The sequence below is a fragment of the Leucopleurus acutus genome, assembly GCF_964270905.1.
Source record: "Leucopleurus acutus genome assembly, chromosome: 3".
Classification (NCBI taxonomy): domain Eukaryota; kingdom Metazoa; phylum Chordata; class Mammalia; order Artiodactyla; family Delphinidae; genus Leucopleurus; species Leucopleurus acutus.
In genome coordinates, this window is record NC_139145.1 from 176,084,094 (window position 1) to 176,225,176 (window position 141,083).

A 141,083-nucleotide genomic window follows, 5' to 3' on the forward strand; every position below is an offset into this window, starting at 1 on the left:
ACCTTTCTGCTTCTTTTGATACATATTAGAAATTATATCTCTCTGGGCAGTATTCTATTTTGTGTTATTTTATTTTTTTAAGATTTTTTTGATGTGGACCATTTTTAAAGTCTTTATTGAATTTGTTACAATGTTGCTTCTGTTTTATGTTTTGTTTTTTTTGGCTGCGGGCCATGTGGGATCCTAGCTCCCTGACCAGGGGTCGAACCCGCAACCCCTGCAATGGAAGGTGAAGTTTTAACCACTGGACTGCCAGGAAAGTCCCTCTGTTTTCTTTTTATCTTGACTCACGTTTTTTTTTACTTCTCTGGTTCGTCAATTCCCCTAACACACGTGGGTTCATTGAGAAACCTTGAACACACATTTTATAAAACATTTCCAGTATGAAATATTCTGCCCGGTGGTTCCATACCTAGCGGAATTCCATAGGAACTTACATTTCCAGACTACCCACTCCCCAGTGGTTTTTTTAGTCTCAGAATGTTCATGAAAATAGTTTGAAGGTTTGTTTTTGGCTCAGAAGTCGCAGACAGACATAAGGAAACCACCCCCATCCATTATTCCTTTGCAACGATCAGCCCTCCTGTTACCCTCCCTTGCTTCAGGGGTACCTGTGCTAGCTTTGAATTCCCTGTCCTAACACTTCAACGCTGCTCAAATGCCCAGGTTAACACTCCCACCTAGTTTACTAAATGCCCTGGCGTCTACTTCCTCATTATACCCACTGGCTGGAATGAAGCGGTCTGAGGCTGTCAGCAGTCTTTCCGCCAGTTATTTTCTCCTGAAAACTACCTCCTTCATATTTGTTAGGCCACATCACATTCCATGCAGGTGGTTTTCAACGTGTGGTCCCTGGACATGTTAGGAATGCAAATTCTCAGGCCCAATCCCAGAACCTACTGAGTCACAAGTTCTGGGGCAGGGCTGGGAATTCTTTACCGAGGTGATGTTGATGCATTGAAGTTTGAGAACCACTATATTAGGATTGCAAAATGGTGATCTTGAAATTCTATCATTCCTCACTCATTCATCTGTGGAATTCCTCTGTAAAGTTCCCTGATCAACTAGGTTATCGTGAATTGCAATTTGTAGAAAAAAGGCAGGATAATCATTTCATCATTTTCCTTTAATTGTCCATTTTCAGTGTCAGGGTTAGTGCCCTAGTTACTTTCAGGAGTGACCAACTATATTTCTTGTTCGGTTACTTTTGGCTTTCTAAAACTATCATTATGAATTCAGTTTTTAATATATTCCATCCGTTTCAATCAGATATGGCCACTGTTGTTTGGATTGGTAAACATCCAAAAGCTCACCATCATACTTTCTCTGCGAAGCTATGGGAAACAGGGACTGAGACACTGGGGGCGGAATGCAGAATGTCACAGCCCTTTTGAAGAGAACTTACCAGCATCTAACAAAACGACAAGTGCATTTGCCCTCTGACCCAGCAACCCTACTTCTAGAAATCCACTTCTAAGAAACTGGCTAAGAAAATGACTTCACAGTTACTCACTGTGGCATCAACACAAATGTCCTGCCAGGGACAAGGTAGCCCGTGCAGTGGAGGAGGGCGTGGCCGCAGGATGAGTGACAAGGAAGGACCTCCAGGATATGCAGGCAAGGGGCAGGGCCGGCTGTCTAACACAACAGAAATACATACTTGCTTTCTGTTTTCTTAGGACACTGACTAGAAAGAAAAACAACAGTGGGTCCTGCGGAGGAGAGAGAGGAGAGCATGAGGGACAGTTAAGGAGGTGAGCTCTGAACACAACAGGCTTTGAAATCATGTCAATGCTTTACATATTTACAAACTTTAAATTTTTAAAGGCAATCCCTAAACTACAAAAATAGAATCTGAAATGAATGAACTCAATTGCCTCGGACTGGATTCTACAGAAGCCGACCCTGAGACAAGAACTTGGAAGGCGGCCCCAAGCAGCATCTGCATGGAGGTGGAAAAGGAAGAAGCCCATTTGCACCCACATCAGTTTCATTTAGTATTCGGTCATTTAAATACTTCAGGACACACGTTCACATATGAAACCATTTGCTTCCTAAGAACTAGGAGGAAACGTCTGTTTTCTTCATTTGCTGTCAGGCACCAAAATGCATTTTCACTTAAACATACACTGCAGCAAAATTTCTGGATTCTGATGCAACACAATAAAAAGATAGTCACGTTTTATGTTTCAGGTCAACAAATATGCCTCAGGTCAAACAGTAAGATTTTAAAGGAACTTGGAAATCAACGCAAGTTTGTAACTTATGTTTCATCTAAGAATTGCGCCCAGTTTTATTATCTCTCAAGAATGAAGCAGGGACAAAGGCAAGCTGAACACTTCCTGGCTGTTGATTACTGGCGAGCTGCCGGCCTCTGGTAGGAATCTCTGTCAAGCGGCATCCTCAGTCACTCGAGGACAGTTTAAGAAGGCAGTTACGATGTGAACACGTGCATGAGCTATTATACATAATTACAAGAGCTGGTAAACTCCGGTCTCCTCAGTAGGAGCGGATGGCTGGGGGGACAGTGGCGCAGTCAGCCTCGTTCAAAGTTCTGTCGATTACGGGTCTGTATTCCAGGGAGACCTAAGAAGAGTCGGTGATGAGTTAGCGCACAAAAACGTACAAACAACCCTCTTGTATACTTTTGGAAAATTAACCATAAAAGCAGATTTGCAGACAAACAGGAACTTAAAAACAAAGGTATTCACGGGAACATTTTTCAATAACAAACTCGGGACTGCTGTGTAAATCCATGTATGGAATACAGCAATTAAAATAACACTGTACCAAATTCTCAATGCTTTAAACTAAAACTTAAACTGAAAATGCTCAAAAAGTGGGTGAAACCCTGTATGTACTATTATCCTTTATCCGTAAATTATGTTTGTATTTGCAGTTTTTCCTACTTCTAAGTGAACAATTTTATATACATACGAAACTTGAAAGAAATATTTCAAAATGATAATAAAAGATCTGACTGGTGAGCTTATAAAGGTTAATTTTCTTCATTCTTCTTGTACTTTCTAAAATGAGCATGTATTTCTTTTACGATCATAAAAAAACCCAAACACTACAAAAGTAGGCTTGTATTAAGAGGATCGTTTGAATACACTGTCAGAAAAGAGCCTACATGAGGAACTATGAAAATTGCTGTCTGCCTGTATTAAACAATCGCACTAGGCACTCTAGAAGTATGAGGACACAGCATAACTTCTGTAAACCCAGATAGACAATTAAGACTATCCCTTAGGAAGCTCTGAAAAGCTTACACCTTACATCTTAATTATTTCTGAGTCTTAATGCCGAGCAGAAAGGCCAAATGGGTGAGTTATGCTTTGCTGGGGTAAGACCGACAGGAGCCCCACTGCTCTCTCAGCTGGTGGTTTCCAGGACCCTGCCGGCCCCCTGCCCCTCCCAACTTGTTCCCTGCCCGGGGAAGTTAAGAGCTGAACAGCATCCCCTGGGCTTCCCCGAGGCTGCGTCCAGGTGGTCCAGTCAAAGGGAAGGGAGGGGAGGGGTGCCTTCCCGCCCCACCCCCATCCCTGCCCACAGCTCTCTGTGGGCTCAGAACCCCCATCTGCCCCCCTACAGCAGGCCTCTGGCGCTGGCCCACCCCTGCCCAGCACCAGCGCAGTGGGGGCGGCCCTTATGGACCACCCGCCCACGCAGGGTTCTGTTTCCAGGCAGAAGCCTGACTGTGTCTTTTCAGTGGTGTCTCAAATCTGTCCACAGTCCGTTTAAACCCATGCTGCTTCTCCCGGTTCACCAAACGCTGACCGGCATAACATGAGGGACGGCCCACGCGCCATGGCGTACGTGAGCAGAACCCGTTCCCCGCGTACCTTCCCAGTCCTGATGTCCACGTAGGAGAGCGTGTGCTTCCTCCAGTGCCCCTCAAACGGCCTCTTGTGCTGCCCCTGGATGGGCTTGGAGTAATCGTACTCGTCAACCCGCTCCTGAGGCCACAGAAAGTACGTTTATTTCAGACAGTGCCGTCAACAAACATTCTACGCGGCAAAATCAGAAAACATGGCAAAACACGGCAAACTCCTTAAAAAGATACACGAGACTAGTCTGACATTAATTCCCCAGATCCCACTCAACAAGGAGGTCTCCATCGGCAAAGCGGACCTCGTGCAGAGCCAGGACCTTCCCAGTCCAAGCATGTCTCTACAATCCCCACCGAAACCACGCGTGCAGATCTGACCCGGAAGAGCACATGGCAAGAACACGCGCCACCGACCACCACACGCAGAGGAAGGCCACGAGACTCGGGATCCCTCAGCCAGTGGCCAGTCCTCTAGACGCACCTGTGGGCCCTCACTGATGACCTGTCAGTCCTCTGGACGGAGAGATAAGCCCTGCACTCTGCGCTGGCCCAGCCTAGGGCCCCCTCCCCTTTATTCATCCCATCTGCACCCCAGCAGTCTGACAAGGTCAGGCCCCGTGCAGCACAGCTGGGCAGCAGGCTGCAGCACAGTGGGACCCAGAGCTCCACTTCTGCATTTTCTCTCTACAGCTAGCAGATGGGTGTTGGAATTAAATTGATCTTTTATGCACTTAAAAATATATCAAATCCTTTTCCTGTCTTTTTGCTCTGTACTCTTGCAGAGTTCGACTTTTTCTTTCAGTCTTTTTTATTTAAATGTTCTAGTTTTAGCAATTATATTAAATTTTTCAGAAATTTTTAAAGAGAGGCTGAATGCTGCTAAGGAATATCTTGCACGTGGTAAGAGATAAGACACACAAAAGCCTCTTCAAATAAAACCCCAAACGTCCAACTACTTAGCAGCTTCTGCTGAGCGAGGCCAGTCTCTTGCTGGGGGCAATGGGGCGGGGAGCACACTCCCTCACTCCCGCACCCGCACCAGTGCCTCCGGGAGGGGAGGGACGAGCCGCCCAGGGTGAGCGGGCTCTGCCTGCACATGTGCAGTGACGTCTCAGCCGCAGGAACCAACCACGGGCTCTGGGAGAGGCTTCTCCCAGACCTGTACCTTTAGATGCCCTTTCTCCATGCTTGGTGCGCAGGACGAGTGTGCTCACCAACCTCCTCCTCTAACCAAGTACTCAGCAACTGGAATCCAGCTCCAATCAGTGTCTCGTGGTGGATCGAAATCCAGTTCGTCTTGCCCAGCCTCTAGCTGAGCCACCCAAACACTGTCCCGGACCAAAGCCTCTGTGTCCACCACGGGAAAGCAGCTCAGCTCCTGCTAATGTGCTCCATCCTTAACTTGACCGCCCCCAAACAACCGCTTCCGTGAAAATCTTAACTACCACATGCCAAGTACTCTTCTCTGAAGAATCTGATAAGTGAGCTCTGCATAAAAACCAGTTCATTAAAACAACGGTGATCCAAGATGAGGCTCTATATTCCCTTCCCAAACCAGAGGTGGGTCTGAAACAATGAGTCACTCGTCACTTCAAGCCAGGAGGTGAGCACTTCCAGGCAACAGAACCCGCTGCACGCTAACCTTCGCCCTAATGAGGCTGAGAGATGCAGCACCGGATACTGATCCAAAGCCAGAACAAGGTCAAACTAGTACTGAACTCGGCGAGAACAAAGGTACGAAGGTTATCAGAAGAGAAAAAGCATTCTTCTCAACTAACTTGCGGGAAGTGCAGAGAAAGTGCAGAGAAGTGAATGCAGAGAGTGCAGGGTCTGGGCTGAGCAACGCAGTGGGGAGGACAGCGGTGCAGGCGGTGGTGGCAGTGGTGGGCTGGGGGGGGGGTTGGACATGAAGGTGCACCTTGAAATCCTCTCTGGCATGAGCTCCGCGAGACTCCTTCCGGGCCTCTGCTCCATAAATGGTCTGCAGGGCACAAAGCATCAGGTTCTGCAGCTCCAGGGTCTCCACCAGGTCAGTGTTCCAGACCATTCCTGGGCACACAAGGCAGCCGTCAAAGACAACAGGATGCAGCCAGTGTCCACTGGCAAGGACGAGTTACGTCAGCGCTAAACGGGTCGGGCTACGCCCAGAAGCAGCCCGCCCTGCAGACATCCAGCAACAACCGTACGCAGGGGCCCGAGGAACCACTCACCCCTGTCAAACGTCTTCAGATGCTTTAGATCTCCATAGAGCTTGCTGATCTTCTCACAGCCTTCCTGTAACACACTTCCCACACGGAACACTGCGGCATGACTTTGCATCGACTGTAATACAAAATATTTGTAAGCTTTTAATCCGTGTGGAAAAGCCATGCCAAGAACTGTTAAACCTTTAGGTTCTTTTTCTTATGCATTTCATTTTTTGTAAAATATTTATGTAAATAGAGAAACTAGGAAATTCAGACTGTGAGTTTATTACTCTGAATTTTAAAACGAAGTTTGTTTGTTTGTTTGTGAGAACTTGAAAGACCTACTCTTCAAGCAACTTCCAAATGTATAGTACAGTAACATTAACCATAGTCACTATGCTGTGCGTTAGATCCCCCGGGCTTATTTTCATCTGGAGACTTGCACCTTTAGATGCCCTTTCTCCATGCTGCTGTTCCTTCACTCCTGCCCCCTGCCTCACCATCCCATGAGGCCTCCCCGAAGCCCAGCCTCGTTTGAAGATAGAACCACAGAACCACAGTCTTATGAGAATGGCCATATTCACCTTTTCCCTTTTAGTGGTGTCTGTGTGGATGACCCAATGGAACCCTTTCAGGATGCAACTAAAGCAAGGGGCTTCTTTCCAGAAAATGCGCCCACAGAAATTCTTGCAAATAATTTCAAGTGGACAAAGGTCTCATCCATGGACCAAGAATCCCGGTATTAAAGAATTTGATTGATTCCTAGCTGTTTTATTTACTTATTTATTTATCTAGAGTAGTCAACTGGTATTTTTAATTGATCTAAACCTGTGCTACCTCACGCAGTAGCCACTAACCATGTGTACCTACCTACATTTAAACTGAAATTGAATAAAATTAACTTAGACCGGCCTCATTTCCCACGCTCCACTATCACGTCAGAAATACAGACCGTTCCAGCGGACGTGCTGACGCAGGTGAGCACGGCTTCCGCACGCCACCCACACTCCCCTCCTGACCTCATTCAGGGGCATCAACGGGCCCAGTTTAAAGACATTTCCCAGAGTTGCCATAAGTAGGTGTGATGACGGGATTATTCCTCAGCAACGAGACGTGCTGGGCTTGGGAAGCTCCCAGCTGGGAACCGAGCTTCTCGGACCTTCCACTGTCCCTCCTCCTTCAGGCTGGGACAGAAGACCAGGGCCAGAGGCGGTCTGAGCAGGGAAGCTGCAGCAAACGCCTAGCACGTTTGACAGAAGGCCGAGTCCTGATGCTGCAGAGTTGCTGTGTCTGCCCTGGGCGGCCCTCTCCAGCCTTCAGTGTGGAAAGCGCACCCTTTTATCTTACTCGGGCCTGAGCTCGCCTCCATGACTCAGCAACCCCAGTGCAGGGCTACCAACACAGCTGGCCCGCTCATCCAGAGCGTGTCCAGGCTCCTACCTTCTGCATGTTCAGCCGTAGTTCCGATGTTCTTATGCTTCCGTTGGCAAATCTCAATTTGTCAAGATTCATGACAGATTCTTCCCCAGCATTTGGTTTAATCAAGGGAACTTTATCTCCTTTAAAAAAGACAAAAAAAAAAAACAAAAAAACCCACCAAATGTGTATTATACCTTTGCAGGGAGTTTGGAAAATGCATGCATAACCTGAGTTAATATTCCACCTGGACCACTCTATCCCTGAGGAAGCATCTATTGACCTGGGGCCAAGGAGTAAACAAAAAGACAAAATTTCTGGCAAAAAGTTGGTGTCCAATAAGTAATCTTTGAATGAACAAAACAGAAACCCTCTCTTAAGGTCAAAAATTAGATTTATGCAAACAAACCTTGCACTGCTACTCTGTGAAGGAAAAAAACTTCATCCTCCATAGCTGTTCTCATTCTGCCCAGCCCCGTTCTGGTTCTCAGACCTGGTTGTGTGTGTGGGGTGGGGGGGGCGGGCGGCACCTGGCTGGAGGTATTTAACAGCCTCCTGCTGACCCTGGCCCTGCACCCTCTTACATAAACCTCAAGATCTTCTGTTCTTGCCTTTCTAAAAAGATAAACGCTTTGAGGGTTTTTAAGCTGCCCTGGGATGACATGTTTCTAAATGTATTTTCTGTAGAAGGTAACACACGCAGGTGTGAAATACAGAAGACAAAGCCCTGCAGCCACTCTCTCTCCGAGGCGAGACCTGCCCAAGCTCTTCCAGGCAGGCAATTTTGCTAGCTTTTGTTTTTAATGCTTTAAAAAACGATCATTCCGTAAAATGGAGTTTTATCCTTAGGTGCACTGTTCTACAAATTTGAACACACACGTAGACTCCTGTAACTATCATGATCAGACTACAGAATTTAAGCGTTTTAACGTTTAATATAGTCCCACTTTGGGGAAAGTAGTGGGGCAAACACTTTTCCTCTCCTTTTGTCTTTAGAAACTAAAGCGTAACGAAGGTGTGATACCACTTTTAGTGCAGTTTGCTGGTTTTGACAAGCAGAGCTGCGTCAGCCCCACCACAAGTGGACCCAGACCCTGGTGACCACCCACCGTCTCCTGCCCCAGCTTCCCTTCTCCAGATGCCACACACACAAAATTGCACATATGTGGTCTCTTGCGTCTGGATCACACAGCCTAAGACCCACTCGTGCTGTGCACGTGTGGGCAGTCTGTTCCTTTTTAATGCTGAGTTCCCAAGGTTTTAAACGCGTGCATTGATCCTTCAGAGAGAAAAGTATTCTCAAAAAACTTCCTTTTTCTCGCTGTCAAAGAAAGGGAACCTCAGATTTTCTGTTCTGCTCTGAGAGATTGCTCCCGGGCTCTGGCGACAGCAAGAGGAGCACTAGAGCTGTTGTGAGACCAGCACATGCAGCTTTTCCTCGGCAAATGACTTTAAGTCACCACAAAAGAAAATCACTGATGGAACTCCATTCTCTCACTGAGGGGAGAGAGCTGTGACCCATCTTCTATTTTGTTTGCATTAACTCCTCCCTTTCTCCCTTAACAGATTGAGTTATAGTTTGTTTTTAGTATTTTATTAATTTTCTCTAAGTACCAAAAAATTATATATTCATTTATACCTACCATTTAAAACATTTCCTTGGAGATAAGTCATACCAGACAAGTAGTATGTGATAAACCCCTATTCAATAACGCTTTCCCAACAGTGATTTTTCTGAGAACATGATGACTGCAAAAAAACCTGACTGAAGTTACTCTTCTAACTGCCCCACCTACCCTGAGTCTAGCCTCAGGTCTCTCAGCATAAAAATCTCTGACTTTGTTTCCTCGCTTCCAGGGAGGGAAACCGGACGCCCGCTAGTGACCGCGACGCAAAGCGCCCTGAAACAGCCAGACCGCCGCAAGGAGCACGCACCAGGCTTGCAGGACTCCGCGATGCTCAGCGCGCACGCCCGGCCGAAGACGACCAGGTCCAGGAGCGAGTTCGCCCCCAGCCTGTTGGCGCCGTGCACCGACGCGCAGGCAGCCTCCCCACACGCGTACAGGCCGGGCACGACCTGGTCCTGGCCGCCCACGTGCTTCAGAACCTGGCGAAGAAGACTGAGATTACGGGGTGCGGTCTGCTCAGCCCCCCTCCCCTACAGTGGGGGGTCGGAAGAAGGAGAAATGGCAAAAACTGGGCCTGCACCACCGACAGGGACCCCCACAGACACCGTGCAGCCTCCTTCCCTGGCCCCCGTGCCGAAGTCAAAAGACCCCAGGGCCACTCCACACACCCAGCAGCACCTCACCCACCTCCCGACGTGCCCCTGCGCGCCCGCTCCGACGGTGGGCTCACAGCAGCGGAGCATGGCGGGCAGAGGGCCTTCAACGGGGAGGCGGGGGACTGGAGTCGTAAGTCAGCCTCTTACAACAGTCCCACCCAGCTTACAACAGTCCTGAGGACTGAAACCAGGTGACTGAAAAGCTCTTTGTGAGCCGCAAACCATCCAAAGGTGTTAACTGTAAAGAACACTTTGTAACACACAACCATGCAGGAAAAACTGCAAATGACCTCACGTCTGTGACTGCGTACTAAGAAGGGATGAATCAATTATCAGCGGTTACTTGAGGCATGAACGCAGACACCACAGCCAAGGCAAGGCCCCTGCCCTGCCCCAGACTGCCCAGGGCTTCTGAGGGAGGCCCCGCGCGCGGGGCCTGCTGTGGCACGGGCTCGGCACCCTTACCTGCCCCTTGTAGTTGGTGGGGATGCCGCCCATGTTATAGTGCACGGTGGGAAGCACGGGGATCGGCTCCTTGGTGACGTCCACACCCGCGAAGATCATGGCTGTCTCCGAGATGCCAGGCAGGCGCATAGCCAGCTGTTCCGGGGGGAGATGGTGCAGCTGCAGGTACACGTGATCCTTCTCAGGGCCACAGCCTCTGGTGAAAGAGGACATCACGCCGTAAGGTCGAGAACAGCAATCCAGAAACCGTGAGGTCACAAAATCCTGGCAGCACACGAGGTTCCACACGCTTTGATGCTGCAGAAAATGCTCCCTTCATTAAGGCCACCTTTTCATGGTGTCTCTTCTCAGCACCCACCATGTGCCAGGGTAGACACCAGGTGCTGGGATGCAGCCACGAACACGACGGAAGCCCTGCCCTCACCGGGCTCCCACCTGAGGGTCGGGAGGTGCCGATTTGCCACACTCTCCCTGGTGGCTGCATTACAGGCGTCTTTCACACCAGATGCTCCAAAGAACCACCTGACGTCTCCTTTCTTGTGTGCGAACGTGACGCCTCACCCGCAGATACTTAACCAGCGTCACCACAGCGGCACGAAGTCAGGCACTGAGGCCTCACGCTGCTTCACTGAGGAACAAACAACCCACCCACCTTGAGGGCCCCAAGCACCCGGGAGTTCAAGCAGCATACCAGCTGAAGCTCGCGCACTGAACTCAGGACAGGGGTGTGTCTTCTCCCCCATACTGTCCGCTTCTGTCACACACTCACTCACACACACAAACCATCTGAGATGGACTTACAGCTAACTGGCTAAACTTCTCAAATGTAGAGATCCTAAACTGACAGACAACAGTCAGAGGTAACTGCACACAGGCCTCCGGGGTGGGCGGGGTGCCGACACTCACACAGAAGCCCCCCAGCCCGTGCTGAAATGCAGACACAAACCACAGCCACCAGAGGGGTGGGGCGTGCAGACACGCTCAGACCCCTCTGGGTACACGCACACAGACCTTCCTTCACGGATCTCCAGGGTCATGGAGCGGGATACGACGTCCCTGGATGCCAGGTCCTTTGCGACAGGAGCATAGCGCTCCATGAACCTCTCGCCTTGACTGTTGATAAGGATGCCTCCCTCTCCACGGCACCCTTCCGTGATGAGACAGCCAGCACCGTATATGCCTGCAAACAACGAACTGATTAAACAAGCATAACCTAAGGACCGCTGGGCCTACATCTCAAATGCAGATGTTTTTCCCAAGATACTTTGGGAGGAGACAGAAAGGGTGTGCAAAGAGCACCACACTCACGAGCGTAAGAGAGGAAAAGTTAGGGCACAGCGCAATGCCGCGGTATGAAAAAACGCAATGACCAAGCTGCAGAGAAGGAAGGTCGGCTGTGTGGACGACGCAGCTCTGCTCAATACTCCGATTACAACTGTGCTTTAAACTCTCAACATGACAAAGTTTATGTTAAATATCTCGGTTTTAATTGTTACTAACACCTTATCAGGTTTTAATTGCTGAATGTCCTTCTGCACCATGAAACCGTGTTGGCTCCTGTAGGTCCAGAAATCAGCTTGGAAATGTGGCGTATCAAGTAACCGAACAACAATACGGCAATGATCACTACACCCGATACTTAGGTTGCACCCGCTGTGTACAACCCTAAGTCTCACCACAACCTGTGGGATGGTCCCCCTCTGCCGAGACAAGCCCACCAATGCGATGCCGGGAGACGCAGAGCCCAAATCCAAATGTGGCAACGGGGAGCAGGGAGCTGCGCCCCGATCTCAACCGTCCCTCTGCGTAAGGAGCACAAGGACGCCCGGCACTGGGTGTTGCACGCCCAGCGTAGTTTGAAGGTTATCACTTTTATTAGTGCACCAAAGGGTTACCTTGCCTTTAAAACAAGGTGCAAATTCCTGTATCTCATCTTCCAGTTTTCCTAGTTTCAGTGGCCATGTCTTCTGGTGGTTTATCTCTCATACGTTGAAAAGGAAGCAAAAGAAATAGAGCTCTAACTACAGAGGGAATTCCGAAGTCTCAGACATTGTATTGGTTAAAAACAGCAATAAGACTACCACCTACTACTTCTTTTTACTACTCATCCCTGCCAGGGTCAGAAGGAACACACGGACGGAGCAAAGAGAAAAAACAGGCCCTGTTCTTTAGTACAGTGGCAGCTCCGCAGCTGACAGATCAGTAAACAACCCAGAAACAAAGTTCAGGATGGGATTCACCAACTCCCCTCCCAGGCCCCCTCCCACGTTCGTGCACTCATCACCCTCACTTGTGGACATCTCAGGGCCCCGCCTGCCGTGCTCTGTCACTGTGGCAGCCTGCCATCTGTCTGTGCCACTTCTCCACTCAAATGCATTCCCTCTGGCTCTACTGACTGAGGCCCTACCATGTGCTAGGCGCTGCGAAGACAGCGGTAAATGAGACAGACCTGCCCCCGCCTCCCAGGGGGAGCTGACACCCTAGTCGAGGAGAGGGACACCAAACAGTCACGGCCTCGCGTCTGGCCAAGTGCGCCGAGACAAGGCGTGGAAGTGAGACACTGGCCTCCACTGCCTTGGGGGACGTAGGGAAGAATCTCCTCGGGGAAGTCACGAGTTAGGATGTGAGATATGAGAAAGCAAGTGCACGTAACTGCAGAGGAGCCTTCCCACAGGTACCGAGCACCTGAAAGGCACAAAGAGCCTGATGCCATCCTACCTGTGGGGTGGAACTGAACAAACTCCAGGTCCTGGCAGGGAAGGCCTGCCCTGGTGATCATGGCAGTGCCGTCCCCGGTGCTGGTGTGGGCGGATGTGCAGCTGAAGTAGGTGCGCCCGTAGCCTCTGGAAAACACACAGGCCGGCAGAGAGGTGACTGCACAAGCGTCCCATCAGGACCTCCTTTCTAATGGACTGGAGTGGACCAGGCACCCAGGCAGCACCTCTGCGGGTGCATGTGCACACACTGCCCTGGGCAACTGGGACGGTAGCCGGGGGCAGAGAAGGCGCTCTCGCTTGTCCCTCAGGGCGCTTCTGTGCTAAGTAACTGATTTCCCTGATAAAAATGTATAAGATAATAAAACCTGAACACGTTTATGGATGCACTTCTTAAAACGGTTAAAATAACAGACTGACAGTATGTAAGATGGAATTTACTTATTTTCCTCATGTGAACAAACAACACTCTTCTACCCCAGAAATCAGCGTAAACACAGCATCCCTCAAAGCAAAAGAGACGCTACTCCAGACAGCATCAGACTCTCCAGGCCTGTCTCCTCAAGGGTCCTCCCAGCTATGAACTGCTGACACTTTCTTGCCGCCGTGAGGCAGGTGTCGTCCCTCAGGCCCACAAAGCCACCCCTTGCCGGGTGAAGTCACAGCCTGCGCCTCAGCCATTACTCCGGGACACCCCTACTCTCATCAGAATAAATAAATTCAGCTCGCCTGCAGAGAAGTTGAACACGACTAAACCAGGCTCTTACCCAGTAGCCACAACAGTGTTCTTTGCTCTGATGCGGTGGATGGACCCGTCTTCTATGCACAGAGCAATAACGCCTCGACACTCCCCGTTCTCCATCAGGAGATCCAAGGCAAAGTACTCCACAAAATAGCTGGTATCATATCGCAGAGACTGAAAAAGAAAGAAAAACAACCAAAAAAGGGGTCCCGCATTTGCAATTGCACTGTTAAAGCTAACAGATTAGAGTGGGCACAGGGATCAGGCGGACCCTAGCGGAACACTGGCTTGGAAAAGGAGCCAGACTTCAACCCATGGATGGCAGTGCTGATGCATCGTGTGACAACTCAGCTGTACAAACAATGCACCTCAGAAGAGGATGCCGCACGTGGGACACATCTCTCAGCTCTACACACCCCGAGAGGCGCCAGAGAGGCAACACTAGCCTCCCCTCAGAGCTGCTGCGAGAGCTGCGCCCGTGGACCATGGGGTCCCGACTTAGACCAGGGTGTACTGCACGGCGTCTGCTGCCGTCTGGCCCCTTAGTCCAAGTAAAGCAAAACGCTCAGCACATTTGTAATGACTATCAATTTAAGTTTTTAGAACAGATACTTGCAAATTAACAACTATCAAGTTACTCTGCTGCTCAAAAAGCGATCCCTGGGCGGACAGGCTGACACGCTGACCTGTCCCCGGGGTGGCCTGCTTCCCATGTCACCACACGCCTGGCCTGGCCGCGTCCCACCACCCTGTGCACCCAGGGCACCTCACCCTTCCATACAAAGTGTGCAGCAGCGAGTGGCCAGTGCGGTCGGCCACGCAGCAGCACCGATGGGCCTGCCCGCCTTTCCCGAACTTGAGGCTCTGTCCACCAAAGGCACGCTGGTAGATCTTCCCATCTTCAGTTCTGCTAAACGGCATGCCGTAATTCTCCAGCTGAGAAACAGAAAAACACCGAGCGCCTTAACGGGATCCAGACGCTCACGGCTAACTCACGCTAGAACACAACACAAATCTGCAAGCCCCGAACAAACACATTCTACGGAGAGCCCAGCAGCAGAAGACAGGAGCGTTCCGTTAGAGCAGCTCGCTGCAACCTGCCGGCTGAGCACTCCCACCACAACCCCCCCTGCATCGGACAGCCGGCAAGGACGTTACCTCCACCACGGAGGCCGGGGCCTGCTCCGTCATGTAGTGGATGGCATCCTGGTCTCCCAGCCAGTCGGAGCCCTTCACGGTGTCGTAGAAGTGCCACCTCCAGTTGTCCTCCTCCATGTTCCCCAGGGCGGCGTTGATCCCCCCCTGAAACGCCAGCAGCCCCGTGAGCTACAGCAGGCTCACCTCCCCACTGCCTCCTGCCCGGAGCCAGATTCGGAAAAAGCCAGCTACTCGCGCGAGAGGGCCAGTGAGGGATCTCACCGTCCGGCAGACTCCGAAGCGCATCTCCTCCCCCTGCAACCTAGAGGCAGGGCCCAGTTACGGCATCCCCCAGCCTCAGGCGCCTCACCCATGAGAGGGACACGGAGCCCAACCCCTTGGGGCGTCATCTGGAGGGTCGGCCGAGGTTCCTCAGATGAGGCTTCTTCCTTACCAAGCCCGGCATGTAAAAGGGATTCAAATCTAATAGCTTCACGACAAACGTTCCCAATGGTACTGGAACGCAGGCGCTAAAGGCAGAAGCGCTTCCTGCCGAGGGCTCAGAGCCCCAGCCCCACCCCGCCCCAGCCTGCCCCTAAATCGCAGTACACCCGCCCACCCCCCAAATTAAAACTGCACATCTCTTCAGATGACCCTTCTCACAAGGCACGCTAACCTCCCTTTCTCCCAGTTGTTGCTCAGTCATAACTTTTTTTTTTTTTTTTTTTCCGCGGTACGCGGGCCTCTCACTCGTGTGGCCTCTCCCGTTGCGGAGCACAGGCTCCGGACGCGCAGGCCCAGCGGCCATGGCTCACGGGCCCAGCCGCTCCGCGGCATGTGGGATCCTCCCGGACCGGGGCACGAACCCGCGTCCCCTGCATCGGCAGGCGGGCTCTCAACCACTGCGCCACCAGGGAAGCCCCAGTCATAACTTTTGAGTCAGCACTCTCATTGGAATTTCTTCAGCTGTGGCTGCTGTGCCTCAGTTTCCCATGTTATGCTTGGCTACCACTAAACGAGTCACTAGCACAGAGCAAGGAACGCTGGACAGACACGCACCACGAGTCACCACGTTCCTTCCTCCCTCCTCCATCCCCTCCAATCGTAAACCCAAACACAATCCTGATAAAAAATGTTAAGTACCAGGGCAGCAGAATGTAGAAAGCTGGTTTAAAATAATGCAAAAACGAAACTGCCTTCCAAAGGGGTTATATAAATTTATATCCTCACCAGCAATGTAAAAAAATGTGTTTCCCCATAGCCTTGCCAACAGAGTTTTGTCAAACTTGGAGTTTTGCTAATCTAGTAAGTAAAAAATAATATGTCAATAAATAAATAAATCATACAAAAACATGTGGCCCAGTGCATGCAAAAATGCTGTTATCCTTCCCCCAATTAAACCTTCTTTTCTCGAGAACCAGCATTCAAGTTAAGCTACCCTTTTCTCATTCTTTTTATTGCATTACTATTGCACTACCTGAAAACTGCATTTTTTGCAATACCGTTCAAAATTACCTGCTTAGATCTATTCTTGCTTTTAGACAATGAATTATCCAAGGGTATTTATTACTTATTCTTCAGTTTAAAAAGCACAGCTTTCGAACAAAGTATCTAGGCAGTTTAGTGCGTAAAGAATGTGGCTGGACCCTGACTATAGCTAGTCCAGATGTAACGGTGATGGGAGCTCTTGTTGCTTCGTAGAAAGTCAGCACATCCTCTGTTGTCTCAATGGGGAAACGCATTCAAATACCAGAAAAGATGGTCAAATGTGATTGTAGAATACTACCTGCATACCAGCTGGGCACTCCCTATAGTGTGCCTACAGTGAATAAACAAAATAATAAAGTCACATAATTTCCCACCTTACTTTTTCTTCTTCCCTAAATTCAGAGCATTAAAGGCCACTGTTTTCTGTGCTGCAGCTTCACACCATCATCAGAGCTCGTCACCACCACTCGAGGTCTGCCCTGAGGTTCCTCCGGCAGGTACAGAGCGAGCCCACAACAAACTTGTTCACATCGGGTAAGGGCAGTGAAGGAGCTCACACCATGATGGAGGCGGGCATGACTGGAGCAGAAATAGGAGTGACAACAAGGCTCTGGGCAGTGGGGCGGGGGCAGGGTGGGCAGAGACCTCCTGGCGAGGGAGCGCCAAGAACAGAGGGAGCCCAGTGGAGGGCGGCCTGCAGCGGGAGGCTGCTGTGGTGGAGCGCCGGGCTGTGCAGTGCCTCGCGAGCACCAAAAGGACGGAGAGAGCCCTTTCTCATACCTGGGCTGCGACGGTGTGTGACCTGGTGGGAAAGAGCTTTGTGACGCAGGCCGTGTTAAACCCTGCTTCAGAAAGGCCAAATGCAGCTCGCAGGCCCGCCCCTCCGGCGCCGACCACCACTGCATCGAATTCATGATCCACTACTGGGTACTGCGTAGAAATCTGGAAAAGAAAACGCCCCCTGTCAATCACTGGTTCAACTAGGCCAGACACTGAGGCTGTGGTTACGGTGAAAGAGAGTCATTGCCACGCCCAGAGGGCCTCCATCCTGTGCTGAGACTGCACACCAGGTACAATGCAGTAGTCACAGGAGACGTGGTGGGCTCACCGTCGAACTGAAAGGGGACGGAAAACAGCTCTCATCAATAGCAGAGCACCAATCCCATGGAGCTAGGGCACCCACCATTAGTTGAAAGGCCGAAAACTAAGTAGGGGACCAGAGATGCAGAGGAAAGCAACATCACAAATCAAAATACCAGTCCTAACTACGGTGTTTCTTTGCAATTATCCTTTTTACTTACCTTCTCTTTTTACATTTATACCCACATACATGTACAATCTAAGCTTACAGTGTAGTATAGATCATGATCTGAAGCTTCTCATGAAAACACTGCAATGTTGTTTCATTTAGATGAGGACAGTCCATTCACCTGACCGGCCATCCAGGAACCAAGGACACAAGTCTACTCCAGGTCCATGTCGTATTTGCGACTGAGAAGCGCCAACAAGCATTCAGTAACTATTGTGAGCTTATGAGATAGAAACTTAGAAGCAAATTTCAGTTTCTTCAACAGACCTTAGAAGGGCCTCGTAAACACAAAAGAGCCCAAGTTGCTACCCAGTCCTCAGCTGAGGAGGGTGTCCGTCACCACCCATCCCAGTAAATACCGTTCATCTGACATTTGTATTTCATTATTTTTTTACTTAAAGTTTAATCTGGTTTACAGATATGTAAGAGCTACAAACAAAAAAATGTTAATATCTATGCTGTATTTGTACTATAAGTATTATTACACTAAAAATAATGAGCATGAATGAAAAATTTTTAAGTAAAACCTGTGTTACTCAAATACATTAAAACCTGGTATAGAACCCTACTCCGTTAAGTCAAAAAAATCACTTATAACAAAGTCATGAACTTACTGCATCTGAAACTTTAGCGGACGACCTCTTACTGCTATCAACGGTGAAGTGAAAACTGCGGGCTCCTGTGTGCAATGCTGGTGGCCGCTGCTGAAACACAGATGGAACACTAAGTGTCTTCACGGAACAGGGGACTTGTAATTAAAACTTCCCTTCTAAGTCGACAACCTTCTTATGTACCCAGGTGCTCCCTTTTTAAAAAAAAAAAATTAATTAATTAATTTATTTTTGGCGGCGTTGCTGCATGTGGGCTTTCTCTAGTTGCGGCGAGCGGGGGCTACTCTTTGTTGCGGTGCGTGGGCTTCTCACTGTGGTGGCTTCTCTTGTTGCGGAGCACGGGCTCTAAGCGTGCAGGCTTCAGCAGTTGTGTCATGTGGGCTTAAGCAGTTGTGGCTCGCGGGCTCTAGGGTGCAGGCTCAGCAGTTGTGGCGCACAGGCTTAGCTGTTCCACAGCACGTGGGCTCTTCCCCGACCAGGGCTCGAACCCGTGTCCCCTGCATTGGAAGGCGGATTCTCAACCACTGCACCACCAGGGAAGCCCGCTGGTGCTCCCTTTCACCCAGAAGCCTTACCTGGAACCCTCCACTTAACCCTGAAGGTTAAGGCAAGGGCTAAGGACCCAGGGCAGGCCCAGGAGGCGAGGAGTTGGCACTCCAGCGAAGGCCCTTCTAGGTGAAGTTTGTTTCCAGACAGGACACTGACTCGGGAAATGACAAAAGGCACACTTTCACATTAATGTCTTAATTTATGGTACTTCGTGGAGAATGGGGAAGGCATCTGTGCTGCCTGAGTGGCAGTTTTGCCAAGAATGAAGTACCTTCCCGGGATCCATCCCAGCCCTCTGCATGCTGGAGCTCCCCTGTGAGGTTCTGCGGGTCACTGGAGGAGGCGCCAGGCAGCGCGTTGGGAGTGGGTGCTCCAGAGCAGGCTGTCACTGGGTGTGGTGACATCCCTTCCCTGAAGACGAGAAGATTCGGCCCCAGAGACGCTCCTGGTCCTGCCTCACCACTCTCCACCCCTGCGCTAGGCTCAACCACGCCCCTTTACCTGGCATACTCCACGTGCCGTTCCCTCTGCTAGGACACCTGTCCCTGGGCAACCTCTACAACTACAAGTCTCAGCTCAAATGTCCCATCCTATAACCATTTACCCAAGAAAATGGTATTAATGAAATCACAGCCCAGCATGAGAGGCAACCTTCTCCATAGGCTAGCAATGGTCAGCAACTTAGGGAATAAGTTTTTCCATTCTGCTGACTGCATTTTACTAGACCACTGATAAAAGTCTTAGAAATATCTTGAAGAACAGTTTTGGGAAATAAGTACATTCAACGATGACAAAAGGGATGCCTTCAAGTATTCTGCAATTGGAAGAGATGTTTCAATTCTGTGGGGAAAGAAATTATGCTATGGGACAAACAAGTGGGGATAACAGGGAGGAGAATTACCAAATACAAAATGAACTCCAACTGAGCTGTCTGAAACTGGACAGACTTCCCTGTAAGTGAGGGACTCAGGCCGGAGCTGGACGACCTGACCGACTACTTGCGAGCAGCGCCAGAGATGGCTCCCTCTAACTCTGAGACTGAGTGGTAGCTGACACAAACACTGAGTTGACTTTAATAGCGCCGATTCAAAAGTAGTTTCCTGGGTTTTTAAGTAGATCTGAACTGATAAGAGTCATACTCTTGAATTCTCCATTTGCAATGTTAAGTATGTTTGTTTTTATGGACAAGACCACTCTTTCAGATATGAACTAAAAAAACAAATATTTTTCAGCTGTATTATAATTTTTAAATGGTAAAATCATATTTTAACAAAAAACTAAGTCCCTGAAAGAATTCTAATACAAATGTTCTTGAAAATTTCATAAAGAATAATATAAATACAGCTAATAGCACCAATAAGAACAGTACATTTTGATGCCAAATTAAAATTAAAACAGAAACCGTGAGAGTCCCTATTTATTTCTTCTTTCTAGGATGTTCACACACACACACACACCCCCCACAAGCACACGGTTAGCTTAAAAAGCAGCAGCTACCGTAAAGAAATCTTTAACAAATTATCATATTATCTCTCTGTGGAAAACAGTAACATTATTTTTTGTATCTAAATCCAATTTGGGGAGTGATATTAGAATCTGGAGCCCAATTTTAATCCAATTTCTGTCTTTAGATAAAACTTGTATTATGTCACTTCTTAATCTAACGTTTTTTGAAGAGAAATTATCAAACCTTTCCCAAGAGGGTAACGAAAAAGAATGCAGAAATCTACCTAAGGTAGAATTAAAAGAACACAGAGCTCTTAATAGCATAAAAGTACAGGTGACTGAATTAGGAGGAAAAGGAGAGAAAAAGTGAGAAGGGTAGAGATACTGATGCCCTCCATCCAGCAAAGTGGTGCTGGGGGCTGTCCTCATCTAACAGAATACACCTGCGAATCACGAACAAGAAACCAATTTGTAAGCACAAGCTACAGAATTACAAAAGTAGACCATAAAGGATCTGAAGTGGTTGCATAATTATATTGGGAGAACTGAGGATGTGGGTAGGAGGATGGTTTAAGTGAGCTAAATCCTCATTTACCAGCAAAAGTCAATGTCTAAACTGGACAAAAATGCACCTGCATTATCAGCTAGAGAAATGGAGGTAAACAGCAGGGGCCAATACCAAAAACAGTTCAAAATTGTTTCCACTGGGGAAAAGGTCTGGGGAAGGAGGTGGTCTTATACCTTTTCACTTATAAGGGCTTCTGTACTGACATTTTCTTTTCCAACTATGTGTAATTATTTTCACTAAAAATGTAAAGGTTTTTAAAACAGGAATGTTTCAAATACCATTCACATGATTACCGAGGGCAGGCTGTGAGCTGTGGGCCTGGCACGGAGGCCAGCTCTCCCAGGTTACCTCACAGAATCCTCATTCACCCCACAGAGAAACCGAGTCTCTTCAGGACGCAGCAGCTCTGGACTGGGTCTGCCCGGCTGGCTCCAAATCCTGTACTGTCCCCACCATCTAGGGACCCCTGGGGAAAATCTCTGGGACTCCAAACTAAGATGAATATCCAGGCTGTATGCCCAAACTGAGCCACAACTTTTCAAGTGAACCAGGAAGAACATGACACGGAATGCAGAGCTGAAAACCAATGGCATTATAATTATCCCAAGAAACAAAACGTTACTACAGTGGCCTAAATAATGTAAACCTAGATACACCATTAAAACATACTCGGAGTGATACATTCAAGGAGAAGAAGCTGACTTATTCTAGAAAACTATCTTGCTGAAAATTGAAAACTCCCAACCGAAGGGGGAAGTTAAGCAACTGAAGTTCTTCGGTTTGCCTGCCCTTTCGATTTAACTGCCAATACTTTGGAACAGTTTGTAAATTCTGTCAGTGCACTGGGACAGCGGGAGAGGAAACAAAGGCAAAATAGGTTTGATAATTTTGTAACTTTAAAGCAGCTGTAAATATGACTTGGAAACACCACAGAATTGAACAAAATGAGATAAAGAAAAATGTTGTGGACTTTATTCAAATTATCCTCATCAAGGAGGCTTTATGAACATTCCTCGGCTGGAGATCATGAATTCCTTTCTTTTTTTGTTCTGCTAATTTGATGCTTTTGTTCTTGCCAATCTGAAACTCCAATACACAGCTTGTGGACAGATTAATTTCCATAGACGGAAATAATTTCCAAAGCTATCTACATCAGAATAAAAAACCTTTAGAAACCCAAGAGCATCTTCGGTAGACCTAACCTGTGGTTCAACTTTGCTAGCTCTACCTTGCCATCATGTTCACAACCACCTGAAAATGGGACCATGGTGAAGATTCAAGGAGACAGTGGAGCGCAGTGCTGGCAGCCAAGAGCGGGTTCAACCGAGATCACTTCCAATCAAGCCAATAGGAAAGGAGAGGTTTATGCTCCAACTTGTGGTGCGCCGGAACTTTACTCTTACTTTCAGCTAAAAGCTCACAGCTGAATTCCTTCCAGCCCAGCTTGTGTAAAGGACAGCAATATTTTCATAAAATGGCAAAGGGCGAGGGGTAGGTGAAGGGTGTCTGCAGGATGGAATAAGGAACTCCTGGTTCCAGTCTGGTCTGAAGACAGACGTGTCAGCTCTTCCCCAGTCACCACCACATACCAAATCTGTCATCTCACCTAACGATAAGGGCCCACTCAGAAGTTTGCTCAAACTTTGTTGGCTAAAACTACCGCACTGACCATGGACTTCATTTCCTGCTTGTGGACCCCCTGCTACAACTGTGTCTTAGAGCCCAAGATTTGGGGGCTGGGGGAACCTCTGCTCAGTAAGAACCAGCAACACATGAAAGCATTTAAAATGCTTTCTAGTGTTGGTAGGTTGTCCGACTAAACCACCTCACATTTAACATTAACTTTTAATTCCTGTATTTTAAAAAGAAGAAAACTGTGGGTATAATTACAGGCATAAATCAAGTCAACATTGTTGAAAGCCTTGGTTCCCACTGGGACCTTTACTTTGTAATTAAATTACTAACTAGTAGGCTCGAGGAGTTCATGTAAAAGAACCAAATAACTAAACCCTCTAAATTCAGTGCTTCCAATAAAACCCCCCAGGGCTTCCCTGGTGGCGCAGTGGTTGAGAGTCCGCCTGCCGATCCAGGGGACACGGGTTCGTGCCCCGGTCCGGGAAGATCCTACATGCCGCGGAGCGGCTGGGCCCGTGAGCCATGGCCGCTGAGCCTGCGCGTCCGGAGCCTGTGCTCCGCAACGGGAGAGGCCACAACAGTGAGAGGCCCGCGTACCAAAAAAAAAACCCCAAATCGACTCTGAAGGCCTCACCGTCAGGAGTGCAGGGGCCACGGTCCAGCAGCCAGGCCTCGGGAAAGCACATCCCGGACCGACCCGAGTGGGGCTAGCGGGACTCCGCAGCCCAGGAAGACACCCGCCCGGCGTCCGCCCCAGTGGCTTTGCGGTCAGTGCTCAGGGGTCACCGCACAACACCCAGAAGCAAGGCCGAGCCTAGTGCCGGGGCTCCGCTCGGATCCCACCCGCCCGGGTCCACCGCGATCAGGCCGCCCCGGGCCCGTCCCACCGTGTGACCTTGGGCGGCCGTGTCCTGGAGCGCGCGCCCGGGGCTGAGCGGGCTGCCTCGGCCGTCGCCCCGGGCTCCTGACCGGGCCCTGGGAGGGGACGGGTCCCGGGCGGCCCGCAGCGTCGTGACCTTCACCGCGCCGCAACCCGCTCGGCTGGAACAGAGTCCGGCGGGCCCTCCCCAGCCCGCCCCACCTCGGGGTCGGGGGCGCGGAACCCAGCGTCCGCCCTGCCCCACCCGCAGCGCCAACTCACCGCCCAGGTCAGCGCTAGGCGCCGGGCGCGAAGCAGCCGCGACACAACCCCGATCCCTGACACAACCCCGATCCCAGACATGTCTGCCCTCCGCCACGGTCCCGCCAGTCCCCGCGCAGACCGCGCCTGCGCACGTCGCCGCGCTCGGGGCCGACGGTGGTGGGGCGGGACGCCGCGCCTGCGCACATCGCAGTGCCGGGGGCCGACGGGGCAACGCGGCGCCTGCGCAGAGGGACGAGCGGACGGCGGCGCTCAGGGCACAGGGGCCGAGACCTCCCGGCCGGAGGTAGGTGGGGGTCTGGGGTCGGGGGTCTTCACGGGCTCGCCTGATTTCTCCTTCGGTCCAGACGGTGTTCGAATTTTCTCGAGTTTACGGCAGTTTTGGGAGATGAACCGGTGCTCGCAGGTAACGTGGTGTTCGCCTCGCTTTCTCTCCGGGACAGAGAGGGAGTTCCCGACGTTTAGGGGTCCCGCGGGTCCGTGCCGGGTTCCGCTGCTTTATTAGGACTGCGCGTTCCGGGAGGCGGACCCTGTAGGTTACCGGGGGGTGGGGGCGCGGACCCTCCAGTTCATGAGGTCTGGGGGGGCGCGAACTCCATAATATAGTTTACGGTGTCGGGGTGGGGGGCGCAGGCCTTGTTATTTATGGGATCGGGCGGGCATGAACCCTGTGGGGTGGGGCTGGGGGCGCGCGGACCCTGTCGTTTACGGCAGCGGTCCCCAGCCTTTTTGGCACCAGGAACCGGTTTCGTGGAAGATTATTTTTCCACGGGGTGGGGGGAGGGGATGGTTCAGGCAGTAATGCGAGCGATGGGGGGAGGGTGCGGAGCGACAGGTGAAGCTTCGTTCACTTTCCCGCCTCTCGCCTCCTGCTGTGCGGCCCGGTTCCTAACAAGCCGCGGACCAGTATCGGTCCACGGCCTGGGGATTGGTGCTCCCTGGTTTACCGGGTTGGGGGGAAGGGAATGCTGCTTCCAGTCCTCCCCTATGAGGGTTACGAGCTTCACTACTTTAGATCTCTTTTTTATTCTGTGCTCGCCACAAGCTCCTTAAGTACTGAGCCTTTTTGTGTGTATGTCATTGCTTTACTGCCAGTTAGAATTTTATATCTTTAGGTGTTGAACAAATATTTATTGAAAAGCCTGTTAAGAGTCTTTGAAGTTGAATTAAGTTTCTTTTGACTATATTTGCTTCGTCCTATTTGTATTTCAGTTATTTGAGACACATTTTCTCCCCCACGGTTTGTGAGTTGCTTTTGTCTGAGGTCTTGTTTTTTTCTTTTAATCCCATAAGGCTCAGTGCTGTGCAGCGCATACCTAGATCTGAACAAAATTTTTTGAAAGAAAAAAAGTCTCACAGCCATGTAGGTGATATAATTGTGACCAATGTGTTTTGTTTTTTGTGTGTGTTTAATGGTTTTATTATTTACTTCAAGGTGTATCTCCATGAATAACTTAAATGACCCCCCAAATTGGAATATCCGGCCCAGTTCCAGGGCTGATGGGGGTGATGGAAGCAGATGGAATTATGCCCTGTTGGTTCCAATGCTGGGATTGGCTGCTTTTCGTAAGTCATCGTTTTCCTAATGTGTGTTTTCTGGGCTGAAAGTGTGGCGCTCTAAGATCTTGGGCTTTGGAACCTGACAGATGTTGACTGTAAAAAAAACTGTACAATGTGAGAGCTATGAAGACTGTAGCCCAGGATACAGTCTCTCAGATAGCTGTTAGGAACTGCTCTGAAGAGGCAGGGGAGGAGCCAGGAAATACATGTGGTCCAGCATACGTCTGGGTAAAAGATTAGTACTTGTCACAGAAACCCAGGTGTGTCAAGTTAGTGACTTTAGTGCTTACCTATGTATGGGAAGATGCAGGAATTTGGGGTCACTGAAATTCTTTCTTAGTCATGTATCTTAACGCTGTAGGGTCCCATGTATCCAAAACACAGAGTGCATTCACCCTGAATCCCTTTCCGGGTGAACTTGTAGGTCAGTGACTGTGGCTAATGACTTAATCATAAATGGCGGGCAGCAGTCTTTGTTTACAGAGATGCATGCGTACACCCTAGTTTTTTCGCATATGGTACATTGTGCGCAAATTATTTACCTCTGAGCCTCAGTTTCTCTGACCATCATAACTGCCTCAATGCAAGTGAGGGTTAAATAAGAAGATATTTAGAGGCATTTTGTGTGGAGTGAGTTCAGTAACTGTTAGCTCCCTTCAAGGCTGTACAGCTCTGAGGGGGGCTCCCTTGCTTCAGCTGCCCTCATAAGCACTGATGAGGCAGAATAAAACAGGCATAAAAGAAAACTGGTTTTGTATGTCTGTGTAATGTTTAGGAAATCAGTCTTTGGGAGGCTTCATCCATGAAACCTCTGCTCAGGCTGGCCAGAAATTCTCTCTACTTTGAATCGACTTTGTACCTCTTTGGGGAAATTACCAGTCACCAGTCAATTGTAATTATTCCAGCTCTTAGCTTATATGCCTACTACATGATGAATTTCCTGATGTTTAGGGGTTGGTTTTATGTTTTGTCACTGTTGCAGAAGAAGAAACTTTCCTCTACCCTTTTAAGTTCTTCTGGCTGGTCTAAGAATTAAATTGATATGAGACAGATTAACAGGAGAAAATCAAACAAGTTTTTAACATGTATCCATAGGAGAGACTCAGGAAAATTGAGTAACTTACCAGAATGGCATAATCCCTCACCTTAAATACCATCCCAAGCTTAAGACAAAAGAGGATGTTGAGGTTGGGGAGAGTTAGTTACCAGAGGAGACTAGGAAAAGTGCAATCATCAAGGGTAAGGTTGTTATGCAGATATAAGCTCTAGCCTTTTCCTATGATAAGAGTTTCCAGAAATTTGGTCAACCTCTTCCTGGTACAGCCAGGGAGACACCCTTACAAATGCAGAACTCCCTTATAAATGTGTTTCTTACAAAAGAGTAACTCCTACTTGACTTTCAAAGTTTCTCCCATGTCTGCTGTTTCTTAGAAAATAACTAGTTGAAAATAATCCCTATGCCAAAGAGACATGTTATTTCTTTTTTTGATAGGTAGGAAGTGGATTTATTTAGAGAGAAACACACTCCACAGACAGATTATGGGCCATCTCAGAAGGCGAGAGAGGCCCCGAAATATGGAGTGGTTAGTTTTTATGGGCTGGGTAATTTCATAGGCTAATGAGGGAGAGGGTTATTCCAATTATTTTGGGGAAGGGGTGGGGATTTCCAGGAACTGGGCCACAGCCTACGTTTTGACCTTCTATGGTTGGCCCCAGAACTGTCCTAGCACTGGTGAGTGTGTCATTTAGCATATGCTAATGTATTACAATGAGCGTATAATGAGGCTCAGGGTCTACTGAAAGTCAACCCGTCTGCACTCTTGGACCTAGTTGGTTCTAACCAGTTTTTGTCACGTCCTATGGCTGTGTCATTCTTTTAAAGGTTGTGCCCTGCCCCCTTCCTTCCTGTTTCATTCCCCCGTCGGAGATTTTACTCCCATATTTTTGTGGGAAGCAGAGGGGCGATGGTCCATCTTCTGAAGTTGCTTTGAGGCTGAGTAGGGGCATCGACCCCGCCTGTCAGGGAGTCAAAATCTCTAGGATGCCTGATCTAGGGGCCCCAGGAGCAGGACAGCTCCTTGTTTTAAGTCGGTATGGGCTGGAATCCTTGCATAGCCATTGTCTTGATGTGGAAGTGTTGTAACTGTTTCCTTAGCCTTCCCATGAATCTTCTTGATGATGAAGCACTTTTTTGTAACAGCATCAGAGTACAACCATAACTATCTATAAATGACAAAAGATTTAAAAGGCGTGGTTAACCATCTGATTACATTTAATTTAACAAACGAAATAATCCTAGTTAAATGTTTTTCTTTGAGCGACCTCAGGGACCCTCTAAAGTACCCCAAAGTTAGCTGGAAATCCAAAGAACTTTGATTAAAATTTGATATTGGGAAGTTTGTCAAAAAGTTTGAAAAGACTTGGTCAAATAAGATCATAGGTCAGAGACAATACTTATTTCTTAACCAAAGTTAAAACAGATCTTGAAAGCAAATACAGATCCCTTTAAGGCGAAGTAACTCATGTTATTAAAAGCAGTCATTCAAGAAAACTTTGAAGGGAGAAACCAAATCCCGTCTTGCCCCAGCCCACTCCCAACAAAAGCCGTTTACCCAGCTAAGTTTAATGCAATCTTAGAGAATCTTGATCATGTACAACTCTTTTTATTTATTATTTATTTATTTATTTTGGCTGCACTGGGCCCTTGTTGTGGCACGCGGGCTCTAGAGCGTGGGCTCAGTAGTTGAAGCGCGCAGGCTTAGTTGCGGCATGTGGGCTTAGTTGCAGTATGTGGGATCCTAGTTCCCCGACCAGGGATCGAACCCAGGCCCCCTGCATTGGGAGCTCGGAGTCCTAACCACTGGAACACCAGGGAAGTCCCAAGATCATGTACAACTCTTTCTTCCAGTATTTTTTTTCTCACTCTTTAACCTTCTTTTACTGAAAACATACATCTTTCCTTAAAAGTTTTTTTTTTCCCCACTTCAAGTTACTTTTCTTGCTGACAGATTTGCAACATATAATAAGGTCTTATTTGACCTCTAGTAAACCTAGGTACAGCAGAAGTACTATACTTAACATTGATGACTCTAAAGACATACCTGTATTAATCAAATCGACAAGTTTAAGCCTCCTTCAATACCAGATATTAATTTAATGTTGAATATTTCCTGGATTGCGTGAACCTGAAATTCATTCTGGCCAGTTTTATATTCCTGAGTATTTATATAAGCACTTAATTTTTTTAAGTCAATTAAGTGGAGCTTCTTTACAAATTAATTTTGGTAATACTATTCATCTACAACACACATAGATACATACAAAGACACAAACAAACACAGAGACCTTATAGTTCTCATTTGAAAATCTCAGCCCTCAGTCAGGCACAACAAGGTAAAGCCCGTCAGTTACAAGGGGTTGGATTCAAATTGGGCTTCTGGCAGATGGATCAAATCAAGGTCACCTGTCTAGATGGCTAAACCCTTTTTTCTAATGTTTACAGAAAAGACACTTAGGATTTCTTTTTGTCCTTGACAAGTCAAGTTCCAAATTACCTACCCCGTTTTTGAAATTTGCGTTTTATTTTTTAACCCAAATTCTTTTTTTTTTAATTTAATTTTATTTATTTTTGGCTGCATGGGGTCTTCGTTGCTGCGTGCGGGGTTTCTCTAGTTGCGGCGAGCGGGGGCTACTCTTCATTGTGGTGTGCCAGCTTCTCATCGTGGTGGCTTCTCTTGTGGAGCGCGGGCTTCAGGAGTTGCAGCACGGGTCCTCTGCATTGGCAGGTGGATTCTTAACCACTGCGCCACCTGGGAGGCCCGAAATTTGCATTTTGTTTATTTATTTATTTATTTTTTGAAATTTGCATTTTAGAAGGATGCTGGAGATAAGGGTTCCTGGAGAAGATCTGGTAGACATTTGCATCTTAAAGGCATAGGCAAGTGAGGCAAATGCCTCCTAGGATGACTTTGTTCTCTTAAGGCCAGAAGAAACAAGGTTTTTTCCCCCTAAGAATTGAGTAGCCACCTCAATGATATCAAATGACTGACACCCATTCACCTATGTGGCAAGGTTTTACCTTCCCTCATATAGCTAAGGAGAGGAGAAGGTCTCCCCCCCAAACTCCTGTCAGGCCCCAAATGTCAGCTGTGGTTAGACCAGTGGCCTCCCATTTTGGTTACTGCTGTTTACAGGGATATTCCCATCCAGGTCTTAATTTAATCGTCACCAGTTGGATATTTCTGGCCAAGCCTAGAACCTTGATATTCTGCACTCCTACTAAGGCTTCTCTTGCAGCTCCAGATTTAATCTGTTACCTTCCGCTTCCAGTTAGAATCATTTGGTGATGAGGGTGGTTCCCTTGCCCCTTGAGAACCTTAGTAAGGCCCAAGGGACCCATTTAAGGGTGGCATGTTGTGCTTCCCTACATCAGACCCCATGGTTCTGGGTAGGCACTTAAGAATATGAGAAACGGGAAAAAGCTGCCCTCTGTCGCAGGGGTGCTTTTATTTTTAAATTATATGGAACACGTCACGAATTTGTGTGTCATCCTCCAGCAGGGGCTGTGCTAGTCTTCTGTGTGTTTTTGCAGTTTTTTGTTTTTTTTTAAGTATACGTGCTGCCAAAGTGAGCAGGCAGTGGTACTTTCTATGGAGTGGCCTTGTGTGCCTGGACTTCTTAGGTGAGCAGGTTTGAGTAGAGAAAGCGGAGGCTGACGAGTAGCATTTATGAGCTTCATTTGTCTGCCTTTACTTTTAGGCTATGCTAGGGGGCTACTTAACACCCATATGTTCGATATGATTTCTTAATCTTGCAATAACACATTTTTGGAGAATCCTTACAAGAAAGCAAAGTTAAAAGTTTCCTCTGATCGCATTACCTAAGCAAGATAACCAAAAAGAAGAAAATACAATATTCCTCAACCCTTCTCAGGGACAAAAAGCATCATTTCAAAAGTATAGGAAAGCAGGAACTTCAAGAATAAAAATTACTATGAAAAGCTATAGAAGCCGGAGATGAGTCTGCAAAAACAAACGGAAAATGAAAGTCACCTCAGGGCCTCTCCCAGCCTCAACACTAATTAATTAATACGTCAGTCAGTGTAATACTTTTTTTTGAATTTTATTTTATTTTTTATACAGCAGGTTCTTATTAGCTATCTATTTTATACATATTAGTGTATACATGTCCATCCCAATCTCCCAGTTCATTCCCCCACCCCTGCTGTCCCCCCTTGGTCCATACGTTTGTCCTCTACATCTGTGTCTCTATTTCTGCCCTGCAAACCAGTTCATCTGTACCATTTTTCTAGATTCCACATATATGTGTTAATATATGATATTTGTTTCTCTGACTTACTTTACTCTGTTTGACAGTCTCCAGGTCCATCCACGTCTCTACAAATGACCCAGTTTTGTTCCTTTTTATGGCGAGTAATATTCCATTGTATATATGTGCCACATCTTCTTCATCCATTCGTCTGTTGGTGGGCATTTAGGTTGCTTCCATGTCCTGGCTATTGTAAATAGTGCTGCAGTGAACATTGGGATGCATGTGTCTTTTTGAATTATGGTTTTCTCTGGCTATATGCCCAGTAGTGGGATTGCTGGGTCTTACAGTAATTCTATTTTTAGTTTTTTAAGGAACCTCCATATTGTTCTCCATAGTGGCTGTATCAATTTACATTCCCACCAACAGTGCAAGAGGGTTCCCTTTTCTCCACACCCTCTCCAGCATTTGTTTTTGGTAGATTTTCTGATGATCCCATTCTAACCGGTGTGAGGTGATACCTCATTGTAGTTTTGATTTGCATTCCTCTAATGATTAGTGATGTTGAGCATCCTTTCATGTGCCTCTTGGCCATCTGTATGTCTTCTTTGGAGAAATGTCTGTTTAGATCTTTTGCCCATTTTTTGATTGGGTTGTTTGTTTTTTTAATATTGAGCTGCATGAGCTGTCTATATATTTTGGAGATTAGTCCTTTGTCCATTGACTCATTTGCAAATATTTTCTCTCATTCTGAGTGTTGTCTTTTCGTCTTGTTTATGGTTTGCTTTGCTGTGCAAAAGCTTTTAAGTTTCATTAGGTCCCATTTGTTTATTTTTGTTTTTATTTCCAAATCTTTTCAAAAAAGATCTTGCTGTGATTTATGTCAAAGAGTGTTCTTCCTATGTTTTCCTCTAAGAGTTTTATAGTGTCCGGTCTTACATTTAGGTCTTTAATTTATTTTGAGTTTATTTTTGTGTATGGTGTTAGGGAGTGTTCTAATTTCATTCTTTTACATGTAGCTGTCCAGTTTTCCCAGCACCACTTATTGAAGAGACTGTCTTTTCTCCACTGCATATCCTTGCCTCCTTTGTCATTGATTAGTTGACCATAGGTGCGTGGGTTTATCTTTGGGCTTTCTATCCTGTTCCATTGGTCTATATTTCTGTTTTTGTGCCAGTATCATATTGTCTTGATTACTGTAGCTTTGTAGTATAGCCTGAAGTCAGAGAGTCTGATTCCTCCAGCTCCGTTTTTTTCCCTCAAGATTGCTTTGGCTTAGTCAGTGTAATTTTAAGCCTTCCACTTCACTCGCCAAGTTCATTGCCCTAGCCATAGGCAGCAGGCAGCCTTTCCGAGCATTCAGTAGGGGTTTTCAAGATGGCAGGCTAGTGAGTTTCTAAGTAGCAGCCCTTAGGGCTGCAATTGGGTCTTTCACTAAGACGCAGACACTGCAGATCATTGAATCATAAAAGCTACCTACTCTTGTCAGCCTCCTTGGGAGTTGATGTTCAGTTTTCGAAGAAAGTAAAAGGGTGGCGGTACCATTTTGCTTTCTGGCCAGCAGTGTATGAGGGATCCAGGTTCTTGGCGTCCTCAACAGCATTTGGTGTGATCACTATTGTTTTTATTTTGCTTGTTCTTGCAGGTGTATAGTGATAACCCCATTTTGGTTTTAATTTGCATTTCCATAAGGGCTAATGATGTTGGGCATCTTTTCATATACTTATCTGCCATCAGTGTATCCGCTTCCTTGAATCCTGTCTTTCAGATTCAATCTGTTTTCTAATTGGATTGTTTTTTTAATGTTGAGTTTTGAGAGGTTTTTGTTTTGTTTTGTGTTTTGTTTTGCGTTTTGTTTTGTTTTGTTGTCACCACACAGCTTGTGGGATCTTAGTTCCTTGACCGGGGATTGAACCCTCGCCCTGGCAGTGAAAACGTGGAGTCCTAAGCACTGGACCACCAGGGAATTCCCGAGTTTTGAGAGTTTTTACTGAGTTCTAGATTCTAGTACTTTGTTGGCTGTCTTGTTTGCAAATATCTTCTCCCAGTCTGTAGACTCTTACTGGAGTCTTTCATGGAGCAAAAGTTCTAATTTTGATGAAGTCCGTCTCATCAGTTTCTCCTTTTATGGGTCATGTTTTCATACCATGTCTGAAAACTCTTTGCCTGGCCCTTGATCGTAAAGATTCTCTCCTGTGTTTTTTCCTACAGTTTTAATTCTACATTTTACATGACAGTCCATGATCCATTTTGAGTTCATTTTTCTGTGAGGTATGAGACAGGTTTTGTCTCTTCCTTTCCCGTCTGTTGGCCTCTATTTCCTTTTCTTGCCTTCTCGCACTGGCCAGGAATTCTGGGACGTCGTTGGATAGTTCCTGATCTTGGAGGAAAAGCATTCAGTCTTTTCACCACTAAGTATATGTTAGCTGTGGCTTTCATAGAGTATCAAGACAAGGAAGGTCCCCTCTGTTCCTATTTTTCTGAGTTGCTATCATGAATGGGTGTTGTGTTTCTGTATCAGTCAATATGATCATGTAGCTTTTCTCCTTTAGGCTGCTAATTTGTTGGATTACAGCGATGGGTGTTTGAATGTTGAGCCAGTCTTACATTTTTGAAGTAATCCCCACTTGGTCATGCCATGTCATTCTTTTTATATATTTGCAGAACTGTATTTGCTAGTATTTTGTTCGCATCTTCATGTCCGTGTTCGCAGGAGCTGTACTGAGTATCTTGGTGGGGTCCTCTTCTCCACACATGTTTCACATTATGTTTTTTATTTCAGTTCCTGCCTTTGTCAGTTTCAGAAGTTCCGTGTGCTTTCTTAAATATTTTCTATTTCTCCGCTGAGACTTTCTGTATCTTTGCTTAGACTTTATATTACAATGGCTGCCTTAAACTGTCAGATGACACTAACATCTCTGTCATCTTGGTATTGGCATCAACTGATTACCTTTTAAGTCACCTTGAGATCTTCCTGACTCTTGTTATGAAGAGTGATTCCCAGCTGAAACCTGGGCATTTGCGGTATTATGAGGCTGTTCTTCATTCATATCTTCTTAGGCTGGCTTCTTGGACAGGGAGAGGTAGCACTGCCTCCTCACTCCCAGGTGGGAGTGGACGTCCAGGCTCCCCACTCGTCCTCCAGCCTGTTGACACCAAGGAAGGGTCCCCTGTTACTGCTGGGCAAGAGTGGGAGGTCCAGCTCCCCTGCGATCTGCTGATGCTTCCACACGGGAGAATCCCCACATGGCTTCCTCTGCCACCATCACCGCCCCTCAGGCTTTGCCCACATGGATGGAGGTGGGTCACAGTGTCTTCTGTGCTACGTAGCAGGGGCAGAATGGTTATTGTTTAAAAGTTTTCTGTCTTGCTAAGCCCCTTTGCTAGTTGTTTGGCCAGAGAGAGCAGACTTTTGTTGGGGCTTTTAAAGGAAATCTGCATCATTGGCATTTCAGCTTTAAGTCTGGGATCTACAAGGCAAAGTGAAGCCCCCAGGGACTCACCAGCACGGTGTTCCTTGGGTGCCAAGGCCCCTCAGCAGTCTGCCTGCCGCTCTCCGCATTTCTGGGTCGTCTTGTGTTAGTTTTGCATACGACGTCCAGGTTTTTCGTTGCTCTTAGCAGGGAGAATAGGAGAGAGTACTTCTCTTCCATTTTCCCGAAAGCAGGAGCCGCAGCGCTTTCACAAGCCTTCTGAGACTGAGGCTCGAAAAAGTGGTGTCTGTGCAGAGTCATGAGGCGGGACTCCCCGAACGGGCCGGAGCTGGGTGTCCAGACGCCCGGTCCACCAGCCTGCACTCTGGTCTCCGTACCCCCCGGCCACCTCCTCGCCCAGCCTGTCTCCACGTCCCTGTGCCACCTCTTCCAGGAGGCCTTCCTGATGAGAGGTGTTCTGTGGTCTGAGGGCCGGCGTGTGCCTGGGTGTGTATCGTGTGAGCAGCGTTGCCTTTGGGTTATTATAGCAGGACTGGCGCTCTGCTTCTGGCCTCCCGTCTGCCCCCTCCGCCCATGCCCCCTCATCTTCTCATCACAGCCAGGGCGCTGTCAGATCAGGTCGGTCCGCTTCCTGAGCGGAGTCTGGCTTTCCCAGCGTCTGCTCCAGCGTCTCCTTGGCATAAGCCCTGTGCCCCTGGACAGCAGCTCCTGGAAGCTCTCCTGTACCTGTTCATTCTGCCTAGAGGGACCTTTCCTGCCAACTCCTACTGGCCTTCCAGACTTTGTCCACATTCACCCAAAACTGAATTAGTCCTTCTCTCCTCTCTTCTCCATGCATACCTTTTGCCTGCCTCCAGGGCGTGTTGAGTCATACTATGGCCCCTTCTTTCCTGGTCAGCCCCAAGGAGGAGACAAAGACGGCATGTGCGTTGGAGTAGGAGTTGTCAGCTGGGATAGGACTAGGGGCTGCTTTAGTTGCAGGAGGACGAGTTTGGTCTCCTGGTTGTAGAATCGGGGCAGCAGCACCGCACGTGAAGAGGCTCTCAGGTGCGCGGGAACGCTGTCCTCGCGAGGTGACGGCTGACGTTGTGGACTAGATGGGCTTCCCTGGGACCTGGGGAAAGGCCACACAGCAAGCAAGGACAGCACCTCGGGTGTTGATGGGAAGGGACCAGAGAGCAGCAAGAGAACCGGAAGGGGGACGGATGCCGTAGGGAGTTAGAGAAGGCAGGAGAGAAACGCGTGCGCCGCCTTGGCTGTGTTTGGAGAGCTGGGCATAAGTGGCACTTTAAGCTGCTGCTCTTGGTAACTTTGCCAGTTAGACTTGTTGGGCAATCCTTCTGTTTTCCAGAGGACTCAGATCTGTGCTGCGTTTTGCATGTACAGGCTGGACAGGTTACCATTGTGAGAAACGAGGACTCGGCGTAGCTGCCCCAACGTTTATGAAGTTACTGGGCAGGAACGCCGGTGCAGAACACGGTGCAGGTCCTGTAGCAGTGAAAGCCACGCGCTGACGTTTGTCTTGTTACCGGGACAGACCGGCCTCTTATTGGCGGGACGGGGAAGGATTGGTGACGACACCCAGACCCAGGCACCTTCTGGCCGCAGGCTGTGTGGTCATCAGACTCCCTTTCTCTGTCCTTGGACTTCTCCGTGCAGCAGAGGCCGGAGGCCTGGTGGCTTCTCACTTCGTGGGGCAGAGCGGGGCATTACCCACCCCAGTTGCCTGCACCCTTCTGTCTCATGTTTGTTAGATTACGGTGGAGCCTCGTCTTAAGGCTGAACTTCCGACTCCTTATTTACATGACCCCCTATCAGAACAGAAGCAAACACGTTGGGCTTCAGCTGTTTATTAGTGACGACCAGGCAAAGCTGAACACACTTTGAACTTTACTCAGTTCTTAATAGCCTAGCCAACACTCTGTGAAGCACACTCACCCATACTCATTTCTAACCCTTGCCAATAGTATGCTGGGGCACCGTAGCCAGAGTAGGCACAGGGTGGTAGGCTTGGGAACAAAGGAAGGCAGCGGTGACTTTACTCAGCCATCAGACGTTAGGAGGAGGCTGAAAGGGGTCTCTGCAGCCTTGTTGTGCTTGTCTTTGGGGAGCCCTTATCTGATTTTAAGATGAGAACTTTGCAGTTGTATAGCTTCATTCAAAATGTCTTTTTTGTACCTCTTGGGACTTAAGATGTTATTGAAGTCCCGTCCTTAGCTGCTTTATGTTTTCTGTAAATAAATATTATAGAACTTGAGCTTTGACTTTTCATCGTGTGTGTTTTCCTCCTCCACTTTCTTTGTGTCAGGTTGGATTTGGTCTAGGGAGTCCCGAAAAGAGATAGAAAAAGAGAGGGAAGCATACCATCAGAGAACAGCTGCCTTCCAGCGGGACCTCGAAGCCAAGTACCGCGCCACGATCTCAGAAAGTCGGCGGGCCGTGGCACAGTTGTCCCTGGAACTTGAAAAGGAACAAAACAGAACGACTAGCTACCGAGAAGCCCTCATCTCTCAGGGGCGCAAGATGGTAGAAGAGAAGAAGCTTCTGGAACAGGAGCGGGCTCGGGCCCTGCAGGAGAAGGGGCAGCCCTTGCGGAGTGCGTACCTGAGCTACCTGGGCAAGGAGGAGGAGTGGCAGCGGAGGGCCAGGCTTCTGCTGAGAGACTTCGAGGACGCTCTCACGGAAAGACAGAGCGTCTACTGCAGTCTGCTTCTCCCTCGCCACAAGCGGCTGGAGATCGAGAAGAGCCTGCTGGGCCGAGCGTCCACCGACCCAGTTGCTGCTGACCTAGAGATGGCAGCTGGCCTGACCGACATATTCAAGCACGACACGTACTGTGGTGACATCTGGAACACCAACAAGCGCCGAAATGGGAGGCTTATGTGGCTGTATCTCAGATATTGGGAACTACTGGTCGAACTGAAAAAGTTTAAGAGCGTAGAGAGAGCCATACTGGAAAAGTAAGACGGGGGTGAATGGCTCAGCGTCAGACTGTTGTGTGTTCTGGGTTATCCGATGCTTTCCTTCTGCCAGCACTCCCTGTGTTGTGGCCACGCATGCACACGGCCACCTCTCAGCAGGGGCCTTCCACTCCCACCACCCTCTGAGCAGGACGGTGAGGCCTCAGGAGACTCTCCGTCCCCCTCAGCGGCTAAGGACGCAGTCTCTCAGAAGCGTGTTCTAAGCCGTCAATATTTTATTCAGCGGAACAGGATAACCTCATAGCTTTAGGGAAAAATTGTTTCTAAGAATGTGAAATATAATACTCATCCTTACTGTAAGTCGTTTTTTTGTCTGTTTTTATCACTCCCTAAATAAATTCTTTTTTTCCTCAAATTATTGTTCTCTCTCCTAAAATTACAGTTAGAAGTTGTCAGGTGGTGGATAGAACTGCCTAATAGATGAGAAAGGAAGGTAGTGATACCGTCAAGGTTTTGTGGTGTTTTGACGCTCTTTCCCGCCAAAGGGGAAAAAGTGTTTCTTATTTCCAGTTGATACCCTTGTGTGTGTTTATAAGCAATGACATATAATTAAAACACCTCAATTTAAAAGCAACAATGCCACTTTTTATGTGTGTAATTCCTTACTCTTTACATTTTTAAACAGATTATCTCGATTTTTACTGCAAACTTAGACCCATTTTCCATAAAGTTAATATGACTCGGCCTTTGCGCACTTTACGCACATCACTCACGTCACCTTGACCCCTAGTGCTGTGCCCTGAGCACTGTTCTTACCCTTGGGCTCCGGGTCCCCAAGGCCACCCCACACTTGCTCAGGACTCAGCACATGGTTGTACTCACAGCTGAGACTCAAGGGACAGGCACATGGGCAACGCGGGGAGACGAGGTGCAGCTTCCAGTTCCCTCCCAGGGGTCACACGGCCATGCGGACGCTCTTCAGAAACAGCGTCCAGGGTTTCTGCGGAGGGCCGGTCCCACAGGCACCCTCTGCCTGGCACAGGCCCAAATTCCAAACTCCCAGAGGAAAGCAGGTGTCCAAGCTGTTGGCAGGGTTTGGTCGCAGTGATCCACTCTTACCAGTTGATGGTGGAGGGAACCCTCCCAAATCCAGGTCCCAGATGCCAGCCGAGGGCCGACCTGTCAGCAGGCCTCTCAGGCCCACGGTCTCAGGCCTGTGGTGTGAGCCCTTCTCTGCAGCCCTCATTCTACAGGTGAGGGGTGGGAAGGAGGAGGAAGGAGCCTCCTCCTGCCCCAAATTTCAGGTCCTGGGTCACCGCAGCATCCCTGGGCTCTTCTCCACCACAGCTGCTGGGCCCAGCCATGCCCATGCTGGGTCCTGCCTGCTGACCACCCAGAGGCTGGGTCTCATCAAGAAAATTCCACAGACACAAACAGCAGAAGCTGCTCTACTCTTCAGAGTTAAAATCAAACCATTTCAGAATTTTGCCCTGTGCCTACTCTCTTTCCAAGAGCTTCTTGCAATAGCAAAGTCCATGTGGCTGGCGCAGGGTTCCAGCATAGCACAGCTAAGGAGACACGCAGAGGTGAGCAAAGAAGGCAGAGCCCAAGGGCACAAGGAGGCAGAAGCCACCCGACTCCTTGCTCCTGCCCGCCTGGTGGCGCCTCCCCTTTCCTGAAGGCCCAGTAGGACGGCTACTGCCTTCCTCAGCAGGCAGGCCCTGAGAGGACTCTCACTCCACTGTGGGGGAGAGACATGGGCCATACCTGGGGGAGGGGGCGGCACAGGAGCGCCTGCAACGGGGACGCACCTGCGGAGACGGCAGCACGGAGTTGGGCCTGAGGGCAAAGCCCACTCATGGTGTGATGCAAACCCCCAGTGAGCACTTGGGTGGTTCTAGTGTGAGGAGCATCTGGCCACATCAAGCAGTAGCCGCTCTCTTGAGAATATGTTTTCTTTTCAGACACTTATGTCCTTTTTAAAATTCTGAATTGCATTAAAATGTCATTTGAGTAATCAAAAACCTTCCAACAAACAAAAGTCCAGGACCAGGGGCTTCCCTGGTGGCGCAGTGGTTGAGAGTCCGCCTGCCGATGCAGGGGACACGGGTTCGTGCCCCGGTCCGGGAAGATCCCACGTGCCGCGGAGCGGCTAGGCCGACGAGCTATGGCCGCTGAGCCTGCGCGTCCGGAGCCTGTGCTCTGCAACGGGAGAGGCCACAACAGAGAGGCCCGCATACCGCAAAAAAAAAAAAAAAAAAAAAGTCCAGGACCAGATGGCATCACTGGTGAATTCTACCAACCATTCAAAGAAGAATTAATACCAATCCTTCTCAAACTCCCAAAAGAGAGAAGAGGGAGTTTTCCAAACTCATTTTACGAGGTCAGCATTACCCTGATACCAAAACCAGATAAAGATGCCAAAAGAAAAGACAACTACAGGCCAATATCCCTGAAGAACACAGATGCAAAAATCCTCAACAAAATATTAGCAAACCAAATTCAACAATGCATTAAAAGCATCATATACCATGAGCAAGTGAGATTTATCCCAGGGATGCAAGGATGGCTCAATACCACAAATCAGTCAATGTGATATACCACATTAACAAATTGAAGAATTTGAAAATCATATGATCGCTTCAATGAATGCAGAAAAGTCATTTGGCAAAATTCAACACCCATTTATAATAAAAACTCACGACAAAGTGGGTATAGAGGGAACGTACCTCAACATAGTAAAGGGCATATATGACAAGCCCCGAGCTAACATCACACTCAACGGTGAAAAGTAGAAAGCATCCCCTCTTAAGATCAGGAATAAGACAAGGATGCCCACTCTCACCACTTCTATTCAACAGCATTGGAATTCCTAGCCACAGCAATCAGAAAAGAAAAAGAAAGAAAAGGAATCCAAATTGGAAAGGAAGAAGTAAAACTGTCACTATTTGCAGATGACAATACTATATACAGAAAACTCTAAGGACTCCATCAAAAAACTGTTAGAACTAATAAATTTAGTAAAGTTGCAGGATACAAAATGAATACACAAAAATCTGTTGCATTTCTATACACTAGTAATGAAATATCAGAAAGAGAAATTAAGAAAACAATCCCATTTACAACTGCATCAAAAATTCTGAATAAATTTAACCAAGCAGGTGAAAGACCTGTATATTGAAAAGTACAAGACATTAATGAAACAAACTGAAGAAGACAGAAATAAGTGGAAGGTAATTCCATGCTCATGGATTGTTATAATTAATATTGTGAAAATGTCTATCCTACCCAAAGCAATATACAGAGTCAATGCAATCCCTATCAAAATTCTAATGGCATATTTCACAAAAATAGAACAAAAAAACCCTAAAATTTGTATGGAACCATAAAAGACCCTGAATGGCCAAAGCAATCTTGAGAAAGAAGAACAAAGCTGGAGGGCTTCCCTGGTGGCGCAGTGGTTGGGAGTCCACCTGCCGATGCAGGGGACGCGGGTTCATGCCCCGGTCCGGGAGGATCCCACATGCCGTGGAGCGGCTGGGCCCATGCGCCATGGCTGCTGAGCCTGCGCGTCTGGAGCCTGTGCTCCGCAACGGGAGAGGCCACAGTAGTGAGAGGCCCGCGTACCGCAAAAACAAAAAAAACCAAAAACAAAACAAAAAAGAACAAAGCTGGAGGCATCACATTCCCTGATTTCAAACTATATTACAAAGCAGTAGTCATTAAAACATTATGGTACTGGCATAAAAACAGATACATAGATCAATGGAACAGAATAGAGAACCCAGAAGTAAATCCATGCATAGATGGTCAGTTAATTTACGGCAAAGGAGCCAAGAATATACCATGGGGAAAGGACCCTCTCATCTATAAATGGTACTAGAAAAACGACAGGCACGTGCAAAAGGATGAAACTGGGCCACTATCTTACAACACACATAAAAAATTAATCCAAAAATGGGGCTTCCCTGGTGGCGCAGTAGTTGAGAGTCCGCCTGCCGATGCAGGGGACACAGGTTCATGCCCCAGTCCAGGAAGATCCCACATACCGCGGAGCGGCTGGGCCCGTGAGCCATGGCCGCTGAGCCTGCGCTTCCGGAGGCCGTGCTCCACAACGGGAGAGGCCACAACAGTGAGAGGCCCGCGTACTGCAAAAAAAAAAAAACAAAAACAAAAATAAAACTCAAAATGGATTAAAGACTTGAACATTAAGACCTAGAAGAAAACATAGGTGGTAAACTCCCTGACATCAGTCTTGGCAATGATTTTTTAAAAATCTGACACCAAAAGCAAAAGCAACAAAAGCAAAAATAAACAAGTGGGACTACATCAGACTGAAAAGATTCTGCATGGCAAACAAAGTCATAAAACATAAAAAAAGGCAAACTACAGAATGAGAGAAAATACTTGCAAATCATATATCTGATAAGGGGCTAGTATCCAAAATATATAAAGAAGTCATACAACTCAACTGCAAAAAAATAAAAAATTCAATTAGGCAGTGGGCAGAATCTCTGAAGAGACATGAAAAGATGCTCAACATCATTAATCGTCAGAGAAATGCAAATCAAATCCACAATGAGATATCACTTCACACCTGTCAGAATGGCTATTATCAAAAAGACAAGAGATAAGTGCTGGCAAGGAAGTGAAGAAAAGGGAAACTTTGTACGCTGTTGGTGGGAATGTAAATTGGTGCAGCCACTGTGGAAATCAGTATGGAGGTTCCTCAAAAATCAAAATTAGAACTACCATAGGGTTCAGCAATTCTACTTCTGGGTGTTTATCTGAAGAAAATGAGAACACTAATTCAAAAAGATATCTGCCCTCCCATGTTTATTGCAGCATTATTTACAATAGCCAAGATATGGGCAACCTAAGTGCCCATCAGTAGATGAATGGATAAAGAAGATGTGGTATATGTATACAATGGAATACTATTCAGCCATAAAAAGAATGAAAGTCTGCCATTTGTGACTACGTGGATGGACCTGGAGAGCATTATGCTAAGTGAAATAAGTCAGAGAAATACAAATACCATATGATCTCACTCATATGTGGAATATATATCTCCAAGTTAATAGATGCAGAGAACAGATTAGAACCAGAGGTGGGGCGGAGGGGGGGAACTGTCTGTGGGGGGAAGGGAGAAGTGGGTGAACTGTTTTTGTTTTTGTAAATAAATGAAATTATTTAAAAAAATAATACAAGTGGGCAACAAGCATATGAAGACATGCCCAGGGACTTCCCTGGTGGTGCAGTGGTTAAGAATCCGCCTGCCAATGCAGGGGACACAGGTTCGAGCCCTGGTCCTGGAAGATCCCACATGCCACGGAGCCACTAAGCCCGTGCACCGCAACTACTGAGCCTGTGCTCTATAGCCTGTGCGCCACAACTACTGAGCCCACGTCCTGCAACTACTGAAGCCCGCGCGCCTAGAGCCCGTGCTCCGCAAGAAGCCACCGCGATGAGAAGCCCGCGCACCGCAATGAACAGTAGCCCCCACTCGCCGCAACTAGTGAAAGCCCGCGCGCAGCGACGAAGACCCAACGCAGACATAAATAAATAAATTTATAAAAAAGAAAAAGACATGCCCAGTTTCATGAACATCTGGGAAACACAAATTAATGCAAGGCATTTTTTTCGTCCATTAGATTGAAAAAGAAAGAAAACCACATCTGAATAAGCCACACTTTATTCGTATTTAATTACCCTAATACTCAGCACTGCACAAATCAGATCTCAGCAGAAGCCAAGTCCAGACGTTGGCATTGACCACTCCTCAAGCACCAGGACTCAGACAGCTTCCCGGAGGAGCCTTCCCGCCCTCCCCGCAGCAGCAGCCCCCGCCCGCCGGGCCTAGAGTCGGTGGAGGTGGGAGTGGGGGCGGCGGCGGGAGGGGCACCGCGGTCGTGCCCTCAGAGCCAGAGGCCGCCGGAGCCCGGGGCTCAGCCTGGCACCAGCAGAGCGCACGCCTGCCGCCCAGTGGCCCGAGGGCAGGGGCAGAGCCGTCAACTACCAAAGCCCATGTCCTCGCTGGACGGGGGTTTGTAAACATCCAGACAGGGCAGCGCCGCACACCCGCGACGGGAGGGCGCCGGCCGGCTCCCTGCGCCCCGGACCCAGCCGCTGCGGCAAAGGGATGCGGCTTGCCCCCGGTTTTACCCTCTCCTCAGCTGCTGGCTTTCATCGCTGTGCCCCGGGAGGTGTCCTCTCACTTCCTCCCCCGCTCACGCCGGCCGGCCGGCCAGCCGCCCCGCCCCCTGCGGCCCGCACTTCACGCGGCTGCCGAGGCGCCGTGAGCGGGACGGCCGCTCGCCGCGGGCTGCTTCTCTGGCGCCACCGCCGTGCTGGGCGCTGTGCTCCGTCACAGCTCCTGGGAGGCAGGGCCGTCGCTCCCGGAGCGCCTGAGGGATGCGCGTGCAGCTGCCACTAGGAGATGCGTCGGTGGTGGCGGGGGCGGAGGTTCCGTCCCAGCGCCGCCGCCGGGACCCGCCTCGTACAGTCCAGGGCCTACTCCATTTGCTTCAGCGCTCTGGAGAGGTTTTCCAGAGCAGTTTTGAAGGCTTGCAGCAAGAGCGTTCCGAGTTCATTGCTCGTTTCTTGAACGTCCGGGTCGAAGCTTCCGAAGAGGGGCGTGGAGACCCGGATGTCGTCGCGGCCGGCCCGCAGCAGCAGCGCGCGCAGGTCATCTGCGATCGCGCTGTATTTCTGCTGGTCGAATTTGGACATGGCCAGCTCGTCCTGTGGGTAGGCGCTGCCCTCGGGGTAGCAGTCCCTGGGCACCGGGAACTCCACGCTCTGCAGCCGGGGGAGCCCACAGAGCGCCACGAAGAGGCGCCGGAGCGCGCGGGCCGACATTGGGTTCCCCAGGAAGCGGAGCTCCTGCAGCCGGCGGCAGGGGCCCAGGGCCAGGCTCAGCGCGCCCACGTGCCGGTCCGCGAGGCCGCACTCCTCCAGGGTCAGGGCCCTCAGCGTCGGGGCGGCCTGGCCCAGCAGCCGGAAGAAGGTTGAGGGGAACAGGTCCACCAGGCAGTGCCCGCTGAGGTCCAGCACCTCCAGGTGGGCGGCGTGGGTGCAGTTCGCCAAGAAGGCCATGTCCGCGTGGTTCAGGGCGCAGTTGCCCAGGTCCAGCACTCTCAGCGGAGTCCGGAGGGGGCTGCGGGCAGGGCAGGAAACAGCGCGGTGAGAGCAGGCCCGGCAGGCGCTCTGGGGGCCACACACACCCTCCCTTGATTGCATTCAGCCCGAGAGCTGAAATGGGTTTTACCTTTTTAAGTAGTCGAACAAGTCAAAAGAAGAAGAATATTTTGTGATACGTGAGAATTATATGAAATTCAGGTTTCAGTGCGGGTAAGTAACGCGTAATCAGAACAGCCACGACCTTCATTTACTTCCCGTTTGTGGCTGCCCTGGGGCAACGGCAGAGCTGGGTCAGTGTGAGACCCTGCGTAGCCACAGGCCGCTGTGAAGACTTAACTTCACCCAAAGACAGGCCTGGCCTTTGTCCTCAGCAATTAAAGTGATGGATCTGTTTTGTCAGCAAGGCGTTGTGTGTTCCCAAGCTTGCTGAGGGGGCAGTGAGTTGCCTGTGGACTGGCAGGAAATGAAACACTGGCTTGGCTCTGCAAGAAGAGCCTGAGCCCACAGGATCAGGGCCGGGAGGGCCCTTGGAGCGTCCAGTCCGCCCTCAGCACTGCCTGGCACCTCAGAGACCCTCCGTGCTCTCCTGTAGGTGTGTAGGGGGCGGCCACGCGGAAACGCACAGTCGGTGGCTCCCTGCCCAGAAGTTCTCAGAGTCGGGAACAGACCCATAGTGGCCCTCCGGGATCCTGGGCCTGGGTCTGGGATCACCTGGCTGGGCACTGAGTGCCGGGGCCGGGGGGGTCCGCTCTCTATTCGCCTGCTGAGGCTGCCGCTCCCACCACCTCCTGCACCTGTACTCTGGGCGCTGAGGGTCGCGGGCCCACCCGCCGCCTCCACAGTCCACGCCGCAGCGGGCTCTGTGTCTCCTTGCCCGGCTCTGAGGAGGCTGTGGCTCAGGCCCTGAGCTGTGGGGCGTGTTTCCACCTCCATCTCTCACGCCCACATCCATCCATGAGGGACCCTCTCCCCACCTGCACTGCTCGCAACCCCTTGGGGGGCTTCCTGTGTGGACAAGGGTCAGAGGACAGGCCTGACTGCGAACCGCGTCTGGGAGCTTGGATTTGGGGAGGGTCCCTCACTCAGCTGATAAGGGGTCCCTGGCCTGAGCTGTCTGCACAAGCAACGTGGTCCCTGCTGACACCTGCCTCCTCTGGGGTCTGGAATCTCGGCACATGCCAGGCTGAGGCGCCCACCCAACCAGCCCCCAGGAAAACCCCTGGCCTGGGTCTCTCATGACCCCCCCGTGGACGGCACCTCCCACGTGCCATTACAGTCCGTGCTGGCTCCACTGCGACAGGACCCTGGACTCGTGCCCCGTCTCCCCGAACCCCTCCCCACAAGCCCTTTCCCTTGGCAGATTCTGCCCCGTCCGTCTGCTGTAATAAATCTTAGCAGTGAGTCCTCCCAGGGAGTCAGCAAACCTGGGTGGTCTCGGCGTGTCTGCTCTGTCTGCCACTCTCCCTGCCCCTCCAGCTGGGTCTGCTGTGTGGGCCAGGGAAGCCAGAGTGAGCCCTGTAATATGAAGCTGATCACCCACTGCCCTGCTCAGAGGCCTGGCTCTTCCGTCCTTCTCCTCTCCCTGCTCCCTTCTTCACCTGCCCAGGACCACAGCCCCCGTCCCCGCTGCCCCAGCCCCGCCCCGCCCCACCCCTGCCTACGGCTCCGCCACACCCCCAGCTCCGGGCAGCCCCGCCCCACCCCGCCCCACCCCTGCCTACGGCCCTGCCACCCCCAGCTCCGGGCAGCCCCGCCCCGCCCCACCCCTGCCTACGGCCCTGCCACACCCCCAGCTCCGGGCAGCCCCGCCCCGCCCCACCCCTGCCTACGGCCCTGCCACACCCCCAGCTCCTGCCCTTCACCTGCGGGGTTCCTGCCTAGCACACGCTCTCTGGGCCCTCCGCTGGCTCACTGTGCCTGGTCTCCGCTCAAAGGTCACCTTGGGACCTAGCCTTCCCTGACCACTCACCCATCTCCCTCCCACTTAGGCCTGACACACTCCACGCCTGGACCTGCTGGGGCCTTGGACAGGCTCTCAGCAACCAGCTGACTGAAGACCGAGCGTGTAGAACAGGTCAGAGTGTGACAGGCGATGTCAGGGCCGAGCTAACAAGATAGCCCTGCAGGCTTGTGGCGTGTCGTCTGGCTTGTGGAACGCGTTTCCCCAGAGCACAGGCACCTCTGGCTGAGGGCCCAGGCCAGCCAGACGCAGCACTGTCCTGAGGGCCCCAGGGAGCCGCCACATGGCAGAGCCGTATTTGTGTGTGGCTCGAGGACCACCCCTTCCCCAATTGGGCGACTGGGTTCCAGGCGGGGAGGAGCAGGGATGGGGGATGGCGACGGGATCCCAGGTGCCCCGCAGGGGAGGAGAGGCAGTGTGGGCCCTGGCCAGCTGCGGCCAGCTACTTCTGGGTTTCCTTTGTATAGAAGAGAAATTCCTGTAAGCCACGGACTCCCTAAGCCAGAAAAGACATCCTTAAACCCACTCAATGAGAAATGAGAAATTTGATTCTCATCAAATTTCTCAAGAAATGAGAAGTTTGATTTTCCATAAATTTTCATGAGTATATTCACAGCTGGTGGCCGCCAAGGTGGCCCAACGGCCCTTGGGTATTGGGACCCTCGGTGGTGCCGCCCGTGGCCCAGTGACGGGCCCTCACCACGCAGTGTGCCGAAGCATCAGCACAGTGCTCTCCAGGGAAGGTCACGGGAGGCGGGCCTCCCTCCGGAGGGCCTCTGGCCCTCTGATCCGCAGCCTGTTGGGGGGCCCACGGGCCGGGCAGCCGAGGCCGCCTGCCGACAGCCATGAGAATGAGCGTGCAAGTGGGTGGCTCCGCTTTCCCGCCCCGACAAGCCTTCAGGGGAGACCACAGCTGCCCCCACCCGGCTCCTGTCTTGCCCTCGTAAGCCCCAGCACTGGGGTCATTTGTTACAATGACAGGTAATTAATACAAGGTAATGGAGTTACTTCTATGTTGTTTGCTTGCTAATGAGGACTCTTCTCTTTTCCTTACGAACTGGAGGCGGTCTCCTTTGGGTTCTGGTGCTCCCGGGTTGCACCCGACACCAGCCCCAGCTGGGCCACCTCCCCCTCCGTCTGTCCCCTCCGGCTGCTCTGGGCTGGGCAAAAACCGAGGGGACGGGGGCTCGTGGCCTTGTGAGTAACCAGGTCTGTTTTACGGTCCCCTAGTGCGTCCTCAGCCCAGGCCCCGAGTCGCCCTGACCTGGGCTGAGGGGCTGTGAGCAGATGCCCTCCCCCCGCCGCCCTCCTTCTGCTCACCCTAGACTCACCCGAGCAGTTTCTGGAGCTTCCCGGTCAGCGTGGAGAAGGCCACGCTCAACTCGGTGAGCTGCGTCATCCGGCTGAGCTCCCGGGCGATGGAGGTGAGCAGGGCGTCCTCGCCGTCAGGGGCGGGGGTGCTGGTAGGCGGCGCGTCGAAGGCCTTGGCGGGCAGGGTGAGCGACACCAGCCGGGGGAAGCCCAGCTGGGCCAGCAGCTGCTGCACGTGGCCGGCGTGCAGACGCACGTTGTGCACCACCTCCAGCCGGCGCAGCTCGCCCGGCCCCGCCAGACGCAGCACGTGCAGCAGCTGCCCGGGGCCCAGGCTGTCGGCCCGGAAGGAGAGGCAGCGCACGCGCAGTGGGGCAGGACCATCTGGCCCCAGGGCCCGCACCACCAAGTCGAAGTTACCCCCGGTGACGAAGATATCGGCGAGGACCTCTACGGGGCGCCGGGCCGCACGGGGCTCCGCCTGCAGCTCACAGCAGGTCCTGGCCAGCAGCTTGGTGCGGCCCCACCTGCCCAGCGCCCTCCCACAGGGACAGCCCTGCACCTGCACGTCTCGGATGCCCGTGAGGTCGGCCACCCGCAGACGCCGCCGGCCCCCGCCCCAGAGCGTGTGGTCCGCGAGGCCGCGCACGCAGGCCTCCAGGCAGGCCCTGCAGGCCCGGTCCCGCAGGTCCCCGGGGTGGTCTGCGCTGGGGCCCAGCAGAGCACCCAGCCGGAACTCCTCTAGCGGCCAGCGCTCCAGCAGAACGCGGATCACCTCCGCCTGCTCCAGCAAGTAGCTGACTTTGAAGAGCAGCGGGTAGAGGTTGTGGGCCACCCCGTCCAGGCTCTGCCGGGCCGCCTGGGGGTGGGACGCCAAGGCCTCAGCAGAAATGAAGCGTAGTGACTGCATCATGCCCACCTGCAGCGGCTGGAGCCAGGACAGCGCTCTCCCCTGTGCTTCTCCCGAAGACGCGTCCCCTTCTCACCTATTTTTAGTTGCAGCTGCTGTGAGCAGCTTGCCTTGGACTGCGGTGAGCCAGCCCTCCGGTCATCTGACGGCTATTTTCGTCCTGGGTGCCTGTATGGCTTTGGCTGTGGAGGCGTCTGGTGGTGGCCGGCTTGTCCTGCTGGCGCTCAGCTGAGGAAAGCAGAGCTGCCTGAGTGCTTGGCTAGGGGGAGGGGGCTGGGCCCCTGGAATTACCGCCGTGTCCACTGCAGGGGTGGCCTGTCTGGGGGGTACCTCACCCCTCCATGGCGTGGGTCTGCCCCAACCCTGGGCCATCCCACAGTCCGGGAACTAACAAACCTTTTCTTGGACCCCTGGGAGCCGAGTCCCTCCCTTTGCCCCACGTCCAGAGTTAGGGACGCGGCAGTGGGCATGGGGTGGCACCTCTGATAACTGTTTCCTGACTTCAAGAGAAGCTAAATAAAGGCCCCATGAGGCGCCCGCACACTGCTTGGCACCCCCCTTCCTTTATCGTCACTGAGGACCGTGGCCGAGGCTTCCCCACCGTCCATGGGAGGGAGCTTGGCGCCCTCCAGCTGCAGGCCTCCCTGGGCTGAGCCCCAGGACCCACGCAGTGGGCGGGGCTGCAGATGACGTGCGGGGGGCGGGGGGGCCCAGGAGCCGGAAGCTCGCTCGCACGGCCTGGTGTCTGGTTCCTCGCTCTGGAGGGTGGCAGAGCATGTGCCCCAGACCACGCCGCTTTGGCTGAAGGAGTATTTTGAGCTAAGGGCGCTTGGCCCCCCCGCACCCCGTTTCTTCCTGAACGGAGATGGAATTCCGGGCAAGCCACCCTCCCTGAACCGGGAGGGGAGACATTCTCATCACCGGAGAGGGCGTCAGGATAGTTCACTGTCAAAGTTACTGTCCTGTGTGTTGTAGTTACTTTTCCACAATCAATCAATCACCTCCTCGCTCAACTTAGTCCAGAAACACTTAGGCCACTGGGGTCTTCGTTTCCTTATGACGGCTCCCATGTCATCAAAAACTTATATTCAGTAAATCTGCGTGCTTTTCTCTCATGAGTCTGTTCTTTGTTACAGAGCCCCAGAAGAGAACCCAAGATGGACAGAGAAAAATTCTTCCTCCCTCCAGCTCCAGCTCTGACGGGTGTTCGATCATCTCTGAATGACTTGGCCTCCGCCCCACCCCCATATCACCGTCATTGGAGGCAGGGCTGGAGCACTTAGCCTGGCAGGCTACCCGGACAAGCGCTGCTCTGGGAGGGACCCCAGTGGGACAGAGAGAGAGACCGAGACCCACAAAGACAGAGATCAAGAGAGGGAGGAGGGGAGAGGCAGACAGAGGCACTAGGAGGGAGAAAGAGTCAGGGGCCAGGGGCCATGCTGGGCTGTGTGTAGGGCTGTGGATATGGACGTGGGTGCAGGGGGTGCAGGTGCCGCTCATGGGGACCCACACGGGCCGGACCCCCCAGACCCCCCAACGCTACACTCAGGTGGGACCCTCCGTCAGACACAGTCCGGCTTGCCGTTCCCTCAGAGCCTCAGCAGTGCCTCCCCCAGGGAGGGGGCGGCATCGTGCTCCAGGGGCCCCAGCGTTGCCAGGCAGGCCAGGTGTGAGCGGAGACGGCGGGAACCCCCCCTGCCCTCACCCCCGATGGGAGGCAAGGACGTGCACCAGGCAGACCCCAGAGGGCGCTCTGCTGCCCACGCCCTGCCCCCTCAAAGTCGCAGGGGCTGCGCTCCCTAGGGGAGGCTTGTTGGTGACGTCCCTGACACAACAGAACCCCGTAGAAGAAGCACGACCATGTGGTAGAAAAAAATGTCCCATTTATTTATGTTCCTAAAGTTCGGAACAGTCAGCCCTGAAACAGGGTAACAAGGAAGAGAGTTTACAGCAGCCGGCAGATCACAAAGGCGAGGGCCGTGCCCCAGCCACCTGCTCCTGTTCTGGGTGGATGGTAGCTGATGTCGCCGCTGCCCCAGGATGGGGTCTGGGGGGAGCACCTGTAGCAGGAAGTGCGCTGAGTCCTGCATCTACCCAGGCTCTCCACCCTTGGGTGAGGGGGGCGCCCTCTCAGGGCCCCATCCACACGACAGGACCTCCCAGCACAGGCTGGATCAGAGCTTCCGGCCCAGCTGCTGTGCCCCCAACTCCACCTGGGGTCCACCTGGGACGCAGGGACCCTTGTCCCAGACTCACAGGTGGAGCCCAACTCGAGTGCCGCTGGCCACACACAGCTTGTTGAAAAGAAAACGAAACCGAGATTCCAGCTAAACTCAGGAAAGCTCCCCCTGTGTCCGGGACGCACCCCGTGGGGGCTGCACCTGGGGACTGCCGTCCATGGCCTGCATTGCCTGGAAGGCGGGGGAACACGCTCCCAGAGGGCCCCCTGCTCTGAGACACCCCACGTCCATCGTGGGACTCTGCTCGGGGGTCCACGTGATCCTACCCGGGCCTCTTGCAGCCTAGGAGTGTGGGAGCGTCCAGGGCATCACAGGGCGTCTTTGTAGGCAGGACAGCGGGGGGCCCATGACGTGATGCCCAGGCCCCGAGGGGTGTGCTGACTGGTGGCCCCGTGCCTGGCAGAGGACGTGGTCAGGAGCCTTGGCTTGAGTGTCTCCTTCCCAGACCTCGTGACCTGCTGTGCACACGTCAGGGTCGAGGTTCCTCTGCTCTGAGGGGGGTTCTCCCTGAGGGGCCACATCTCATCCAGATGCGTCACAGCTGCCCAAAGAAGGACCTCTCTTACTCGGGTCCCCTCCTCCCCCAAGGTGCTCTCGGGCTCGGGACGTGCATCTTCTGAAGAAGCAGTTGGGGCCCAGCAAGGCCAGGGATAGGGCCCCAGAAACGAGTGCGTCCTCTAAGGCTGACACCCACAGGTCTGGGCGAGTGAGTGAGCAGTGTGCCGGCTGCAGCCTCAGCCAGCAGCCCTGGGCGTCCGAGTCCCAGGGGAAAGAGGTTCGGGCCCTGCAACGTGCCAGTTCAGTGTTCGCCGTTCTGACCCAGCACGTGAGTGTGAGTGTGCATGTCTCCCCACGTGTCCCGCAAGCAGCGACGGTGTGAATGGGAGCACTTGGACAACTTCGCATGTGGTTTGTAGGAAACGGTCTACTTGACAGGCACAAGGAATCCACCTTTACCGGCAGACCTTCAATCAGATCTGGGCGCACGTTCGCAGCTGCAGGCCCTCAGTGCAGCCCAGCGCGGGAGCGGAGGGAGGGGCTGTGGGACAGGCGGGCCCCTGCCTGGGACGGTCTCCTGGCGCCCTTCACAGCCCCCCAAGACGCCCAGGCTCTGAGACCTCCGCGGAGGAAGTGGCCTCACAGATGAGGACCCTGCAGGGCCTCTTCCTAGAGACGGCGTGTGTCCCGCGGCTCCCACCCAGGGCGGTGCCGCGCACGGCGCGCGGGGTGTGTGGGGCGCGTGCGGGCTGTGGCGCACGCAGGGGACTCCCCCGCTGAGTCGGGCGTGGGGAGGGGTGACAGTGCCAGCTGCGCCGTCTGGCGAGCAGGGCGGGAGCCTCCTCTTTGGGGGGTGAGTCGGGGGGATGGGGGAGCAGCCAGGCCTGGCCCGCCGCCCCCTCCCGGCGTGCCGTTAACATCCGTGGTGCATCCGCGCTCTGGAAGCATCGGGACAAGGTGGAGACACGGTCGGGCAGCCTGGGTGGTGGCAGTGTGCCCAGCGCCTCGGGGATCACGGTGGAGCTTGTGGCCTTCCAGTCAAACCACCGTCCAGACGCCCGAGACGGGAGGGGTTTTGTCCTGGCAAAGGGATCAGGTCACTGTGAGTGACCCAGGGTGTGAGCACCAAGGACTGGTCCCTGGACTCTGGCTCAGCACACACTTAAAATCGGACCTCCCCTTCTGGTGCTGCCCAGGAGGGGGCCGGAGGCATCGCCCCAGAACCTGGGACGTGCCTGCAGAGAGGAGAGCTTTACGACCCCGTGTGGGTGAAGGCACTGAACCGGCAGGCCCGGCTGGTGACGAGTGGCTTCCTGTGGGATTGGTCCCCTCAGTCTCTCCTTTTCAGGGGATGATGTCTCTGTGTGTGCGTCCAGGGTTTCTGGGGTCTCCTGTGCTCCCTACTTGCGGGGTCAGGTGTCATGGCTCTCCTGACACCCCTGAAGGTAGAAACACACGTCTGCATCAATGCAGGGAAATACTGCGTCTTGCCCAGGACGCGATCCCGTCAGAATGCGGGACTGGGGGCCGAGCCAGCGTCCCAGGGAGGGCAGAGCCCCTGAGCCTGGTCCGTCTGGGGCTGGGTGCAGAAACCTCCTTGGCCAACCAGTAGCCCTCCTTCACCCAGGACTGCAGGGGCTCTAACAAGGCCCGCCTGGAGTCGGGGCTCGGACGAGCCTGGAACCAGCACATGCCGGATGGCACAGGTGCAGCCTCCGCACGGCAGGCAGAGTGCGGCTGATGCTTCAGGAGGCCTGCAAACCTCTCTAAGTGACTCAGAGTCGCTGGAGACGGAGCCAGGCCTCTGGATCACAGGCAGCCCGCTGGGTGCCGGAGTGTGCGTGTGGGGTTGATTCACACACAGGATGGCCCACGAGGGGGGCTCTGTGTGGTCACCGGCGGCCCAGCATCTCTTGGGCGGCTACTGACCCCCCCACCCAGCACCTGGGCCTCTCTCGTGGGGGCCTAGCGGAGGGGTACTCACGGCCGTGATGAACTGGTCCCCGTCAGGCTGCTGCCGTGAGCCCTCCCGAGACACCCTGACAGTCCTCGTCAGACGACAGCTCCGCAAGCGGCAGGGACGGCCTGCGAGGCTGGGGCCGCTGTCCCCTGACGGGCGGTGGGAAGATTCGGAATTCCCGGTGTCTGCAGAGAGAAGCCCAGTGAGGACCGACCGTCCTCCGGCCTGGCCGGCTGCCCCTCAGGCCTACTGTGCCCGGCACTCTGGCCCTGAGGCTTGCACAACGAGAATGATTTACAAGGTACAGATTTATAACCAGATGACCCGTGATGCCGGGCTAAAGCAGGAGGACGGCACTGCCGGAGGTCAGACACCACTTATGCTCATGAACAAGAGGTCTGTGACTTCGCTTTTCTGAAATCAGGAGGCCCAGTGCAGCCGGAAGGGGAAGACCGGGAGGGAGGTCGACCCCTCCCCCAGCAGGAAGCCTCACCCTGGGCGGTAAGAGTGAGCCCAAGCAGGGGACAACACAAAACGCGGCAAGAAGGGCCACGCGGCTTTGACAGAAAGCGGGACAGGACGGGACGGGAGGCGCGCTCCCAGGGGCCTGTCCTGTGCCACTCCAGACAGAGTCGCGGCCGCAGAGCCCAGGCCCGTGGGGTCACTCCCCAGGGTGGGGCCCCTGCCAGGGTGCAGCCACAACCTCGAGTGTGGCTGGCGGGTGGCTTCTGCGGGCCGTGCTGGGGATGGCAGACCTGAGCCCTCCGACACCCTTCCGCCTGGTCTTCCTGCCGGGAGAAGTCCCGCCTCCAGATCTGGGGCTGACCAGAGGCTGCCGCAGCCCGGATGGGGGCCACCCGCGGTCCTGGAGCCTGAGGGACGTGTCCAGGAGAGCGCGGCCGCTCTGGGCGGGCGACGGTGCGTGCTCCCCGTGGCCGCTGCCTGTTCTGAGCAGCTCCCGCCCAGCGCTTCGCGCAGAGGCACCTCTGCGGTGGTCGGGGCGCCCTCCGGGGTGACTTCACGGTGGCAGTGGTGCACTTTGGGCTTCGGAGGGCACCTGGTTTGCTTTGTCTGGTTTCTCTTTTTGCTTGTTTTAAACTTGTTCCCTGTTCCCTTGTCTTGAGTGGAAATGGAATTTTTTTTTTTAAGTAAATGAAAATTTCTAATCTGGAAACCTTTGGCAGCGTACGAAATCGGGGGAACGATGAGCACGTACGCCGGCCCCAGGCACTCATGCACTCTCACGCACTCACGCACTCACTCACGCAGGGAAGGTCGGCCCCGCCTCCTGCTTCAGCTCACCCTGCTCCGTGCAGGTGTGCACGCCGCACGGACAGGGGTAGCGGGCGGGACTTGTGGGCACGGGCGGGGGGCAGCGGCCCCCGGGCAGAGGAGGACCGGCTGCTGGAGGAGGACGTGCTGCTGTCTGAGAGGGTGGAGTGCAGTCTCTTGAGGGGGGCGGTGTGGTCACAGGAGGGCACAGCTGTGGACGCTCGGGTCCGTGCCTCTGGACGGGGACAGAAAACGAGGCTTTTGGCCTCTGCTGTAGAGGTGCAGCCTAGATTCAAGAACAAGATGGCCAGCCAGAAAACTACTAGGTTCCTTCCCCCACGGTCACATCGGGCCTCATGGGGCCGCCACCCGTCCAGCCCGACGTGTTGGTCCGTGGGGCCCGGCGCACTGCGGTGCCTGCGTCTGAGCTGGCGGGGCCGAGCGGGAGCTGGGGCTGTGGCCGCTAACCTGTTCCCTTCCCGGTGTAACTGATGGCCCGGTCGCTTATGGCCGCGTTGCTGGGCTTGACGTCCATGGATGGCTTGCTGCCTATCCCAGTGGACACCAACTCCTGTGTCCTGAGTTCTAAGATAGGAGCGTGTGGGGGAGTTTTCTAAGCAGCTCCCTGGGTTTAATTCCACCCTGAGTGTCTCTGGGGGACTGGACAGGCTGAGGTGCCCGTTCCGGCCTCTCTCAGGGAGCCCAAGGGGGTGAACCAGGAAAAAGGAAGACGTGGGACCATAGAAACTGGGTGTCCAACCAGGAGGGGCAGGTCTCCGTCTGCGGATGAAGGGACATCCACTTGAAGTGGGACAGAGGCCTCCAGGCAGGGCATGGCTCCGGGAAAGACAAACTGACAGGTATCCGCCACGCTTGAAACTGAGAGGGGATCCAAGCACAGGGTGAGGGCCTGAGCACGAATGAATGCTCGGTAAACCAAGCAAAGAGAGAGGATGGCGATTACAGCGGGGGTGCCCAGAGGGAGGGGACACCAGGCCTTGGGGACGTGCTGCTCCTACCGGGCGCCCCGAGCAAGGCTGCTGCGTGCGTGCGTGCACACGTGTGTACATGTGTCTCTGGGTGTCTGCATGTGTCTCTGTGAACATGTGTGTCTGTGTGTGTCTGTGCATGTCTGTGTGCCTGTGTCTGTGTGCATGGGGGGGGTCCATACTTAGAAGGACGTGGCAATGAGGAGGCCGTGGGGCATCTCTGGTGACAGGTCAGGGCCCTGGCCAGGGTGGTAGCCTCCGAGTGCCAAGTGGTCGTGTTTGGATGTCAGGGTGTTAGCATATTAGGGTTTCTCAGGCCCAGCGGGGTGGTCAGAGCCGCCAGAAGGAGGGCCAGCTTGGAGGGGTTGCGATGAAGATGGCATGTGTGGCAGCCAGCCTGGATGAACTACCACTCTGAAGTAGACAGAGGTGTCCCAGTGATGAACTCAGGGGAGAGGAGGGACTGGGGGCAGACATGAAGGAGGAGGGAACGAGGTGGGGGGTCTTACCTGTGGGGAGACCACAGGCTGGCCATCGGCGCAGCGTCCAGGAGGCCGGGGCCTTGACCACAGGGAGAGCAGGAAGCTGACGCCACGGGTCTGAGGGCGTCTGGGAGCTGGGGCTGAGACCTCTCTCGGAGCGTGGGGGCCGGGGTCTTTCCTGTTGTTTTAAGGAGAAGTAAGTGTTCGGTGCTGATGGGCAGTGCTAAGGAGCCCCTCGGACCGACCACGAGCCCTGCGCCCAGCCCGAGCCCAGCCCGAGCTGGCCCTGCACGCCGAGCGCCCTCCAGCCGCTCTGCCCACCTCGGCTCCGCAGAGCCTGCCGCCACAGGACCTTCCCTATCACGTCCGTCCAGGAGGTCTTGACCTCCGCGGAGCTCGCCTGGCGAATGTAGGTGTCCTGGGATTTCCGCCGCCTGCGGAACCAGATCTCAAACCTCGAGCCACTGTCCCCGACGTTCTCCGTCATCCTGATCTGTGCCATCTGCAGCCACGAGCACCGCGAGGGACCTCAGATCCTGCCCTTTGGACAACTGACCGCTCTCTGGCTGACGCTTGACCCCAGCGCCTCCGTGCCGGAGGTCCCCTCACCCAGACACCGAGTGGTGTGGACGAGGCTGGGCCGGGAGCCCGTCGCCCCTGCCCCCCCGTTCCCCCTCGCCCCCACCCCCGCCATCCACACTGGCTCCCTTGTGAGGGCTCCGTGCCCCCCCCAGAAGGGCTCCCTGGCGCGTCATCACAGGCCCCTCCGATGAGCTCGCTGGCAGGGAAGGGGTTGTGGTGGGGCCTCTCCCGGGAGACTTCGCCCCCAGGGCCTGTCTGGGGGGAGGGGGGAGGCCCTGAGACCGCCCAGGGGAGGGCCGCCTCTGTGCTCTGCCCACCTTCACCCTAACCTGAAATGGAGTCACCGGTGAGGAGACATTTGTTTTCTAGCCCCTGGGCTGGCGCGTGGAACACGAGGACAAATGGCTCCTTGCGGCTTCTAGCGGCCCCAGGCTCCAAAATTCAGCCGAAGAGCCGCAATAGCAAACAACCTGGCGTCCCCTCCGGCCCCCAGCGCCCTCCCTGACGCGGCGCCTTGAAGGACTGCTCGTACGCATACACGTCGTGGCCTCCGTCCACCTTCTGGGTCTTGCTGAACAGGATGAGGTCTTCAAACAGGAACACGCGCCTCAGGTGCTTCTTCCCTCGGCAGCAAACGAGGAACTCGTCCTGGCATATCAGCCGCCCCTGTTCCTTCAGATCCACCTGCAGGCAGGCCGGCCTCTCTCAGGGGGACGGGGCATGACCTGATCCCAGCCCTGACCTCGCGCCCCTGTAACGAAGCCTCCACAGGCGACGGCTGCGTGAGGGTCAACTGCGCCCAGCCAGGCCGCCCCTTCATGGGAGGTGCCCCCTCCCTCCCGTGGACGGCCCTGTCCTGGGTGACGCCCGGGCTGTCCCACATCGCTGGGCTGAGCTCACTGGACAGAGGGCTCGGGGGCCTTCGGGTCTGCGGGGGCCGCCTGGGGCCGATCTGTCGTCTTGGAACTCTTACTAACGCTGCTCTAACAAGGCGACCGCGTCTTCACTTGGGACGGGGAATTCGGGGCGGTCCTGCCTAACTGGGAGGTCCGCTCTTCCTCCTGGCCCTGGGCGCTGGCCCCACCATGGCCCCCACAGGGGGCGAATCGGTAGGCTCAGGCCCACAGCCCAAGGCCAAGCTCAGTTTTTCCCATATCCAGTTATTTCAGAGTAGCCCCAAACACCGATGTTTAACATTGAGAGCCCGCCTGCCTCTCCTCCCATGGCTCCCGCCCCAGCAGCCTCTCCCGGGCGTTCCCTTCCCTCTGGGCGGGGGTCTGGGGGGTCTCAAGTGTGGGCGCCTCCCCGCAGGCCTGTCCTATGGCCCTCAGCTCGCCCAGCGCCTGCTCACGGGCGGGGCAGCCGCCAGCCTCCTGGACCAGGGCCCGGAGCAGCAGTGCGTACTTGCACACGCGCTGCACGGGCTTCAGCAAGTAGGAGGCCAGGTCCATCTTGTCACCCAGCTCCTGCTGCTTGTTCTGCAAGGCCGGGCGATAGGGTCAGCCCGGGCCAGGCCAGGCAGCATGGCTCACGGGCGGGACGACGACCTTGAAGAAGGCGTTGCCGTAGCTGCAGAGCAGGGCGTCCGCCCGGGCTTGTTCTTGCTGTACAGCGCGTTCCTGCCAAGCTGCTCCTCCTGCGAAGGGAGGGCTGGGGTCAGAAGCCGCCCAGCTCCGCAGGGTCTCGCCGCAGTCGGGAGCGGGCACTCGGCTCCCGGGACGTGGTGGGAGCCCTAGACTCCGTCTCAAAATACCAGTTTTCAGGGAAGAGGCAAGGGGGGGGGGTGCTCAGGGGGTGGGCGCGAGGGAGGGTTTGAAATATTCATTAACAGTCAAGAACCAACTTTGTCGAAACATTTAAAATTCTCAAGATCACTGTCAACATAAAACAACACGGAAGTTGCACACAATGGCTAAAAGCATTTTTTAAGAAATAGCTGAAAAGACACAACATGTGGGATGTGCTCCAGCACCGGTGCTTTTGTCATATTCATATTTAACAACGCTGAACCAGCAGTGTCACCTGCCCCCAGCACAGACGCTGCCCCGGTGCCCCAAACTGTGTTTGGTAACTAACTACTTGTTGAAAGAACCTTCTTTTCAGAGTAAATTAAGAATTTTATAAAGACTCAATATTCATGGTTGAGAAGAGACTTATCAAAACCTCAGGTCTCCTCGGAATGATCTATACATCCATGCGGCTCTCAGAGCTGGTCAGGAGGGTCCGGCGCTCCTCTGGAAGGGGAGCTGGGCAGGCTCGCAGGAAGACCGTGACGGGGACCAGGTGGGCTTCCTACGTGCAGGGAGCAAACCGATTTTGGACGCTGCTTTGCGCCAGCTATCTGTGAGGGGTAGGTTGTGGACAGATTAGGTGTGATGACACAGGTGCAACCCCAGTGCTGAGGGGCTCTCGACCAGGGTGCCGTCTGCTGACCCTGAGGCCCAAGTGTCCAGAGCCAGGTCATAACTGGCAGGGACGTATCTCCTGACCCGGACACAAGGGACCCACTCGCCTGAAACGTGGGCCGCTCCCAGCACGAGTGGGGCTGGCCTCACCCTGTTCACACAGTGGGCTGGGGACTCACATATCTCAGGAATGCATGGCCCACGGCCCAGGGGCGGTGCCGGCAGCGCTCCAGCCCCGGGAGGAAGCGCCCGCGGTGGAAGGCGTAGAGAGTCTCCCAGTTCCCGAAAATGACGCGCTTCCCTCGGAGGTCCTGGAGCACGTCCGTCCTTTCCATTTCTGGAAAATAGTTGTCGATGACATATCCTAAGGACCTAACATACTGCCTCTCCGTGGAGATCATCTCGGCCATCACGTGCTGCGTCGGCTGCTGAAAGACAGAGAGCCGAGGGGACGCTCAGGCCTCGCGTCATCAGCGTTATTCCTGCCTCGGAGGAAACCAGAGACTGAAACTCCAGAGTGATGAACGCGGTATGCACAGACGGGAGGCGCACAAAAGCACTGTCTCCCGTGGCTTCCCGTCTTTGGGGACGAGGAATTTGGAGGCGCTTCGCACCTGAGCTGTCCTCTCACCGGTACTGGAGGCGCTCCTCTGGCGTAGCGGAGCGCAGGGAGGTCACAGCAGAAGGAAAGCTGTGGCGACGTTTCCACGCTGCCGACCACGGCCTTTTCAGAAGAGAGATCCCTTCGGAAACTGAAAAGGAGAGATCCGCAGGCTCCCTAACTCCAACCCTGAATCCAGACGGCTTGATTCCAGCACCGTCTTAGCGGGCAGCTCTGGCAGGAAGAAGATTCGCACGCCCGCAGCAGGGAGCCCTCTGCCAGGAAGGCTGTGCTGGGGATTTGCGGGAAAACCGGTTTCTGGCGCACACGGGCGGCTAACCTACCACAAGGCGTCCCTGAAAAGTCAGCTTTACTCAGTGACCTCTGACCCAAATGCACGGAAGCCGCTGCAGCAGAGGACGGAGAGTAGGCCTGGGGGCCAGTGTGCTGCGGAGATGGACAGTAGGCGGAGGGGCCTGTCTGGGCTGGAGGTCCCCACGCACACTACGCGTTTCTTCCCTATTTGAGAGCATCCCACCAGCCACCTTCTGAAACTACTCCATCCTAATGACACCAGTGGGGGTTGGTAGAGTTTTTCCTGCCATTATCTGTCTTTACTTTTTTTTTTTTAATTGGAAGAAAAGCAGCTAACCATAGGAAATGCACCGTGGTCAGAATGCTGTGAGTTCATCCTGTTTGCAGCATACCCTGGACGGCCCCTCTCACGCCTGCAGCACGGATTTTACAAGTGCTTCTTGTTTCTGGGAAGACGGCGCCTTCTGCTGGTGGGGGGCCTGGAGCCCTTGGCGGTGGCCGTGCGGACAAACACAGCTGCTGCCATGCCAGGTGCCCTTGTCATACCCACGCACGGCCGCTGAGTCACCTCCTGTAGACACTCGCCGAAAACAAGTGTTCTTCTTCAATATCCAGAAAAAAAATACACACTAGCATGGTCTGGGCATCTGGACCAAGTAAATGGAAATTGACTCATAAAGGATGGAAAGTTCTGGGGAAATGACTGCTGGCCAAGTGGCAGGAGCTCCCTCCAGACAGCTGGGTTTCCGGGAAGACGGGGCGGTCCACGCAAAGCTCCCGCCCTGGCCCCGGCATGTGGGAGGACTCGCTCCCTTGAAGGTTGTGTGCGAGGTCCCCACCGCCAGGCCTGGGCTTGGTGGGTCTGAGGCCCGTGAATGGCGGGAGGGGGACCCATCCCCAGCGGCAAAGGCAGGACAGCTTCGCCAACCTGCTCCCTCCCAGACCCAGGACGTGCACTCTGGGTGGCCAGGCGGCTCCCGGTGAGCGGACCACGCCTACCCCTGCCTTCTGCTGCCCAGACACCTTCAAAATGAGCTGGAAGGCCATCCACAGACACGCAGCTCTCCCTGCGGCCTGCCCACACCCCACAAGGTCCACCTTTAACAAGGTGGTTGAAGGTTGTTTCAGAAGAGCATTTTGTAACCGTCTCAGTTCAGATTCGAGCTGCTCTCTGGAGGAAACACACGTGGACCCATCCGATGAGCAAAGGACACCAGGGGATGCCCCTCCAGCCAGGGCTCACTGCAAACTGGGACAAACAACCCAGAGGCTGGGAGGCCAGGCTGGCGTCACTGGGGTGGGCGGGGTCCTTGACCACTTTTTATCCAGACAGTTAACAAGAAGTATCTTTTTGCAAACATCTTCCTAAAGATTTAACAAAATAAACGGACATCTTCATTTGGGCAACAGATAAACGGGCACACACCTCTCACCTCAATACTTAGAGACTTTTTTTAAAAGCAATCTTTAAAGTAATTTCTTCACGTTGTGGGCTTGGTTTGCTTATTGTAATTTTCTAGAAATGGGCTCTAAGCAACTAGAGTTGGTTGTTTAACCATCAGAGCGGGTGTGCTAGGTCACTACACGCCCTGAAAAAGGAGGCGGCTGTCAGAGATTCTGTTCTGAGCACAGGGAGATCACTAATGTCTTGTTTAAAATCAGACGTGAGTGCTTCAGCCTGGACCTGACGCGGAAGGCCCGAGGGGCGTCCGTGGGTTTCCCACGCTGGGGAAGGGCATTTCACGGCTCTGGGTCTCTAGACCCCACTGACCACTAGGCCCACAGGTTGAGGGCATCTGCCTCACCTTCCAGCTTGCCCTTCCCATCCTCCTTGGAGGGGTGGGTCCTGGAGGGAGAGGACAGACTCCGGTTCCGAGGGAGCCGAGGGCTCTCGGCACGTGGCCTCAGCGGGGGCCGCTTCTCTGAGGCCACAGCGGTGCCGATCACCTCTGGGCCTTTGATGAAGACCCCAGTGTGGCCCAGCCGGAGGGAGTCGCTGGGGCCACTGTCAAGCTGAGGAGTCGCGAAGCTCTGTGCTTTCTTCCTAATTTTCTGCGGGGGGTGCTTCCTGGGGTGGGCGGGGAGCAGGTGCCGCTGCTGTCCTGTGCGTGCACACCTGGGCGCAGGTGCTCGCCCTGCCCACACACAGCAGCTTGTCCGGCGAGGCCGGGCAGCAGTCAGGCCCACTCCCCAGCTCGGCCCTCGGGGTCAGCAGGAGGGGTCCAGGAAGGCTCAAGGGGCTGCCCCTCGGGTCCCTGGGCAAGCTCGTGCTTCAGGGGGCTCCAGCCCAGAGGCAGGGTGCCGGGGCCCGGGGCCTCTTCTCCAAGGGCCTCTCGCCAGTGGCGTCGGGTCTGCCGGCTCTGCAGCCACAAGGTTTGGCCCCGTGGCAGCGCCCACTGGCCGCCGGGGCCCACCACCACCACACTCGCCCTGGGGAAGCTCTGCACGGCCTGCCGGCGACAGCGCTTCAGATCCTCGGTGACCAGCTCTGGGTCCGGGTGCTCTAGGCACTGACTGCGCCGCAGCGTCCGCCCACTCACCTGCCCGGCACAGGAGGGCACCGGTCAGTGCAGTGAAGGACGGTCACGGCCAAGGTGGCCTGGGTGGCCTGAGCCAGCACCCTGAGTAAACTCAGGTCACGCTCTGCCTGCTGACCAGGTCACCCAAAGCAAGGACCAGGGTGAGCCAGAGGCCAGAGTGAGAGGAAGACCCTGTGCTCGCGGTGGCAACTGCCGGCCGGACTCCACCGTGGGCATCAGGGCTGGAGAGGCCGTGAGACGGTCCGCCTGGTGTGCGACCCATGGGCCAGGGACCTCGGGCCGAGAGTTCCAGGCCTGCCCTGGCCTCTTGGGTTCTGTGCTCCTGAGGAGTCTGGCCCTGGCGCCCTAACGGCAGGAATTCTAGGGCGCTAGCGAGAGTGCGGGTGCAGCTGTGCTGCAATCGTTCTGGGATCTTTGACAGTAAGTGGACTTTTATAACTGAGCCGGTAAACAGAAAGAACAGTTCACGTGTCCTCATGGCCTGTCTGTCCGGTACAATAAATAAACCCCTCACAGGTCTACGGAGAGCCTGGCGGGGGGGCGCCCACCTCGCAGCGAATGTCCGCAGCAAGGACTGGGCAATGTGTGCACACCCTGGGAGGGACTGGGCCGGGGCTCTTACCGTCTCGCAGAACTCGGACCCGAGGGCCTGCCTGGCCAGCTCGCCCTCCCTCCGCTCAGCCAGGCCGGCCTTGGCGCTCAGACTCCTTCTGAAGTCCTGGGTCCCTTCCTCTGCACCTTGCAAGTCCTCTTCCATCAGCCGTAGCCCTTTCGGATGATACTGCTGCGGCCCAAGGAGCAAAGAATCAGAACAAGCCCCAGCAGTGCCCTGGGTGTCCCTGCATGTGTCCTGGTGGGCACCCACCGTCAGCCTGTCCAGGAGAGCCTGGGATGCCTGCCACTGCTTTGCATTCCCCAGAGACAGCAGCTCCAAAGACCCGAGGAATTTCTCTCTTTCTTTTTCAAACCACGATGTGATCTACGTAGGAAAAGAAGGTTTTACTTTTAAATGTGCTAAGGAGTCCGGCCCTAAGACTTCGGAGGACAAAGGAGGTGTCAGATGCCGCCTCGGGGCCAGTGCATCTGATTCCTACAGCCACACGCCTCGTCTGAACGGCGTCTCCTGAGCGCATCCGAAGGCTACTCGGCCTCAGTCTGAACCACGGTTCTCACTCGTGACTTTTCAATCTGTGAGTGGGAGTGAGTGAGCTTGGGTTGGAGAGGGACTGGGATGACCACAGACCTCCACGGCTCAAGTTTGTAACTTTTAATTGTTTGGAAGTGGAAATTAAGATCATTGAAAAATGGATCCAGAAGTTTCAGTTTCAAAACTTGTTACTAATGCTACACAAACTCCAGAAACATTCCTCAGGCTAGTGGCATCTGGGAGGGATGGAGGGGCGATGGCAGGCCTGCCTGCACCTACACAGTCCGATGTGGTCACGGTCATCACTTTAGAGACGCAGTTCCCATGGCAACAGCACTACGCTCACTGCGGGCACGTCAGAGGCAAACACTCACAGGGCAATGCAGGGGCATCCGGTCGTTAGACACCCAGGAAGAGGTTTGCTATTAAAAAATGGAGCGATTGGGCTGGATCTATCGGGACAATAATTGTATTTAATGAACTCAGATGTATGAGCAGAGGAGAGAGACCAGAGTGCATGCTCTTTGTGGACAGAGTCATGGGAAAAAACCATCAAACCTAGATTTTTGCAAGGAAGCACCTGCAGTCCTAGAACTGCCAGGTAGAGAAGAGGAAATGGTCAGCAGGGCAGAGGCGCCTCAGAGGTGGAGTCCCACTTCCGACCTCGAGAAAAAATAAATTCCAGTCGGTTTGAAAAATTAAATGGAGAAATTCAAACCATGAAAGTCTTATAATGGAATACATTAATCATTCTGTAACCGAAAGACAGGAAAAGCCACATAAATCATAAGCAAAGTTAAAGGACAAATTACAAATATCTGCAACACAATCAAAGGATTAGAAGTGACATAATGAAACTATTACAAACTGTAGGGAAATTGGCCAAGTACACGAAAAAGCAATTTATTAGGGAAGTAAAAATAACCAATAAATGTAGGAAGAAAAGGTTTAACTGCAGCATAAAAGATCCGAATGCAGACAATGATGAGACACTTTATCGTCACCTGTCAGATGGCAAACGAGAAAGCCGGCCTCCGAAGGCTGCCGACAGCCCAGGCTGGGCCAGCTGTCTGGAAGGCTGCTGGAAGATGTCTGAAAACCTCAGGAGGTGCGCCCTGACCCTCCAATCCAGCCTAGGAATTTGCAAACAATCACCAAGTGTGAAGGATGTGCAGGTGGTGATGTCTGTAATAGCGAACAGCAGGGCAGAGCCCCGGGGACTCCCACCGGCGTGCGTGCCCATGCGGCCCCACCTCAGGGCCCGCCAGAGGAGCGCGTGAGGCAGGATCTCACTGTGGTTAAAACCTAGGTCCTCTCTAGTTCTTCCACAGTGTGCGTTCAATTGCTTAGGAAAAAAAGGCAACTTAACACACTATATAGGATGATCCCATTTTTAGGTTAAAGTGTATTTAGTTTTGGGTGAAGACGGCAGGCTAAAACATGTCTAACTTTGATCCCTCCTGGAACACTGCTAAAGCTTCAGTAACCTCTTTCAAGGTATAAAGGATGGGGACAACAGACAGGCTGGGAAGGAGGGACACTGGGGGCCCCGGGCATCCTGCGCAGGTGGCGAAGCTGACGAGGAGGTGAGGGAGACCTGGAGCTGCGAGAGGTGGGAGCCCCAGCGCACGCGCCGTCCACCCCGCAGCGCCCGGGTGCTCTCTGCACAGGGGGAGGCAGGCAGGGGCCACGGGAACATGGAGTCTCACCTCCTCCCTGACGTGCAGCCAGGCCCTCCCCTTGGGGGTCGGAGGCCGCATCTCTGGAGGAGCCCACGAGCCCAGGAGGTGGGCCCAGCAGGGGCCTCCAGCGGCCCCGCCCCACTCGGCAGCTGGGCAGGCAACCTAGGATCACCAGGAGAGCCTCCAGCATGAAAAAGAGAAGCCAGGACAGGCCTGCAGAAGCCCCCTCGGAGGGGAGAGAGGCTGGGCAGACACCACGACCAGTATTTCAGCCAAGAGCAAGTCAGGTGCTGTAAAGAAGGTCCACTGAGAGGAATAAACAAACAAAACCCCCATGGAAGTTAACAGCGTTAGAGCGGAGGCAGAGACACACAAGTGGGGTTAGAAGATGAAGTCGACAAAATCGACTCTGAAAGTAGAGGAAAAGGCCAGCGACATGGAAAACGGAAAAGGAAGAAAACGAGCGGACCAGCACGAAGCGTGGAATTTGGGAAACGGGAGTGCTCATCAAGAAACCCCAGAATCCCCAGAGCCTAGGGAGGCAAAGGAGGAGCCTCTGCTCACCAGGCGGAGGCGGCCTGAGGACCAGAGGTGGACGAGGTTCCCGGGAGAAAGCAGGGCCCAGCCCAAGGCCGAGAGTGCAGCAGAGCAGACTCTCCACCGCAACCCGTGAGGCTAAATGACCAGTACGGTGCCTCTGTTCCGGCGGGAAAATAAACTACTGAGAACTGTGAAGGAGAAGAGACAGCATCGGATGTGCAGGTCTTAGAGTTTCTATCCTTCCTCTGGGAAGTCCTGGAGGGCATTTTATAATAAAATACATAATATATAAGAAACAGTAGACCCCATAGGATGGAGGAGGCCCCAGAGGCCAGGGAATCGACCCTACGGGTAGACGGGGGACCCCACAGGATTGAGGAGCGGGTTGGAGGAGCCCCAGGCAGGGCCCACCCCCAGGTTGGGGTGTCTCGAGTCAGCCATGCTCCAGGCTGCCACCACCGGACCCAGGTGAGCTGGTCAGCCCCTTGTCTGTGCTTCCCTGCAGCCTGGATCAGCTGGGTCACCACCTCCCACCACCCAGGCCCCCCACTGGCCCGTGGCTGGGTGCTAGGGCTGTTTGTGGGGAGACCAGGGAGGGAAAATACACAGTGTGCAACCCCACTGTGACTGCTGGCTGTCCTGGGGACCAGCCTGGGGTGCCCTGGGGGTGGCGCCCCTCCCACCCTGACTGCCCCACGGTGACCAGACACTGGAGGACGCAGGGCCAGCTGAGGGTCCAGAGAGTCTCCAGCCACTCTTCACTGCCCCTATGCTGCTGGCTGGGCGGGGGGCCCTGGCTTCACATTCACTAACCAGGAAACAATGGCTGATAAAATAATAAGGATTTTACTTGAAAAACATAAGCTTTTGGAAATCGTTATATGCATATGAATATAAAGAAGATCTGGATTCAAATAGTGAGTGTTACACTGGTTATCTCAGGTAGCCCAGTGCCATACCTCCTGGAGCCCTGACTGTCACCTCCCCCTGGAGCCCTGACTGTCGCCTCCCCCTGGAGCCCTGACTGTCACCTCCCCCTGGAGCCCTGACTGTCGCCTCCCCCTGGAGCCCTGACTGGTCACCTCCCCCTGGCTCCCTGACTGGTCACCTCCCCCTGGAGCCCTGACTGGTCTCCTCCCCCTGGTGCCCTGACTGGTCACCTCGCCCTGGAGCCCTGACTGTCACCTCCCCCTGGAGCCCTGACTGGTCTCCTCCCCCTGGTGCCCTGACTGGTCACCTCGCCCTGGAGCCCTGTCTGTCACCTCCCCCTGGAACCCTGGCTGGTCACCTCCCCCTGGAGCCCTGACTGGTCACCTCCCCCAGGACACTGACCTGATAGCCTCCCCACTGGAGCCCTGACTGTCACCTCCCCCTGGCTCCCTGACTGGTCACCTCCCCCTGGAGCCCTGAATGGTCACCTCCCCCTGGAGCCCTGAATGGTCACCTCCCCCTGGAGCCCTGACTGGTCACCTCCCCCTGGCTCCCTGACTGGTCACCTCTCCCGGACACTGACCTGGTCGCCTCCCCATGGAGCCCTGTCACCTCCCCCTGGTGCCCTGACTGGTCTCCTCCCCCCGGAGCCCTGACTGTAACTTCCCCCTGGAGCCCTGACTGTCACCTCCCCCTGGCTCCCTGACTGGTCACCTCCCCCTGGAGCCCTGACTGGTCACCTCCCCCTGGAGCCCTGACTGGTCACCTCCCCCTGGCTCCCTGACTGGTCACCTCCCCCTGGAGCCCTGAATGGTCACCTCCCCCTGGAGCCCTGACTGGTCACCTCTCCCGGACACTGACCTGGTCACCTCCCCCCCGGAGCCCTGACTGGTGTCCTCGCTCCTGGAGCTCCTCCAGTGCCTGCAGACACCTGTTGGAGGCGAGGACCAGCCTGTGGACCTCTTCGTCTACTTGGTCGTACAGCCTGCAGGCAGCCTCGATGGTGTCCCTGGAAAGAGAAGGCAGCTGTCGGAGTGTTTGTTCACAGCAAGCCCCGAGTCGGTGACACCTGGTTACAAACACCAGCTGCACTCTGTACATCTGACAAAAACGGAAGCCCCCGAGGAGGCCCACAGCCTGAGCAGAGCATAAACACGCCTGTGAGCTGCAACACCCTGTCAGCCACAGGTGCGGGCACCCTGGAGGTGGCAGGGAAATGTGGATGGGTGGACCCGGTGCCTGGGAGGCAACAGGCAAGGAAACATTTGGTTAGGACGAATGCTGAATCCCAGGAAGTGACCTTTCTCCACTTGAGCCTTCCAAGGAATCTGCTAGGCTTCCTTCAGTTACAAAGGGAATTAATCTCTGGTCAGTCACAGTGTGTCCGTCAGAGGAATGGAGGTTTGAACTCCTTGGAGACACTGCAGGTGATGAAGACGGGCTTCCCGTGACTGGGCAGAGCACTGGGAATCGCCCCGGCTGGGCTGCGGTCCAGCGCTGCCCCAGCGGGACACTCACTGGTAGTCTTGGCCGGCGCCGTGCTCCTCCCTCCTCAGCCGTGCCAGCACGGTGCCGCCTTCCAGCCGGAGGGCCACCAGCCGCGCGTCTTCCAGGACATGCTTCATCATCGCCCTGTGCTTGCCGATCAACTCTGCGACCTCCTGCCCGGGGTAGGAGAAACGTGCTTGGAAGCCCTCCTCCAGTCCTCCCAAGCCTAGCGCTAATGGACACGTCAGTGTGACCCATGTCCTTGCTCTGTCAACCGAGCTAAAAGTGGGTGGGCTTGGCACACCCCACACGCCGCCCAGTCCCCGTAGGAACGTAGCACAGCTCCAGATGCCCTTGCCCAAGGGAAAGGAGATCTGAGGGCAGAAAGAAAGAGGGAAGCTTAAAGGCGGCAGCAGGAGGAGATGCTGGCATTTAGACGAGGCTGTGGATTTCACCGCGCACCCTGGGACCGGGAGGCATCTCCAGGGCCCTGGTTCCTAGGCTGTCGAGGTCCCTCCAGCCAGTCCACCTCTGTGTCTCCTCTGAATGACTCACTCCTGACAGCAAATCACTTGTGCCTCGGTGGCATGTCAGCAAATGTAGTGGTGATGTTTCTTTTCTGGGCAGAGTGGGAGTTTTTTGGTCACAAGGGAAGTTTTTTGCTAATTGAAAGGGATCTATGAATGAAAAAGGGCTTGAAAATTTTTGCTGAGGATGATGGTTTTGACCCAACTGTTGTGTTCCCACCTATCTGTCAAATAAAATGAAATACACGAGAACCTACCTGTGCTGTGTTTGGGGTCCTGTGGGTGTTCAGGGAGTGGACTGAATTTTGTAGGAAAACAATGGCTTCCTCGCAGTTTGAGGTGAAGGGCTCCAGCTTCTATTGAGGTTTGAGAGCCAGGAGACATAAAGACAGGTTCTGTTAGATGTTGAAACAAGCAGCTGTGAGTTCCTACATTTAAACCCATCTCAGGTTGCAAAGCCTGCCGTGCGGCCGCCCGGTGACCTCTGCACATCTACAGAAGTTCCTCCCCTGCCCAGGGTGGGGTTTCAGTGGCATTCTCAAGGGTGCCATGGTGTGGCTGTCCAGAAACAGACTGTTGATGGTGACTATGACAGGTGTGACACTTGGTGGGGGGTGCCCTTTTCTGATTTAAGTAAAAAATCCATCTAAGGAGAAGCCCAGGAGACTGGCATGTGCAGCAGCTGTGAGTTGCACCTTACCCGACGGAAGCAGATCCAGGCACTGTGGCTGTAGGGAAAGGAGCCCTCGAGGTCTGCAGTCAGCTGCGAGCTGTCGACAAATTTGTGCAGGGCCTTCAGGGAACCCACCAGCTCACACTGCCAAGGAAGGCATTCACTGGTCATGGCCATGGACGCAGCTCTCAGGAAAAACCACTAGAATGGCTCACTCCTGGGAAAACTGCTGGGTTACTCGGTTGAGAGGATTGAGAAGCAACTTTAGGGTTCAGCTATCCTGCCTGCTGGTGGCATTACTGGAGTATATGTGGGTGGACACAGGAATCTAACTGAGACGTGAAAGGAGAGACAGCAAAGAAAAATAGAGGAAAGACCAAAAGAATGGAAAAGTTGGGGAAGAACAGACGGCAAGATGTTAACAGGAAAAGGGAAAGGGCAGGACGAGGAAGGGAAAAGTGAGAGGATGAATCAAGGATGAGCTACTTCTGGTTTGGCAGAGTTGAACCTCCCCAGACAAAACCAGACTCTGGATAAAGTATAACGACAGCCATCCGAAAGCTCTGGAGGGTGAACGAAGCCACCATGGAGGCAACTGAAACTGGGTAAAGGGACTGGCATGGGGTGGCTCCCTGTTTTTGTGCCTTTGGCCTGAAGGCAGGCTGCCAATATGGTGAGGCTGGAGTGGCTGAAGCTCTGATAGAAAATGGGCATCTTTCTGGCCTAAACAGCCAGAGGATAGAGCTGGGGCAGAACGTGAAGGTCAATATCCACCCCACGGAGAAAGCTGGGGAAAGGGAGCTCCAGTTGTGTGCAATTGGACCTACTCAGTCTAATCAAGTTAAATGCATGCTAAAACAGCATTCTGTGAAGGTTTATAATAGAATCCAGAGTCTCTACAACAGAATATTCACAATGTTCAAAAGATAATCCAAAAGTACTTGACACACAAAGAATCAGGAAAATGTGACTCATTCTGAAGCTTCAGGAAAAGACAATCAACAGAGATCAATCCAGAAAAGACCACAGATGTTGTAATTAATTACAACAGGACTTTAAAACAGCTATTATAACTATGTCAATGATGTAAAGGAAAAGATGCTTGCAATTAGTGAGACAATAGGAAATCTCAGCAGAAACATAGAAAATCTATTTTAAAACCCACTGAAAATTTTATAGCTGAAAAACACAATATCTGAACTAAAAAACTCACTGGATGGGCTTAATAGCTGAATGGAGTCAGTGACCTTGAAGACAGGTCAAGAGAAACAATCTGATCTGAAGAAAAGAGAAGAAAAAAAGTGAAAAAACCTCCCAGATCCTCAAAGACTTATGGGACAATATCACTACTGTATGTGTAATTGAAATCAAGAAAGAGAGGAGAGAATGAGCAGAAAAGACTCTTAAGAAATAATGACTGAAAACTTCCTAAAGTTGGTGATAAACATAAACGTAAATGTTCAAGAAGTTCAGCCAAACTTAAGAGGATAAATAAGGAGAAAACCATGCCGAGTCACGTTATAGTCAATTTGCTAAAAAAGAAGGAGAAAATCTTAGAAGTGGCCAGAGAAAAATGACACATTTCCTATAGATAAACTTTTTTACTATGAACTTTTCATCAGAAACTAGGAAGGCCAGAAGACACCAGAACAACATGTTTAAAGTGCAGAAAAAACAAACAAACAAACAAACTACTGTCAAGCCAGAGTTCTATATCTAGCGAAAATATCCTTCAAGAATGAAGCCTGGGAATTCCCTGGCGGTCCAGTGGTTAGGACTCTGTGCTTCCACTGCAGGGGGCACAGGTTCGATTCCTGGTCAGGAACTAAGATCCTGCAAGCCACGTGGCATGGCCAAAAATAAGTAAAGAAAAATAAAAAAAGAAAAACAGAAAAGAAATCTGAGGGGAAGAGAGAACATTTTAAAAAAATGAATGAAGGCAAGTTAAAGACATTTTCAGATAAAAGAGAAAGAAGCAGGAAGAGAAGGAAAGAAAACAAATGAGGTGGAGAAGAAACACCAGATTTTTAAAAGTTTTCTAAGGTTATGCTCTGCAGGGGTCCTGCAAGAATTCAAGGCATTGGAGACAGGTTTCCAGGCTCCTGTACGGAAGCAACTAGGTCTTACAGAAATTCTTTCGTGCGTTATCTCATCTAGGTGCCCTAATATTTAATTTTATGCATCACTCAGGGTCTATCTGTCAGAGTCATCAGTCAGTCTGGTGCTTACGGTCTAAAACCATTACCTGAATTGTTGCATCCTTGTCAGGCCTAAATGCTGATTCTTTATCCACCAGCAGCAAAATACTATGAATTAAGGGAGGAGATGTGTTCTGCAATAAGAAATACTGATTAGCTTTCTAATTTTTAACTTCATTGAGTTAATAAAATTGTCCAAATTTTATTGGTTCTACTTTGATATGTTCCAAAAGTTCCTAAAATGCATAAAATGTAGTTGCCTTTGCTGTGAATATAAATTATTTGCCCTTATGAATTTTCAGGTAATCAGGTTTATTGATTACAATTAACATAGGATAAATTCACCCTTTTTTGTGTACAGTTCTCTAAGTTTTGACATAACTTATAGTCATGTAACCACCACCACAATGAAGAAATAAGACAGTTTAGCATCCCGCACATTTCTTCATGTGCCTTGTAGTCCAGCTCCGCAGTCCCTGGCAATCACCCATCTGTTTTCTGTCTCCGTAAACTGCCTTTCCATATATCGTATGAGCGGACTCATGCAGTGCAGTATCGGCTTCTCTCACTTAGCACACTGCCCTGAGACGCATCCTCATTGCTGGGAGGTCAGTAGCTCACGCCTCTCACTGCTCATCATGTTACCTCGACTGCAGGCACCACAGTCTTGTCGTTCACTCAGCAGATGAAGGACATGTGTGTTGTTTCCAGTTTCTGGCAATCATAAACAAAGCCTGTAAACACTGTGTTTTCATTTCTTTTGTGTAAATATCCAGCCATTGGTTTGCCGGGTGCTATGGTTAAGTGTATGTTTAGCTTGTGACTAACAGCCAAATAGTCTTCCCGAGTGGCTACACTGTCCTGCATCCCACCAGCAACACCCCGGTCTTGTTCTTGTCAAGTTTGTGGTTATAGTTGTATGTGTGATCTCATTTTGGTTTTAATTTGCATTTCTCCAGTGACTAAAGACGTTGAACATATATATTTTTTTTTCTTTAGCGGTACGTGGGCCTCTCACTGTTGTGGCCTCTCCTGTTGCGGAGCACAGGCTCCGGACGCGCAGGCTCAGCGGCCGTGGCTCACGGGCCCAGCCGCTCCGCGGCATGTGGGATCTTCCCGGATCCGGGCACGAACTCGCGTCCGCTGCATCGGCAGGCGCACTCCCAACCACTGTGCCACCAGGGAAGCCCTGAACATATTTTTATGTGCCTATTTCCCGTTCATCAATTGTTTTTGGTAAAGTCTGTTCAAATATTTTGCCCATATTTTACTGGACTTTTTTTTTCTTACTATTGAGTTCTGAGACTTTATATATTCTGGATACAAGTCTTTTATCAGATATGTGTTTTGCAAACATTTTATCACAGTCTTGGCTTTGTATTTTCATTTTAGTAACAGTGTCTTCTGAGGAGAAGTTTTAAATTTGGATGAAGTTCAATTTATCATTTTTTTCTTTTACGGATTATGCTGTTGGGGTCAGAGCTAAGAAATAGTTGACTAAACCAAGGTCATGAAGATTTTCTGTTTTCTTCTGGTGGTTTTGCAGTTTTAGATTTTACATGTAGGTCTAAGATCCATTTTCAGTTAATTTTTATATATCATATGAAGTATGTGTTGAAGATTTCTTTTTTTTCTTTTCTTTTGCATACAGATGTCCAATTGTTCCAACTCTATTGGTTGAAAAAAATCTTATTTTTAGAGAGTGTTTATGACTTTAATCAAACTCCTGTTTCTGTCTGCTAGATTATACTGAGGCCAGATCATTCCGCAATAAGATGCTTTTATTTACCCAGTGTTTCTTCATTCATATTCCCTAAGGCTTTACTTTTTAATACTTTCTTATAAACAAATTTTAGGCTTTTTTGTAATCCCCTGTTTTGAAATGAATTTACTGGATGGGCCTCAGGACTAACTGATATCTTATCTATTTTAAGTTCATCCTATGTACTTATATTTTTGTTAAGTGGCTTCTTGTGGATGACACTTTGTAAATATTTGTTGAATGAATAAGCCATAGAAAAGCCACAGAAAAGAACAATCTTGTTTTCCTATTTTAGAGCCATATTCTATTTCTCTTACTCAGTTTAGCTAAAATTTTGAGTTATCATGCATTAAAACTACAAACAGTTTGGAAAAGTGTTTTATATTTCTTATATATTCCTATTTGAGTGAATTTTTACTACTAGGATTTGTTACTATTCCAAAGAGAATTAATGTTAATTCTCGGATAAGAGAGAACAGTTAATGATTTATGACAATTACCATGTTAATAAGGTAATAGTTACCTGCTGTGAGTGGGGTAAGGGATGCGCAAAGTCTCAGGAGTTTCTTCCACCAAGGGAAAAAAGTCACTATTCCCTTTTCAAAATGGAAAGCTTTTTATGGTATCTGAACTTTAATAATTTAACAAATTTGAAGTATACTTACTTGAGGTAGATATGAAGAACAGCTGAAATTTTTTGCCCTTTGTAAAAATATTTAAGTACTTTTATACATCCCTCAAAATTTAAATTGAAAATGGACACATGATCCTTCAATTCCAGCTCATTTCCATTCCTCTCATTTGCATCGGAAATCTTGCTGTCAGCTGAGCCAAAACCAGGGCAGAGGTCTGCAGGCCAGCTTTCTCTGCAAGGCCCTCAGGGCTGTCTGAAAGCCAGCTTTGTGGAACAGTTATGTCCAGACATGGAAAAGAATTGGATCTCCTCTCGTAACCCCATCATGAAGCTCCTTAGACTATTCGCGTGTGATAAAAGGTCCCAGACGTATCTGACGTTTCCCCAGCTCCTAGCTTCTGCTCTGGGAGTTGCGTGGGTCGTCAGGGACCACCTCTCTCAGGCCTGACTCCCGCATGGGACCCGAGTGGCCCAGGATTTAAGGGAAGTCTGAACAAAAGGAAATGCTGGGGAAACCGGTAAGTGAGGTCCGATCTGCCTAGATCTCAGGTCAACAGCTAGGGTGGGGAAGCGCGGCAGACTTTCTGCGAAGGGCTCGCTCATCTCCGCCTGAGGCTGGAGCCCTGATTTCCACGGGCTCTTCAAGGTTGATGATATTCACGTTCCCATCGGATGCCAAAGGAGCAGAGCTGCCAGTCCTCCCGCTTTAGGAAACGCCCGCAGAGTGTGCAGACGTGCATCTGCGTCTTCCTGGCTGTCTGGCCCTGCTCTGCTCCGTCCCGCACACAACACACACGCGGTACAGCACGCGGCACGGCATACAGCACGCTGTGCCCACCTCTCCCCTCGCCTGGAAGTTCGGAGCCTCTCCCCAAGCCGCTCCGGCCTGGCCTCCCCCGAGCCCCGCCCCGTGCAGAGCCTGTCTGCTGGGCCCCTCTTTGCTTTCCCCAGACTCTGCTCTCCAGCTGGTCAGACTTGCTCCAACCTCACTCACTAAATCTTTCCTTGAAAGAACTTCCGTTCGGCGTCCCTAAAATGTAGGCGCCTGGGTGAGAACAGTGATTAGTGCTGTACCATTAGAGATGGAACAGAGGAAACGGTGTTAGCTCAGGAGCCGCCGGAGCAGCTGCAGCTCCAGGTGCCTCTGAGAGCCCGGACCCCAGCACAGCGCTTGGCACACAGGAGCCCTGTGTGCACACATCTGAGGGAGACTGAATGTTCTCAGGCTCCCATCTGGCCCTGGGTCCCTGAAACATGCAGTGGTGCCTCTCTCCCTGTTCCAGGGACTCCCTGGATTCTACTCATGACCTGGAATCCAGGCTTGGGGCTTCCTGAGGCCACCGCTAGACCACTGGCCTTGACCCCGTCCCAGAGGGCTCCGGGACTCCTGGCCGCCCAATGACCAGGGCCCGCACCCCACAGTGAGTGGCGGCCGCCCCTGCAGGCCTCCATTCCTGTCTGGGAGGGTGACTAACTACCCTGCACCTGGATTTAGTCGGACAGGAGACACGGAGACGGTGTGAAGGGACGTCATCACTGTTCCTGCTGAGTGCAGAGAACAAACCAGAATGTCTGTACGGCTGACCCTGGCCAGCTGGACTTGAAGGTCTGCAGCGAGGCTGGGAGGGGGCAGAAGCAGGAACCTGCTTTGCTCCGTCCACCTCTAAGCACAGGCCCCTCCCCACGTCTCCAGATTCACACGAGGGAGGTGGCGGCCGCTGACCCCCTGCGCCTGGAGAAGCTCAGCGCCCCAGGACGGGACCCACCTGCTCACCTGCAGGGCTGCCAGGGCCTGGGACAGGGCGGGGGCGGCCAGGCTCTTGCGTGCGTCCACCAGGATGACCAGCCCCAGCTCCCGCACCTCCTTCCTGGAGAAAGAAAGACAGGACGTGTTAAATCTTGTCCAGAGCGAGTTTCCCTGTCTCTCCACGAGACGCGTCCCCAACCCAGATGCTCTTGGCTCTGCGAGTTCGGGACTCTTGGCTTGATACACATCCGCCTTCCGCTTCCTGAGGAATCAGCTGCTTCTCAGTTGGAGGTAGGGCAAGCGGGACTCACTGTGGTGGACCAGCGGTGGGGAGGTCTGCTTTCTCTCTCCTGCCCACCGACGTCCACGCAGGTGCAGCTCTGGGTGAGTGAAGCAGGGCCTTCATCCAGGAGCCAGAGGTTCCTGGAAGTCTTTGTACTCGTTTGTGTGTTTGGGTTGATGCAGGACTGCAGAGCATCCCCTGCAACTAAAAATCTCGCCATGTGCTTTTGAAAACCCCGTTGTCTGTATTGTGTGATCAGAAGCTTCAGTTCCAGATTCAATAGGAAAGAATAATAGGCCGGGACAAGTTGGTATATTCATTCTTCAGAACTTTCAGTGTCCCTGGGAACCGCCTTCCACTGTAGCTTCCGGTGTCGGCGAGTGTTCTAACTCAGCTGCCTGTCTGGACGCTGATCTCTAGATGCACACGCAGCAGCGCTGAGCCCGGGCCCTGATGCCTGCTTACACAACGCTGCAGAGCTGCACAGCTTTAGTGCCATGTTCCTGTTCGCCCCCCACTCAGGTGTGTTCCATTTGGGGTAAAACTGCTAAAGAGCATTTGAAGGGTGTTTCTTGGGGAGGCCAGGTACGAGGACAGAAGTGGGGCTGCGGAGCCCAAGCTGACGCGTCTGGTGCTGGCGGCTCCTCGAGGCCCAGGTGGGAGCAGGCAGGTGGACGCTATGTCTCTGCCCAGGGACTTCTCGGTGCCCGCCTGCTTGGCCACACGGGTCCTGGTCAGTGCTGTCAGGAGCTGGGCGAGATGCTGCATTTCTTCGGAGGGTCTCCGGTCAGACCGGAGGCCTCCAGCAGGGACGGCTGGATCTCGCTCTGCCGTCGTGGGCCTCCCTTCTCTGGCGCCCCCGGCCCTGGGGTTTCCCTTCATCTGCCAAGTCAATCGCGGCCCCAGAGCCCAGCAAGTGGCCTCACCAGGACCACAGGGGCGGTCGTGCTCAGTGACTCACAGGCTCTCCTCTACGACGTCACCCACTTGGCGGCTGGCAGGACAGCCCCGCCCTTCCTGGGGCTGTTCCCGGGGTCAGACGGCCGCTGGACCCTGGTCCTGAGTGGCTGAGATGGACCCCTTTGCTCATTCCTGCATCCACATTGGTGCCAACTGGAACCCCAGAGCAGATCCCCTCCCCTTCTGCCTGCCCCTGCTCTGGATCCCCTGACGCCTCTGCTTCGCCCTCACTCCCAGCGGCGGGCAGCCTCCAGGCCCCCAGTCTGGCCCCTTGGGGTCCCTGGTCCACCCCAGGCCACTGTGCAGACCTGCCTGGATGTCTGGGTCTGCATTTCTGCGGAAGCCTCCGAACTGTCTTCCTGAAGCTGCAGGCCGCTCGGCCTGCCACACGCCATGGTCTTCGGCCCAGGGGGGCCTGCTGTCTTCACAGCGTCTTCTGTCCTCACAAAGTGCCCGACTGCTCTAGGCCTTGTGTGTGCTCTTGCTTCCCCTCTTGTCTGCAAACCCTCTCCCTCCTCCAGGACACAGTATGTCTGGGAAGTCCCTCTCGGCACTGTGGGCTTGTCTCACCCTGGGAGCTGCGACAATTCGGGTTCACGTGTGTGTCTCCAGCAGGGCAGGAACTTCTGCTGTTCCCTTTTGTATTCCCAGGTAAGTGTGGATGGCAGGATGGATGGGTGGATTCCTGCAATGGTGCAGGAGGGTGCATGGATAACAGCCAAGATCCTTTCCGAGTTTAAGGTTCTGTGTATCTAAGAGTTTGACGGCAGTCCTTTCACGAGGCCAACTCATAGGAATGCGGGGCTCCTTGTAACACACCTGCAGGAACCGACGATGAGACTCTCCCGGGCGCTCCTCCCAAAGGTGCGGCATCTCAGGTGCCTCTTCCCAAGAGCTGAGGGCAGTGGCTTCTCCCGGTGCCGCTCTCTATCAGGACGTTCACGGTTACAGTCCTTGTTGGCGAATAACCAGACAAACCTTCGGGCTCCAGAACAAGCTCCCCTAAGTCTTCAGAAACATTCTTCTCCCAGGTCTTCATGTGCAGGTGAGCAGCGGCGTGCTGTCTGCACCGTCTGTGGCAAAGTGGAAAAAGCAGGGGTCTGGACGTCCAGCTCAGCCCGCGTCCCACAGACTCCACAGCGGTCTCACTCCTTTCTCTCGGGGGGGCCCTGGTCAACCAGGACCTCCCTGCAGTGGTCAAAGGAAAGCTTCTGGTAAATAGAAAATGTCATTATTCTAGGGCTTTGAAGGTGTTTACCTGAGGCTTATAGAGTATGAACTAGTGCAAGGATGAAAGTAATTTTTTTCAGAGTCGTTTCCTTATATTTTGAAATCTCTGCTGAAAGATAAGTTTGAAATCCTAGGCTCAGGGCAGTGAAAGTAGGCCCTGCAAATAACTGCGAGCCTCGCTCTGCGAAGGAGCCTGGGGGGATGCAGCATTTTAAGTCCTTTCCTGCCTATGTGTCCCCACACTGACTGTACCCGTGCTACTTCAGAAAAAATTTCAACAGAAAGTCAATACTCCACAAACAAGCATGAGGTCACGGGTGGTCCTGTACCAGGAACGCTCCCACGTCACGCGAGGGCACACCAGGTAGCGTGTTCCCACACGTGCGCACACGTGGCCGTGAGTCACCCAGCACGCTCTCACGTGAGGTCATGTGACTTCACTCTAGGGACTGCACAGAGATTATTTCTAGCCCCTCTAGCACACCCATGAGACATCCCTCCATCACGGCACACTACCGACTCCAGCCAAGGGCAGGGCTGGGATTCGGGGCCGGGATTCAAACCTGGGCCGTTGACCTTAGGACTGAGCCCTGGGGCTACGTCCACCCGGCACCGTGGAGGCTCTTGGTCTGATGGCCGTGAGGGAGCCCGAGGCCCGTCTGCACCCGATGGGGGTGAGGGGCCCCAAACAATGCGCGTGACTCCGGTTCTCCATCCGCCCCCATCTCTGTCCTTGGTCCGTGGAGAGCCCTGGGGAGGGTCACCCAAGCATGTCTGCTTCCTTGTGTAGGGCGCAGGAGGCAAGGTCCCCTGGAATTCCACACCAGGAAGGTGCGGCTCTGGAGGGGCTGGTGCACTTTCTTCCTGGCGCGTGTGCTGCTGGCTGCCCGGAGGCCCAGCGATGCCACAAGGCCTAGTTCGCAGTCAGTCTTTTCTGCTTTCTGGTACCAGGTACCTCCTATTTGTACAATTTCTTCACCTGGTTATACTAAATATTCTGTTTCTATCAGCTCGTGTCTTTAATCAAGGTCACTTCAAATCTTTTTTAGAAAGAGGTGGAGCATAAAACATGTAGACAAATAATGCTTAAAGCCAGTACTGCACAAGGAAGAGCAACGCAGAACTCAGGCCTGCATTCGGAGGACCGGGGTCCAGGTGCACGGGAGGGACGGGGTGCGTGGGGGACGGCACGTGAGAGCGCCGCACGAGGGCCCGGAAGGAGGGGGAGGTGGGAGACGGGACCTGCCGCAGTGACGCGCCAGACGGCAGAGCCCGGGAGCCACCCGAGATTACACCTCAGCTGGGTTTATCCTCAAAGGGTCTGAAAACTGGAGGCTGGCTCAGTCCCACCTGGGGATGGTGTGGAGGTACTTCAGCAGACGGGTTAGCTCGGCACTGGACATGTGTTCGCTGGACCAGAGTGGGCCCCTTGTACAGACCTGCACCACCGCTCTTCCCTGACGGTCTCGGGTTCCTGCAGAAACAGAGGTGCTGGAGGAGGTCACTGAGAGGATGCGACCGCTAGCCGACCCCCGAGCTGGACCCAGGCCCCTGTGCTCCTCCGCCCTCCTCGTTCCCAGAACCTGCCTCAAGACGCACCTTGGAGATAACGGTGTGGCATCGAGACCGACTGGAGAGTAACATGACTGAGCCCAGTTAAGGCCTCCCTCCAGGTGAACTTTAAGACTCTGGCGGGCGGGGTGGAAATCTTGAGGCCGCCCAATACAAGCCTAGTATATAAGTTACCTGCCACCTGCCAATGTGGAGCGTGGCCTCTTTCTTCGGTCTCTCTCTGCCCTCTGTGAGTACGTGGGCAATTCCAGATTCCACCCGGGAAGGTCCCAGGAGGCTGTGAACTAACAAGGGGCCACCGTGAAAGGGGGCAGCCCCCATAGGGACACCCGCGGCTTCAAGCTCGAGGAGATGGAGCCAGGATCTGCAAACACTATTTGAGTTACCGGCTTAGATGTGAGATCTGCTGGGAGGGTAGAGCCCGGCGTTCACCTGGGCAGATGACAGCCAAGCTCACCTGGGAGGGCGAGGCCCACTGCCATGCTCTGACTGTTTGTAACCCCCCAAATTCATATGCTGGAATCTTAATGCCTGATTTGATGGAATTTGGAAGTGAGGCCTGTGGGAGGGGCTTTGGTCCTGAGGGTGGAGCCCACATGAATGGGATTAATGCCCTTATAAAAGAGACCCCTTGCCCACCTGCCATGTGAGGACACGGTGAAAAGGTGCTGACTGTGAACCAGGAAGGGGCCCGTACCACGCCGCGCCTTGACCGTGGACATCCAGCCTCTAGGGCCGCGGTAAGTGAAGTTGTGTTGTTAAGAAGCCGCTGGCCTGCGGTGTGTTGTTAGCAAGACAGCCATGCTCACCTGGGAGGGTGACCGCCCCGGACTGCAGTAGCTCCTGGTTGAGTTCCAGCTCCTGCCTGGGCGCCCGGCTGGGCAGGTCTCCTGTGCCAGGTGCCCACCCTTCACCCTCGGGGCACAGCGGCTCAGCAAGCAGGTCTGAACACCGGCTGGGGCTGCCTCCTCGGAAGCTGCTGCCCTCTGCAGAGACATCAGCTGCACAAAGCAAAGAGACCTGGTCAACGATAACGCGCTTCTCTGGCCTGAAGGCAGCTACAAATGCAAGGAGAAAACAGGAGGCCTGTGAACTTGTCCCATTTCTGGTGGGAAAGGTCAGTGAGCACATCTGCAGGTCAGGCTTTTCCTGAGGAGTAATGAATAAATCACATAAATAAACGGGTTCTCAGATCCTGACAACCAGAAAACACCTAAGGGAGAAACATTTTATACCGAATGATGTCATGGATCGTGACCGCAACCTCCTGCATCACCCCAGAGATTGAGGCCTCGAGCTCACACATAACCTCAGAGGGGGCGTCCTCACCCTCCACGCTGCGTAAAAGAAGGGATTCTCCCTCGGCCATCATGTCAGAAGGGGGCCTCGCTTTCACTCGTCCCCTCAGAGAAAGGGTCCTTGCTTCGCACATCAACTCAGAGAGGAGGCTTCACCCTCACACATCCGCTCAGTGAGAGGAGCCTCGACCTCAGGAATCACCTCAGACAGGTGGTCGCTGCCTCACACGCCTCTCCACAGAGGGAGGCACCACCCTCATGCATCTCCTCAGTGTGGGGGTCTGGCCATATACATGCCTCAGAGAGAGCCTCCTCGCCTCACACACCTCTTGAGAAATGGGATCTTCACGCACGCATCACCTCTGAGCGGGGGGGCCTCATCCTCCAAACACACCACTTCAATGAGAAAGGTTTCTTTTCGCCCTCACACATCTCCTCAGAGAGTGGGTCCTCGTGTCACTTGTCACAAAAGAGAATGGGGCCTTGCCCTCCAGTGTCACCTCATAGAGGGGTGCCTGGACCTCAAGAGTCACCTCAGAGAGGGGGGGGTTGCACCCTCACACAACACCTCAGAGGGCGTTCCTCATCCTTAAGAATGATCTCAGAGAGGGTGTTTCACCCTCACAAATCTCCTCAGACAAGTTCTCACCTCACACATCTGCTAAGACACAGGGTCCTCGCTGTCACACGTCACCTCAGAGAGGGGGGCCTTGTCCTCATGCATCATCACGACTCCTTTTTGAGCATCACCTCAGGGAGAAGGAGCCACGTCCACCAGCATCACTCAGAGAGTGGGTTCCTGGCCCTCACACATCACCTCAGAGAGGGGGGCCTCACCCTCACACGTCACCTCAGAGAGGGGGGCCCCCTCCTTGAGAATCACCTCAGAGAGGGGGGCTTCACCCTCACACGTCACCTCGGAGAGGGGGGCTTCACCCTCACACGTCACCTCGGAGAGGGGGGCCCCCTCCTTGAGAATCACCTCAGAGAGGGGGGCTTCACCCTCACACGTCACCTCGGAGAGGGGGGCTTCACCCTCACACGTCACCTCAGAGAGGGGGGCCTCCTTTTTGAGCACCAACTCAGAGAAAGTGGGGCCTCAGCCTCACACATCTCCTCAGAGATGGGTCCTCGCTCTCGTGCATCTCCTCGGAGAGGGGGGCTTCACTCTCACACAAATGCGACCTTATTTGGAAAAGGCTCTTTGCAGAAGTGAACTAGTGAAGTTTAGGGTGGGCCCTAAATTGAACGATAGGTGTCTTTACAAGAGAAAGGAGAGGGAGCTTGGAGGCACAGTGAGACACAGGGTGAAGGGCAATGATTTTGGCCAAGGGATGCCTGGGGCTCCAGTAGCCAGAAGAGGCAGGAAGGACCCTCCCCTGGAGCCTCTGGAGGGAGTGGGACCCTGGGACACCTTGATCTTGGACTTTAGGACCAGAACCGTGAGGATAATTTTCTGTTGTTCAGAGCCACGAAGTCTGTGGTACCTTGCTGTGGCAGCCCCGGAAATGAATACACGTAAACATTTTCAACAGTTGATACGGACATGGAGACAGGCTTCTACTGAATCAAGTGACCAGACCAATTGTCACAGGTGGGAGAGGGGAGGAGGAGGAGGGGAGTGTGGGGGGGAGGAGTGGGGGGGGGAGGAGAGTGGGGGGGAGGAGAGTGGGGGAGGGGAGTGTGGGGGGAGGGGAGTGTGGGGGGGAGGGGAGGGTGACGGGAGCGGGGGTGGACATTTACCTTCCTCTCCTGTGCAGCTGGGACTCTCCACTGTGCCTGGACAGCTGGAGCCTGTGGTTCTGGTCCCCACAGCTTGTCCTCCCAGGAGACCCCCAGGCCTGGTGCTGGCTAAGTGCTGGGAGGCCCGCCAGGTGTCACCTCGGGAGCTTCTGAGGGACCTATCCCAGGATCGAGACCTCCTGGGAAGGGTCCTCCCTGCAGCTCCTGGACCATCCTCTTGTCTCGGGATCTCCTGGGGGTCTCCCGCAGGGCCAGGGATCTCTTTCTGGGTAAGACTGGCCGCTGCCCCGGCCCCCCTGGCCCTGCGGCCGTGGGTCTGGGAGCCACAGGCCTCGTCCCCGATGGATTCCTCAGAGCTGGAGCCCAGGGGCATAGGGTTCTGCAGGGCCTCCATGTAGGACTTCCTGAACCAGCGTCTGGCCTCCACACTGGCTGGGGTTCTGGGCGGCCGCCTCCTGGAGCTCGGGCTGCCCCCCTCTGCGTGGAAGGCGAGGGCCTTGGAGCCGTCCTTCTTGTCCATGGGGTCCAGCCTCCCTCCTGGTCCTTCAGGGCTCTCAGGACACTCCCAGGGGTCCTGCTCTGAGGGGCCAACCCCCCTGAGGCCTCCACTGGGACTCCCGGACAGGGTCCCGGGGCTTTCGCACTCAGCCCTTCTTGGGGAAGGAAGACGGCGGGGCTGGTCACTGCTGGGATGCCCACTGCAGTGGGGCAGGGTTGGGGTGTGCTTGGAAGGTGTGCCGCCCTGGGGAGCGGGGCTGGCCACGGTTGGTGCCGGGGCTGGAGCCTCCGAGGCGCTGTCGGGTGGCGGCTGCTGAGGCCCAGGACCGCTGGGGCAGCTGGGCAGGTTGGTTCCGGTGGTGGGGACAAAGACAGGGTCTGTGACGTTGTTCCAGGGGGTGCGGTAGACCACCGAGCCCGAGGTCAGCAAGCAGTTTTGCAAGGGGACACCGTTCTGCTCCCCGTTCACCAGTTCCAGGAACTCTCCCGTGAAGACACAGCCGTACATGGTCTCAGGGACAATGACTTCCTCCGAGCCTTGTCCAAGCCGGGAAAGGCGTTTCAAGACCAGTCTGGCGGGCTGCCTCCCCGCCGCCACAGTGATCTGCAGGTAGAAGTCCCCAGGCCTGAGCCTGACTCCGCGCAGGGGCGCCAGCTGCACCACCACCTTCTCGTGGATGCACAGCGGCCACCCTTCGTGCAGGAAGAGGAGGCCTGCGTACCTGGCCTGGGACAAGAGAGGGATGCAGGGAGATTAGCGGCTGACGTGGAACCTGTCAGAGCCCCTGGCCTCTGTCCAGCAGGAGGGTGGGCGACTGGGCCTCCCAGCACCCCAGAACAACAAAGGGATCAGGACTGAAGACAGGGCGGTTAGAAACGCATTTGTACCGCTCTTCCTGGGTGGCTGGGGGAGGCGGGCAGCTGGGGATGGGGAGACACCGCAGGCACAGCCCCAACCCCAGGGGCTGTGGGGCGAGCCGCTCCCAGGGCCGGCCCCACCTGGGCAGGGCTGGGCTTTCACCCTCTCGCCCCGCAGCCCTTGGTCTAAGCTCGCGGCGCCCACGGGCAGCCCCCAGCCTCTGGAACTGCAGGGTGGGGACCATGGTGAGAGGGCACGGGTCTAGGGCCCCGATCTAGGGCCCCCACATCACGCCAGCTCCCACCCACAGCAGCCGTCCTTTCTGCTTATTTGAGGGGTCGCTGGAGTTTGCGACCAAGCTGTCGATGATGGGGTGAGCCCTTAACCACCTCTTTGAGAAGAACTTGCTCTAGAAAAAAGGTTTCGACTTCAGGATGGATGAGCCAGTGTCTCCGTGGGGCAGGAGGGTGTCAGGCTGTTAGGGAAGAGCGGTGGGACGCCCACCTGCCAGAGCTGCAGACACAGGTTCTGAAACGGGATCACATTCTCCTGTTTGGGTTTAGTTCCAGCATTTTTTTTTTTTGCAGCTTTCCCTACTCCAGCGCTGACTCACTGCACAAACCCTAATTAAATAATACAGAAAATGAAAAAGAAGAGAGGGCTTCCCTGGTGGCACAGTGGTTGAGAGTCCGCCTGCCGATGCAGGAGACGCGGGTTCGTGCCCCGGTCCGGGAAGACCCCACATGCCGCGGAGCGGCTGCGCCCGTGAGCCATGTCCGCTGGGCCTGCATGTCCGGAGCCTGTGCTCCGCAATGGGAGAGGCCACAACAGACAGTGAGAGGCCCGCGTACCGCAAAAAAAAAAAAAAAAATCTCATCCTAATATACCTCTAGAGACTTTTAACTTTTCTGTGCCCTTATCCACTGTTTATTATTATTAGTTATTTAAACTGCAATAGTAATGTAGACAGAATTTGGTATTCTTGTCAGCAGTCATCCTAAGCGAGCACTTCTGTTACTCAGTTACCATCCTCATGGCTACTTAACAATCCTCTATTGTCAGAACCAACAATGCTTCTATGGATTTCTATTGTAAATTAAAAATGCAAGGAACATGTTCATGATATCATTTTCATGATATTCTTTTAAATTATCATTTTCTGGGATTAGGATTACAGGATCAAAGGCTATGAATGTCTTTTATGATTCTTGACAGTATGACCAATTTGTCATCAAGAGACATACTGTCAGCAGTGGGGTATCACAGTAAGGTATCACCGTGCCCACTGATTAGCAGCATAAGGCTTTACAGCAAGAAACTGTTTCCTGAATTAACACGTATGCTGTGGAATATTGTTGTTTTAATTCACATCACGTGACTGTGAAGCCAACGGTTTCCTGATGCTTGTTTTCTGTGAATTCTCATGTACTTTTGCTCTTTCTATGAATTGTGGTCCTATTTTTGCCTTAGTTACTGCGAGATTTTAAAAAAACATTTAACAGACAGTAATTTTTTTGCCCTCATCGTTAGCGGACACGTATCCACCACAGTTCTGAAAGGCAAACTCTCTACAGTTTTGATTGTAAATCTTTCTACCCCTCTGGAATCCAAATTCAACAGATGCTATAAATATAGTCATGTTCTGAATAGTTCCAGTTCTGAGAAAACTCCAGGTTGAAAAGGAGCTTTCTTTCTCTCATTTCAACACCTTCTCTAAATGGTTGTTTGAGACTTCCCTGGCGGTCCAGTGGTTAGGGCTCCATGCTCTCACTGCTGAGGGCCCGGGTTCAGTCCCTGATCAGGGAACTAAGATCCTACAAGCCGGGCAGTGCAGCCAAAAAAAAAAAAAAAACCCCAAAAAGAACCCAAAACAAATCAAAAAAAGGTTGTTTGAGGTGTTTCAAGGAAGAGGTGTTAGAACCAAAGCTTTTTTATTCAGAAGGAGTTGGGTGGGCTTCACTGTTTAAGAGCTACAGTTCAGCTGCTAAAAACAAGTGCAGAGTCTTTCTTTATAAGGAGCTTTCACAAAGCGGTTCAGGAACCTGCATGTCACAAGATCACAGCAGGTTTTCAATCATCATAGACGCATCACATCAGTTATTACAATATTCCAAAAATCTCAGCATTCCTTTCCCGCTTGGGTGACTAAAACCAAAACAAAACAAAACTTTTCTGGTCCCTTGGAAAAGCCAGAACAGGGGCTTGGCTGTGGATTAAATGTGAAAACTACTGCTGAGCTTCCCTGGGCCCTCGACAACTTCACACACTGCTGCTCCGTGCAGACCATCCACTGTGCAGGCTGTCCTGGGCAAGGGGGCAGGCGACCTTCCCGGGCCTGACTGGGCACAGCGGGACAAGCTTCCCTCTGCGTGTGTCCATGGAACACTGTCCCAACTATCTGCCTGTTGGGGTCCTGTCTCCCTGACCCTGTGGCAGAGGATGGTGCCCAGGTGGTCCGCTCAACAATGTATTACCAGGCTCCAGAAGCACCCGAACATATTTGTTCATATTTCAGGAAGACTGGCCAGCCTCCCAGATGGTGACTAGGTGTTCTTCAACGTGCCCTTGGCCTGAGCTCTGTGCATGGGGTCTGGCTGCCACACGCAACTTGCTGCCTCCTCAGTGTCTGTATGTTTCAGCCAGGGCTGAGAATTACACACCCAGGTCCGGAGCAGTCAGTTAAGGCTGCCATAGGCTACAACATCACCTTTTATCTCCAACTTTTTAAGGTTTCCTTTCTATCTTGCTAATTGGGGATATTTCCAAAGTGAAGAAAGTAGGACAAGCAGAACTGCCCTGTATCCACACTCACGGGCCTTCAACAGCACAACACGCTGAGGTCACTGCATGTCCTCTTGTGCTTGTTTTATTTATTTATTTATTTGTGGCTGCGTTGGGTCTTCCTTGCTGCGTGTGGGCTTTCTCTAGTTGCGGCGAGCAGACTCCTCATTGCGGTGGCTTCTCTTGTTGCGGAGCACAGGCTCTAGGCACGTGGGTTTCAGTAGTTGTGGCACGTGGGCTCAGTAGTTGTGGCTCGCAGGCTCTAGAGCGCAGGCTCAGAAGTTGCGGCGCACAGGCTTAGTCGCTCCGCGGCATGTGGGATCTTCCCAGACCAGGGCTTGAACCCGTGTCCCCTGCATCGGCAGGCGGACTCTCAACCACTGCGCCACCAGGGAAGCCCTGGACCTGCATTTTAGATCACTTGCTGTGGCTAAACCTTCTGAGTCAAACTGTGCATGACAATTTAAAGATTCTGCATACATTAAAACAACTGCTTTCCAGAGAGGTCATCCCAATTTTCACCACGATGAGAAGAGCATCACCTTGTCCATCGTACTGGGCTCTCTCTGCTCTGAATACTAACCTGTCTATTTCTCTGCTCATTAGTAAAGCAGAAACTTGTGTCTTGTCATCTGCTTTGCATTTCTCAGACCACATGGTATGTCTGTTTTGATTCTTTTACTTTCAGTCTTTGGACTGTCTTTGCATTTAAAGGGCAATTCTTATAACCAGCATTTAGTTGGTCTTGCCTTTTTTTCCAGTCTAACAATCCCTGTATTTTAGTTGGAATGTTAAATTCACTTAATGACATTTAATATAATCATTGACATGGCTGGATTAAATCTATCATCTTGGCATAAAATTTCTATTTGCCCTATCTTCGTACCTTTGTTCTTCCTTTTATCTCCTCTTCTATTTTTTAGATTCCATTTATTTCCTCTATTGAATTTTTAGTTACACCTATCTGTGTTATTTTTAGTGGTTGCTCTCAATATTACGAGATGCATCTTTAACTTATCACAGTCTATCTTAAAGCAATAGTTTATTATTTTAAAACAATGTAAGAACCTTATAGCAGTAAGGTAAAATAATGACATTTCCAGATCAATAAAAGAGTAGACTAGCACAGATGCTATGCAAGAAATGCTAAAGCTATAATTTCAAATTTATAACTTCAGCATTATAAAGCTATAATGCTAAATGCTATAATTCGATTTACTCCCTTCCGCAGTTTGTGCTTTTGTTGTCATATGTCTTGTTGCTACATTTGTTATAAATCCCACAATATATTGCTTTAAGTGGTCAGTAATGTGTGTGTGTGTGTGTGTGTGTGTGTGTGTGTGGTCACTAATTTTTAGAAGAGATTCACACTTACAAATTTAGCCTTTCTTTGTGCTCATTCTTCTGTAGATCTGAGCTTCTGCCTGGTACCATATCCCTTCAGACTCTAGACCTCCCTTTAGCATTTCTTGCGCAGCATCTGTGCTAGTCTACTCTTTTATTGATCTGGATATGTCATTATTTTATCTTCCTGTTGAAAGATAGCTTTTGCTGCATATAGAATTTTAGGTTGACTTTTCTTCCTTTGGCTTGTTAAAGGTATTTTTCCATTGTCTTCTGAAGTCCAATGCTTCCGATAAAAAGCCACCATCATTCTTATTGCTGCCCCTGTGCGTTAAGATTTCCCCTTGCCGACGGGTTTTCAGCATTTAATTACAATGTGTCTAAGTGTTGTTCTGTTGGTATTTATCCTGCTCCAGGTCTGATGAGCTTCCTGGATCTTTGTGTTAGATCTGTGTTTTTAACAAATTGTGAAATTATCCAACAATATTTCTTGAAATGTCTCTTGGGCGCTATTTTCCCGCCCCTCCCTCCGGGAACCCTCTTGCACGTGTCTGACCTGACGCTCCCGTGCGCTGCTAACGCTTTGCTCACCTTCTCCCCTCCTCTCTCTCCTCTGTGTTTCCACCTGCTTCGTTTCTTCAGGCATGTCTTCAAATCATGTGTCCTATCTCCTGCTGCGTCCAGTCTGCGTTAGTCCCATCCAGTAAGTTGTTTTTTTTAACTGCAGATACAGTATTTTTAGTTCTAAGATTTCCATTTTGTTCTCATTTTACAGTTTCCAAATCATTCCTGAAATGCTTCATCCACGTCATCCATATTTACTTGTAGATTATTTAATATGTTTATCATAGTTTTTAGAAAGTCGGCCTTATAATTCCAAACCTGGGTAGTCTGTGAGTCTCTTTCTATTGACAATTTTTTCTCCTTTTTATGGATGGATAATCTGGTGCCTTTGCACATTTTGTAATTTTTAAATTTTATGCCTGAGCTTTTGCCTAAAGCTGATAATTTTTAGAAAGAGGAAAGCTTTACTCTGTTAGACAGCTAGGATGAAGGGTTTATCAGTTTAAAGCACTTAGAAACAGAGCAAGTTGGGGCTGGGTTGTGGCTTTAAACTCTCCAGGAGTCCAGTGAGGTATCTCTCCACTTTTCAGCTCAGCCCCGACTCTCTTGGCCACCAAGAATAGCTTATAAAATTTACATTGCTTGAGGCTTGGTTCAACTTTCATAAATTTCAGTTTACCAACCGCTTCAAGTGCTCCAGTGGTTGGGTTCACAACTCTCCATCCAGGGAGGCCTGGTACCAACTGCTGCTGGACTTCTGAACTGGGACATGTTAAAACTATGAGACGAAAATTTTAAGACCGTGAGACCATGAGACCATGAGACCATGAGAGTTGGAAATCACACTTTGAAACTGTGTGATTTTAAGATTTTGATATACTTTGCTTTCTGGTCCCACCCCTCGGTCTCCACTTATTCTGTCAGAGAATTTCTAGGGTTAGTGGAGAGGATCATCGTTACATTCGAGGCTCCTCCAGACTCCAACCTGGTGCTCCAGCCCTGAGGTCTCTGAAGCCCCGTTCCTCCTGGTCTGAGCAGAGACGGTCCTTCTCTGGCAGCTCGTCGGCCGTCCTCCCCGAAGCCTCAGTGACTCGCCCCAGGGATGAACGCGTCTTCTGCTCTTTGCTCACTTAGGAAGGCACTGCCACTCCACGGTTAAGTTCTTTTAGCTCTTTGTGTATCCACAGGTCTTGGACGGCTTTAAAGGAAGGTGTAATTGTTTGGTTCACATCAGAATTTCTTGTTGTTTTGGCAAGAGTAAAGGTCTTTCATACACTTCTACATCCTAGATGGAAATAGGACTCACCTGTTCTTCAGCTCTGTTTTGCCAGTTTCCTTTGTGGTTCTCTGCTAGGAGTACCTTTACAAATTTCCAAATAGAAGGGTGTCTTTTAAAAACTTGATTTCTAGCTTTATTGCTTTGTGGTCCTAAGAAATCAATTCTCTGGTATTTGTTAGCATGTTATTGCTAATGGTCAATTCTGGTCAAATGTGGTAAATGCATATGAATGCCTAAGAATGTATGTTCTTTAATATTCTCTAATTGTATACATTCTTGAGATAAATGTATATCTTCTAATGGTAAAACTTGGCTAGAATTTTATCAAATTTGGTTAAGTTTGGAGAAGGTTCCATCTGTGCTTGGGAACTATATGTATTCTAAAATTGCTGGGCTCAGCACTCCGCGCATGCCCGTTAGCAGAGAGAGATATCGTGTTCAGATGTTTATCTTAAGTAATATGTGGCTGCTTTTCCTCTTTGCTTTGGAGGGAGGCGAAATCTCCCACTTGTAATTCCCTCAGTTTATGCTTCAAGCATTTCAGGCTATGTTGTTAGGAGTTTACGGATTGTTACACCTTCCTGGTTGTTAGCAGTGTTATTATCGAATGGTCCTCTTCAGCCCTATCAATGCATCTGCCTTTTACTGTATTTAGTTTGTTATGAACATCGCTACATCCATTATCCTTGGTTAGAATTCTGCTGGCCTACCATTTTCAACCTGTTATTATATATGTTGTACTTTTATTTCCATGTTTTTATCTTGTTTATTCCCTTCTCCTTTTCTGATTTCCGTTTGATTTCATTTTTTTAAGTTCTAATCCCTTGCCCCTGCTTTCCCCCCTTGCAGAAACATTCTGTTTTATATCTTTCTGATTACTTTTCTTCTTTTTTTTTTTTTTGCGGTACGCGGGCCTCTCACTGCTGTGGCCTCTCCCGTTGCAGAGCACAGGCTCCGGACGCGCAGGCCCAGCGGCCATGGCTCACGGGCCCAGCCGCTGCGCGGCATGTGGGATCCTCCCGGACCAGGGCACGAACCTGCGTCCCCTGCATCGGCAGGCGGACTCTCAACCACTGCGCCACCAGGGAAGCCCTCTGATTACTTTTCTTTAAACTTCTCCAAGCATTTTTTGGACACAAACCGTGATGAAACAAAGTTACAAATAAGTCAGCCAGTGATTTTAAGCCTGTCTGGTTTCTACAGAGGGATGGGAAAATAGTGGTCATCGAACTCTCAGGTTAACGTAGAAACTTATCTTAAAATTAATATGATTAATAATGATCTCCAAGCCACATGCTTCGATGACACTTGGTAAATGAATAAAAAGTGCATTGAATTTACATTAACTGAAGTATTTTTATATTCACAGTTGTCAAGATAAGTTCATTTTCTCCGATGTCATACAGATGATCAAATTTTAATTTCTTAATTAAAAAATAAAAGCAATATAAATATGAAAATAGTAAGGCTGTCCCTAAATTTCATTTCATGCTTTTTAAATACTTATAAATATGCATCATATTAAAGAGTAACATTATTCATATGGCTTTTTCAGAAGATAAGCAGTTTGGAAGTGGGAAGGGTGATGACTTGTTAAATGGAAGGAAAAAGAATATTAGAAGAAAGAAGACAAAACATTAGCTCAGCAGAGCTTTGCAAGACACGCCTTTGAAAGGGGGCAAGTGTTTTCAGATCCAACCTAAGGCAGCTTGGTTGTGTGTGCTGCTTTTTCTCCTGACAGGCAAACTTCTCTGCTTCTTCCCTATCAGTAAACACCCTTTACATGTGCAAAAGGTACATAATCATGAAGGAAATACCCTCTAGGGAAATACCCTCTACTGCGAACCAAGAATTAAATCGAGGATATCCATGGTCATTTCTCTACCACACTCAGTTAAAAGGCATTCAAAGAGGTTAAGAAATCAAAGTGGCCCAGTGGTAGTTTTTCAAAAAGCCCTAATTCAATATGAATGGAGCAGTAGAAGGTGCTGATTAATAAAGGTCTTACTTTTTAAGATCTAGCCATGATCTCTGCAGCAGTTCACTGCAACACACCTGCAACGTGGCTGTCATTAGTTTTAACACTGCCTCAGAAACAACCTACAATAAAAATATCCTCCAAATAACTAAACACATAAGAGATTCACTCAGCAGGGTCTGTCTGTGTTACTGGAACTGCTCCCGTACGTCCTGAGATGACTACTCAGGAGGGGGACTCAGTCCCTTCGTACATAGACTGCACAGCGAGAGTCCCCTGGGGCACCAGAGAGAAGCCTGCGGACAGTGGGCTCCATGCTCACCGGCAGGTTGAGAAGCCCTGTTTCTGGGACACAGGCCTTATTTCACCAATTATTTGGAACCAGGGAAAGGTGGAGCCAGAAGCCAAAGGGAGTAAGCTGAGCCAGTGCCCAAAGGACCAATGGAACAGAGGAAAATGGGACGGTTTCCCCAGTCGTGTGTTTAAATGCTACAAAAAAAATGGCTGAGACTACAATTTATTTTTATTTTTTAATAATATCCTGCTTTCTTTCAGAAAGAAAACAACAAATGCTCGCTTGAAGGATGTCCGCTTAGCCCCTGGATTAGTCTGAAACGCACAGAAGCATATCCTCCTCCTTTGCTTCCTTCACCAGTATATTCCCCTGGATCTAAAATCCCTACGGCTCAGATTAGGTATTTTCCAGCTACCAGATTAAAACCCTGCCTGTCTCTTCTCCCTAGTCAAAAGTGAGCGGGCGGGCCTCACACGGGCTCCATCCCCGAGGAGGTACTCACACGGGCTCCATCCCCGAGGAGGTACTCACACGGGCTCCATCCCTGAGGAGGTACTCACACGGGCTCCATCCCCGAGGAGGTACTCACACGGGCCTCCCGCTGCAGGTGCTGCAGGGCCCTCTTGGCTGGGATGAGGAAGTCCAGGAGGCAGCGCAGCCCGTCCCCACCGTAGAGCTTCTCGGCCACGCTGAGCAGCTGCCAGAGCACTGTGGCTGCCGTGGCCTCAAAAGGTGGGTAGAGGGCAGAGAGCGTGTTCTGTATGTAGGTGTCGAGGGATTCCAGGTCCTGAGGTGGAAGAGAGGTTTGTGAAATTTAATACATCTATTAAGACAGGTGCACTGGACACCTTCACAGGCTAGCACTGAGGTGTCCACTGTGAAGGCACCTGTTGTATGTCCGGGGATGTGAGTTATCTTTGTGAAACACAGGAGGTATGGGCGAATCCCCAGCACAGAGAAGAGTTCCTGTCGGGGAGGATCGGTTGGTCCTCACGTTGTCACAGAGCAGAAGCATCTGAGGAAGTGCCCATGTCTGTAACGGGTACACCTGACACCTGTGCCCACGAGGGGAACCCTATCTAATGCCTGTGAGCGACGGCCGTCATTGTTATCACGGGAGGCACCACCAAGTTTGGTCTGACATAAGTTCCATCCCATCAAATTCTGAAACATGCACCTTAAATGATGCTTTTTAGGATCTTCCGTGGAGCGTGGGGAATTTCTCAGGGGCTTCCCCCTTCCCCAGCACTCCTGGCTCTGCATAGGGAATGGGGGGCCCTTGTGGGGAGGACAGAGCTGGCCCATATGCCATTTTATACTCAGAAAAGAAGTTCATCCTAGGAAATACATTTTACTTGTACTGATGATTTTTTAAAATTTAAATAGAAACCATTAGGGCATCCTGCATCATAATCCCAGAATTGTGCTCATTCAGTCATTCCAAAAACAGCTATCATTGGTATCTGATTTCCCCTTTAAATTTTGGTGCAACACGCTTTTATATGAAGACAGAGAGCTTTTAGTTTAAAAAATACTTAATTCTATTTTTAGATGTAACATTTCCTGAGGAATGCCATTAGGTTTATTTGTTTGGAGAGGAAATGCAAGGCCATAAATAACAGTTAAAAGCCAAAGAGGTTAAAATTGCATAATTGATTTTTAAAGAAACAGTGATTACTGTCTGAGACTCCTCTGAATGGCTAATCATACTTTCCCAAGGAAACTGAAAATAAAAGCAGTGCATCCTCTAAGTCTGCAGTAAATGAGGACTCGAAGAGAAGCCATCTGTGCTGCCCGAGAGCCGAGAGCCGGGAGCCGGGAGCCAGCAGCCGGGAGCCGAGGGCCGGGAGGCGGGAGGCGGGAGGCGGGAGGCGGGAGGCGGGAGGCGGGAGGCGGGAGGTGGGAGCCGGAGCCGGAGCCGGAGCCGGAGCCGGAGCCGGAGCCGGCAGCAGGGAGCCGGGAGCCGGGAGCCAGCAGCCGGGAGGCGGGAGGCGGGAGGCGGGAGGCGGGAGGCGGGAGCCGTGTGCTGCAGGGTCGGTTCAGAGGCTGGAAGCCCTCCACCTCTCCGTCAGCCTGGTGAGGCCCCCAGGCCCGCACAGGCCTTCCTGCCACGTCCTGTCCCCCGCCAGACAGGGCCACTCCCTTGTCAGTAGGAATTCTCTAAATACTGATTCTTCCCCAAAGTGCCACGTGCTCTGGCTTCCAAGAACTCAAATCACACCTGAGCCACAGACAAACGTCAGTCCAGGGACTGAACGGAGCTGGTCTGGAGTGGGGGCAGGCCTCAGCCTCCCCGGAAGTTACTAGAGATACAAACCGGCTGGAAGGAGGTGGGGTGCGGCCCGGCCCGGAGCACAGTCTCTAAGGGCCTACTTTGAATTGAAATGCAAACTTCAGGCCCTCCCTGGGAGAGACACTGCTCAGATGCCCTAACCCAGGCCCATTCCTCCCCCGGACCCACGGGGCAGGTCCTGACTCCTCGGTCACCCGTGGTCAGCAGGATATCGGCCCCCACCTCACCAGCTCACCTTCTGCAAACTGACCAGTGTCGGGGGGAAGGGAACGCTCCTTGAGATCCCACAGCCTTGGTCACCCACGGGGCAGCAATGGCCTCCCCGGCCGCTTCTCTGCCCTTCGGTTCCCGTGGTGATGGGGTCTGGGCCCGCACTCAGCCTGGGGGACACCCCTCCACCAGCCCCCATGCCCTGTGCGGTCCCCCCACTCGGAGCCTGGTCCTGGCAAGAGCTGCCCAAGGGGAGCTGCCTGCCGCCCGAGAGGCCACTTCCCAGGTTAGGTCAGTCGAGGAAGCCTCGGGAAAGCCAAGGGAGCTGCTCCTCCAGACTCTCCTGCTCTCGCGTGCCCGAGGGCACTGCCTGCACAGCCCTGTCCGACTGTCGCCGCTCTCTGGGAACTGCCGTGGGAGCCCCCTGCCACCCTGGTGACGGGGCTCACTCCTGTCCTTGGGAAGAGAGTTCTGATGCACCAGCCAGGTTACCTGACCGGAGGTGGACATCCAGGGCCTGCACCCCAGAACAGACACGAACCACCCTGCAGCCTGAAGGGTGCCCCAGGCTGGCGTGCTCGGTATAGGCAAATGTTCCTACTTGCACACAAATTATAGCAGGCGGCAGCAGACATACAGGAGCCTGAGAGCAGAGAGGCAGGAACTATTACATTATAGCAAAACCACATTACCTTGAATACATTCAATTCTGCTTAAGAAAACAGCAAAGTATACAGTATGTTTCAGAAAGATTTCCATAAGAAATTCTTAAAAAGAGAACATTGTTTTAGTATCATAAAGGATGAAGTTCCATCATCTGGTACATTTGTCTGTTTAGCAACGTCTTCCCTGATGTTCGCTGGGCTGCGCGTGTGTGTGTGTCTGTGTGTGAGCGTGTGGGGTGTCTGTGTGTGTGTCTGTGCATGCGGGCGTCTATGTGTGTGCCTTTGTGGGGTGTCTCTCTGTGTGTGTACACCTAGATAAGTAGGGAGCCAAGTGGGCAAATCCTTAAAATAGTCCCCAGGCCTCTGGGTGCAGAGGCAGAGGAGGGAGAGTGGACACAGGGAGGGAGGATGTCCGTTGAGCATTTCTGTTTCCACCTGGCCCTGCTCTCCATACGGTACAACTCACCCATTCACCAAAACCTGGCAAACCAGCAAATCATCCCAAGTAGACAGGAAAGGGCTGACTTCTAAAACGACTCAGGATTCCCGTCTGAAGCAAATGCACATACGGACATGGCTGGCTTCAGAGCGTAGGACTATGCCTAGTTACTTGATCATAAGTCTAACCGTGCCTTAGACTGTGACAAGTGTGAACACACATTAGTGGGATGGCTGAGACAGCACTGGGGTGAAGACATTTGATTACCATTCCGCTGCACTGAGAATCCTGTGTTATCTGGCCGACAGCAGAACTGCTTTTGCCTTTTAACAGCAGAAAATTTACATCTGGAGAAACATTGTAAAGCTTCACTCTTGACGAAGGATTTTCCCCGCTAAGTTTAGTAAAATTGGGGTGACATGAGAGTGACTTCGTGGCAGTAAGCTCCTCCTGCCCTGCGCCTGCAGGAGAGGACGCAGTCTCGGCGCACAGGCCCGCCCCGTGACCCTCTAAGCTCGCGTGTGCTGCAGGAGAGGAGACAGAGCCTGGGGCCTAGTGGCGGCCGGTCGCAGGGACTCGGGAAAGATGCCCGCTGGAAACAACCTGCTTCTCCCTCCCGGGGGCAAGCAACAGGCAAATGTCACAGCAAACGGAGTTTCTTCTCACTTGGAGGCTTGTGCTGACTGAAGGATGCCAGCTGCACGGGCGAGGGACCAGCAGGGTGCCCGTCCAGGGCCCGGCTGGCTGCAGAGATGCAGCCGAGGCTGGCCCGCTGTGCGGTGCTCACGTTTTAATTCAAGTGCAGCGTCCCTGAGGATGAGTGAGGGTGTGAACCCAGGATGGAGCCGCAGGCCGTCTGCAGCCGTGGCAAGCCAGCGCACCGTCAGGAGAGGGTCCGCAGGGGCCACCCCAGGGAAGGCACCCAAGATGACAGAGTGCTGGATAGAGAGGGTCCCCAGCAGGTGGCGCACAGACCAGGTTCCGAGACCCTCGCCCACTATCCTGAACACACATGCGCTGGCCTCTGACCCAGTGCAGCCCCTCACGTCGCGATGGGGACAGAGAGTGCAAGGAAGTCAGAGGCATCGGCACAGCCACCTTGGGGACGCCTGCCCTGCGGCCACCCTGACGACCAAGGAGCCCAGATGCCCAATCTTGTGGGTGACCCCTTGACGTCTGGGTCATCACGCCCAGGGACAGTAGGGCGCGTCTAGGACACAGGACGCGGTCTTAGATGGGGTAAGGGGAAGACCGGGCAGCCAGTCCTGTCCACCCCCCTCAGCCAGGCTGGGGGGCTTCTCCAGGACACAGTCATGTCACCTCGCTCTGAAAATCCAGTGTGCTGATGTCAGGGTGCAGAGAGCAAACAGAAAGTGGCCTGGGGCACCGTCCCAGAGGCACCATCCCTGGATGGCTGGGTGGGGGGAGGGCAGTGGTCACAAAGGGCCCCCTTCTCGTCTGGGCGTCGGCCCCTCCTGCATCCCCATGACCAGCCCCCAGCCATACCCCAGATGGCGCACAGCCTAGGATGGGACCATCGGAGCTGGGGTGCCTGTCAGCCAGGCACTTCCACCCCAGAAATTCACCACTGTGGCCTTTGCCTTGGCCAGATTTTATAAATAAAACTCAGGCTGTAAGGGCGGCAGCAGGTACCCATCATGGGACACTGGAACCCTTCCGGCAGTCCGTCCGAGCAGGGGCCCCGGGGGTGGGAGGGGTGCCCACAGTGGGCCTCCCTGTGGCCCACTTTCCATCAATGGCCACTTTCTCAGCCCCATCGGCATGAATGAGGAGGCTGGCATGCAACCCACACTCCCCCGGAGGGCTGCTCTGGGCAGCCGACCTGGTTACAGCCACTCAGCTACTCTTAACAGAGGCCTCCTTCCTGCAAGGGCCCAGTGACGGCCCCCGGTGTCCTGTCCAGGGCCCCGATGGCCATCTCTGATTTCCTGTGTGCAGAGACCCAGAAACCACCTTTGAGTCAAAGGAAACCTGTCTAGGAAGCCTGGTCCCCTTGGCTGGGCTGGTGTGCTAGCCTGTCTATACCAGATCTGGCTGCATCCAGCCTGTCCACACCCGGCCCTGCGCTCCACTGGCCAGCTGCTGCGTGTTAGGGCTTCCTGGCCCTCCCGGCTGTGGAGGCTGAAGATGCTTCTAAGCCCAAACCTGTACAGGGAGGGAAGCGTGGGGAAGGGAAAGCACCTGGCCTCTTGAGGTCCGCGCTCTAGGCTCCCGGAAGAGTTCGGAGGTCACCGAAAGCATCGTGCGCCCCAAATCCCGCTGGCCTAGCTTTAGAGGCCCCGGGCCTTGGTGAGCAGCCGCCTCCGGCGCACGTCCAGCTCTCCTGACCCGCGTTCTAACGGAATTGGCACAGGAAGCCTCCGGGAGACTGTGGATGCCAGCAGCTGGGGAGGGGGCTCCAGGGAGCCCTCGACTGCTGAGACCCTTTCTCTCTGAATTCCACAGCCCATCCAACAGCCACCTCTTAAACCTCGGTTATAACTGCGCCCAGAGTGGTGACTGTGCAGGAGGGGCATGGCTTCACTCCTCTCACTGCAGTGCCTGTCCTCCTTGAAGCCCAGGGACACTGGCCCACCTGGGACCCAGGTCTGATGCTACAGTCCCACCCAGAATTCTCAGGACCTGGGGGTAGCCTGGCTGAGCACTGGGCCTCGTGGTGACGTCTCATGCTGGTGACGGACACCACTGTGATCTGGCCAGAGGCCCCCTTCCCATACCAGGCTATGTCCTCAGGATGCCCACGGCTGGCCCAGCTCCTTCCCTCTGTCCACACCAACACAGCCAGCAAGCCCCTGCCCAGGGAAACTCTGCCCTTCACTAACTCACAGTCTGCAGGGGAGGGGATCCCCAAAACCTGACCCCAGGGAACGAGGCCAGATCCGGGGGCAGGACATGCAGACGGGGGCACAGGGCAAGCAGACAGGCAAGCCCGGGGTCCAGGCTGGCCTTGCCACGGAAGCAGGGGGCAGCTGTGGGCAAGAAGTATTCCAGGGATCCCTTCTCTCTTCCTGCGATAGCCAGGTGCTATCCAGGAACCCACAGCAGGAGGCCAGGATGCGGCGAGGGCCCGAGTGCCTGGGACGGGAGATGGGCAGCTGAGAGGGGCCAGGGCCCAAGTGCCTGGGACGGGAGATGGGCAGCTGAGAGGGGCCAGGGCCCGAGTGCCTGGGACGGGAGGTGGGCAGCTGTGAGGGGCCAGGGCCCGAGTGCCTGGGACGGGAGATGGGCAGCTGAGAGGGGCCAGGGCCCGAGTGCCTGGGACGGGAGATGGGCAGCTGAGAGGGGCCAGGGCCCGAGTGCCTGGGACGGGAGATGGGCAGCTGAGAGGGGCCAGGGCCCGAGTGCCTGGGACGGGAGATGGGCAGCTGAGAGGGGGGGGTTCAGCAGCGTCCAGTGGGCCAAGGAGGGTGTCTGCGTGGGCTAGGTTCCCAGGAGGAAGTGTCCCGTGGACGCCAGGGGCTGTCCTCGTGGGCACACGCCCTCCTCCAGCAGTGAGAGAGGCTGAGGCTGGAGCTGACTTTACAGCTGCCGAGATTGATAATGAGCCCGTTGTGTTTAATTCCTACAGCCTGAGAGAGGCAGGTCTGCGTCAGCACGTCCCAGGGGGCAGGCCCCAGAAAGCCGCATATTCCAGCCTGCTGCCTACAATCCGCACTGAGCAAATCTCAGAGCACGCCAAGCGGACAGGACTGCGCCCCGTACCTCGGCCTTCCCACATGCACACACACACGCACACATGCATACACGCCCACGTGCACACATGCATACACGCCCACACGCCCACGTACACACATGCATACACACACACATGCATGCACCCATGAGAACTGTGCCCTGCACCTTTATCTCCTTCTCACGCACAATGCACACACGTGCACACCCACCCTCGCCCCACTCCTGCCATGCACCTCCCTGCACTCTGTGTCTCACTTCTGCAGCCTTGTTTTCCATCAAGATCTGCTCTGGATCCAGCAGCGCGTGTAGCTGGCAGAGAAGAGGCATGAGAAAACACTCTCTAATTTGAAACTTTTAAAAATGCAGTGCTAAATATTCATTACATTAAACATTAAATACTGCTTACAGATTTTTCTATCAAACTAACAACAAAGGTATTAACATAAATAAACATGCTAGTATTAAAAAAAAAAACAACTCTTTGTATTTAGGCCTAAAGTGTTTTTAAAATCCCAAAAGGAAAATTTCAGTCTAAGGACCAGGACCTTCATCTGAAGAAATGAGGGGGCTGGACGTGGACCTGCCCCAGTGTCTCCACAGAGCAGCCTGTGTTTCCTCAGGTCACTGAAAATAATTAAGGAAGGAACCACCTTATGCTATTCCTAGCTCTTTCATATTCAAACAAGGGTCCTTAAATTTCATGGCAGTCAGCAGAGCCTCTAAGAGAGCCTGTTCTCTGAGCTGCGGTTGGCTCTCCAGCCCTCCCTGTCTTTTCTGATACTAATGACTTGCCGGTTTAGGGTCTTGAGTGAGCGTAAACCAGGGTTCCTACACCTGCGATTTCCTTCCTGAACTGGACCTTCCACAGCTGTCTGTTAGAGCGCCCCAACGTTGCTAAGGTTACCGGCTGCAGAGGAAGCAGCGGGCCTAACAGAGATGGGGGTCTCTAGTTAAACCCCTTGCAGGTGTCAAGACAGATGCAAAAGGCGGTTGTTTCCAGCGAAATTCTGGCTCCTCTGAGCAGATGTCCAGGAGTTGGGTTCTAAGGGTTCAATGAACTATGAAGCCAGAGCAGGGTTTCATAACAAGGGGCAGGAATACCGCTAGGCCCGCGGGAAGCAGCCTCGGCAGCTCCTGCCACCTGGTCGACTCTCAGGTGCCGATGGGTCCCAGAGTCAGAGATGCACATGGGAACCAGCTCCAGTGAGGCCCTTCATGTGACGATCCCGAGGTGGGGGGCGAGGCGTCCATCCACGGGGGACTGGAGGTTTAGGACGGCCTTGCTGCAGCTGCCTCTAAGCGGAGGGCCTGGGGGAAGGGAGGTTTACAAGATCAACATTGGTGTGACCTGCCTGTCCTTGGCTGGGGAAGCAGGAGCTGGACCGCTCCATCCAGCCACCACCTTTGGGCCTTTCCTGGGCCGCGGCGGCAGCACCTGCCACCTGTGGGGTGAAACTCCTCTCCCGGCCAGTGTCCCGGCCAGTGCTTCTTGGGCCCTGACCCTTGGGCCATTGTAGCTCACCTCACACCCTCCACAAATGCTTCTCGGCCCCCCTAATCCAGGCGAGCTCAGATTGCTCACTTAGCACTGAACTGTCTTCTCGTCCCGTGTCTCCAAACCAGGGTCTGCTTTCAGCCAGTGCACCGTGTGGCCCACCCTGCCTGTTGATGGAGTGGAGTTACAGCCACAGCATCTTTAGAAGAGAAAGGCAGAGGAATGTTGGACCAAACGTTTATGACACAGAAGCTCGGACTCTAAGAGAGCTTAACTTACATGGAAAGATCCCTCTGGGGGGCAGTCAGTCTCCAGGATGCTGGACAGAGCAAATGTGTTCCACTAAGGTGCCGAGCTGGCAGAAAACAGGGCAAACCCTCCGTGGGGCTGTTGTTCAGGGACCCCTGCTTCCCCAGGGAGGACGGTGCGCCCTGCCCACCCACATCAGGTGTGGCCGCGTGGATGCCAGTTCTGGCAGAAGCTCTGCAAGCAGGCTCGTGCTCCACCTTGAACCTTCCACGAGCCGCGCAGCACCAGAGGGGGGCCGTTCCATGATTTACCTGATCACAGATAGAGTCGATGTGATGATTCCTGGGACTCAGGGTCACCGGTGACCACAGCGTCCGGGGGACACCTCCCACGAGGGCGGGCAGGGCACACATCTCCACCGAGGGGCCCCCTGGACAGGTGTTCTGCAGTGCACCTGCAGGGACAGAGCTGTCTCCACAGTCCTGAGCTGGAGCTTCCTGGGTGACCGAGCCCCGAGAGGCGGGGCCGGGAGCAGAGCCTCATGAGGCATCGAGAAGCTCCCAAAGTCGGGGGCTGTGAAGGTCTTGGGAGGGTCTTTCACACAGCATCCGTCAGACAATGATGGACGCACATGGGAAGCCCGATCACATGTTCACTTGGGCTTTACCCAGGACAGAAGCAGCTGTGAACACAAAGTCCCAGACCAAACCTGCCCTGGGCTCAGGAACCCATTGCACCAGCAGTGACCAGGGAGCGACCCCCTGCTTACTGTTCACCTGCTGATCCCACGGTGGTCAGTCCAACAGACATGGTCCTGCCCTCAGCACAGAGGGGAAACGGACCTACCGGGGAAGCAAAGGAAGGAAGGGCCAGAGGGGGCTGGTGTGGAGGGGCCAAGGAAGAGGGGTCTGGCCAGGTGGTGGAGGGCATCCCCTGGCTGAGGCGAGGGCGTGTAAATGTCAGCCCTGGTCTATATCAGCTGTGGCACAGCACAGAGTCCCCGAGATTTCTGCACTTCTGGCTTCTCCATTTGTAAAATGGAAAGGTTACGATGAATCTACTCCACCAATTATTCCACAAGGTAACAACGTATTTCATCTTGAAAGGACTTCAGAGCTTTTCATTTTTTAGTACAAAATGCAAACTGACAATGAAATGTTGGCTTTTAAGGCATTTTGGCTGAATTTAGCTCTTAGTTCATTTAGTTCTTTGAAGGTGTTCGATAAAAAGTGTGCAGAACTGCCATTAACCACCATCAGTCCAGATTGGTGTCCTCGTGATGAAATATGATTTCAGCTGGAAGTAAGAGTTTTGTTCATTCTAAACCAGAAAAGGTCACGTCAACTTAGAAAAATCTCCCGTATTCTTCATTACAGCAAACCAAACTTTTCTACCCCGGGTCCTCCGTGGAGACCCAGTCCCAGCAGAGTGTGCGCGAGCTTCGGGGCCTGCAGACGAGTTTGGGCTGCTCGGCCAATGGACACCGTTTGCCTCTGCAGCCATATTTACAGTTCTTTCGGAGAAAAATTGATAGGAGCCATTCTTTCCTGCTTAATTTATCTGGAAAACCCTTTGTCAGGAAAGAAAAGTGCTCTTGAAATTTGTCAGCTCAATCAGACGTGTGGCTTCTCACGTACAAAGATAAAAACTCATTTTCATCCCTCCAAGGTTTTGTTGTCCTTTTTGTTCACATCACTGTTAAACTGAGCCAAAACAAAACGCCTTCAAAAGCAGGTTCCCTTTTGCCTGAGTCCAGCTGCTTTGCGGGCGTCTGTCTGCCTGGCATCCTGTCTTCAGCCAGCACACCTGGCCTCCCTACGCCTTTCGCATGTTTCCAACAGAGAAAAAACTAATTCCAGACGACACTCAATGGACGACTGAAATTAATTTTTCTAAATTGTAGATCTGACAGCCGATTTCACCTAAATCACCAATTACATGGTTTTTTTTTTCTTTGCTTGCTTTTCTTTTTACACTTTTGGATTACATTCCTACATAAATAAAGAAGCAGCAGGTACAGAGACGGGAAGTGGGAGTGTGATATTGTATGTTTGCACTACTAGGTTTAAAATGTTACCCAACATCTTTCCAAAGCATCCTCTGAGTGGGGACCCCCGACCACAGCTGTGACACAGCAGCTGCGAGGAAAGTTGGGAACTAGTCTGACTGGGGTTCTTCAAACAAGGGTGCAGGAACCCTGGAAGAGTGCCCGTCAGGCTGGCCCTGCTCCTCGCCTGATGGCGCCCTGAAGGTAGCTGCTACCGGATCCTAACTTGATACTAACCACTGAGGTAAGAAGCCCACAACGTCGGGGCTTTTACGCATGGCTCCTGTGCTTTCTTAAAGGACCTCATGATTTAGCCTTAATCTTTAGTTTTGGTGGGACAGGTGAAGACTGCTGACACTGGGCTGAGGTTGTTTGGGAATTGGGGCTGGGCCTGGGCCTGCGCTGGAGCACCTTTGTTTTCTCCAGAAGGAAGGTGGGGTGAAAGCTTCAAGTCTGCAGACATTCTAGCAGGGAAAGCGCTACAGGGACACCTCACGAGGCCATATTGGAGTGCAGGAATGTAGAGGTAAGTGACAGCATGTTTAAGCAAAATTTAAGGTATTTTATGGGAAATGCAAACTCTATATGCATGATTAGAAGAACAAAACAGATATTCTAATAAGAAACCTGTACTGTGTGTACTTGCAATGCTAAACGGTGCTTTTCATGCACCCTCCCTGCCACCGAACTGCCCCAAGAAAGTGACCACAAAGCATAATGGTCCCAGGCACAGACAGGCAGGGCATGTGTGGCTCCTGCCATGTGAATGGGCCCTGGGTTTCCTGAGAAAGGACCTGAGAGGGACAGAGAAGGACTTGTCACAAAACTGGGAGGGATGTCGACTCTGAAGATGAAGCTAACCCTGGAGCCCCAAAGCACACTCTGAAAGGGCCTGGCAGGCGCTTACAGCTCCTCGAATTACACAACAGCGGGAGCCCTGGGGGCAGACACAGGAGAGAGGGGGTGGTGCTGGTGGTGCAAACTAGAAGCTCCCAGTGGCGGCCAGGCTCAGAGTGCGAGGAGTCTGACGGGCAGAGCCGGACAAGTGCCGGCTGGTGGCTCTGCTGGGGGCCGCGTAGGCAGCATGTCTGCACAGCCTGGCTCTCGGGCGCTCAGTGGGAGTCACACGCCTGGTCCACAAGGGAGGTGGGCAAACACCTGTGCATGAGCACTCCTCACCCACGGAGAAGAACGGCCCCAGGAGGTGGAGATACCCCAAGCCACAGACCGGCAACCAGGGCAGGGTTTCCCACACAGTTTGGGTTTTCACCTGTGGTCAAGGCAATAGCTCTCTCTTTCTCCTCAAAGTGTTCGAATTTGGACAATAAATGATATGGCTAGTCTGCTTATAACATGTGGGTTTCCTTGAGCCCATAAGGGGATAGCTGTCAGCTCAAGTCCCAAAGTTTAACCCTGAATTTTCAGTTTGATTGCTACTATAAATGGGTATACCACACTGAACAAAAGGAGGGAGTGAGTGAGTGTGGAGGTGAGTGTGGAGGTGAGGGAGGAGGTGAGCATGGAGGTGAGGGAGGAGGTGAGCATGGAGGTGAGGGTGGTGGTGAGGGTGGAGGTGAGTGTGGAGGTGAGCGTGGAGGTGAGGGTGGAGGTGAGTGTGGCGGTGAGGGAGGGTGGAGGTGAGTGTGGAGGTGAGAGTGGAGGTAAGGGAGGGTGGAGGTGAGGGAGGGTGGAGGTGAGGGTGGAGGTGAGTGTGGAGGTGAGGGTGGAGGTGAGTGTGGAGGTGAGGGAGGGTGGGGGTGAGCGTGGAGGTGAGGGAGGGTGGAGGTGAGTGTGGAGGTGAGCGTGGAGGTGAGGGAGGGTGGAGGTGAGGGTGGAGGTGAGGGAGGGTGGAGGTGAGGGTGGAGGTGAAGGTGGAGGTGAGGGAGGGTGGAGGTGAAGGTGGAGGTGAGGGAGGGTGGAGGCGAGGGTGGAGGTGAGTGTGGAGGTGAGGGAGGGTGGAGGTGAGGGAGGGTGGAGGTGAGGGAGGGTGGAGGTGACGGAGGGTGGAGGTGAGGGTGGAGGTGAGGGTGGGTGGAGGTGAGGGTGGAGGTGAGGGAGGGTGGAGGTGAGGGTGGAGGTGAAGGTGGAGGTGAGGGAGGGTGGAGGTGAGGGTGGAGGTGAGCGTGGAGGTGAGGGTGGAGGTGAGCGTGGAGGTGAGGGAGGGTGGAGGTGAGGGTGGAGGTGAGGGAGGGTGGAGGTGAGGGAGGGTGGAGGTGAGGGTGGAGGTGAAGGTGGAGGTGAGGGAGGGTGGAGGTGAAGGTGGAGGTGAGGGAGGGTGGAGGCGAGGGTGGAGGTGAGTGTGGAGGTGAGGGAGGGTGGAGGTGAGGGAGGGTGGAGGTGACGGAGGGTGGAGGTGACGGAGGGTGGAGGTGAGGGTGGAGGTGAGGGTGGGTGGAGGTGAGGGTGGAGGTGAGGGAGGGTGGAGGTGAGGGTGGAGGTGAAGGTGGAGGTGAGGGAGGGTGGAGGTGAGGGTGGAGGTGAGGGTGGAGGTGAGGGTGGAGGTGAGGGAGGGTGGAGGTGAGGGTGGAGGTGAGGGTGGAGGTGAGGGAGGGTGGAGGTGAGGGTGGAGGTGAGGGTGGAGGTGAGGGTGGAGGTGAATGTGGAGGTGAGGGAGGGGAGGTGAGGGTGGAGGTGAGGGAGGGTGGAGGTGAGGGAGGGTGGAGGTGAGGGTGGAGGTGAGGGTGGAGGTGAGGGAGGGTGGAGGTGAGGGTGGAGGTGAGGGAAGGTGGAGGTGAGGGTGGAGGGGAAGGTGGAGGTGAGGGAGGGGAGGTGAGGGTGGAGGTGACGGAGGGTGGAGGTGAGGGTGGAGGTGAGGGAGGGTGGAGGTGAGTGTGGAGGTGAGAGTGGAGGTGAGCATAGAGGTGAGGGTGGAGGTGAGTGTGGAGGTGAGGGAGGTGGAGGTGAGCGTGGAGGTGAGTGTGGAGGTGAGGGCGGGTGGAGGTGAGTGTGGAGGTGAGTGTGGAGGTGAGCGAGGGTGGAGGTGAGGGTGGAGGTGAGGGTGGAGGTGAGGGAGGGTGGCGATGAGTGTGGAGGTGAATGTGGAGGTTAGTGTGGAGGTGAGGGTGGAGGTGAGGGTGGAGGTGAGTGTGGAGGTGAGGGTGGAGGTGAGGGTGGAGGTGAGGGAGGGTGGAGGTGGGGGTGGAGGTGAGTGAGGGTGGAGATGAGTGAGGAGTGGTTTTTTTTTGTTTTAGTTTCCATTTATAATTCTGTTTTAAGCCGATTCAGGATATGTTGAACCTCACTTCATGAAGACTCTGTGCTGGGTCCGCCCATGTATTCAATGGCTCAGGAATTTGATGAGACACTAGTAAATATTTGACATCTGTGCCCTCAGAGGACAGTGTTTCAGTAGCAGAAGGCCTGACCCGGGTTACTGAATCCTCACAAGGACTGGCGGCAATTCTGCAAATAATGGCAGTAAATCCAGAGTGAGGTGGGAACGTAGCAGAGGTGTGTGTACTCGGGCAAGTCGCAGGGGTGTGAAAATAACACCCCTGCGTGCAAGGAAACCGGAGAAACAGTGTGTGAGGTTGGGACCCGCACCCGGGTCTCTGATCAGTGCTGTGCAGAAGCCCCTCTCCTCCCAGAGCGGGACCGCTGCTCTCCCCGCTCACTTGCTACATTTTACTGACCGTGTTTGAATTCAAGAGGCAAAACACATGGGCCCTGACATATGTCACTCTGTGAACTAAGGGGGAAGGAAAAGGGAGAATGGAGATCAGTGGAACCCTACTCACGCAGGGCTGGGCCTGGCAGGGATGATGCACTTCGGCAGGAAGAGCGAGAGGTGTCAGTCTCCACCCAGCAGCTTGCTGTAAGTGTATGAGGCTGGGGGTTAACAGAAGACCCCTGACGCCGTCACAGAGCGGTGACACCCAGGTCTGTCCTAGACCAGCCGGAGCAGGGTCCAGAGAGGAAGTCGTGCCGCCACTCGGAACGGGAGGTGCAAGACTCAGGAGGCCTTTACCAGATTTGTTCCTAACAACCACCCCTCCAGGACTGCAAAGGGAAAAGCCACGTGCACCAACACCACCTGGGCAGCGCTCGAAGGCTGTGAGCACCTAGGAGATCTAAGCCAGCAGTGAAGAGGCTGCTGTCCTAGTATAATTCCTGTGCACAGAGGTAAGTGGGCCAGAGGCCAGTGGGTGCACAGGCTGTACAGAGCTCAGGCGTCCTGAGGATCTAGGGCCCAGGGAAGAACTAAGAGCGCCGCCTCTGTAAGGCGAGGGGTAGGAGACCAGGGGAGGGGTTGGCCACTGCCAGCACCCCATGCAGCCTGCCCGAGACCCCCAAACTCATGGTGGTTGTGAACCATTTGGAGTGTGGTTGGAAGGCATCTGTTTCCTCTAGCTGGGAAGAGTGTGATGGATCTAGATGGGGTGACAGGAGGGACAAAATATTAACTGATGTGAAAACACGGAAGACAAAGCTTACGGGAATATTGAAATAACATCTGTACTTTTTGGCAGCGTGAAATTGGCTAATAAAAGCATCTATGAGTGTTGGCATTTCAGGATTTGAGAGGTGGGCCTCGTTTGCCTAAGCACCATTGAAGGGGCTGCCGAAACCCACTGCAGGGTCCAGGTGCCTCTCTCCAACTGTCGCTCCAGCCTGGACCAGGTGCTCTGCTTCCTCTCCCCTTGTGGTTTGAGCAGAAATCCCACAGGAAGCACAGCGTCAGGGGACACTTCCTCCCAGGCCCAGTCCCGATGTGCTAACCCTGTGTTTCTGCTCTTTCCTCACTCCTTTCCTGTGGTCTTTCTCATGATACACTGGTCACAGAGGCACCACTCTCCTGGATCACTAAATATTTTCCACTCTCAACACCAAAGTGCATTTACGGAGTACCTACTGTGTGCTAAGCACCCTGAAGGATACAAAGATCAATGTCCTGAGCTGATAGCCTAGTAGCGGGTGTATCACAAGAAAGTGAAAACTATAGTACTGAGGCGGGTATTGTCACAGGAGAGGACGCAAGCACCTCCTGGATGCTTGATTGTACCCCAAAGACAACATGTGGAAACGTGTGAACTCTGATATGTGTCAGACACTGCTTAAGCATTTTATACGGATTAACCTCATCACAGTCCTTCCCCAAATGGCTTTTTACCCAGTAGCTACATTTTGAAGTCTTAAACTTCTGCAGATTTCCTAGTAATTTTATATTTTGGCCTTCGACACAAACTTGTTTCTTAAAGAGGTTACTTATTTCAAAACATACATTCTTAAGAATTAATCTTCTACAATATAATGAAATCTTAAAGCAGAGTTATAAAATTTGTTCCAAATTCTCAACAAAATACTAGGAAACCATATCTAACAGCATATTACAAGGATTATTGACCATGACCAAGTGGGATTTAGTCCAGGAATGCAAGGGTGGTTCAACAATCAGTCACTATAATACTCCACATGAACAGAATGAAGGAAAAGCCCCTACGATCATCTCTAATGATGCTGAAAAAGCATTTGACAAACTCTAACACTTTCCTGATAAAAACACCCAGAAAACTAGGAATAGAAAGGCTCTTCCTCAACATGATAAAAAGGCACTTATCAGTGCCCACAGCTAATTTCATACTCAACAGTGAAAGACCAAAAGGCTTTCCTCTAACAACAGGAACTAGGCAAGGATGCCCACTTTCTCCACTGCTATGCAACACTGCCCTGGAAGTTCTAGCCAGAGCAATTAGGCAAGAAAAAAATTAATGGCAAATTAATTTAGAAACGAAGAAGTAAAACTATCTCTAGTTGCAGATGACATGATCTTATATACAGAAAATCACAAAGAATCTACAATAAAGCTACTAGAGCTAATAAGTAGATTCAGCAAAGTTGCAGGGTATGAGACACAAAATCAACATGCAAAAATCAGTTGTGCTTCTCTACACCAGCAATGAAGAATCCAAAAAGGAAATGAAGAAAACAATTCCATTCTATAATAGCATCTAAAAAGGATAAAATACTGAAGAATACATTTAACCCAAGAGATGAAAGACTTGTACACTGAAAACTCCAAAGCATTACTGGGAGAAATTAAAGAAACCTAATTAAATGGAAAAACATTCCTGGTTCATGGATTGGAAGGCTTAACACTGTTAAGATGTCAATACCATTCAAAGTGATCTACAAATTCAATGCCATTTCTATCAAACTTTCAATTGCTTTTTTTCTAGAAATGGGGAAAAAAATCTTCAAATTAATATGGAATTTCAAGGGGTCCTGAGTAGCTAAAGGAATCTTGAAAAAGAAGGACAAATTTGGAGGCCTCACACTTCCTGCTTTCAAAACCTGCTACGAAGCTACAGTAATCAAAATAGTGTGGTTTTGGCATAAAGACAGACACATAGACCAATGGAATAGAACTGAGGGTTCAGAAATAAACCCCCCAAACTACAGCCAACTGACTTTCAACCAGGGTTCCAAGACTATTCAATTGGGAAAAAATAAGTTCTTCAAAAAATGGTGATGGGGCTTCCCTGGTGGCGCAGATGGTTGAGAGTCCGCCTGCCGATGCAGGCGACACGGGTTCGTGCCCCGGTCCGGGAAAATCCCACATGCCGGAGCGGCTGGGCCCGTGAGCCATGGCCGCTGAGCCTGCGCATCCGGAGCCTGTGCTCCGCAACGGGAGAGGCCACAACAGTGAGAGGCCCGCGTACCAGAAAAAAAAAAATGGTGATGGGAAAAGTGGATATCCATATACAAAATAATTAAGTTGGACCCCTATCTCACACCACACACAAAAATCAACTAGAAATGAGTCAACGACCTAAATGTAAGCACTGAAGATACAAAATTCTTAGAAGAAAACATAGGGATAAATCTTCATGACCTTGTATGTGGCATGACCTTGTATGTTTTCTTAGATACGACACCACAAGCATGAACAACGAAAGAAAAAATATATAAATTAAATTTTATCCAAATTTAAAACTTTTGTGCATCAAAAGATACTATCAAGAAAGTAAAAGGATAGCCAACAGATGGGAGAAAATATTTGCAAATCATGTATCTGTTAAGAGTCTAGTGTCCAGAGTATATAAAGAACTCTTAGAACTCAACAATAAAAAGACAAACAACTCAATTTAAAATGGGCAAAGAACTTGAATAGACATTTCTCCAAAGAAGATATGCAGATGGTCAACAAGCACATGAAAATAAGTTTAACATCAGTAGTCATTAGGGAAATGCAAACCAGAACTACAATATCACTTCATACCCACGAGGGTGACTATAAAACTGGAAAATAAAAAGTCTTGGTGAAGCGGTGGGGAAACTGGAACCCTCATACATTGCTGGGAAAATGGAAAATGATTAGGCTGCTGTGAAAACAAAATCTGGTGGTTCATCAAAAAGTTAAACATAGTTGGGGACTTCCCTGGTGGTCCAGTGGTTAGGACCCTGAGCTTCCACTGCAGGGGGCATGGGTTTGATCCTGGTCGGGGAACTAAGGTCCCACATGCCACGCGGCAAGGCCAAAAAAAAAGTTAAACACAGAATTACCATATGACCCTGAAGGTATATACCCAATAAATGAAATAAATGAAAATATATGTACACACAAAAACTTGTAAAGACATAATCATAGCAGCATTATTCATAAAACCTAAAGGATGGAAACAGTCCAATGTCCATCAACAGATAAATGGATAAACCAAATTTATGGTCCATCCATACAATGGAATATTAATTTTTTTTAACTTTTAAAAAAATATTTATTTTGGCCGCTCCAGGTCTTAATTGTGGCATGTGAACTCTTAGTTGCCGCGTCCATGTGGGATCTAGTTCCCTGACCAGGGATCAAATCTGGGCCCCCTGCATTGGGAGTGTGGAGCCTTACCCACTGTGCCACCAGGGAAGTCCCCTACAATGGAATATTATTCAGCCATAAAAGGAATGAAGTTCTGATAATGATACAACATGGGTGAAACTTGAGGACATTCTGTTCAGTGCAGTAAACCAATCATAAAAAGACAGATACCGTATGATTCCACTTACACTCAGTGGTACTTAGTGTAGTCACAATCATAAGGACAGAAAGTAGAATGGTGGTTGCCAGGCTCTGGGGGCAGGGCGGAGTCAGGAGTTACTGTTCAATAGGTGTAGAGTTTCAGATTTACAAGACCAGGGATCATGGGAATGGACGGCGGTGATGGTGCACAACAATGTGAATGTATGTAATACCACTGAACTAAAAAATGGTTAAAATGGTAAATTTCATGCTATATGTATTTCAACACACAAAAAAGTCACATATTTTATGATTCCACTTATATGGAATATTCAGAGTAGACAAATCCATAGAGACAGAGAGCACATTAGTGGTTCCAGGGGCTGAGCAGAGGGTGGAATGGGAGAAGCTGCCTGAGGGGTGTGGGGCTTTGCTTTGCGCTGTAGGAATGTTCTGGAACTAGACAGAGGTGGTGGTCGCACAGCATTGTGAATGTACTAAACGCCACCAGATTGTTTGATTTAAAATGGCTACATCTGTGTCATGTGAATTTCACCTCAGCCGTTTTTTAAAGAATTAGTGCTGGCGCCTCCCAGTAATTGTGGCGGTAGTTCCCTTCTCATATGTGGCCTTTGTTGCTCTGCCCCCCAACAACCCTCCACATGCTCCTCCTATTTAAACATGTGCTTTCGGGGGAGCTTATACTGGGCTTTGAGGCTCGTCTGCTCGGTTCACATCGCCGTGATTCTCTGGGTTGCCGTCTCTGGACGGGCAAGAATCAGTTTGAGAGCCAAACGCTCATTCCCTCTGGGCTGACTAAATGCTTCTTCCAGTTACCTTTTCTTTAGTCTCTTCGAATAATCCATAGGGAAAGCTCTGGGACCCTTGAACTCAAGTGGAGCTCAAGACCTATTGATTTGGGCACTTTCACAAAGCATTTCTTTAAAAAATTCACAAATACATTGTTAAAATAGCACATAATGGTAGTTGTAACTCCTCTTCCCTGGTGATATCTTTGAGCATCAACATACCTTGAAGATAACTTCAATGAATATTTTGCCTTAAGTGATTCAAGGAAATATTATAACTCAATCGTTTTTCTCTCTTATTTGTATGGAAATCTCTCTTCCTCTCTACCACAGTCACAGAATACCCAACATTTACTGAGCACTTACTGTATGCTAGACAGTATTCTAAAAACATCGTAATACTATTATCTTCCCCATTCTAAAGATGGTGAGGTTGAGGGGCTTACCTGCCCACCCACTCAGTGGGGGAACCAGAACTGAACCCAAGCCACTATGGCCACATAGCCTGCATCCCTAACCACCAAGCCCACTGCTTCCATCCACACTGCCCTGTGTCTCATTCTAGCCAGAGACAGAGCCCAAGAGCTCTGAGAAACTCTTTCCAACCTCTTCACTCTCCGGGCAAGGCCACCTGATGGCCCGCAGCTAATTCCAAACCACTTGACAATGAAGGGAAGGGTCAGCCTTTTCCATTCACTGAAAATTCATTCAGGCATTTCTTCTCTTCTGCACCGTGCACTATCATCTCCACCTCAAAAACTACATGCAAAGTTCATTCATTATGTCACACCAGGTATTGCCAAGCTGTTCTCTGTACTTGCCTTGAACCTGCTTTACTAGATTGCACTCAGGCAAGTAAAGCTTCCCAGAATCAGCTGTAACCTGGCTGCTCCCTCTGAGGCCGTTACTTTATTCTTAAAAATCTCAGGAATCATGTTAGCTCAGGTCACCGGGCAAGCCCTGCATCTGTGTAGCCCCGTGAGGTTGCGACTGGGCAGGGGAGTGACAGTGAGCTTCAGAGGAGGGGATACAGTTGCCACCTTGTGACAAATACTTGTTGAGCACCTACTGTGTGCCATGCACTACTCCAGGCACCAGGGAAATACGGGGAATGAAATAAAGCCGGTGCTGCCTGGGGAAGCAGGCTACTGAGGGTAGTCAGGATAGGGTGATGTCAGTTCAAATCGTTGTGGGGCGGGGGACTGCGGAGGGGGCTGCGGCAGCATGACCCAGGGGAGCTTTCTGAGGCTAACGCGTACCAGGGTTGGGGGTCCCACGTTGGGGGGCTGCAGGCAGGTGAGACTTCGCCAGGGGAGGTGTACATACTCATTACCTGGCAGACTTGCACAGTTTTAGTGCAGAACTTCAAATTAATTCCTGTCCCAAACTGTTGTTGGCATTAGATTTAATCCCTATCCTAGGTCTCAGAAACATAAGTAGTTTTAAAGTCATATAAAATGAACTCACCACAAAGTGAGTTTTCCACAACCTGATTTTCTCACTTTTGGGGAAAGTTCTGTAAGGTTGGACACTTGTCTAAAAGTATCTGAAAGCTCTGTCTTTGAGAATTTGGGCCCAGGTGTGAACTGAGACACCTGGAAAGTTGTCCCAGATATCAGGACAGAGACAGCCTTCAACTCAGGAACATTCAGCTCGGTGATGACCTGGGTTTCCTTTCAAGAAGCATCAACTCATCCACTTTAAAATTAGACGCTATGGTGCTCCAAGAGGTGGGTGGCCACAGGTTATCCTGTAAGTGAACAGACTGAAACTCCAAGAGGCTGAACCACCGGCCCAAAGGCTGACAGATAACAGCGGGTGGATGTGGGTGCACATTCAATCCAACACCCCAGGCCTGTTCTCTGGGCACCAGGTGGAAATCCAGAGCCTCTTCTCCACTCCCAAGGCACCTGCCCTCCTTGACCCCCTTGTAGGGTAAATGGCAATTGTGGGATGCCTTCTGCTCACAGGATCCCAGATTCCCAAGGCTTCTCAGGACCAACAGGTTCAGGGCAGGACTTGCCACCTTGCAGCCCACCCCTCTGTCCCACCACCCTCCTGATCCCTTCGGAAGTGTGCTGGGCTCTTAGGTCAGACCAACTGTCTCTCTGGGATCATTTTTCTTGGCTGGACCAGTGAGCACTGGCCGCTGTACACCTGCTGAGTGCCAGGCCCTGTAAGGGGCAGAGGGATGCAGGTAAAGAAGCTGCAATCCCGAGGGAACCTCCCGTGGCGAGCAGGGCACAGAAGCCCTGTTCTGACAGGGCAGGAGGATCAATACAGAGCAGAGGCACCACTGCCCCGGGCACAGCCATGTGGAGAGGAAAGCCACCGCTTCCAGGCTGCTTCCTGGCTGGGAGCCACAGGTCAAGTGCGGAAGCCTGGCTTTCCACCATTTGTAGAATGGGTACCCTGTCCTGGAGGATGGCTGTTAGGGCTGGATGGCTCTAAGTGACTTGATTTTTGTTCAAGCACAAAGACAGGACACATTAGTTCTGTTTGGAAGGAGGAGGCATGGGAACTGGGCTTGAATGATTCTCATTAAAAGAATGCCGTGATCTGGGAGTCTGGGGTCTCCTGTGTTTGCCTGGATGATACAACCTGTGAACACACATCTCAGAGAGTCTCGGGGCAAATTCAGGCCGACTTTCTTTCCTTAGACCAGCATTTTTGGGATGCTTTACAAGTAATAAAGTATTCAGGTGAGACCACCACCAAGCTCATGAACTACAGACACAAAGGTCCACATTTCACAAAGGCGATTTCAGACTAGACCTACACAGGGGCCCCTCTAACGGGATAAAACCACAGGTCACCTGCACCCAAGCCCCCAGTCCACTGGAAAGGTCAGGGCTCTGTTCTCTGTGGCCCACCTGGGCAAGTCCACTTGTGATCCCAACCCAGACCACTGCTCCTGTTTGCAGACTGGATGCCAAACTATGAGATCAAAACAGGGCATCTCCTCAGAAGCAGAAGTGGGTGCATTATCTCTGTGGGGGATGCCCAGCCCTCCAGTACAGGGATGTGGCTCCACTAGGAATGCAAACATCTTAGAGTTTGAAGGTGTCCACTGAGAGCAAACGGTGGCCTCCGAAGTTCCTCCTGATGCAGAGAGCCTGGGAGCTGGAGGGTTAGGGTCAGGAAGCCAAACCTCACTTCTGTGCACTTTGAAATCTCTTTTCAGGACGCTGAAGCCGACTTGATGCTCAGTTGTTAATTATGCACAGTTTCAGCTACCTTCAACTTATTTTTTAAATTATGTGTTTTAAGCCTTAATTAGACACCTGAAAGTACCAGCTAAACTTTTAAAGTGAAAATGCTGTTGGGTAACAGGAGTAGAGTGTAATTACTGTACCAAAACACTCTGTAATCTAGTTCAGAGGAAAAAGGGAAAGACAGACCCGACGCACTTTTTGCAGTTCACAGGAAGAAATACAAGACAGCTTCCACCACACTATTCTAGACCTGAAATCACTGTCTTCTTTACTAGGCAATGTTCATTATTTAAATCGACTGCCTTTCCAATATAAGTCTATCCTGGATTTTTTAAGTAAAAGTTCTTTGTCTTCGTGCACAAAGTTCATTGGTTTGTCCCACCAGTTTTGAGGTAATGAATAACTCAGGAACATTCTCATTGTTGGCGACAACTTCACAAGCGTCTTTTTGTCCTAGCCCCCTCCCCTGCACTCCCTTCACACCCCAGGAATGCAAATCTGTCTTGAAAAGCATACTTCTCTCATAAATATTCATGAGGTTAAGGGAAAAGTTTGCTAACCCTTCGTTTAAGTGACCGGGAAAAGTGAAAGCTCCCTCCCGCCGCCGCAGCCGCGGCCTCAGGACCCTCCCCACAGCCGCCGGCCGTCCCCTACCTTGTTGCCCGAGCCCCGGTCGCCCCGGCCGAGCGCCGCGCTGAGGGCCATGGTGGCGCCGCCTTTGTCCCGGCCGCGGGGAGGACAGCGCTCGGAAGGCCCGCCCGCGGGGCGTGGGAAGGGCGGCGGGCTAGGGGCGGACCCTCCCGGCCGCGCCCCCTGCCCGCCTCACAGGTGGGGCGGGGGCGGGGCCTGGGGCCTCGGGGGACGGGGAGGGCCGCCTCTCCCCCGGGGGCTCCGGCGCGAGAGTGGGAGGGGGTCCCACCCCGGGGGCTACGGGGCGGGAGAGGCGGACCCTCCCGGCCGCGCCCCCTGCCCGCCTCACCCGTGGGGCGGAGGGGCGGGGCCCGGGACCGCGTGGGGACGGGGAGGGCCGCCTCTCCCCCGGGGGCTCCGGGGCGAAAGTGGGAGGGGGTCCCACCACTGGGACTTCCGGGGCAAAGGTTGGAGGGGGTCTCACGCCGGGGGCTCCGGGGCGGGAACAGGCGGACCCTCCCGGTCGCGCCCCCAGCCCGCCCCACAGGTGGGGCGGAGGGGCGGGGCCAGGGACCGCGGCAGGGGCGGGGGGAAGGGGCCTTTCACCCCCAGGGGCTCCGGGGCGAAGGCTGGGGCGGGTTTCATCCCCGGGGACTCCGAGGTAGGAGGGGTCGTCTCTCCCCTGGGGGCTCCGGGGAGAAGGTTGGAGGGGGGGGTCTCACTCCCGGGGGCTCCGGGACTGGGTGTTGGAGGGGGTCTCATCCCCGGAGGCTGCTGGGCGAGGCAGGTTGGGGGCGTCTCAGCCCGGGGGTGTGGGCGGCCTTGTAGGTGCCTCGGGCCGCACCCTCACCTGGGAGGAGACCCCGCAGGGGCGGAAGGCTGGGGGCGAGCTCCTCCCTCCCCGAGCAGGGGCGGGGGCGGAATTCTTTGTGACTTTTATTCTCGCAGAGCCTGGGGACCTACCATTTTGTTCGCAGACCAGTGGCAGTGGCGCTGCACCCGGTTTCCGTGAGTGTAGACAGACTGGACTCTGATTTCTGCTTGGTGAACGCTATCGGATTTTGATTTCCCCCAGTGTAGATAGATTCACACCTGACATGCAACGGTGTAGACAGACTAGTGAAGATAACTGGACCCTGATTTCCACTGGTGTAGGTGGAGCGGACCGATTTCCGCCGGTGTGGAAGGACCGGCCTTCTCTTCCCGCCAAGCGAGCTCCCTGGCTTATGGGACACTCTCTGCCGGGTAAACAGAACTCGTGAGCCTCTGGGCCTCAGCGAGAGGCCACCTTCACCCGCTTGGAGAGTCGGGCGCGCGGACAGTTGAACAGGCTCTCACTGGCTTTGCAACTGGAATGCCTGGGTTTCTGGAGAACCTACAGAAACAAAGTACCCCCACCTCCAGCCCCAGCCCGGGGAGACAGACGCCTTCCTTGTAGCTAGGCGACTGTAGGGCTCTGGCTTGAGGAGCACTTGCTGTGTGCTGGGGATGCAGCCGGGTTCTCAGAGGAACCCGTCCCCTCGGCGGGGGGGCGCGTCTCCCCACCCTTGTCCTGTACTGTGTCCCAACTAGAAACAGGGACACTGACTCAGTTCCCCCACTGCGGACAAACGCCCTCATTTAGAGATAAAGTTCAGTTGTGCTGGAGCTGCATAGCTTCAGGTACAGAGTGAAAGAAGCTGAGGGCGGCGGGATGAGTTCTGCCCCCTCACCCAGTACCGGTTCTTTGAATTCCTCTGTGGCTCCTCTGTTCTGCTTCCTGGAACCTCCAGCCCTTCCCACTGGGCCCAAGCAGACTCAGCCCCGTCTCAGTGCTGGGGTGTTACTCATTGTCTGCACCTCCCTGAGGCCCTCTGCCCCATCCTCTGCTCACCACTTACCTGCCCATGACACTCCAGAAACAGGAGCCACATACACCTCGACATAAACAGGCGCTGCATAAATCTCTGGTCCCAAAGCACCTGCCAGGCCAGAACTGGGCTGTGTTGGCATGCTTCCAGAACAGGGGACATTGTCCCTGTTCAGCGCCTCCAGGATCCGGGAGCTGACGTCAGGGGAGGACAGCAGTGGCCTGGGTGCCTGGTTAGGGTGCAGCTCTGGAATCTCACTCTTACCGGAGATTTTGGGGCCCATAGGGGTTGTGCCTCTGTTGCATCTAGGCAAAGCTGGGCCTGCACTGGGAAAGCCCAGGAGTCCTCATGCGCCGTCTCCAGCCGCAATTTCTAAGGATCTGATTCTTTGCTGTGTATCCATAGAGTCAGGGATGTCTTCTAAGAAGTTTTCCCCAAAACTTGGACTATTGAAATGGCTCAGTTTATTCAGAAGGTATTTATTGGTCACCTACTTCTGGCCAGTCACTGCATGGCACCTGTCAGGCCCCTTGGGGATCTGACATTCCAATGGAGAGAGACAATAAACCAATGAACAGAGAAATACCTCTGAATAAGGCAGATGGTCAAGCCAGAGAAGACTGTTCAGGGACCAGAAGAAAGGGAGGGAGGGAGCTGCTTGTGATTTCCAGGCAGAAGGAGCCACCTGTGTAAAGGCCCTGAGGCCGGAATAGATCTGGTGTGTTTGAGGGACAGCAGGAAAGCCGGTGTACCCAGGAGCACGGTGAATGAGGGCACGCATATGCGGAGGAGACAAGGCTGGAAAGGCTGAAGGGATGAGTAAGTCCTAGTGATGAGTTTTGTTTTATTCTGAGTGTTGTGGGAAACCACCGTGGAGAGAGTTTGGAGAGGAAGCAACATTATCGGATACATTCCAAACATCTCACCTGGCTGCAGTGTGGACACCACAGCTGCCTGAGGCAGGAAGAACGGTCAGGAAGCCCCACTGCCAGGATCCTGGTGAGAGTGATGGGAGCTGGCTTAAGGTAGGAATGCCAGAGGTTGTGAAAAATGGTCAAAGCAGGATCTATGTAAAGGCAGAGAGAGCTGAGAGGAGTGACCCATCTCTGGCTCTGGGGAGTGAGGGAGAAAGAAGCTGAGGAGGAAGGTGGCAGGCAGAGAATTAGCTGATCGTGGCCTCTGCGAAACGCTTCACATGCTCCCCTGGAGACCGCCAAACCACATGCCCCAGACATTACAGATGTGCCTGTTTTTGCTTTTCCGTGCACCGCATAAGACGTGAGAGGAGCCACGGGAGTAGTGGCTGTCTCAGCAGATTGGCAGTGGAGGTGACTGGTTCCTCTGGGGCAGTTCATGTCTTGTCCCTGGCAGCACTGTTGTCGAGCAGAAGGGAACAGGGCAGTGGGGATTTTCCTAACACAATCCTATAGCATTATCCGTAGTTCCTCCAGGAACTGCTGACGTTTCTGGCTATTCCTGGTTCCCTGACCCTCTCAGAGATGGTATAGTCCACCTGATATGTTCTTTTTTTTAATGGAAGTATCGTTAATTTACAATGTTGTGTTAATTTCTGCTGTACAGCAAAGTGATTCTTTTTCATACGCTTTTCCATGATGGTTTATCTGAGGATATTGAACGTTCCCTGTGCTGTACAGTAGGACCTTGTTTATCCCACCTGATATCTTCCGTACTGCTTAAATTAGCTACAGTGGATTCTGCTGTCTGCAGTTAAGAATCAGCACCAAGACAGCAACTCAGGGATTTGGGGCCTGATCAGCAGGTGGAAGGTGATACCATTTACTGAGATGGGAGAGACTGGGGGAGAAGCAGATTTGGGAGGAGAAGACACATTAACACTGAGATGCTGTTAGACGTGTTGAGTGGACGGATTGCTGTGTGAGTTTGGCACTGAGAGGGGAGGTCAGGTGGGAAATCAGATCTGGAAGTATCCACACATAGGCATGTTTAGAGATGAGGGAACTAAATGTGCAGACAGAAGGGCAGAGGGACCAGGGCTGAGCTGAGCAACATGACGTCACAAGAGCAGATGGTCCTCCTTCTGAAACTCTTCAAAAAACCGAAGAGGAGGGGATATTTCCCAGCTCATTCTCTGCAGCCAAAGCATAACAAGAAAAGAAACCTGCAGGCCAATATCTCTGATGAATAAAAATGCAAAAAGATCAATAAAATTGTAGCAAATAGAATCCAATAGTATATTAGAAAGATTATTCACCATGAACAAATGAAGTTTATCCCAGGAATACAAGGGTGGTTCAACATAAGAAAATCAATCAATGAAACGCATCACATTCACAGAACAAAGGGAAAAAAATGATCATTTCGATTGATGCAGAAAAGGCATTTTAAAAATTCCAACATCTTTTCACGATAAAAGCTCTCAGAAAAGTAGGATTAGAGAGAAAATTCTTCAACAGATTAAGCAGTATTTACGGAAAACCCACAGTTAACATCACACACAATGGTGAAAGGCTGAAAGCTCGCTCCTTAATAAGATCAGGACTCAGACAAGGATGCATGCTTTTAGTACTTCTGTTCAACATTGTACTGGAACTTCTAGCCAGTACAGATAACAGAAAGAGCTGTTACAGATAGCAAAAAGAAATAAAAGGCATTCAGACTGGAAAGGAAAAGGTAAATTGTCTGTATTCACAGTGACATGATCCTATATATATAGAAAAGGCTAAAGAATCCACAACTAATAGATAATTCAGCGAAGTTGCAGGGTACAAAATCAACACACACAAATCCGCTGTGTTTCTGTACACCATCAATGAAAAATCCAAAAGAGAAATTTAAAAACTAATTCCACTAGTATAGCATCTAAAAGAATTAAATACTTAGGAATATATCTAATCAAGGAGATGAAAGACTTGTATGCTGAAAACTACAAAACATTGCTGAAAGAAATTAATGATGACCTAAATAAATGGAAAGACATCAGTTGTTCGTGGATAGGAAGAGTTAACATCATCAAGACGTCAATACTACCCAAAAATGATCTACAGATTCAAGACAATTCCTATCAAAATTCCAGCAGGCTTTTTCACAGAAATGGAAACTCTGATCCTCAAATCCACATGGAAATGCAAGTGGCTACTGATAGCAAAAACAATCTTGAAAAACAGAAAAAGTTGGAAGACTCACAGAACCTGAATTTGAAACTTACTACAAACTTACTATTGAAACTTACTACTATGTCTGGCATAAGGACAGACATATAGACCAATGGAACAGAACAGAGAGCCTAGAAATAAACTCTTACATATATGGTCTAATAATTTTCAACAAGTGTGCCAAGAACATTTAGTGGGGTAAGGACAGTCTTTTCAACAGGTGATGCTGGGAAGATTGGATATACACATGCCAAATAATAAATTTGGGCCCTTATCTCGTACCATATACAAAAATTAACTAAAAAATGGGTCAAGGGGGAATCCCCTGGCGGTCCAGTGGTTAGGAGTTGGCACATTTACTGCCGGGGCCCGGATTCGACCCCTGGTTGGGGAACTAAGATCCTATAAGCCAAAAGGCCAAAAAAAAAAAAAAAAGAAAAGAAAGAAAGAAAGAAAAAAAATGGGTCAAAAAACCTAAATGTAAGAACTAAAGGTATAAAATTCTTTTTTTTTTTACATCTTTATTGGAGTATAATTGCTTTACAATGGTGTGTTAGTTTCTGCTTTATAACAAAGTGAATCAGTTATACATGTATAATTCTTAGAAAAAACAGGGATAAATCTGAATGGCCTTGGATTTGGTGGTGGTTTCTTAAACTGACACCAAAAGCACAAGCAACAGAAGAAAAAAATATACAAATTGGACTTCATCAAAATTAAGAACTTTTGTCCATTAAAGGACATTGTCAAGAAAGTGAAAAGACAACTCACAGAATGGGAGAAAATATTTGTGAATTATGTATTCTATAAATTATTAATATCCAGAATATATAAGGAGCTCCTAAAAACAACAGGGACAAATGATCCATTTACAATGTGCAAAGGACTTAAATAGACATTTCTCCAAAGAAGATATACAGATGGTCAACAAGTACATGGTAAGGTGTTCAGCCTCATCAGTCATTAGGGAAATGCAGATCAAAACCATAATGAGATACCACTTCACACCCACTGGGGTGACTATAAAAAAGGGGGGGATAATAAGTGTAGCTGAGGATGTGGAGAAATTCGAATCAGTGTACACGGCCCTTGAAATGTGAAGTGGTTCAGCCTGCAATGGAAAACAGTCTGGTATTTCCTCAAAAAGTTAAACACAGAGTCACTATGTAACACGGCAATTCCATTCCTAAGTATATGCCCAAGAGAAATGGAAATATGAGGTCACACAAAAATTTGTACACAAATGTTCATAGCAGCCCTGTTCACAATAGCCAGAAGGTGGAAAAAATCCAAAGTCCGTTCATAGATGTATGGTAAACAAAATGTGGTCCATTCATACAATGGACTATTATTCAGCCGTAGAAAGGAATGAAGTTCGAATGCACCCTACAACGTGGATGAGCCTTAAAAACATTTTGCTAACTCAAAGAAGCAGGCACAAAAGCCATACATTGTATGATTCTGTTTATGTGAAATATGTAGAGTGGATAAATGCAAAGCAAATGGTTGTTTGCCAGGGGCTGGTGAGAGGGCCTGATGGGGAGCGATTGCTAAATGGGTATGAGGTTTCCTTTCTGGGAGATGAAAATGTTCTGGGGCTAGAGAGTGGTGATGGTTGTGTGACATTCTGAATGTACTAAATGTCACTGAATTGCACACTTTAAAATGGTTAAAATGGTGAATTTTATGTTATGTGCATTTTACCTCAGTAAAAATAAATTGCAAATAAATTGAAGAGCTAAATATGAGAAGCAAAAGCTTAAAAAAGAAAAGAAGAGCATTATAAAGTTGGGATAGGGAAGTATTTAATAAATGATGAGGCACAAAGCTCAGACAATGAATAAAATGATTGATGTATTTGACTACATTAAAATTTCATACTGCTGGGTGATAAATTTGAAAGGTGAGCCATAAAATGGGAGGTGTTTGAAACTGTCGTAGCCAACTAGTGATCAGAGGCCAGAATACATAAAGGGCTCCTGAAAACTTATAATGAGAGAATCGACAAATTATGAATTGACATTTCAAAATGTCAGTCTTGAAATTGGCATTAAACCCTAATGCTCAAGAAACAAAAAATGTTCACTCTTTCTAGTAATTAGGAAAATGCAAGTGTAAACAAGCTTTCATTTCATACCTGTCATTTGGCAAAATACTGAAGGCCTAAAAATATTTAAAGTTAAAAATATTTTTTCTAAAATGTAATATAAAGCTAAAATATTTCATATTTTTTAATACTGAGATTTAAAAACCCCAGGTGTTTTGTTTGCTCAGTGTTGGCGGATGTGGCAGTGAATTCACGTCAGCAGATCGCCTCAAGGCTCACGCCTGCGAGGGCAGTGGAGTCACAAGTCCTCACCCAGCACCACAAGGGCTCAGGGTCAGAGGCATCCTAAGTGCATCAACGTGAGAATGGAAGAGCGAATTGTGACCTGTGTGCAGCGGAATACAGCGCATACAGTGAATGAACACAGAGAAGCCTCAAAAGCAATGCTGAGTAAAACAGACACCAAATTACAAAAGGGTCAGAACGGTATGGTGTCATTTAGGTAACCCTAGAAATACCCGCAATGCTCTGGGACTGCTACCAACACACGCCCATGCGGTTAAAAGCATAAAATTGTGCGTGGAGTGACACACAAGGTTTTATTCCAGGAGCACCCTGTGCTAGCGTCTGCCCAGATCTGCTTTTTCTCTGTGTGGGATGTTGCATGAGGAACCCCCAGGCTCATTGAGAGCTGCACTGTCTGGGGTTTCTGCTATGGGAGCTGCCGAGGGCTGGGCTACGGATCAAATTGCTTTTCAACTTTAAAATTCTATTCTAGTCTGCATTTGCTATGGCTTTCATTTTAAGCTGTAATCAGAAATTATCTTGGGAAATATACTGGCCACAGACACCAATTTTATGTGAAACAGGTGTGTGTCTTGGGAAGGCAGAGGATGGGTGGAGAGTGTATCAAACGAGACTTCCATAAAGGAGCAGCCCGTGCCACCCTCATCGGTGCGGCGCTCCTGCCCAGGGAGCCCCTTGAGGGAGGCTGCACACGTATGGGGTGTGGTGGAAGTTCCCTGCAATGACAGCTCCACTCTCAGGCCAGAGGAAACCCTGTGCGGCCAGCTTGGGTGCACTCCTTGGAGCAGCTGTGTGCACTGGCCAGGGCAACGCAGACCTCAGCAAACCGTGGTGATGCCAGCGCCATCCTGGTTCAGTTCTTTGTGCCTTCCCACATGGACCTCCCGCCCCCTGCAGGCTCCGTCACACCCACCTGGCTTCTTCCCAGCCTCCCTTCCTTCCTGGCCCCAGGACTCCTCTGCGTCGGGCGGCTCGCCCCATCTGTGCTGTGAATTTTTCACCCCTTATTTCCCAAGGTAAAGGAAATGCAGAGAGCGGTAGACAGAGGGGAAGTGTACTTGGGGAGTGGGTGTGGGGGCCATGAGGTCTGCCTTCCAGGGAAGCGGCAAGCAGACGAGGGAGGCGCTTGTGGGCCCAGTCGCCTCTCCTGTGCACCTGCTCTTCTTTGGGTTCTGAGTTGGTCACAGGCAGATGCAAGCCCTGCCCTCAGAGGCCTCCAGTCCCAGTGGGAGAGAGGCCCCAACCAAAGAAAGGACTAAACAAGTTGTGAGAGCGCCAGGAGGAGACAGGAGGGCGTGGGGCTGGGGTCCACGTCAGGCTGAAGGGAGAGAGCGGCTCACCGCCCAGAGGTCAGAGGCCAGGCCCACCTCGCAGAAAGAGCAGCCGGCAGGGCGTCCCCGAGGCAGGATGAGCGCAGTGCGTTCCGAGCCTGCCAAGAGCCAGTGTGACCCAGAAGAGAGTCGGGGAGAGGCTGGGGACCCGGCCAGTGTGGCCTTGGGCGGCCCTGGGGGGAGGCCCGTGGCTATCTGCTGGCTGTCCACAGCAGGAAATAGGAAGTGTCCGGGTGTGGGATGGGTGACAGGGCTCCAGCCCTGGCAGGCTGTGGCCACAGCTGCCGTTAGCTTTTAGTGTTTGAGCTTTTAGGTTCTGTTGTTTGTTCATTTAGAAGTCTTAGATAGACATTTTGAACATGTTCAGTGACCCAGATTTGTTGTGAACTCTTCAATAGCTTGTTTGTAGAACATTTAAACTTTTCATAGTTTTCGTTTTACAGACCTCACTTACATTTAAAAAGTGGAAAATTCATTTCGTTTTGTTTCAATCCCTTGTTGTTCCAATAGATTATAGCAAAGAATATGATAACGGGAAATATGTCCGCGGTCACCAAACATCACAGAGCAGCCCTGCCAAATGGATGTGACGGCCACTCAGGGACACAGTGGCACAAAGATGGACTCTTCTTGGACCCAGCACGGGACTTTCCTTTTGAGCCCATGTGCCCTCGACAAGGGGCCAGCTGCCGACCCTGTTCATGGGTCACCAAGCATGCTGGCCGCTGGCTGTGAGGGGAGAGCGTTTGTCTCCCCGGCAGCCCTGTCCACACAGCCCTGAGGAGAAATCCCCATGTCCTGAGTACCTGATTCTTCTTTTCCAGAAACACTTAAACAATTGCTTGCTGTGGACAAAGTAGGAAAGCAAGGATGATCAACAAGTGCCTGTGTGAAGCAGCTGAAAGTTTTACTAAAGTACAACAGGAAAAGAGCTGCATTTGTTTAAAAGTTTTGCTGCCGTGTTTACATGTTTTTTCCTCAAACTATTGGCATTTGAAATTTCAATAACGATTAGAATTCTAAGACCACTGAGATAAAGCATTTTTAACATGTTAAAAGTTTCTAACACATTCATTTGCTGATTCTTCCAAGAAAAAAATAGTAGCTACCCGCCTTGGTCACTAGCAGTGCATCTTGGAGCATATAAATTAAAATTATTTTCATTTCAGAAAGAGTCAAAGCCAAATAGTATGAAATCCACCTGCTGTAAACCTGCACACCCGTCTCCAGGGCACTCAGTGGGAGACTCAGGGAGCGGTGTGCTCGCACCAGCCCCGCTGACGCACCAGAGCACAAATGGACATGTTCCTCGCTCCCTGGAGTGGGAGTTTGTTCAGAGCAGGGCCACACGAGAGGACAGGAGGACCCACGTGCGCGCAAAGCATGACGTGGGCTCAGAAGCTGCAGGCCCAGACACCGAGCGCCAACCAGCTCTGGGCTTCAAGGACATGGCAGGGCTCTGAGGTGCTGCGGGAGGCGTCGCAGCCTGCCTCTTCCTGCTACAGAAGCTTGCTGACTGCCACGGAGCTCGGTCTGAGCTGCCTTGGGTGGAGAGTGAGGGGGAGGGGCTCACAGAGCCGGCAGGACACCCCACCCCGTCCTGCAATGAGGACAGCAATGGCCGGCAGGCCAGCTGTGCCCATAGGGACTCCACACATGCTGTTCCCCATGCTGTTCCCACCATCGGGACGGCTCTCTCCCCACCATGCCCCACCCAAGTCCTGCTCATCCGCAGGTATCAGCTTCAGCCTCCTTTTGCGAATCGCTGGGTCCCTCCGGAAGGCTCTCTCTGCAGCTGCTGCTGTTCCCAGTGTAACTTTGCAAGTTATAACTCAGTTGTCCGCCTTCCCCACTAGGGCTTTGCTCCGGCAGGGCAGCACCTGTCCCCCTCCCCGTCCCCATACCCCAAAAGCCTACAGAGGAGGGACGTACGGTGGAAAGAGGGCCTTCAAGCAGCGCCTCCAGTAAGTCTGCTGAGCTCAGGGAAGCCAGCTGGCACCGTCTTCTGAGTGAGGGACTAGAGCAAGTGCAGTCGGTGCAGGCGAGAGGCAGGGCTGGCTGCAGAGTGACGTCAGGAACGCACTGGAGAAGACCTGCCAGTGGCGCGCTCAGCGCACTCTGCCTGCAGGGCTGCAGAGGGGCCAGAGCTTGATGCTGGAATCCACGGGAACCTGGCATTAAACCTAGGACAACGCGCAGTGCAATTCCTCTAGTATGAAAATAGTATTGTGAGTTCCTTATCAAGCAAAGCAGGTGCTCCGGGAACGTGGCCACGGGAATGGAAAAAGCTGCCAGAGACACTCTAGGCCCATGGGGCTGAGAAGCCCAAGAGGCACCCCCGCAACTGTCCTCACTACAGGATGCTGGGGGTGTCCTGTGTCCTCCCAGTGTCCTCACTGCAGGACGGGGTGGGGTGCCCTACGTCCCCCCGGTTTCCTCACTGCAGGGGTGTGATGGGAAGCAAGCTGTTAGGGCCTCACTCCTGTTGCGTCCAGCAGTTTCTGGTCGGTGCCCGTAGACCATTTCTCTTGTCCACCAGAATGATCGATACTGGTCCATACACTGCCTTTGGTGCACAAGATCCCAGCCCAGCTCCAAGCCGGCAACTGTGCTGAACTCCTGTGAGGGGAGCCGGGACCCCATCCCTGGGCGAGGGCCTAGAAAGGGAATAGGAAGCAGGCTGGCATCTGAAAGCTTCCGCTAGCTGCATATAAAAAGGTAAACAGAGGTAAACATAAACAGATGGAATATATTTTAATAATATATTTTCGTGTAACTCAACATGGAGAAAACATTGTACTATAACTCCTTACTGATCAGGGTTGAAATTACTGAGATATTTTGTGCTTTTTTCTGCACTGGGCTTATAAATCCATGTGTTCCTCAGTTCCTCCGAGTCCAAGCTCGTACCGCTCACCTCACCACACGGCAGGCCAACCAATCGAGAGACAGGTGTTGTGGCACAAAGAGCAGCGACTTTACTTGGAAAGCAAGCAGACCGAGAAGACAGTGACATCCTAAAGAAATGTCTTGCCTAGAGTTGGATGTTAGTTTCTTTTATGCTACGAAGAGGGGAGGGGTGGGAGGAGGTATGGTCCTTGCACATGTCTTCTTGGTGCCGGCCAGACCCCGGAGGGTGTGTGTTAAATTCTTTGTTCTTGCAGCCATTCACATGTGGGCCTGGTCAAGATATTCCTGTGAGCTAAATGAAGGTATTTTAGCTTAATGCTCGGGCATGGGAAGCAGGGTTTCCCGAAAGGGGCCATTTTGTATGCTTTAAGGTTATAGGCAACATGCCTTTCGTGATTAACTTGCAGCAAAAGCAATAGAAATACAAAGGTTAAAGTAAAAGAAACAGATCCAATATGGAGTCAGATTTGTTCTTCCCTATTACACATTCACAGGCTCTAACTTTGAAGGAGCCACAGTTCAACTGCTCGACCGCCACGTGTGGCCGTGCCTTCTGCCCTGGGCACTGTGGGCTTTCAGGTTGCCCGTTGCCCTCAGCCTGCAGCCATAGAGGGGCCCCCAGGCCACATCAACCTGATCTGTTCTTACCTCTTGCTGCATTGAGGGCCAGGTGTCCCACCTGGGATCCTGATGCCCGGCTGGGCACTGAGGCCGTGCGGACCGCCTGCCCTGCCTTCCTAGCCTGGCCTTGCCCTCCGCCAGGTCCCTCCCGCTGCCAGCCTCCAGGATCCCCCCCGAACGTACTGACACCTGGCCCTGTCAACGTGTCAGAAAGGAAAGAATTTCCATGAAGTTATTTATGAAACCTACCTTGACAAGTCAGTCTGCTGCTTTGAACTAAAATACAGTGTAAAAGCCAACTAAGTGCAATGTTTTGAGATTTCCTGCAATCTGACCATTTTATTCATGGAAGATGAGTTAATGAATTCCATTAAAACCACACTGTTCAGGAACTGCAAGCAGTGCTCTGGAGATAACTCTCATTGATTCCTTTCAAAATGGCCCCTCTTGAACGTCTTGATTGTTTCTACTCTCGGAACCTTGGTTCCAAAGAGACCTTTCCCATGGATTCCTGACGACAGTGAAATCCGTGGGGTGCCCTGAAGGCGGGGCTGCAGGATGGAGCCTCTGGGCTCAGCCTCTTTGATCTAGCATCTCCTTGTTAAGATAAGGCACTTTAGGATCATAGTGCCTCCTGACTAGAAAAACAGGACCGAAGTGTTCTGTGGTGGGAGCTAAGTTCAGAGATCTGACCTGTGAGTGACCCCCCAGGGCCACACTTTCCACAAGAGGTTTGTTGTCCAGGGCCTGCTGACTAGTGACAGGAGTTAGCTCTTCGCTGTGAGGTTTCTCCTAGATAAAACTTGGTTTTTTTCCCTTTTGCTTACATATTATTTTCCCAGGCAGACAGATTTCTATAGTTTTGATTAAACTGCTATGCTCTTTAAACTGGCTTTGCTTTGGCATGTGTGTATTTCTGGTTATCTTGATTTGATGTATTGTATCCTGGCCTCTCAATTAAATTTGAGAGACACCTTTTTTTTTTTTTTTTAAGTTAAATTTGCTAGACACTCAGATTTCTTGGTAAAGATGCAGGGAATGTCCTCGCCCCTTAAGCTGTCAGACCTCTCAGGAGGGATTATTGCTTGGTGGCTGCACTTGGCAGGGTTATGTTGACTCTTCCGTTCATCAGAGGGAATCTCATAATTATATATGACTGTCTTCAGGAAAAGGTTGAATTATCTTGGCTATTTTCTCTTTTCTGATGTAGAAAAGTCTTATTTCTACGAGCCCTGTTTATGCCCCGCAGGTCTGGGTGGTCAGGGCAAGGGAGGCCCAAGCAGAGATAAGGGCCAGGAAGGGAGCTGCGGTGACTTTAGGGCTCACAGTTTTATTTCCCTTCTCTCGGGGATTACAGCCCTGCCTTGCCCATTTTCTAAAGTCTCTAAGCAGCTACTGCTGTCTTGTTCAGTTTTCTCGTTGCTTACGTGGTTCACAGCTCAGACCAACAGCAAGACCTGGAAATCTTGGTTCCCTACCTACCTCCTCCCCAAACACAACACGTTTTGTGAGTTTCTGGTGAACCCTTATTTTGGAAGCAAACTATGCAAATACCCACACGGACCTTCTCATTCACTTTCTTTTTTCACAGACGATAGACACTGTGTGGGCTGCCCATCACCCTGCTTGTGTCTTGGGGAGCCCTCCACTCTTCCACATGGGGACCCTCCTCTTGCCTTTTTTTTTTTTTGCAGTACCCGGGCCTCTCACTGTTGTGGCCTATCCCGTTGCGGAGCACAGGCTCCGGACGCGCAGGCTCAGCGGCCGTGGCTCACGGGCCCAGCCGCTCCGCGGCATGTGGGATCTTCCCGGCCCAGGGCACGAACCCGTGTCCCCTGCATCGGCAGGAGGACTCTCAACCACTGCGCCACCAGGGAAGCCCCCTCTTGCCTTTTTAACAACAAAAAGACCCATTATTTATTTATTTATTTGGTTGTGCTGGGTCTTAGTTGCAGCACATGGGCTCCTTAGTTGCGGCACGTGGGTTCCTTAATTGTGGCATGCAAACTCTTAGTTGTGGCATGCATGTGAGATCTAGTTCCCTTTTCAGGGATCGAACCCAGGCCACCTGCATTGGGACTGCGGAGTGTTACCCACTGCGCCACCCGGGAAGTCACCCCTCCTGCTCTTTATGTGCATAGTTCTGCATATGCAGATGCACTGCAGTTTATTCAGCCAGTTCCCTGCTGAGAGACATTTGGGTTGTTTCTAATATTTTGCTTTTACAAATATTGCTTTAAGTGAACACCTCAGGCATATAACATTTTGACTTGTGGAGGTGTACCTTCAGGATAGATTCCTAGAAGTGGGATTGCCAGGTCAAAGGGCAATGTACCCATAACTTTGTTAGATGGAATCAAATTCTTCTCACTGATAACATACTCTTTTTTTTTTTTTTCCATTTGAAATGAGTTGGTTTAATTCCAGGTGGAACAGAATTCAGGATAGAACAGAACCCGAAGAACACACATTCTGGGCTGGGTTTACTCTGATCTCACAGATGAGGTAGAAATGGCTGTGAAGAACTAAACAAAAGATGAGCCACTGTATGTTTCTTAAATGTACAATAAGTTTTGACACAACACTTTATTCTAGCTGTAGGTGGCAACAGATGTTATGGCAGGGAATCCAGATGTTTACACAAGAGTGGGGCTAAGGATCATCATTGCCTCGGGCAGAAGGAAAAGCTTATTTTTTTGGCCAGATTTCTGAATTCCCCCCGTGGCAGGGGCCCTTCCCCGCGGCTTCCCTTTTAGCCCCTGGCGTTCCCTCTGCCCGTCCTCCTGTTTCTGCGGGAATGCCTCACCTTCCTCACCACCCCCTTGGCCGGCTTCCTGGGCTGCTCCAGGGGCTGCTTCTTTCAGCTTTGCCACCGGACGTGGCACCTGCCGCCCGTTCCCCAGACCCTGCCTCTGAAGCTGATAACACGCTCTTTGCCCTTATTCTTCCACAGCTTCTCCAGCGGAGCATTTCGTCAGAATTCCGGATTTTTTTCGCCTCGATAGACGAGAACTAATTCATGATGTCAGTGTAATGTGATTTGCATTTCTCTATTATTGGTGAAATCAAGCATCTTTTTCTATGTTCAAGGACATTTCTCTATTATTAGTGAAATCGAGCATCTTTCTCTATGCTCAAGGGCATTTCTCTATTATTAGTGGAATCGAGCATCTTTCTCTATGCTCACGGGCTGTTCGCTGTCTTTTCTGGGAATAGACTGTGTATTTTGCCTAGTTTTTTTTAAAGGGCTTTAAGTTTTTTTATTTTCGATTTTTAAAAGCTCTTTATGTATTAGGAGTATAAGCCGCCCCTTAAAAAATGATGTAATACTTGCAAATTTTTGTTTTAATTTATTTATTTTATTTTTGGGTCTTCGTTGCTGTGCGCGGACTTTCTCTAGTGCGCGGACTTTCTCTAGTTGCCGCGAGCTGGGACTACTTTTCATTGCGGTGCGCGGGCTTCTCGTTGCAGTGGCTTCTCTTGTTGTGGAGCATGGGTTCTAGGCACGTGGGCTTCAGTAGTTGTGGTTCGCGGGCTCTAGAGCGCAGGCTCAGTAGTTGTGGCGCACGGGCTTAGTTGCTCCAAGGCATGTGGGATCTTCCCGGACCAGGGCTCGAACCCGTGTATCCTGCGTTGGCAGGCGGATTCTTAACCATTGCGCCACCAGGGAAACCCCGTTAGCCCCCAATTTTTTAATGAGATAAGTTGTGTGGTTTTCTGCCAGTCATTTGGATTTGTCTTTGCTCACGGGACCACCAATTCCTTCCTGAAATGTCCTCTGCCCTTGGCCTCTGGCTCCCTCTGGCTGCCTGGCTGCCGCTCCTCTGAGGCCCTTCTCTCTCTTCCTGCCAATGTCTGTGTCCTGTGCTCTACCCTCTTCTCTCCCGGCACCCTCTCTGGATGATCTCACTTGGAACCCAGCCTCAGTGAGAACCTCTGTGCACATCTCCCAATCCGCACCACTAGCTCGGACTCTCTGCCCATCTGCCTCATCGTCACTAGACCCTCCACTTACATGTCTGCTAAGCATTCAGGCTGCGTGGGTCCCAGACTGGAGTCAGACACACACTTTCCCTGTGACCGCGCTCCTGGAGGCGGCACCCCTCTCTTAGGCAGAGATCTTGTGGTCCCAGTTCTCTGAGCTTCCCTACATCACACCTACAGGTTCCTGCTCGGATTCTGGGTGGGGCAATGTCTTCTCTTTGTACAAACTTTGTGGTGCTCTGAGAAGTTCTCGATATCCTGGTCCAGGGAGATCTTGACTGCGGGTTGAGGGTTCCACTGGGCAGGACGACCCCACCTCAGAGGCTTCGTGGCATCTGCTTCCTTTGACTTGCTTGGGATCCAGTGCCCTCGACTAAACGTCATGCTTCTGCGCCCTGGGAAGGGCCATCGTGGCTCACATAAGTAGGAGCTTCCTCCCGGGCATTTTTCCTCAGCACCTATGCCACACTCCTCACTGTGCACTTCAACCTCCAGGCCCCTTCTGCACCTGGAGTGCTGTGTGCCCCCAGGAGGCTCTGATCCTGCAAATCCAGAACCCTATGGGACACTTGGGCAGTGAGTTTTTCACCCAAGTATAGATGTGCCCAGCCTGGCGTAGCTGGACAGAGGTTGCATCAGTGCACAATGGGGTTTCCTCAGCATGAGGAGAGTTAAACTCCTCTCTTGGCCCCAGAAGAAACGCTGTCTAATTGACTCTCTTTAGAGCAGAATTCTCAGCGCTCTGAGGATCCTTAACGGGCACCTAAAACCTAATGTAACCAAAATGGCACTTAAGCTCTTCATCTGAAACTTGCCCCGTGTCAGCACCCACTGTCTCAGCAGCAGCTCACCTGCCCACCTGATTAAGGCAGAAATCCAGGTCTTATCTACAATTTCTCCCTTTCTCTCAGTCCCCACACCTGTTTGGTTCCCAGTCCCACCCTGTACAGGACCACTTTTGTTCTTTGTGGCATCAAAACTCATGTCCTCAAGCATCAGCGGCCCCAGGGGCCTGCAGGGCTGGACTCGTGGTGTGGAGTGAGGGAGGTGGCCTGGGTGCACAGAGTGGATGGCAGAGTAGACGTGCTATGCAGCACCCTTGCATTGTTGCCGTGTGGCGACGGCCCAGTGCCGCTAAATCTTCTGATTTTTTTCAGAAGCTAGGACTCTGGATTTGAAAACTGAAATTTCCTTTTCTTCCCTTTCTTTGGCAATCATCTGGGCGTGCCAGCCTCCTCCCTGGTTTTTATTTTATTTTCTTCTCCATTCCCTACCCTAATGTCTCCGCAGCGTCTTAGACCCCTGAGCGAAAGCGTTGAGAACATGTCTTAGGTTGTGTGCATATCCTTCATGCCCTGCTTGTGTGTGTGTGCTTTTGGTCTCTGTGCACGTTACTGGGCTGCAGACCTTGCACCTCTCGCTCAGTGCAATCTCAGTGCGACGTTACATGTGCACAGTGCAGCTGTCCTGTGTAGGCGCCTGCCCCGCCCAGCTCGCCTGCCCCGTGATGGGCCGGAAGGAGCCTCCAGCTCCCAGGTAAAGCTGCGACGGGCACCCTTGTCTCTTCAGGAACGGCCTGGAGCTGCAGTGCTGTGTCATGGGACACGTGTGTTCAGCAGTACCAAGTGCTGACAGATTGCACTCCAGAAAATGCTTCACCGGTTTACACTCCTCCGGCCTCCACGTGCCCCACCCTTGCCTGCCAACCTTTGTACATGCACAGGGGTAAAGTGACATGTGATTTTGGTTTTAATTCACTCCGTTTGAACAGTACTCAAAATAGCTTTATAAACAAAACTTTTCATGAGAGAAATGTTGCGCAAGCAAAGGGAAATGTCTTCTGCGCTGAGCACTTGCCTCCATGACTACCCTGTGAAAGGTGAGACATTTAGACCCTTCATAACTTATGTGATAGAAAATGGAGCTGTTACAGTTCTCTGATGGCAGTAAATTTCATCCTGGCATTTGAAACTTTGCTTGCAATTTTGGAATCAGAAAAGATATTCAAACAGCTGTTTGAGTAGAAAGACCAATGAAGAAACACAGTGTGGAAGGCTATTTTAAGTTCTGCTATGATTATTTTATCTTCTTCTAATCTCTCTTAATAAAAAATCTGTTATTTTCTCACTTTCTTTGGTAATAGTTGATGAAACCATTCATTTCCTATTCCCAGCTGTTGGCATATACTGCTTTATACCTGACTTGCCACCATTCCCACGTTGAGCAAACACTTGCGTGTTGCACCAAGAGCTCCAGAAACTTGCAGTCACTCTTGGTTGCTACTAGGATTAACTTAAGTTCACAATATGGAAAAATCATGCTTCAACCTTAATGTTGTGACTTTTAACGTGGGTACTTCCTGATAGAGAGACCAGCCAGTAGACAAAAGTGTATTTATTACTTCATTGTCTTAGATACATTTTTAAAAATTGGAGTATAATTGCTCTATAATGTTGTGTTAGTTTCTGCCGTACAGCGAAGTGAATCAGCTGTATGTATACATATACCCCCTCCCTCTTGTGCCTCCCTCCCTCCCCCCCAATCCCATCCATCTAGGTCATCACAGAGCACCAAGCTGAGCTCCCAGTGCCATACAGCAGGTTCCCAATAGCTATCTATTTTACACATGGCAGCATATATATGTCAATCCTAATCTCCCACTTCTTCCCACCTTCCCCTTCCCCCTCTGCGTCCACATGTTCATTCTCTACGTCTGTGTCTCTGTTCCTGCCCTGCAAATGGGTTCATCTGTACCACTTTTCTAGATTCCACATTTATTAGGTACATTTTTGATTTATCATTTTTTAGAGAATGTCAGGGATGCACAAACTGATGTGTGAGGATTTCTAGGTTAATATGTGAGAGTTTTGGGGTAGTATTGATACACCTCACTCTTCTGTCCTGTGGCCTCCTCAGGACCCACGAAGGGAACACAGAAGGGATGCTGCTGTGCTCCTGGCATCCTTGTCCCAGGTAAGCTGAGGCTTTCCTCCCCTTTCCTAAAAGTCATTTGTCTTTGCTATAGGTAAGCATATTATCTTCCTTGGCCTGGTGCTTCACTGCTCTTCTAAAACCCACCCGTGGAACCTCAGTTCTTCTTTCCTATACAATGGGCACCAGAAGGCCCAGTGTGGCAGGTGGTGAAATTTCCTCTCTGTGAACTCCTGAGGCCTGGGCATCAGCATGTTCTCACAAGGATCATAGTGTTCCTTGTCTCTTCCCTACGTAACATTTACACACACGGTCAGTTCACATCTTCTCACCCACTGTCAGAAATGCGTTGGGCCCACAGAATGTTCAAGAGAAATAAATAACTACATCTTTCTTCCAGGAACTCATAATTTCACATGGGGACACCATCAATAGTAGTGAAAATGAATAATTGCTTACTGTCTGCCAGGCTGTGTGCTAAGCCCTTTACGTTAATTTTCTTAAGTAAGTTCTCTTCCACAAACTATAGTGCAAGCAGACTGGGCTGCTGCTTTTATCCCGGGAATAATTCTGGGGTCTGGGGACATAGGAGCCAGTATGTCACGGGCAAGGAAACTTTGCGGGTATGAGGACAAACTAGACACACTTTTGATGTGTTTGTGTTGGCTGGCATGGTAAAAGGGAATCTGGAGGAGCCCTGAAGGGTAGAGTGCATCTTCCCGGCCCACCAGTTTCCCACATGGTGCTCCTTTTAAGTATACAGCAGCACTGGGCATTCTGAGCATTGCAGTGTCTCAAAGTCCCGTGGGATGCAGAGGCCTGACCCCACCATCAACACCTTTGAACCAGAGGTGAAGTGAAACTAAAGAATCAACCCAGACCTAATGCTGTTTAATTGGAAGAGATCACCCTTCACCCTTGTTGCCTGACTGAGGAAATAGTGAACGCTTTCTGGGAGAAACATTTTCTGTCTCTACTGTAGAGTGTCTGGGATACAAAATCAATTTTGAGGCATGAAGCAGCAGGAGAAGGTGACCCATAATCAAGAAGGACACCCAGAGATGACTCAGGTGTTGGAATCAGCGGAGAAGGACTTAAAAATAATGAATCGGGCTTCCCTGGTGGCGCAGTGGTTGAGAGTCCGCCTGCCGATGCAGGGGACACGGGTTCGTGCCCCGGTCCGGGAAGATCCCACATGCCACGGAGCGGCTGGTCCCGTGAGCCATGGCCGCTGAGCCTGTGCGTCCGGAGCCTGTGCTCCGCAACGGGAGAGGCCACAACAGTGAGAGGCCCGCATATCACAAAAAAAAAAAAAAAAAAAAAAAAAAAATAATGAATCATAAATGTGCTAAAGGACTTAGAGGAAATGATGGATAAAAGTGGGTGAAAAGATCGTGTAGTTCAGCAAGTAAATGGGAACTAAAAAGAACCAACTGGAAAATTGAGATCTGAAAAATACAGTATTGAAATTGAAGAATTAGTTCAGTCTGTCTGGGCAGAGTGGTGAAAGGAACCATGAATTTGAAGACAGGTCAATAGAAATTATCCAAACTGAAGCACAAAGAGTAAAAGGAATGGATAAAACTAACCAGGCATCCAAGACCTGTTGGATATTATCGAAAAGTCTAACTTAGGTATAATCAGAGTCCTGAAAGGAGAGGAGAGGAAACAGGGAAAGAAATATTTTCCAAAATTGATGAAAGATGTCAATACACAAGTCCAAGAAGCTGAGGAACCCCAAGCATGATAAATACAAAGAAAGCCACCCCTAGACCTACCATGGTCATCACAGGACGAGTTACCTGGAAGCGGATGCTGAGACGGCATCAAACGTGCAAGATGCTTGTTAGGGAGTGTGGTAGCCCTAGATGGCCTCCAGTAACCCTTGCCTCCTGGTGTTCGTGCCCTGTGAAATCCCCGATCCACGACTGTGAGGTGGATCTAGTGAGTTTCAATTTTCATTATAACTTTTGATTTTGAAAAGTTTGCACTCAAAAGACCTTGCAAAAATAGCACAGAAATTTCCTTGTACTCTACTCAGCTTTACCCAATGATAATATCTTACATAGTCATAGCATACTGGTAAATCAAGGAAACTGATTTTTGTACGATTTTATTAACTTAGTTACAGAACTTATTTGGACTTTGCCAGCTTTTACATGCACTCTTTGTTGTATAGTTCTTTCAGGTTTTTTAAAAAAATAAATTTATTATTTATTTATTATTTTTAGCTGCACTGGGTCTTCATTGCTGCACGCAGGCTTTCTCTAGTTGTGGCTAGTGGGGGTTACTCTTCGTTGTGGTGCATGGGCTTCTCATTGCAGTGGCTTGTCTTGTTGCGGAGCACGGGCTCTAGGCATGCGGGCTTCAGTAGTTGTGGCTCGTGGGCTTCAGTAGTGTGGCTTGTGGGCTCTAGAGTGCAGGCTCAGCAGTTGTGGTGCACGGGATTAGTTGCTCCGTGGCATGTGGGATCTTCCCGGACCAGGGCTCGAACCCGTGTCCCTTGCATTGGCAGGTGGATTCTTAACCACTGCGCAACCAGGGAAGCCCCTATCAGGGGCATTTGAATAAACATCACCACAATCAGGATACAGAAATGTTCCCACTTCACAAAGAAGCTATCTCATGTTACTCCTTAATAGTCACACCCTTCCCCCAGCCCTAACCCCTGGCCACTACTGATCTGTTCTCTAATACCATAATTTTATCACTTTGAGAATATTAATGGATTATACAGCATGTAACCACTCATAATGTCCTGAGATCCACCCAAGTAGCTGCGTGTATCAATAATTTATTTCTTTTTACTGTTAGGCAGTGTTCTATTGTATGGATATACGACAGTTTATCTATTCACCCATTGAAGGATATTTGAGTTTCCTGTTTTTGGCTATTATAAGCAAATCTGCTGTGAACACTTGTGTACAGGGTTTTGAATGAACCTAAGTTTTTAATTTCTCTAGGATAAATACCCAAGAATCAAGTTGCTCTAGTCACGTGTCCACCAAAACCTCCAGCAAGCTATTCACTTCTTACCCATCTAATCTGATCAACATAATTTCATCAATGAAATGGATCAGTGTTGTGCTCTGCAGCATGCCATGATGGTCAGATCTCTTTGGACCATATTTTGACAGAGGTGAGAGAGTAAATGTATATTGTCCATTCCATGTGAATGTGAACTGTTTCTATTTTCTGAATGGGATAGAAGAGAATACAAGTACCTGGTGCCCAAGACAGGATCCTTTCATTTACCACCATCATCAGCCATGTTTTTCAGCAAATGGAAGAACTTCTTGCTGTCGCGGGAGGACAGCAAGAGCATCGGGTGGGTGGCCACAGCCCTGACCTTATGTGAATCCTCTCCGACCTTGGGCTTCAGATTCTTTGCTGTGCAGCGGGCTGTCATTGACGTGGAATCTCATACTTTCACCGAGCCAGCATCTGTCCTCATGTCCACGTGCAGCACCTAGCTTTCCTTTGGGAACTACATCTCACCTGCTTCCAGTCCAAACAGTTTCAGAGGGCTGACCCATGTTCCACCCACCTGGAAGATGAATGTATGATCCTCGTCTAGACAATCCCAGTTTCAGTCCTCTGCCTGCTGTGTTTGGTTCAAGGATGAGAATGTGACCCAAGCCAGGCCAAAGGCATTCAAAGTAATGTGTTTGCATGGAGCCTTAGGGAGGGAGAAACCCTTCCCAGTAGAAGGCACGTCGAGTGTGTGTCATCCTGCAGATGCAGTGAGGGAGACAGCGCCTGTGAACGGGGCCCCCAAGGCCCTCAGCAGGACTGACGGTTGGAGAGGGACCAGGCTACACTATGAGAATGTGAGCCCTTGGACCTGATACCTCCAACCCCACTCTCAACTTGTCTCTTGGAAGCAATAAGTTATTTCTGTCATTTAAGAATAATATTAATTTATTTTACTTGAGTAAGCGTGTCTAAACCCTTGTAATTAAAAAAGTCCTGAGATGTCAGGACCAATGGTTCCTGAGACACCCTCTGGCACCGTGTCCTCACTGGGTGGGCATGTCGGGGGGAGATGAAGATACTGGGTGGGGTCAGATCTAAGGGGAGCTGCCAATCCACTCTGTGTCTGTTTCTTCTGTGTCCCAGGAGAGGGAAACACCAGAACAATGAGAGGAGAGCTCGCTGGGAAAAAGGGTCATAGCATGGTTAATTGGTCTGCTTGTATTTTCCATATTTTAGGGTTCATTTTATTTGTGTGTTATTAGGAAATCACCCTTTTATTCTAGATTTACAGGTGATGCAATAGCTTGTTCGTATTTGACTTTTAATTTCACCTCTCATTCTAGTTTTCTACGGAATTGTCACAGTTAATGAACAAATATGGATACCTTATTATGAACTAAAATCTGTATTTTATTCAGGTTCCCTTCATTCTCCCTTTTTCTGTCCTAGGATCCCACCCAGGCTATCACATGGCATTTCGTCATAGTGTCACTTTCGTATGTTCATGGCTCTGACCTTTTCTCACACTGCCCTTCTCTCAGTGGCCTAGGCGGACTAGCCGGGCTCCGTGCAGACTGTCCCGAGTGGGGATTTACCTGGTGTTTTTCTTGTGATTAGAATGGGGGGTGGGTTTTGAGGAAGCAGATCACAGGGGTAAAGTGCTATCTCATTACTTTGTACCACGGGAACATACGTCAAGGCAACTTACCACTGTTCATGTTAACTTTGCCTTCCTGGCTCAGGTAGTGTTTGTCAGATTTTCCCCAAGTCTGTACTGTGTGTCTTCCTTGGGATGAAGTTACTATGCGGCCCGCACACTCCAGGAGAGGGGAGTCAGCCCCGCCTCCTTAATGAATGGCTGAGTATCTACAGCAACTCTTTGGAACCCTTCCACGTAGGAGATTTCTATTCAGCGCTCCTGAGGAAAAGAAACCTCCACTGCGTAATTATTTATTTTAACCGGTGTGGATGCCCACTCGGGTAGTTATTTTAAGCTTTTGGTTAGAAGCCAGCAGTACAGTATATGCCTGCTCAGTTCATTCCTGCTCTGGCGAGTCAGAGCTCTTTCCATTGGCTCCTGCTTTCCTCTGACATAATTCCGTCTTGGGGGTTTCTTTCTTTCTTGGTACACATCTTTTTATGTGCTTGTTCACCATTTGCATTTTTTATCTGGTCCTTGTTGAAGTCCTTTTCCATTTTAAAATTTGGGTTGTCTTTTTGTTGATGATTTGTATAAGTTCTTGATGTATTCTGAAGAAAAGTCTCTTGTTAGCTATATCCTGTGCAAATACTTTTTTCCGTTCTGTGGGCTGTGTTTTCACTTTCTGGATAGCACCTTTTGATGCACAAAAGTTTTTAAAATTGAGGAAATGTAAACTATCCATTGTCACATGGGTATTGTAACCATTGGCCTTTGCTTATCGGTAACATCCCGCTCCGACGGTAAGAAACCTGGCTTCCGCCATTTGTCCTTCATTGAATCCACTGCTTGCCCCACTTCGGATTACAGATGCAGTGGTTTCAGTATTATTAGCCTCTACCACCTTGGGAAAGAACTTACAGAGTCCAGTATTTACGCATGGCACAACTTGCCTTTCTACTGCAGATTTCGTTCTCTCCCAAAGCTAACTAGCGCAAGTACCTTTCGTTCCGCCACCAACAGTGGGTTTTCTTTCGTACATTTCTAAATCAGATTCTTTGGCACATTCTCTCTTCCACCCTATGACACTCCCATATCCTGAATAACTACATTTGAATATTTGATTTACTTGTTGGGTTGTAAAAATCCATGAGTTTAGACTAATGCATAGTGACAGGTATCTATCACTCAAGTATCACAGGGAATATTTCAACCCCCCACCCCATAACCTGTTTACCATCTCTGATTTACCTGTTCCAGAATGCCACAGAAATGGAGTCATACAGTGTGTGGCCTCCTCAGACTGAATCCATTCACGTAGCAGTATACATGTAAGATTCATCCTTGTTTTTTGTTTCTTCCTTTCTATTTCTGAATAGTATTTTACTGTATGCGTATGGGAGAAAAACCAATTTTCCCCGTACTCTCCTAGGTTCTTGATTGAGGATCCCCCCTCCTGTAAAAAAAAGACATACATAATCATACAGACAAATGCAAATAGATATATCTGTCTTTACAAAATTTTAGCCATGAGTCAGTAAAACTGAGTAATAAAATATTATCTGTTTATATAAAATAGTAGGCTCTGAATTGTGTTTCTGGCAGGTGGAACAAGAAAGATTACTTGCTTAGTGAGAGCTAAAGGTTTTTACTAATATTTGTGGAGAAGATTTTTAAGATTCAGATTTGCCCTGATATGTAATCTTATGGAGGCTGTGGACTAAACTCT

At 51.6% G+C, this 141,083-nt stretch overlaps 4 protein-coding genes across 7 annotated transcripts; 1 reads left to right on the plus strand and 3 right to left on the minus strand.

Moving 5' to 3' along the window:
* Positions 1 to 1,118: 1,118 nt before the first annotated feature.
* On the minus strand, positions 1,119 to 23,631 carry SDHA (succinate dehydrogenase complex flavoprotein subunit A). Of its 2 annotated transcripts, none has more exons than XM_082837295.1 (15): positions 23,524 to 23,631; positions 18,188 to 18,274; positions 17,045 to 17,206; positions 14,798 to 14,941; positions 14,411 to 14,575; positions 13,665 to 13,813; positions 12,902 to 13,026; positions 11,195 to 11,363; positions 10,184 to 10,379; positions 9,370 to 9,541; positions 7,459 to 7,577; positions 6,043 to 6,154; positions 5,751 to 5,881; positions 3,846 to 3,959; positions 1,119 to 2,586 (listed from the first exon to the last, which is right to left on the minus strand). In XM_082837295.1, exons 1-15 carry the CDS (start codon positions 23,602 to 23,604, stop codon positions 2,500 to 2,502), a joined length of 2,013 nt encoding a protein of 670 aa, XP_082693421.1. In that variant the 5' UTR covers positions 23,605 to 23,631; the 3' UTR covers positions 1,119 to 2,499. The 2 variants fall into 2 exon arrangements, with proteins under 2 accessions (XP_082693421.1, XP_082693420.1); XM_082837294.1 differs by having other exon boundaries at positions 18,188 to 18,277.
* Positions 23,632 to 23,754: 123 nt separating this feature from the next.
* CCDC127 (coiled-coil domain containing 127) lies at positions 23,755 to 37,258 on the plus strand. Of its 3 annotated transcripts, none has more exons than XM_082835674.1 (3): positions 23,755 to 23,809; positions 24,959 to 25,089; positions 36,094 to 37,258. In XM_082835674.1, exons 2-3 carry the CDS (start codon positions 24,969 to 24,971, stop codon positions 36,747 to 36,749), a joined length of 777 nt encoding a protein of 258 aa, XP_082691800.1. In that variant the 5' UTR covers positions 23,755 to 23,809; positions 24,959 to 24,968; the 3' UTR covers positions 36,750 to 37,258. The 3 variants fall into 3 exon arrangements, with proteins under 3 accessions (XP_082691800.1, XP_082691801.1, XP_082691802.1); XM_082835675.1 differs by lacking the exon at positions 23,755 to 23,809 and adding an exon at positions 23,849 to 23,929; XM_082835676.1 differs by lacking the exons at positions 23,755 to 23,809; positions 24,959 to 25,089 and adding an exon at positions 33,596 to 33,651.
* Positions 37,259 to 43,074: 5,816 nt separating this feature from the next.
* Positions 43,075 to 48,030, minus strand: LRRC14B (leucine rich repeat containing 14B; the record flags this gene model as incomplete). The annotated part of the gene is made up of 2 exons (XM_082835561.1): positions 43,075 to 43,865; positions 47,141 to 48,030. The coding sequence occupies 2 exons, from the start codon at positions 48,028 to 48,030 to the stop codon at positions 43,220 to 43,222; spliced, it is 1,536 nt and encodes a 511-aa protein (XP_082691687.1). The 3' UTR covers positions 43,075 to 43,219.
* Positions 48,031 to 54,026: 5,996 nt separating this feature from the next.
* PLEKHG4B (pleckstrin homology and RhoGEF domain containing G4B) lies at positions 54,027 to 115,700 on the minus strand (the record flags this gene model as incomplete). Its single annotated transcript, XM_082835072.1, is given in 28 exon segments — positions 54,027 to 54,235; positions 54,761 to 54,879; positions 55,499 to 55,550; positions 55,793 to 55,973; positions 56,567 to 56,737; positions 57,262 to 57,531; positions 57,601 to 57,644; positions 57,647 to 57,689; positions 58,638 to 58,886; positions 59,090 to 59,236; positions 60,959 to 60,963; positions 61,180 to 61,442; positions 61,562 to 61,914; positions 62,537 to 62,893; positions 64,659 to 64,723; positions 64,771 to 64,956; positions 67,083 to 67,282; positions 67,732 to 67,874; positions 68,486 to 68,584; positions 68,929 to 69,045; positions 71,147 to 71,233; positions 75,270 to 75,363; positions 79,066 to 79,189; positions 80,097 to 80,288; positions 81,423 to 81,614; positions 82,329 to 83,553; positions 92,516 to 92,713; positions 115,650 to 115,700. Coding segments are annotated over 28 exon segments (5,436 nt in total).
* Positions 115,701 to 141,083: the final 25,383 nt, after the last annotated feature.

What these genes read in the sequence shown, in the direction of transcription:
- SDHA (XM_082837294.1), bottom strand. Translation starts at nt 23,604, where the DNA reads ATGTCTGGGATCGGGGTTGTGTCAGGGATCGGGGTTGTGTCGCGGCTG. An exon ending in CCCCGGCCTCCGTGGTGGAG is followed by an intron (nt 14,576 to 14,797) that starts GTAACGTCCTTG and finishes TCTGTTTCTCAG; the next exon opens with CTGGAGAATTACGGCATGCC. An exon ending in ATGCCAGAGAGGATTTCAAG is followed by an intron (nt 3,960 to 5,750) that starts GTGCACCTTCAT and finishes CTGTGGCCTCAG; the next exon opens with GAGCGGGTTGACGAGTACGA.
- CCDC127 (XM_082835674.1), top strand. Translation starts at nt 24,969, where the DNA reads ATGAATAACTTAAATGACCCCCCAAATTGGAATATCCGGCCCAGTTCC. An exon ending in GCTGGGATTGGCTGCTTTTC is followed by an intron (nt 25,090 to 36,093) that starts GTAAGTCATCGT and finishes TCTTTGTGTCAG; the next exon opens with GTTGGATTTGGTCTAGGGAG.